Source organism: Magnolia sinica, chromosome 9 (genome assembly GCF_029962835.1).
Source record: "Magnolia sinica isolate HGM2019 chromosome 9, MsV1, whole genome shotgun sequence".
NCBI lineage: Eukaryota > Viridiplantae > Streptophyta > Magnoliopsida > Magnoliales > Magnoliaceae > Magnolia > Magnolia sinica.
This window is the reverse complement of record NC_080581.1, coordinates 76,751,964-76,896,142: the sequence shown is the minus strand read 5'-3', so window position 1 is coordinate 76,896,142 and position 144,179 is coordinate 76,751,964. Positions and strand designations below refer to the sequence as shown.

At 39.4% G+C, this 144,179-nt stretch overlaps 4 protein-coding genes, 4 long non-coding RNA genes and 1 other non-coding gene across 39 annotated transcripts in view; 5 read left to right on the top strand and 4 right to left on the bottom strand.

The window, feature by feature from the left end:
• Window positions 1–3,706, top strand: part of LOC131255743 (uncharacterized) — a 9,003-nt gene extending 5,297 nt beyond the window's left edge. The window contains exons 1-3 of one of the 5 annotated variants that reach the window (XM_058256547.1): window positions 184–2,411; window positions 2,602–2,710; window positions 3,482–3,706. In XM_058256547.1, the coding sequence (XP_058112530.1) occupies window positions 372–1,961 (1,590 nt within the window). In that variant the 5' untranslated portion in view covers window positions 184–371 and the 3' untranslated portion in view covers window positions 1,962–2,411; window positions 2,602–2,710; window positions 3,482–3,706. Of the gene's footprint in view, window positions 1–183; window positions 2,518–2,601; window positions 2,996–3,481 lie in introns of those variants that run through there. The other 4 variants (XR_009176366.1, XR_009176365.1, XM_058256545.1 and 1 more) reach the window with 4 other exon arrangements.
• A 48,773-nt stretch (window positions 3,707–52,479) lies between these two features.
• On the top strand, window positions 52,480–55,779 carry LOC131255170 (receptor like protein 22-like). The gene is made up of 4 exons (XM_058255868.1): window positions 52,480–54,249; window positions 54,301–54,373; window positions 54,479–55,605; window positions 55,753–55,779. The coding sequence occupies exons 1-4, from the start codon at window positions 52,480–52,482 to the stop codon at window positions 55,777–55,779; spliced, it is 2,997 nt and encodes a 998-aa protein (XP_058111851.1).
• A 5,025-nt stretch (window positions 55,780–60,804) lies between these two features.
• LOC131256486 (uncharacterized) lies at window positions 60,805–62,417 on the bottom strand. 2 transcript variants are annotated; one of them, XR_009176840.1, is made up of 4 exons: window positions 62,266–62,417; window positions 62,125–62,188; window positions 61,840–62,036; window positions 60,805–61,064 (listed from the first exon to the last, which is right to left on the bottom strand). It is a non-coding gene; the product is annotated as an uncharacterized LOC131256486 (long non-coding RNA). The 2 variants fall into 2 exon arrangements; XR_009176839.1 differs by having other exon boundaries at window positions 61,840–62,188.
• A 2,251-nt stretch (window positions 62,418–64,668) lies between these two features.
• LOC131255742 (uncharacterized) lies at window positions 64,669–65,363 on the bottom strand. Its single transcript, XR_009176364.1, has 3 exons — window positions 65,145–65,363; window positions 64,837–64,978; window positions 64,669–64,735 (listed from the first exon to the last, which is right to left on the bottom strand). It is a non-coding gene; the product is annotated as an uncharacterized LOC131255742 (long non-coding RNA).
• A 24-nt stretch (window positions 65,364–65,387) lies between these two features.
• Window positions 65,388–68,045, bottom strand: LOC131255741 (uncharacterized). The gene is made up of 2 exons (XR_009176363.1): window positions 66,836–68,045; window positions 65,388–65,693 (listed from the first exon to the last, which is right to left on the bottom strand). It is a non-coding gene; the product is annotated as an uncharacterized LOC131255741 (long non-coding RNA).
• Window positions 68,046–73,204: 5,159 nt separating this feature from the next.
• On the bottom strand, window positions 73,205–83,958 carry LOC131255738 (uncharacterized). Of its 23 annotated transcripts, none has more exons than XR_009176350.1 (7): window positions 77,714–77,871; window positions 77,560–77,623; window positions 77,365–77,472; window positions 77,124–77,214; window positions 74,138–74,355; window positions 73,668–73,711; window positions 73,205–73,475 (listed from the first exon to the last, which is right to left on the bottom strand). XR_009176350.1 is itself a non-coding variant. In XM_058256543.1 (4 exons), the coding sequence occupies exons 1-4, from the start codon at window positions 83,862–83,864 to the stop codon at window positions 73,412–73,414; spliced, it is 228 nt and encodes a 75-aa protein (XP_058112526.1). In that variant the 5' UTR covers window positions 83,865–83,941; the 3' UTR covers window positions 73,205–73,411. The 23 variants fall into 23 exon arrangements, 3 of the variants coding, with proteins under 3 accessions (XP_058112526.1, XP_058112523.1, XP_058112524.1); XR_009176346.1 differs by having other exon boundaries at window positions 77,365–77,440; XR_009176348.1 differs by having other exon boundaries at window positions 77,371–77,440.
• Window positions 82,212–82,933, top strand: LOC131255740 (uncharacterized). The gene is made up of 3 exons (XR_009176362.1): window positions 82,212–82,395; window positions 82,461–82,585; window positions 82,697–82,933. It is a non-coding gene; the product is annotated as an uncharacterized LOC131255740 (long non-coding RNA).
• An 11,951-nt stretch (window positions 83,959–95,909) lies between the features above and the next one.
• LOC131257289 (small nucleolar RNA R71) lies at window positions 95,910–96,016 on the top strand. Its single transcript, XR_009177298.1, has one exon. It is a non-coding gene; the product is annotated as a small nucleolar RNA R71 (small nucleolar RNA).
• Window positions 96,017–106,224: 10,208 nt separating this feature from the next.
• LOC131255736 (uncharacterized) lies at window positions 106,225–127,856 on the top strand. 4 transcript variants are annotated; one of them, XR_009176341.1, is made up of 8 exons: window positions 106,225–106,355; window positions 106,667–106,758; window positions 106,845–106,905; window positions 110,549–110,638; window positions 112,052–112,111; window positions 117,712–117,772; window positions 126,328–126,472; window positions 127,480–127,856. XR_009176341.1 is itself a non-coding variant. In XM_058256538.1 (7 exons), exons 2-6 carry the CDS (start codon window positions 106,670–106,672, stop codon window positions 126,423–126,425), a joined length of 369 nt encoding a protein of 122 aa, XP_058112521.1. In that variant the 5' UTR covers window positions 106,225–106,355; window positions 106,667–106,669; the 3' UTR covers window positions 126,426–126,472; window positions 127,480–127,856. The 4 variants fall into 4 exon arrangements, 3 of the variants coding, with proteins under 3 accessions (XP_058112521.1, XP_058112520.1, XP_058112522.1); XM_058256538.1 differs by lacking the exon at window positions 110,549–110,638; XM_058256537.1 differs by lacking the exons at window positions 110,549–110,638; window positions 126,328–126,472.
• Window positions 127,857–144,179: the final 16,323 nt, after the last annotated feature.

Genomic DNA, 144,179 nt, shown 5'->3' with positions numbered 1-144,179 from the left:
AATGTAACTAGTGTTGAACTGTGGCATAGGAAAACTTGGGAGGGAGCACTGCCTTTGTTTTCCAAATCTTGGAGAGGTCAGAGTTCATGCATTGATGGTATGACCTGCAACTATTTCACTTATTTTTGAATTCTAATTTCGAAAAGTTCTACTTGGTCACAGTCCTTTGTTTACTTGTGTTGGTGAAGCGGAAGTCATGTTTTTACCACCTTCCAGACTCACTTCTGATAAAGAATGCTTTTCAAGGATCAAAAGTGTCTTGGTTTCTTCGAATGAGTGCAACTCAGGTCCAGCATATACATAGTCAATTAGCGCCCACAACTGATATCAGCAATGCTATGGTTGGTCGAAAAGACAGGATTTCTCAATAGATGAGCGGCAATAATAGTGTCGGTTCATCTGGGATAATATCTGTGACTGGTATCCTCACTAGGTACTTTTCCGAATCCGATGAGAGGAACATATTCAACTGGCAAGCTGAGAGCTTAAGAAACCCTAACGAACTGGCCGAGCAATCTGTAGACTCCCAAATGCAAAAATTAGTAGAAATTCAATGCACCAATAATATTGGTTGTACAACTGGAGTAGAATTTTCCATGAAACGGAATAAGCATAACAAGAACACGTCAGAAAATAACATGGTCCATCCATTGATTGATCCTTACATAGAGAAGTCCAAATGTAATATTGTATCCAAGATCAGTAAAAAATGCAACAAAACTGAATTGTCTGATAAGGAGAGAAGCATTGCAAGCTATGACGTTAATGATGACAGTGGGGCCCATCAAGATAATCAAGATTCTACTTTTGAGCAGTCTGAGTGTAACATTGCAACTGAGATTAGTATAAACTGTAGCAAAACAAGAGTATCTGCTTCTGTCACGATGGGTATAACGGGTCTTGAAAGGAAGGGAAGAGATGCTGCAATCGATGCCATTACTGTTGACAGTGGGGCCCATCATCGTCATCGAGATTCTGAGGTAGAGAAGTTCCATTGTAATTTTGCAACTGAGATTAGTAAAAAAGATGGCAAAACTGGAATGTCTACCTCTGCTGTGACAAGATCAGGGGGTCTTGATAAGAGGAAGAGAAACGCTTCGAGTGATGACATTGCTGATGACAGCCGGGCCCATCATGGTCATCAAGATTTCGATGTAGAGGTTTCCAAGTGTAATATTGGATCCAAGATCAGTAAAAAGTGTATCAAAAGTAAAAAGTCTGCTTCTGTTGTGATAGGAATAAAGGGCCTTGGTAAGAAGGGGAAAAGTGATGCAAGCAATGACATTACTGATGACAATGGTGCCCACCAAGGCCATCAAGATTCTGATGTGGATGAGTCTGAGTGTTATGTTGCAGCCAATATTTGTAAAAAGCGTCGGAAAATAGGAGTGTCTTCTTCTCTTGCGATGGGGAGAATGGTTCTTGATATGGAGGGATGCGATGTTATGAATGGGACTCGTCAAGGTCATCGAGATTCTGATGTAAAGAATTCCAAGTGTAATTTTTCCTCCATGATCAGTAAAAATCTGAGTGAAAATGAAACGTTTGTTTTGGTTGCCACAAGACCAGCTGATCCTGATAAGAATGGGAGAAATGCTGCAAGCGATGACATTTCTGACAGCAAAGGGGCCCACCAAGTTCATAATTCTTCTAAGTCCGGAATCAACGGTTGTTGTTCAAGAAATGTGGCTAATGATACTCAATTCACAGCCAAAACCCCACCTATAACTCTCTCCCTCCCGTTGCTTGCCAACCCGAGTACTGAAACACCAAAGAGCAAGCTTGGAAAAAGTGACGTCAGGAAACGATTCCTCCAGGCAGCAAGCAAACTCGGTGTTTCTGCCAGAAAGCAAAAATCCTTTATCTCTGTTTGCCGTTCTAGGACAACGGTGTCATCTACAGTGGACCCTACTTCCCTTGCTCGACATATCGTCTTTGAGATTAGCAATAGTGATGGTTAAGAGAATGGAAGAGAATCCATTTTTTGCAAAAAACCTGTTCTTTTTTGTCTAAATGATTTGTACTGGTGCAGTTGATTGCAAATTTGAAGTCTCTTGCAGTGGATAATCAGAAAACACCTCTATGCTGTTAAGGAATTGTGATTCACATCTGGCCCATATTAATTGAAGAGATTAACTCCACTCTATAGTGGTCAAGATCTGTTGCTCGGCCAATTCATGATGAGGCCCACATGGACCCTTGGGAGGATTATTTGAGCCATTCATCTAATGAGTCTTGTAGTAGATGTGCAACCTATTTGTCCAGTTAATGGCCTCCAAGCTTCTGATAGTACACTTACAAAGTTTCATGATGGAAAACTTCACGTGGAGCTCCGGTGAAACGGGCATTACCAATGAAGGAACTTCTATGGGGGAAATGTTAAGGTGATTCATGAAAGGAGAGATAAAAAGGTGAGTTGAATCACACATGCCAGCATGGCACACATTTTCAAAATCGGGGCCGTGCAACTGCACTGAACGTTTCCCAGCCCAAAAAGTTGGTTGGTCTGCCCATCAGGTGGGCCAAACGTTTATGTTCGAATTAGATATTTATCTTGTGAAACTCAGTAACTCTAATCTGCATTTGTATTTTGTCTGACAGGTTTTGTGCTTCCATTGCCCATTTTCAAAGGCATGTGAATCTATAATGAAAAGCTGTAACATCATTGAATCTCTGTATAAACGGCAAGCAGCACCGTTGATGTGGTTATGTAAGCAGCCTTCTCCTGCTCATTTCTTTATATAGTTGGGATTTTTCCATATAAACCCCTATTCTTTGGTCCAATCCCATTTAAATCCCTCCCTATTTTTTTGAATTCCCAAATAAGGGCCCATCGCTTAGGCATATGTTAGGATTTTCAAATGCAGAAGATATAAAAAATTTAAAGTCAGATTTTAGTACAAGTAACCTAAAGATCTTCGTCTAGATATTATCAAGTTTCTATAATGAAAAAATGGAAATTCTACAGCTAAAATTTCCCTTGATTGCCGCCACCAAAACCTCAATACTGCTTCATAATTGAAGGTTTATCTCCCATCTATCTATCTTAGATGGTGTTTTTGGGTAGCTGCCTAAAAGGAAGGCGCTTATTTGGGATTTTAAAAAAAGGGAGGTGTTTATCTGGAATTGGAACAACAGAAGGCAGTTTATATGGAAAAATCCCTATATTATTGTGTATTCTGTTCATCCATCATAACATGTGAGAAAGCTTTTGTATCTGCCAACTTCTACACTGGGCAAAGCTTGTACAAGATCCAGACCGTTCATCATATTGGCTCTTCAAAAAATCGCACTTATTGGACAATCTTTATTGTCAAACATGAGACGTTTGCCCACTGAATGTGAACCATTAATTTTGTAGATCACAAGCAGATGGTTTGGATAACCCCATCACTGTGGTCTTTTTAGATGTGGGCCTTCACGAACGGTCCAGAACTTGTCAACATGCACCACTTGTATGATTCTTGAATGTTGGATGCAGATCTCTGTCTGGTGGCTTGGAGAAATTCTGCCAACAAAACTGTAGCATATGTACATAGACGAATTATTTGAACTAGTATTCTTACTCTCCCTAAGATATGAACACTATACTCAAGTTTTCAGTTTGTATAAGTGGGGCCCATTGCTTAGTGATCCAGGCCAATGATCCATTGAGCCGCTTGTTGGATGAACCATGCTCCAAAATATCTCATGGGACAATCCTAGACACCGATGAGTGGGCCTTCCTTTAGTTGAATGTGGACCCTTTCTATATGGTTCTTAGGGCTGTCAGCCCGTCCTGGGGTCGGCTTTGACATGGATTTGAACTGCTCGGCCCAGGCCTATCAAATTTTGATTTTGCCTCGCCTGGGCTCTGCCCATTAACAACCCTAATATTTTGTGTAGGCCACAACTTGAAAGGTTAGGAGTGTCCCATCAAGGAGATCTTTGGGGTTGTGATTTATGAACCATCCATGGTGTCCCATTATGTTTGGGTCATGGTGCTACAAGTGTGAGGCTTGTATTTATGATGTGGGTCAGTGGGTTGGGCCTAGAGTTAGGTTTTGCAAAATTCTGTATTAAGGTCAGGCCTGAGCCAATGAGCAGGCTCATTTATGATCTTAATGGTTTGGATTGGGCCTGAAATTGGGTGCATGATTGCTAAGTGGGACAGACCCAAGCTTTACTGTTAACCGGAAATAAAAATCAAGCCATTCAAAAGGTTACTGGCCCATTGACAACCCTCGTAGTGCCCAACACAATAATGATTTGGATCACCAAACGATAGATCCACTTGTATAAAATAAAATAAAATAAATAAAACATAGACAGGGAGAGGGAGAAATGTTGATACTCTGGCAGGTATTATGGATGATACGCTGGCAATTAGAAATACTTAGGCCATTCTCTGGTAAACACCTAAAAATAAGTTCATCTCATTTTAGTTAACTTCAATTTTGTATTAGAGATCTTGATCTCTAATATGTAAATACTGTTAGCATGAAGTAATTATGTATTAGAGATTGAGATCTCTAATACACAATTACTGAAATGAGAACAACTCATTTTGAGGCGTCTACAAGAACAAGGCGTTAAAAATTGCGCACGTGGAATATAAGTAATTGAAATTAAATTGTTCAAATTGTGGGTCCTAATTTGGATGCATCATGCACCAAAAATACCCTCCCTATAGGATTTGTGGACATATATTGAACGGTTAAAATAAAAAAATCCTAATCGACCTATTTCGAAATTGATGTGCCCATGAATCAGATGATAGGATTGTTCAATTTGGTTTTTGAACACTTAGTTCCACAATTTAGTCAGTTTAATTTGAGTGAATATATGTAATGTGTATAATGTTCAAGTGCTTGCATATCAAGTGACCAAGTGTCATACGCTGCCAAAGTACCAAATTCCTCACATTGAAAGAAAAAAGAAGAAGAATCGAGTAAAAACCCAACTATACATATCCCCTTGTTGGGAATTATGTAACTCCTTATAGCTCATCATCATCATAATCCATGCTTTATTCTAATTAATTGGGATTGGCTACATGAATCTTGTTATGACATTTTACTCTATAAGGGTCATACCTCAATTAGGTCTTTTCTTACTTCCTCCGTCTACATCCTTTTGGGTCTTCCCTTTGTGTTTTAGAGCCTTCAACTTGTACCAAACTCACTTCTAATTGCCATGGTTTTTGGTATTCACTGCATGTGTTAATACCTAGAGGTTCTACTGTTAAGTTACTTCAAATGCATTCATTTCTAATATATCCTATCTCTTCTTGCGGCTTATCAATATCAACATTTTGATTTCTGCTATACTCATCTTATGAATGTGTTGTTCCTCAACTGTCCAACATTCTATTCCATACAACAATGGCTGGAACTACTAGATAATATGTTTCCATATTGGATTTTGCTTGTGGGGCTTGCAACATGGGCCTACACACCAATGCCTGCATCCATCTTGCCCTTTTAAAGGGCATGTGGATATCTCATCATCATCATATCTATGTCCCAGCTACACAATCAGCCTTACAAGTTGTGTTTCGCCGGGCCTGTTTGAATTCATGGAATGTGTTTTTATGATATTTTAAAAAAAACAATGAGAAATCAAAAGTCAGTTTCTTTTATTGTTTTTCAAATATATTTTCTTCGTTTCAAAATTTGTTGTTTGAAGAAATGACTTTTTCATGAAAGCTTTACTTAAAGGTGGATGGTGACACGTGCACTGAAGATAAATTGTGGCAAGTGTCACGTTATTATATGTGACATAGAGGCACATGTGAGATGCTTGAAGATGAGTGGCAGCACATGTTACATGTGTAACATGTTAACATGTGGGGGCATGTGGAGCGCCTAAAGATAGATGGCGGCACATATGAACATGTGGGGTGCGACAGTGTGATTCTTGCACTCTGGCTTGCTAAAATCTTGTGAAGGTGGGGATGTTAGTGAAATTCAACACAAGTGTGCGTGAATCTGATGAACTTGACTGGAGTTTTCTAAGCCAGCGACCTGTTTCACTATTAGACCCACATGCTTACTAGACCAAAATTATTGTTAGGAAAGCATGTAGAATGTTGGGCCAACCTGGTGGACGGATTGGATCTCCCACTTATATGCCTGCTAGTGCATGTGTTGCGGATGCGTGCACGCTTAGCAAAAACCCCAATGGACCTGTCCTGGTTAAAAAAAGAAAAGAAAAAGAAGTGGTCCTATGCCAAATCAAACGTGAGATTACCATGTTTACCAAGGTCATGTATGTTTCACCAATTTACGGGTAATATAAAAGAAATGTACCATCATTATAATTTTACTATTGACAAATCAAATATGAAATTTGTCAATTAAATGCAGATGAATTCTAGGAGCAAGTGAAGAAATTTGTAATCATTACATTTTTTATTAGAAAATCACAAATCAAATAATGACATTAGTATATTTTGATGATGATTTGGTATTGAAGTAATATAAAAATGTTATTATTATAATTTGTTGTGAATAAATAAAATACAAAAAATTTGCTGTCAAATGAAGCTGATGTCATAATACATAAAATAATTTATAATAATTTAATATTTCATTTACTTTAACAGAAATATGCCAAACAAAGGGGCGTAATATTAAATGCATTTATTGTACAACTGGTGAAATGATGGGTGGAGCACAACACTTAGATGGATGAGATTACCTTGCTTAAAATAACCATGGGCGCCTTCACCTGGGAGCGGATTACGAGACCGTGGATCTACCGAGGTGGGTGGGACCCCTGACTGTGGGGCCCAACGTGATGTCTCTTAACTACATTCACGCTTCATCCTATTGGAAGCTCATTTTAGGGCATGATCCAAAAAATGAAGCATATCCAAATCGCAGATGGACCATATAGGAAATAGTGGTAACCAACCATTAAAGACTTGTTATGGGCCACAAAAGCTTTGGATCAATATGATATTTGTGTGGTATCTTCATTTATGTGTTTGCGACCTTATCGACAGGTCGGATGAAAAATAAACATTCCGGTGGAATCTATGAATTTTTAATGGTGAGGATTTGATTAATCACGACTGTTTCCTATAGTGTGGTCCACTTAAGATTTGAGTCAGCTTCATTTTTGGGATTGTGCCCTAAAATGAGCTTTGAAGATGGTTGGACAGCATGGATTTAAGGCACACATCACCCTGAGCTCCACAATCAGGGGCCCCACCCACCTTGGCCAATCCGGAATCTTGTCTAATCCGCTACCCCCTCACCTAAGAAGATGCGGCCCATATCGTGGGGCCCACTTTTGATGCATGCATAATACATCCACTCCATCCATTCACTTTGCTGAATTATTTTGAAATCCCATAACAAGCTAGGTAGGATGATCTCATCCGAACATTTACCAATAAAAAGATGACCATCGTCCCCTTACCATGTGATCAATAGAGATAAGCGTTGCAAGTCTACACTATATATAAAGCAAGCAATGGTGTACAACTTTGCCCACACAATTGGTTTTGAGAGAGTAATGAAAGTTGGGATTAAAATGAAATATTAAAAGTAATTTCTATAGTGGCTAACGGTATTTCGGAAATTCGAGTGTAATTTTCCTTTCTTTCTCATTCCTATGCATAGTAGGTACCTTTTTATTCTCTTATTTTCTTTGTGGGCAGCTCGTACTCTTTCTCTCTTATATTTGTAATTGTTACTGATTTTTTTTAATTCTCTTAGGGTTACAAACCCCACACCTTTTCTTTCTCCTTCCTATGGTTATCTATGTGTAGCCCGCAATCTTTCTCTCTTATTTTTGTAATTTTTCTCCGATCTCTATTCCTTCCTCCCTTCATGTGTGTTGCACTTGTTCTATAAATACTTGAATGGAATTTGGTAATGCTAACCCAAGAAGAGTAGATTTTAGCAAATCCTCCTTAGCAAAATTCTAAGTTGTTTGTTTCTGGTAATATGTCAAAAGAAAAAAAGAAGATGAAAATCTGTCCTGTGCAGCTGGATGTATGCTAACTTAACATGCAACCCATCTCTCCTAACAATAAGCCACCTTGAAAGAACATCCAAACCGTGCAAATATTAGGTCCCACCATGAAGCTCACGTGGCACAAAAACTAGAGAGATCCACTCACCAGTTGTACCACTCCATTGGACTCAATGGGCAATCGACGGTCTCACCCAACATACAAATGTGGCCGATCTAATGAGTAGATCAGCCAGATTTTTGGAATGGGTAGACTTTCACGATGGGGCGTTATCATTTGCATGGCACCGATCTCTACGTAGCTGTCATGCTAGTGGGAAAGAAAAAGTAGTCAGTGAGATCATCCAATGTGGTGGGTCCCACTTGATAGACGACTGGGATGTCAAAAACTGTTTTATTCTTTGGCCCACTTGATAGTTTTAACGGCCAATGAGTTGTAACTTGCAAGTTCCCCGATTGCAGTGTCTTGATGTCTCTTTTTCTGCATGTAAGCCAATTCTACATTGGTCCCAACCGTTGGATGGCCGATTCCCAAAAACACATAGATTAAGCAATTATAACCGTTCAATCATAGGCCAATAGGTTAATGGTTAGACATAAAACATACCAACGGCCCGAAAGAGTAGTCATTGATAGGATGGATAGAGTCATTCAATCTCGAAAACTTTTGGAATGCATTCAATCCACAGTGAGGCCCATCATACTAACAAAATGGATCACCAAAATGGGCCCCACTTGTACAAATTACAAAAATAGATGTATCAGGTCACTTTTCACATTTTAATGCATCAAGAACTTTTTCAATTCCACTAATGACTGAGCTTTTTGGTAGGTGATTCACGTGTGAGGTGATCGAGTCAAAGATATAAATATCTGGTAGCGTAACAGTAATGATGTGACCCTATGATCTGGACCCTTACAGAGAAAATCCTCTGTTATTCATCTTGTTGTTAAAGAGGTTGATATATATGAATATATAAATAAATAAAATCACAAAATAAAAAAGAAAAAAGAGAGAGGAAGAGGAGGTTCATCCAAGGACTTAATCCATGGGATGTGAGGCTAGAGTCATGAGATTAATGAATTAATTTACATAATGTTTTACATTCACCTCGTCTAATAAGTGGCCCTTATCCCGAGGATCACCTTGTGAAAAAATCAGCATCAGCAACACCCACTAGTCTAATGGACCATGCTAGTATATTGCTATTTATCTATAGTTATACATTGTTTTATATGGTATGGTCTTCCTAATGTGTATATAAGGTTGATTTTTGCTATTAGCATTCTCATTATGGGTTAACCTATTACAAGGGTTGGACTTCACGTTCACTTAATAGGTTGAAAGGTCAACCAATTAGACTTGATACCTTCGGGGCCCTTAATCATGCCTTGGTGGTAGAAGCACAAGAGTTTTAACATGAAGTCATACGTTCAAGTACCCATTGTGGTGAAAATCCATGACGGTGTAGGGTGTAATTGTGTGTAAACAAAAAAAAAAAGACTTTGGCCTTATATACAATCAAACTAGGTTCATGTGATTAATGATTCATGGAAGCTTTCCATGAGGTTGATCTCACCGGAACTACTCATGAGGTTGAGCTGTGTAGGCCCCACCATGATATTTATTGAACATCTACTTCCATAAGTTAGATGAACCATTACATAGTGGGCCATGGGCTTAAAAATCAAGTCAATCCATGACTTGGGTGGGCTGCACCACATAATAGTTGAGAGGGGTTACCCTCATAATAAAATGTCCACAATCATTTATTGGCCCCACTGAGACGTGATTCACGAATCCAGCCCATCCATTGTGTGTGCCGCACTTGGATGAGGGGTTGGACCAAGTTTCAACCACATCCAAAACTCAAATGGGCCCCACCAAGTGCTTTTATATATTTTAAGCATGTGTTCACATGGTTTTAGATGGTATGGCCCCACCAAGGATAGTGATTTTATGGCCCGGGTATCTTGGATCTACGAGATGTCGATTGATTGCAAAGGCTTTTAGCAAAAAATTTAAATATATTTGAAGTTTGTGAGAAATTCATGTTACATATGTATTGTGGAATTGACGGATCGTCTATGCATCAGTAAATGAGATTCAACACAATAATCTTAATGCGTACCTGATTGGGAAGATATCCCGATGCCTCGATATCACCGACGGAAATCTTAATCTTCCGCACCTCACACCCTTAGGAAAACCTTCAATGGGACTAGGGTTTTCTCTCTTCTATTGTCGAGAGGACCAAGACATCTATTTATAGAAAATGGGGCTAGAAGCTTACCCATCACACTTTTCCCCTCTAGGGTCTTCACACCGTAGGTTTTCATATCCGGCTTAACAACCATGTATAGGGACTACGGTTCAAGTGTCCCGCCTCAAACCTATTTATAATGATTACAATTGTAGTGGGGCCCATTGAATTGCTCAATATGAATAATCCAATGATTTGATCTAAACCGATGATCATGTGTGGCCTACCTGATAGAGTCTTACAATTCATCCATCCATTTTTCTAGATTCTGTTACGACATGATAATAAAATGAGAAAGATCCAAAACTCAAGTGGGTTGCATGACTTGAAACGTAAAGGATTGAACATCCATCATTGAAATATTTATGATTAAGATCCAATAATATTTTATTTTTTCAATTCATGTAAGTGGGAATGAACTGATTGAACACCATCCACGGCATATAAACACCATGGTAGACCTTGGGAGGTTTCAGTGGTTAGCATTTTACTCTCCGGTCTTTCCTCATGGTGTGCTTTCTGGCGTTTTGTATCTTGCAAAATAAATGTACTGAGTAGAATTTTCACAAACATGACAACAGGTCAACATAGCTTTATACGGCAGGAATAGTAAGAAGTGCTTTGGCAGGCAAACCGTGTCGGCCCTGGACTAACAGGAAATAGATTGGCTAGTGACCCTGGCTAGTGGTCAGTGCTCCATGAGCCCACAATGATTTATATGCTTCATCTATACCGTCCTTCATACAGGTCTAGGTTTATATGACCTGATCAACAGGTTGAATGTCGGGTAAACATTACAATAGATGTTAGGAAGTTTTAATAGTGGACATTTAATCATAATGTTTTCTCATGGTGTGGTCTACCTGGGATTTAGATCTACCTTATTTTGGGATCAAATCCTAAAATAATATGTAAAAATGAATGGACGGCGTGGATAAAACATATACATTATGGTGGGGCTCAGAGATCACTGACCACTAGCCACCCGGCTAGTGGCAGCGTAACTAGCCAAATCGCGTCCGGACTAACATGCGGTCCATGCCTAGTCACACATAAGGTGTACCTACGATTAACCCACATCCGCTTGGGGAAATGTAAATAAGATCCACACCGTCCATCAGGTGAGCCACCGTATTTTATCCGTGTACAAATACCAGTCTAATCCAAGACCTAGGTGCTACACCATGACCAACGGTGTAACATCATGACCAAAACCTTAAAATTCATGTTGTGTGGCCCACATGAGCCTTAGAATGTAATAAATTTGAGAAAATCATTGAGAAAATCAACTCATCTGGTGTTTCATGTCAGATTAGTGGATTGGATGTCATGTACACACGACAGTAGACACCACATACAATTTGGCTAATATAACGGTGGGACTTACCATCTCAAATGTTCCCATGGTGTAGCCCACCTGAGTTTTGAATTGGCCTGATTTTTGGGCCCCAGTCAAAACACAGGGTGGCATACCTAATGGATGGGGTGGATCTCATCCACATGAAGTCCTTGATCCACATTAGCAAATGGTCACACCCCCACATGACTTGCTTGGTCGCTTAAGGTGTTTTCAAAATAAAAATTAATGGCGTTGTGGCAGAGAAATGATCAATGGCTAGAAATCCAACACACATGTGGTTCTCATTGTCAACGGACGGTGATTTTCTGGTCCGGGTATCCTGGATCTACGCAGTGGCGCTCACTTGATGTACGAGCTTTCACTTAGGCCGTACATCACGTGCCACTTGAATCTGTGTACCGGTCCTATATTTGCCCCAATGATATTATGATGTGGCCAGCCTTAAAATGGACATCTGACGTTGAAATTGGACCTGTTACTGGTTGCCTCATTTATCAACCATCAGATGTCATCCACCATTAGCTTAGTCCATCTACAGTGAGACCCACCCATTGGACGCTTTGGATTGGAGGTACGTGTCATGCGTGCAGCGGTGGAAGCCCCATCGATATACCAGCTTAGTAGTTCTTCGTAAGATTAAAAGTATGCGCTAAAAAGTGGTATATTCTCCTTATCACATGCTTGTGAGGCCTCCTTATCATATATATATATATATATATATATATATATACATATATATATATATATTTTCCATCTAACCTGTTGATTCGGCCGCAAAGACCTGGATGAAGGGAAAACACAAATATCAGCTTGATCCAAAACTTGTGGGCCCCAAATTTTTTTAATGGTAGGCGTTTAATCACCACTATTTCCTGTGATGTGGTCCACCTGAGATTTGGATCTGCCTCATTTTTGAGCTCATATCCTGAAATAATATGGAAAAATGGATGGACAGCATGGATAACGCACATACATGATGGTGGGGCCCACATAACACCGTCCAATGTCAACTCGCTACTACAGTGTCAGTACGCAATCTGCGACCGTTGTGATCCTTCATGTCGCCTCTCATCCAAGAAGTGGCCCATTGATTCGACGGCCATGTGCACTGATTAGATAAAGTCAGCTAACCATAATTCCATTTTTTATGTATTTTAGTTAAAATTACTCATTTGATTGACTGGACTCTTTTTTCTTTTCTTTCTTTTTTTTTTTTTTTACACACACGCGCACACACCCCACACACGCACGCCGTGGGATTGACTGGACTCTTATATTAATTCTACATTTTCAATCGGTTGTGACATTTCAAGTACACATAACATATTTATATGCGAATCTAGACCATCCAAGTCACTACCACAACTGTGATGCAGCATTATGAAGAACTTACAGAGAGAGAGAAGGTAATTTTACCATCTTATTTTCTCAAATTTGGACTACTCACTATTTTACATCTAACCATCCATTTGATAGTCATTAATTAGATGGCTAAGATTTCTTGATCAGGGTAATTTTAGAGATATTCTCCATTAACAATGGGATCCACAATTTTAATGGCCTGAAAATCACTATATCAGTGCCATGGCCACATTGAGAAGGATGGATAACCACCATTATAGTGCAAAACTAACATAGGAGTCCTCTACACCTCTGTATATAAGAGAAAATCTTAAGACTCCGGTGGAGTATGAGCAATGATAAACAGGCACTTAAAAATTGCAAGCATGACAAATAAATAATTCAAATTAAACCGTACAAATTAAAGTTTAGGCGATAAAATAAAAGAGATACAATGCTCCTATTTTAATAAACATGAATCAGAGATGGCTATTGCTTAAACAATCTGATTGGAATGTAACTGAGAAACAACTAATTTTAATAATTTAGGGAATTTCACTCCATTTATTTTATGCTAAGTGTACAGTTTCGAAGCTGAGAGTCAAGGATCATATTCCGCTAAATTATCAAACAGCTTGTCTTTTTCTTTCCGTGTAAAACTTTGATACTCTGGCATACTGTTATGGATGATACACATGCATTTAGAAGTTACAACATTCATGGCATACAATTAACCAAAATTAAATCATTCATATGGGTATTAGTTTATGTATCATGAACCAAAATTGAAGCATATAATTAACTGTCAGATTGGTGGAAATTTATTGTACGGTTATAAATGAAAATTATATATTCAATGGTCCTAATTCAAAACGAGAGTAAATCCGTCAGCTCATAAAGGTCTTTTCAAAATGAGGTCGCATCTGTGCGATGGTTATTAGCGTGTGTTTAAATAACTGACTCACAGGGGTGTACATCGAGTCGAACCGAGTGGAGCTGACCTCTGCTCGGCCACTCTCGGCTTGGTCCTCAAGCTTGACTGGCCAGCTCGGCTTGGTTCGGTCAGCAGCTCGGGCCAAGGTCGAGCCAAGTTTGCCATTGAGGCATTTCCTTAAACACTTACACTGCACCTTCAAAATATTTGGATTGCACCTTCTAAACAATGCAAAAAAACAGATTTGCAACAGTAAAGCACTTGGACCAACAAAAAACAATAGTACTCAACTTCTCCACTATCATTTCAGTGCAGAAAATGAAATTACAGGTATATGTAGAGATTTTAGGTATATATGAGATTACAACAGATATATATATAGAGATTTCAGAGTTTAAAGAATTTGAATAACTTGATTGATCCACACCCACCATCATCACGGGTGGGCCACCATTGTAGAAACCATTCTCAGATGATGTGTATCCCAACCTAGGTACTTGATTCGAACACAACATTCCATCCGATGCAGCCCAAAACCCAGGTACTCCACTCGAATACTTCGTTGGGTCATTTTATCAAACACTTGGTGAGCAACATCAATGGCAAAGTAACTGAGTCACCGAACTAGTTCGATCCGAACTGGATTCGAGCCGAGTCGAGTCGAGCTAGGGCCTGCTCAAACTTGGCTCGAACTCATTTTCAAGCTCAAAAAATCAGCTCAACTCGGCTCGAACTCAACTTCGAACCGAGCCGAATCAACTTTTTTCGAGTCGAGCCAAGCGAGCTAGCTCGGTTGGTGTACAACCCTACTCACATGAGTTTTAATATTATGCAAGTGTAAGTTTGGGGTCCACACCATTGTTTGTATTCCATCTAATCCACACATCATATGAGTCCCATAATAGTGATGAAATGCTCCAAAAATCAGGTTTATATGTATTATTATGTTGCCACACCATGGAAAGTAATGAAAATCCATCCAAAAACTTTGTAACTCTAGACACAATGATTAAATCGGCATTGCTTCCCAACTTCTTGGTGGGGCTACCGTTTTGGACGGCTTGGATTCGATCGGCATTATCTTACTAATAGAATGGCAGGTTTTTTATTTATTTATTATTTGTTTTTACGTTGCCCATTTTCAGTCTAAAGAAAACGGACGCTAGTTGCCACCGCTTCTGGCACACCCGAAGTTGCCATGGTCGGAAGCTAATGGAGCCCACTGAGATAGAAATCTACCCCGTCCATCAGTTTCTCCAGCTCACATCAGGATACGATCAAAAGAATTAATGAGGCTGATCCAAAACTCAAGTGAATCACACTATAGCAAAAAGTGGGGATGGAATGCCTACCATCGAAATCTTTATAGGGTACACAAATTTAGGATCAGGCTAAGGTTTTTTATTTCAATTATCTATGTTAGAATGACCCTGTGAACGGTTTGGATGGCATATAAACATCATGGTGGACCCTAGAACGGTCTCAGCAGTAGGCATTTCCATTCCTACCGTTTCCTGTAGCGTGGCAAACTTGACTTTTGAATCTGTCTTACTTTTTGAACCGTGTCCTTTCAAGAGCTGGGCAATTAAACCGATAGACCAGGTGGATGACATCATGGTAACCGCTACGTTGCTTCGAACCACTGGAACTTCATGTGAGCATGGGACACAGGCAAGTGGCCGTCCTAAGAAATATCTCAAATCGTTACCAAAAACGTCCAGTAAGGGTTTTCAACGAGGAGGAAGCATATTGTATCTTGGCCTCAGCCTGGACAGACTAGGTCCGGGTAGGAGATATGTGGGGTCCACCATGATATATGTAGCCAGGATAGACTATGTCCGGGCAGGAGATCTGTGGGGCCCACCGTGATATAGATCTTATCCACATTGTCCATATCTATTTTGCTACATCATTTTAGGATATAAACCCAAAACTGAGGCAGATCCAAGGTTAAGTGGGCTTGAAGACTGCAGAGTATTCATCCGCAGGTACACTTGAACGGAGTATATTCTGAAAAAATTATACATTAATCATAAGATTCTAAAATGGACGGCCTTAAGTTGCTTGCTCAAGGCTCCAATTGGGTGAGTGCGATTTTTGGCCTATGCTCCTTCCCCAAGAGGGACAATGTATAGTGAATAATCTGCCTCCACCACATAAAATGGTACCATCCAATTTGAACCAAAAGAAGATCAATAGTAAATTGGCTGTAACTTTTGATCCAGGTATTATTATGGAACACATAACCTATCAATCTTAAGTGTAATGGACCATTTGAGGTCAACCCCAGTTAGTGAGCCGTGCCGGTCCGTCTTACAAGATAAAACGTGCAATCTTAGCTCAAAAATGAGATTCTAGATTTTTTTTTAATAATTCTACTTTTTGTGGTATTTTTTATTTTTAAAGTTTTAGATTTCCATATCTATTTTTTATTTTTAGAGATTTTTTATAATCATGCTTAGAACACTTGTAACAAAAGTTTATCTAGAATTTTTATTTTTAGAAATTAGGCTTTAGAGGAGTCTTGTTAGAAGGATTCTTATTAAGATTATAATTGTGTTATTTTTTGTAATTATGAATTTTGGTTTATTTTTTCTTTGTCGATAATAAATTGAGAAAAATAAATGATTAGACAATAGACATTACTTAATAAAATATTTGAGTTTTATCTCAAGAAATTATCTCATGGATTTAAGGTTCATATCACGTAGAGGAGACCGTGTTCTTCCTCTTCACTTTTCCATGCCATTTTTTGTGTAAGTTAGTATCAGAGTGAGGCTTTTCCTTGTTTCGATGGATAACATCATTGTTGGAAGCTTTTTAGTGGGAGAATTGGCGAGCCATTAAAGGATTGTAGGCGTCAATTGACCATTTGACGAGAAGTTTAAGATAGACTCGTGTTCGTAATGATAAGCGACATGATGTTTGCAATTGAGCTTTCGATCATCGATCATGTTCATGGTATGACACCAGTGGTGAATTGTAAGCCACCATGAGATAGTGGTGAATCACAGTCCACTACTATGATCGTGAGAAAATCGTACATGTCAAAAGATGAAATATATCTATAGCAGCACGATATCTTTCAAACAAGGTATATTGTGAAGCAAATGGTCTATGATATGCTCGTAGATGTCAAGAGCAGCGAAAATTTTATGTTGAATACTAAGGTGGAAAAGCTACAATTGAAGACAAAAAGAAATACCCCTCCATATATGCGATTAGATGGAACAAGGAGATAAGCGAAACAAATATAATTAAACAATATCTTATTCCTTTCTCCATTGTTAAATATTATAAAGATAAAAGTAATGTGTGATATAGTTGATATGAACGTTTATCACATGTTACTTGGTTAACTATGACAGTACCATGTTAATGCTACGCATAAAGACCAAAATAATATATTTATTTTTGTTAAAGATGATAGAAAGAGATTATTCTCATTCTTATAGGAATGGAGAACAAACCTAAGACTTTTAAAGCGGGGGGGCAGTCTCTTATAAATGAATAGGATTTCGTTAAACAATCTAAAGGGATGGGAAAGATATATACATTAGTTGAAAAGGAAAAAGATATGAAGCCCATGAATATCTTAAAGGATTTGAAACTAATGTTGCATGAGTTCAAGGAAATTATGCTAGATGAACTTACCAAGGAGTTACCTCCCATGCGAGATATGCAAAACTATATTGATTTTGTCTTAAGGACAAATTTGCCTAATTGTCTTCATTATCAAAAAAAGAAGAATGAGAATTTACAAGTACAAGCGAAAGAACTGATCCATAAAAGTCAAGTCAATGAGAGCATGCATACCTATGATGTGCTGGCTTAAGATCTTAATACAAAATACAAGTAAAGGATAAACACCAACACTAAAAGTTGTCTGAGTTCATGAGCTAAGTCTTTTGAGTAACTCTATAATGAGTTTTTTTTTTTCCCAACAAAGAGAGTCTGATATAGGACGTGAGAGACATACATTCTTAGCATGGTTGAACGAAAAGAAGGTAAACCATAAATTGACCATAACTTTTGATCCAAGTATGGTTACGGAACGCACAATCTATCAATCTTTATTGTAATGGGCCATCCCAGGTCAACTGACCCACTATGTAGATCATATCAATCCGTCTCTCATGAAAACATGTGGTTCCCAAAATATATATATATATATATATATTAGGAAAAATTTTCTATTTTTAATAATTTCGATTATTATAGTATTTTATTATTTTTAAAGTTTTAGATTTTCTTTTTTTCTTTTTAGAAATTACTTATAATCATGTTTAGATTCTTCCAGCCAAAGTTTATCTAAAAGTTTTAGCTTTAGAAATTAAGTTTTAAAAGAATTTTGTTAGAATTAGGACTTTTATTAGTGTTAGAATTTTACTATTTTTTATAATTATAAATTTTAGTTTATTTTTTCTTTACTAATGGTATAATTGAGAAAAATAGACAATTAGACAATATACATTATTCAATAAAATATTTGAGTTTTGGATTCCAAAAATTAGATTCAATGTTTTTATCAAATGGGGAATTAGATGATCTTTCTCTCACTGTCCCTTTGTGCTCTTCTGTATGTCACGATTACCTGCTGATATAATACACGGACTGTTTCTTTTGTGGTTTATATGGCTTTATTAAGGGAATCTTTGAGCCTCACAGTGGCTGGAGCAGTCCTTATAAATATCCTCTACATGCATGACAATCCTAATCTCTCTCTTCGTGGCCCACCGATGGATTCCCAAAATCCCAATCTCTCTATTGGTGGCCTACCAATGGTTTCCCAACAAGAGAAATACAACAATCGTCTCTGTTCAAATGCAAAAGGTCATAGCATTGATCATTTAGATTTTTAATCTGATAAATTCAACATGCTAGTTAGATGGTTATCTTAAACAGATCAACGGTCTGGATTAGAAAACTATGAGCCTCATCTGTCAGAATTGAAAACGGTTGGACTTACTATGAAGATAGGTGGCCATGTATGATATTATTCCTGTTCCTTGCATAGGTAATCGAAGCGCGTATACAGACCAATGCCATGAACTAAATTGAGATTGGTTGGTATTTGGTGATCAGGTCCGTTCATCACGTGAGGCCCACCATAAAAATGTTAGGTGGGACCATTTTCAGGTGGTACTGCATCAGAAGAATGGGACAGTACAAGAAACTTCCCAAATTGTGTACCTCCCTGATGAGTGGCTAGCCTGATTTTGGTCCAATGCATAATTACGGTGGGCCCGATCAGATGAAAGTCCGGAGCATGACAACTTCGCCACGTACGCACGGGTGGAGTAATCACCTCTTCATTTTCTCCTGAGCTACGGGTATGCAGAGTATCCTCCCATCCTCTGTTTGTAGAAGGCACAACGGTTGGGTGATGCAGACCATGATCTGATTCAGCCCCTTACTAAAGTTGGTGGGTATGAACAGTATGGTGTTATCAGCTTGAGTAAGTGTCCCCTGCATATTGTGTTATCAGCTTGAGCAAGTGTCCGCACTTCCATGATCAAACGGTCCACATTGAGCTTTGCCAAGCCCACACGCGTGTACAAGGGAGGTCATGAATATTTGTAGTAGGGTGGCTAACATGCGCAATAGCCAAACCGTCCATCACGTAGGTATGACCTTGCAGATATTCTGACCCGTTTGACAGGGTGTCCACAGTGTTAGAAACAGTTGAACGGATAAGAATACTTCAGACAAGTTTACTCAACGGAACATGAATAATGAATGGGACTGGTTTTTAGGTCCCGGAACTAAATGTTGGTGTGGCATCTAATGGTTGGATTGAATTTCCTATAATTATCACAGTGGGCTCTATAAGAATCAAAATTGCAACTCTCTCTATCCTAGCTGTTTTCCTTTAATAGGGCCACTTGAATATGATCAGCTTAATCTTTTAGTCCTAGCCCTAATATGAGATTAGGCATCTAATGAATGGAGTGAGTTTTGCATGGACATCAAGGTGGTATGTTAGATCCACTCCAACCATTACATGTGTATTTATATATTAGGCTTACATCCAAAATATTAGGCTGAACCTTAACTCAGGCAGACCACATCAAAGGAAACAATTGACTTAGAGAAGTGCCCCTTGATTTTTAGATGGTGAGAATTATGTGAAATCCACTCTAACTATTAGATATCACACCAATTTATGCCCCGAGGCAGTAAACTCAGCAGGTGAGAATACATTAAGGGAAATAGTTTAGAAGGCGAGTGTTGTTGTATATACTTATTCTAATCATGTAGTCCACTTGAATCTTAGAGAGGATTGATTTATGGACCCTGGGTCTAACCTAGTGATTGTACTTGATGGTTTGAGGTGGAATTTTTTTTGCTCACAAGGACATACACTAGAATGGGTGCTCGAACCCATGACCTTAGTGTTGAAACTCTTGTGAGTGTACCACTAAGCCATGAATAAGGACCCATCCAAGGTAGATTTAACATAACATCACTGTATCCTCGATGGCCGCTACCCAACAACCGCCCATTTGCTTGCCCTTTCCACCTGGCTCCAAATCTAAAGGGAAGGTACTCCAATTGGGTAGCTTATAGAAAACCTTTTTGAAAAGAGTATTGGAATGCAAATTTCATATTAATCATGTAAGTTCTATTTGTAAAATTCCCTTATTGTTTAAGAAAATTTTCTAAAAACCTATATACTTAATATGAAATTTATAAAAGACTACCTAGTTAATATAAAACTTATATTTTATCATCTTGTTAGAAAAGGTTTTCAAAAAACTATCTCATTAATCAATATAATTATCATTCCACTATCAATAACGCTGCCTTGCTAGCAAATGGGTGGGTGGGCCCCACTGTGATGTTTATGTAAAACTCACCTCGTCCACAAGGTGTGCTACCCCTTGTTAGGCCACCAACCCAAAAATTAGATCCATTCACCCCATGTTAGGGCAAGAACCAAAAATTAGCTCCATCAGTGAATCAGGTGGACCAAATGATAGGAAACAATAAATAAGACAATGCTTATACTCTACACTATTTCCATTATTGTGGTCCATTTGAATCATGCATAGGTATGATATTTTTTCCATGTAAATAAATTTTTGTGTAGTATCTAATGGTTGGAGTGGATTTAAATAATTCTCATGGTGAGCTATATAAAAATCAAGGGTCGACATCTCTAGGATAACTATTTCCCTTGGTGTCGCCCGGGATCAATCCAATCCTATCTGTATGTCTTTGGGCCTAATATTGGACTAAATATCTAATGGTTGGAGTAGATCTTACATAAACACTGCAGTGGGCCTGTTAAAACCAATAGCAATATCTCATACAATTCTACCTCTTAAAGAATCTATCTGTACCATTACAGAGGGATGCAGGGACTTGAATTTTAGTGGGGCTCATGGTGATGTTTACGGGAGATCCACTCTGACCATTAGATGTGTAATCCCAGTTTAGGTGTAAAGCTAAAACATAAAATTGGGTTGTAATTCAGGTGGGCCATGCCAAAGAAACCAGTTGGCAGATAGACATTCACCCTTGATTTTTTTAGGGACTGCTACGGTGACTATACAAAATCTACTTCATCCATTGGATACCACATAAAAATTCAGGACCAGGGCATAAAAATCAGCCCATCTGTAATTCAGGTGGACCATACCAACCCTTGATTTTATGACGCGTACAATCATCCTTTTTCAAATTTAGTAATGCAGCGGAGTAAAATTGTACCATTGTCTTAGAGAAATGGTTCGACAGCACTATGAGTTTCAGTGCCCCTAGTTGGATTCGGATACTTGGAAAGTCAACGCATTGATCTAAAACTGCTCATTAACTGTACTTTTTGCATGGTAGCTCATGAAATGTGTTGTGAACTAACAGACAGTTTAGATTGATTGATCCGGCTATCCAAGTGAATCCATGCAACTAGCTGCACTGTGAGTTAAGAGGTGATGCTGGGCTGGGTTTGGGCCAGGTCAGACTAAGGCCGGGCCCCCAACATTTAGACATAAGGCCTAGGCCTAGCCTGAACCGAGGGTGGGCCTAACACAGCATGTGGTAGCCTGAGCACGAAAAAAAAAAGGGCCAACCCAGCCCACGACAAGCCTATTTTAGGACCGTTTGGAATGAAAGTTACTTATGAGAAGCTACTTACGTGATTTCTTCTTCTTAATGAGATAAGTACTTATCATGTTTGGTAAAGAACATACTTATTAGTCAAAAAGTAGAAAGTCATGTTTGGTCTTCAGCAACACAGGTATTTATCCCTCCAGTATGCAAAGTCCTCTTATACATTCACTGTCTATCATGGTGGGCTAATCTTTGATGTGGATTGTTGATTGTGCAGGTTCACCTGAGACTGGAGTCCTTACCATTTTGGGTGGTACCATAAATTGAGCTCCAAAGAAACAAACGGGAAAGAAAAAAAGGATGACCAATTTGGTCACGCAACACATTTAGCAACATGGGCTAGGGGGTTTTAATGGTGTGGGTTTAAATCCCCACGTTTTCTCTGTTGTGGGGTTTACTCACTAGACCCTAGAGTGTTTCAACGATAGAGATTCTATCCTCATTATTTTTTTACTAGTGGGATCCACTTAATTAGCTTGGTGGCAAGCACATTACAGTGGATCCCAGCTGTGGGCTCCATTTCACTGGACCCTAGGGAGGCTATGGTGGTGGGCATCACATAAATAGGAAAACTGATGGAGAGATGGGCAATCAGGGCATGTGCAATGATGGGAGTCATTGCTTCCTGCTGTTAATGGTGGGGTTAATTTGATGGATAATATGTATTTCTCAAAAATATAGTGGGTCCCACTGTCCCACATGGTTAGACCCACACTCAAAAAGACCTGACAAAAGCGATGAAAAGTGATGGTCTAACACATATGGCAGGGTGGTACTTCAGAGAGAGGTTTCAGCGGTAGGTGCTTGGTCACCACCGTAAGATGGTGGACCCATGTCTGAGATTTAAATCTGCCACAGTTTGGGCCTGAAAATGGGTGGATGATGTGAGCATCACATACATCAGCAGGGTCCACAAACTGGTGGCCCACTAGTGATACATTAAGTTAGTGTTAGTGCTCACATCAACTGCGTCTATATACCCATCATAAAATCGTAAGATTCATATAAAAAAGGATTCAAACGTGGGATTCAAATAATTTTACTTGAGATTAAACTCAAATCCTAAATCATAGGATTTTGACGACACTGCTTGTAACAATATTCCTGGAGAATAGCATGTCATCATTACAAGTTAGGGAAGTGCAAATGGCTTACATTTTCTTCATCAAATAAATGCACTTTGCATTTTCTAAAATTTGTGCATTGTGATTTGTGGGGTCCACTTAAATTTTGGGTTATTTTCGATGATCCAAGCTGTTGATGACGTAGGACCCATAATGGATGTGCCATTGCCCAGAAGCCTCCCAAGTTGAATGTATACATCATGCCACCGGAAGCTAAGAGGTTTCCGGTGCATCGCCCATTCATAATAAGAGGCTAATATCAAAGAATAGGGATCACCGAACAATGGGCCCACATTGGAACGTCTACATTTTCTAGATGATCGGAACGCTATATAATTCATCGTTTGTAGTGGGGACCGGTCGCAACAGATTTCAGGTCGAAGTTGTACTGTGACATTAAAAAAGGTGGAGATGATCCTCTCACACCAGGCATCTCAAATAAAGGTGTTCCTGACAGAATTAAAATAAAACAGCAAGCTTATTTTCAACCAATGCAATTGATAGTGAATGAACCACACATGAAAATTCAATACTTTCTATAATATAGGAGATGCACTTGATCTGGACCATCTAATTATTTGGTTGCATTTTGTATGGACCATAACCAAAACCCAAATTGATTAACTAATGTTAATAGTTGGATTGATGGACCTGTTGTGGACAATGTCAATAATCCAATTGGAAGCAACATCCAAGGGGTTAGCATATTAATTTAACAATCCGAAGTCGCACACAAGATACCTTTCAATGGTCCATTTGAAGGCACAAATCAGATGGTTAGGATGGTTGGATGAGTCTAATTTGAGCAATGACCTATCTAGGATGGTGGTTATAATATTCTACACAAGACATGGTTACAAACACATGTTATATACAATAATCAAGCTTGATATGTGGCCCGCACAACCCAAATACATAATAAGTTTAAGCCGAGTCCTCTTTGTTGATGGGGAGCTAAGCTTCCACTCAGCAGCTGAGGTTAGGCATATATGGATTAAAAATTCTAGCCCATGTTCTCATCATTACACTAGTTGAAGGTGGAATCATTGATCAATCTAAACTATATATGTGTTACATTCTTACATGCATGCTCAACTTAATGCACCACGATACCGTCTGGCTAGCTGTTTGGTACATTTCACCTGTTGTGCTTGGTGTAGTCTTTTTGTGTAGCGACTCATTGCCTAATACATTTCACTGATTATGCGTAGTGCAATCGTTTTCTCCCTAAAAGGAGGTAATGATTTGAAGAGCCAATTAGATTCCAGGGATTTATGATAGAAGTTGTGATTTTGCTGCCAACTCGACACAAGCCTCCTTATCTAGTCTTAGGATTACCAATGTGAATACAAAGCACATGATACAACAAGAAAAAAGAGGAGCCCATAACGTGACAGATGGATGCTAGATAGTAAAACTTTTAATGGTCCCTACCTTAATAACTTTGGCACTATTACAACCAATTGTTTCCTCACATGAGGATAAAATAGTGACTTGAATGGTTAATAGAAAAGTCAGGCCCCATAATGTGATAGATGATATCAAGTGCATTTTCCTAGATCCTACCTAAATAGCATTCACACTAGTGTGACCGACTTAAAGCAGACTTGGGGTCAATAGTGAAAAGGACATCTTAGCGACTTGAAGACTCAGTAATGGAGGGGAATATAAAGAGTTTTATGAGGTGGTGGATGGATCGGTATGTTAATAATTTTTCATTCTTCCATGACCATAAGGCCAAAGTAGTAACTTGAAAAGTCTAAAGACTGGGGCCCATAAAGTGGCTAATGAATGCCAGTACTTTTCCATGATCCCTACTTAAATATATTTTATACTAACATGGCCAACTTTTCGTCACAAAGGGACGAAGTTGTGACTTGAAAAGTCAATAGAAAAGTGGAGCCCACACCGTGACAAATGGATGTTACGTACCTTTAAGTAGTCTCTATATAAATAGAAATCAGACTACGACAATCGACTTAAAAGTAGTGACTTGAAAACCAATAATGTAGGGAACATGATAATGACTTGAAGCTTAATCGTGGAGATGAATATAGTGGGTTTTATTAGGTGGTAGATGGATCACCGTCTTAATATCATTCCATGTTACCATGGCCCTCTCTTTCCTCAAAGTAGCAAGTTGAAGGGATGGGGATTAAGTATGATCCCGACCAGAACCTAGTTAGGGATGTGGATTAAGTACGATCCCTACCAGAACCTAGTTAGATACGGACGGACCTATTAGGGTCTTTGTGGGACCTGTTGTGATGTATATGTTTTATCTGCGCCGTCTATCCATTTTGATAGATCATTTTAGGGCATGAACCTAAAAGGTAAGCAGATCCAAGTTCAAGTGGGCCACAACACATGGAGTGGGGATTAAATTCTTCCCACTGAAAACTTCCTAGGACTCATGGTGATGTTTATTTGTCATCCAAATTATTAATAAGGTCAATGAAGGAAAAGATAAACATCAGCTTGATCCACAACTTTTTATAGCCCCGAAGAATTTTCAACGATACGTTTTTAATCCCCACTGCTTCTTATGGTGTGGTTCACTTGAGCCTTCAATTTGTCCCTTTTTTGGTTTCATATTCTAAAATGATCTGTCAAAACAGATGGACAGTGTGGATAAAACATACACATAACGGTGTGCCCCATAGAGCCCCTAAGAAGGCCACTCGTCTTTAGCTAGGTCATTGTACCCAATGCGTGTCCAATTTGAAGTGTCAATAGAAATTTGGGTCTAATAGAGTGAGTAATGAATGTTACGTACCTTTCCATGGTTCCTCCCTAGATAGTTTTCGTACTATCATGATCAACTTTTTCCTCACAAGAGGATAAATTAGCGACTTTAAGAGTTAATAATTAAGGATGAGATGGTGGAGTGAATGAGATGATGGAACTATCGTTATCTGAATAATTTTCCATACTATCGAATTAATAGGAGACTTCCAATAGTGTTTGAGTTCATCCAATCCAATCATCTTCTATGGAGGTCTTATCTCTTTAAATAATTGAATAAATATTTTCCTTTTAGTCATGTAAATGGATTGGTGTCCCAAGGGTCCGGACTAGACAACTATGACTAATGACTTAATCCAATCTGACCAAAGGCAAGGATCTAGTGTTTATGTCATCCGAGTAGATGGATTACATCCAGTTGCTCAAACATCCTTTGTGGAGTGTACTGACAGTGGATGTGTACTAACAAGCTAACACCCCCCCAAAAAAACAAAACATCCTTTGTGGTTGTTGCGGAGTCTAGATCATTTGCTTGGGGTCCATTGGTTATAATACTTAGATGGACAACCTAGATCTAACCATGTTGGTTGTCTCAATGGATGGCTAGGATCCAATAACGATAGACAAGGATTTTGTTGTTAAGATTTTTAGGTGAGATTGGCGGTCCAGATTCAATAATTCCATATGGCTTTAATTCACACCACTGCTTCCACATTCATTCACAAGGCGGATTGCCGGGTGTGCCAAGCACCACAAATCAACGCTGTGTTACGTCACCAAGTTCTACGAGTCCTAGTATGATTTGTGTTATATCTACACAGGCTATACATTTTTCAAGATCATTTTAGGGTATGGGCCAAAAAATGAGGCCGATCCAGAGCTCCAGTGGACCACACCACTAAAATCAGTTAGGATTGAACTCCTGCCCTTGAAAACTTCTTGGGGCCACGTGAGTTTTGGATCAAGCTGATTTTTGGGTTTTCCTTCATCTAGGTCTGTACATGTGTGACCTCATGAACAGGTTGGATGGCCAATAAAAATAATGGTAGGCCCTACGAAGGTTTCAATGGTGGGCTTCATTGTCCCCATTGCTTTCTTTCTGTAATATGGTCCACTTGAGCTTTGAATCTGCCTCAACCAGCTTCCATTCACAACCATCTGTACCACAACTACTTTACAGCAAGATTTGAAGCAAGTAGACATCATGGTTTAAAGTCTTTAGTCATGGTACGTATAATAGAGACGCCACTGTGATAGCATCCACTTGGAACATGCATGTTAGCTATCTCGTGAGATTGAGCTTTGATCAGACAATCCTGACCATGTAGATGCCTTGCCTTAAAGAATCAGGCCCATCATCTAATGGATGCGGATTTCCTGCCAAAGTGCGTTATGTAGGAAGTTCCTGCGCAAGGATGCTGGGTGGGGCCCACTGAGATGTTTGTGAGAAATCCACCCCGTTCATCTGCTTTGAGAGATCATTTTAGGATATGCTTAAAAAGGATGATGTGTATCCAAAACTTAAGTGGGTAACACGAGAGGAAACAATGGGAATTCATTGTGAATCGTTGAAACATTCTTGAGGCGATAAATTTTTTATTTAAGGAAATTGTTTTTACTATTTTCACTTCATCCCAGTGGTAATGACCTTATAAACGGTTTGGATTGCATATAAACATTAAGGTGGAGCCCAGAAAAGTTTCAATGGTAGGAAAAATTTCCTCCAATTTTCCTTCTCGTGTGACCCACTTGAGTTTTAGATCCACCTGTTTTTTGTCGAATCTCTTAAAATAAACACTCAAAACGGATGAACGTGGTGGATTTCTCACAAACATCTCTGTGGGCCCCACCCAGCATCGTTGGTAACTTTCTGCCAAAGGCTTTCCCAGGAAATCCGTGCACACCTGCTTAAAAGTCGGAGATCGGCCATCAATTCTATCGTTATTTCATTTTCATGGACGCTGGTTAGCGACGACTGGTTGAGTAGCAAGACTAGCTACTAAAGTGACCAATTTTCTTTGGTGGGTACACTATAGCCTTGGATCTGCCTCATTCTTTGAGTCATGCCCTAAAGTGATATCTCCAAATGGATGGACGGTGTGGATACAACACATACATCATAGTGGGACCCACAGAACTTGGTGACGTGACTTCCATTGAGAGTTTCGCTGCTCAACCTGTCAGTGGCCAATCCGCATCCATTTTCACGTGAATAACAAGTTAGACCAGACTTGTCCTTGCGAGGCATGGCATCTGCAGGATGGTGAGGATTCTGTTTTCCTAACTTGTAATAGAAGGCATTTGCAAATCGTTATCATATTGCAAATCTTAATTAGGGTTGAATCGTATCGAGTCACAAATCGAAAATCATAAGTTTTTTTAAAAATAAAATTTTTAAAAATATATAAATAAATCAGAAAAAATAAAAGACTTAAACACTATCATAACATAGTATTACTTAAAAAAGTTAGACGATGCTTATCTTTCATCTTTTTTTATTTTATTTATTTTTTAAAAAAAAATTTATTTATTTAAATCTTTTGTCTTTCAAGAAATTATCTTGGTAAAAAAATAATACAAGGATCCTTTAATAATTTATGCTCATATCACCTTTCTTAGATATAGAATTGGAATAGTAAATCAGATTTTGATTCCGTAGACCAACAGAAAAAGATATTTTGATTTCTAACCATCATTCCACAATAATACATATACGTCAAGATGATCATAACCATCCATACAAACATTCTGGATAAGTCCTAAGTCAATTTAGTTTTTCGTTCAGTTAAGAAGTAAGAAATGATACAAAAAACACTACCATTTAACATTGAAGAAAAAATATATAATTTAATCTCTTATAAAGAACAAAAAATATAATTTACCTATTACCTTTTCTATATATATATATATATATATATATATATATATATATATATATATATATATATATATATATATATATATATATATATATATATATATTAAAAGGTTTTTTTCCCTAAACAATTCTTAACGCCGTCACCAATTTAAAAACATAAAATGAAACCGAAAAGCTGAAAATAGAAGAAAACAAGTATAATTTGAATCGTAATTCAGGATTTGAATTATAAATCATAGGGATTCAAATCATAAAATCGTAAGATTCATATAAAAAAGGGATTCAAAGGTGGGATTCAAATAATTTTATTCAAGATTAAACTTAAATCCTAAATCATAAGATTTCGACAACACTACTTATAACAATTTTCCTAGAGAATAGCATGTCATCATTACAAGTTAGGGAAGTGCAAATGGCTTCCTTTTCTTCATCAAATAAATGCACTTTGCATTTTCTAAAATTTGTGCATTGTGATTTGTGGGGTCCACTTAAATTTTATTTTATTTTTGATGATCCAAACCGTTGATGACGTGGGACTCATAATGGATGCGCCAGTGCCCAGAAGCCTCCCAAGTTGAATGTATACATAATGCCACCAGAAGCTAGTAGGTTTCTAGTGCGTCGCTCATTCATAATAGGAGGCTAATAGCAAAGAATAGGGATCACCAAATAATGGGTCCACATTGGAACGTCCACATTTTCTGATGATCAGAACGCTACATAATTCATCGTTTGTTGTGGGGACAGGTGGCAATAGATTTCGGGCTGAAGTTGTACTGTGACAATAAAAATGGTGGAGATGATCCTCTCACACCAGGCATCTTAATTAAAGGTGTTCCTCACAGAATTAAAACAAAACAACAAGCTTATTTTAAACCAATGCAATTGATAGTTAATGAACCACACATGAAACTTCAATACTTTCTATAGTCTAGGAGATGCACTTGTTCTGGACCATCCAATTACTTGGCCGCATTTTGTATGGACCATAACCAAAACCCAATTTGATTAACTAATGTTAATAGTTGGATTGATGGACCTGTTGTGGACAATGTCAGTAATCCAATTGGAAGCAACATCCAAGGGATTAGCATATCAATTTAACAATCCAAAGTCACACACAAGATTCCTCTATGTGGTCCTTTTGAAGGCACAAATCAGATGTTAGGATTGTTGGATGAGTCTAATTTGAGTAATGACCTATTTAAGATGGTGGTTATAATATTCCACACAAGACATGGTTACAAACACATGTTATATACAATAATCATGCCTGATATGTGATCCAACATGCCCACACAACCCAAATATGTAATAAGTTTAAGCCTAGTCCTTTTTGCTCATGGGGAGCTAAGCTTCCGCTTAGCAGTTGAGGTTAGGCGTGGATTAAAAATTCTATCCCATGTTTTGTTTAATACATTTCACTGATTGTGCTTGGTGCAATCTTTTTCTTCCCAAAAGGAGGTAATAATTTGAAGAGCTAATGGGGATTTATGATAAAAGCTGTGGAAGTTTGATTTGGTTGCCAACTCGACACAAGCCTCCTTATCTAGCCTTAGGACGGGTAATGTGAACACAAAATGCATGGTACAATAAGAAAAAAGAGGAGCCCATAACGTGATAGATGAATGTTAGATACTTTTTAATGATCCTTGCCTTAATAATTTTTGCACTATCATGATCAATTTTTTTCTCATAAGCGGGCAAAATAGTGACTCGGAGAGTCAATAGAAAAGCTAGGCCATATAATGTGATGGATGGATGTCAAGTAATTTTCCTTAGGTCCTACCTAAATAGCATTTACACTACCATGACCGAGTTAAAGCAGACTTGAAGACTCAATAGTAGTGGGGAAGATAATAGGGTTTATGAGGTGATGGATGGATCAATATGTTAATAATTTAAAATTCTTCCATAACCATCAGGCCAAAATAGTGACTTGAAAAGTCCGTATAAAAGTGGGGCCCATAAAGTGACTAATGAATGTAAGTACCGTTCCATGGCTAAAGAAAGTAGATGTCATGTTCTAAAGCCTTCAGGTCATGGGGGAATAGATACACCACTATAATAGCATCCACTTGGAACATGCACAATTAGTAATCTTGGTGAGATTGAGCCGCTGAGCAGGCAATCCTGACTATGCAAATGCATTGGCTTAAAGAATCAGGTGCGGATTAGGTACTACCCCGGCCTATTCTAAGCTCAGGATAGGCGGAGGCTCCATGGGCCACTAAGGGGCCACCGTGATGTATTACTTTTATCCAAACCGTCCATTCATTTTTGCATATCATTCTAAAATACTGGACGAAAAATAAGACAGATCAAAGTCTCAAGTGGACCACACCACAACAAGTAGCAGTACTAAGGATGCCCACCATTGAAACCTTCATAAGGTCCACCGTGTCATTTACTTTCCATCCAACCTGTTGATATGGTCATATACACCTAGATGAAGTGAAAAAAATAAATATCATCCTTGATCTATAACTTTTGTGGACCCTGAGAAATTTTCAACGGTAGGAATTTAATCCCCACTGTGTGGTCCATTTAATCCTTTAATCTGCCTTATTTTTTGGTCCATTATTCTAAAATAATATGAAAAAATAGATTAATAGTGTGGATAGAAGTCATACATCACAGTGGCCCATGGGGCCTCCACCTGTCCCGAGCTCGGAACAGGTGGGGGTAGTACCTAATCCATGCCCTAAAGAATCAGGCCCATCATTTAATAATAATATGGGCGCACCTGCCTAAATGTGTAGAGATCGACAATCAATTCTATTAGTCTTTCATTTTCAAGTCAATATTTGGTTGGACCTGACTTGTTGCTTGTGAGGCAAGGCATCTACAGGATGGTGACTACTATGTTGATGTAACTTGTAATACAATGCATTTAAAAAAATGGTGACTATGATGAATGCCTCCCGTAATTTACACGACTAGTAAGGCAAAATATCTAGAAAAATAGTGGCTACTTTGATGAGTGGCTCATATAATTTACACGTGTGATTCTTAAAGTTATATGGGGCCATAATGTTATATATATAAAACATCCACTTTGTCCATCAGGTTATGTGTTGGATTTGGGTCCCCAGGAGGAAAAACCAACTAGATCCATAACTCAAGTAGACCACATCATTGGAAACAAGGGGAATTGGATACCAGCTATAGGTTTGAGTGTGGAGATACTTTGATGTGTATCTTTCATCAAAGGTGTTAGTCAATTGTAAATCACCTAGACCAATTACCTCCTTAGAGTCTTCTCTCATTAAATGAGCCGGTGAAAACCAGGGTTCAAAACAACCTAATCCAAAACCCAGGCACAACACATGGCTTGAACTCAAAGAAGTTTCAGAAGCATTTTTACATTGTTTACATTGATGAGGCTTATGGGAGTTCCTCATCCAGTTTTGTACATACAATTCTGCTGGTAAGTCCAAGCGAGAGAAAATCATTCGAGCGGAAGGAGAAGGTGCTGCCAAGAAGGCCAAAAGGTAGGAACAGTTGCGCGAGAATATAGAAGGCTGGAAGGATTTGAAAGACCCACTATAACAATACTTCAGCTGCCATAACCGTTGAATTGTTAAGGAGAAACGTCTTAGTTTTGGGCTAATAATCTAAAATAATATGAGAAAATAGATGGACAACTTGGATAAAATCCATACATAATGGTGGTCCCTCGATAGCTGCCTGGCGCTTTCACCTATCCCAAGCTTGGAATAGTTGAGGGTAGTACTTAATCCGGCCCCAAAGTTATATCGTCCACTCTTGTCCACCAGGTTATTTCTTGGATTCGGGGCCTCAGGACAAAAAACCAACCAATGTACAATTCAAAGTGGGTCACATTACTGGAAACAGTGGGGATGGGATGCAAACCATTGGTTTGCTTGTAAGAACACTATAACGTGTATCTTTCAAAGCCGTGAGTTGATCAATTGCCCACTCATCTTATAATCCATCGCCACACGTGATAAAGTAACTAACCGTGACACTTTGTCATCCTATTTTGTAGCTTGTACTATTTGCTAAATATAATTTATGAACTCAGTAAGTAACGAAGAAATGAGGGCAGTCAATAGTCAAAAAAGAAAAAGAAAGAAAAAGTAGAATAAGTGCACCGGACTCTTCAACATAAATAAATAAATGGTGCCACGTGCTTGACCTGCTATGGTCATGGCTTTCTTGACCCATGAGATTATTATGTTAGGAATTCTAAGAGCAGTTGGAAATTAAAGCATGTTGGCCCCACATCTAATGGTGACAGTCAAAGTCATGCATGTATATGTGCCGTGTTGCTTGTGGAAGTGTTCCATTTAAAGAAAAGTGGACTGATGGTATTTATAAGATAGAGTTGGGTAGTTGGTTACTTAATGCCACCTCCCTTGAATGATCATGGCCAATGATACCCGTTCATGTAGTTAGTTGATTATCATTGTTTGGAAATAGGGCAAGTTCATCCCATCCATCTAAAAGGCCTAAGCCCAACTTCCACATTACATCATGGATAAAAGGTGAAGTGGACCCCACTTGTGCACGGTACATGCCTCCACACATGATAATAACATGGAATTTACAGACCGTAGGCTCACTGCATCGATGCCTTGGCTGGAAAAACAAAAAAAATAAATCCCGTCAGTCAACTTATAAGGTAGGACACGGTGCATGAATCAGATGTACGACAAAAGATCATATTTGTGTTTGCATGCATGCATGCATACATTTGTTCAGTGCACCTTCTTTCCACACTCAATATCGGCACAGAAAAAGTTACATGGGTAAGATCGGAGCCACTCACTAGGCAATCCTCGTGATGAAGATGCCTTGATTCAAAGAGCCGGGCCCACATATGTATACAGAATGTGGTGACTATAATTCACTTTATCAATCATTCACATCTTCATACATATTTGTGAGACTGGGGCAACGATAGAGTAGTGACCACCTGATGAGTGGCTGCCATCTTTGTTAGGCTGATCAAAGCCAATCACCAGACAATCAGGATAGTGTATATGCCTTGCCTAAAAGGATCAGGTCCATCTGAATACCAGAATGTGGGATGCGGATTGCCAAGGAAAAAGTGGGCAGAGAAATGGCTATAGTTGAGACCTCCCTAGGTCTACCGTGTTTATATGTCATCCATACATACTGATTCTGTTCATAAAGTCACTCTTATTATTATGAGGAATTGAAAACGCAAAAGTATTAGCCTGATCTAAAACTTCTATAGCCCCACAAATGTTCAATGGTTGATGTTCAATCCTCAATGTTTCTGTCATGCAGCCCATTCAAATCTATCAAATAAATTTTACAAAATAGTACCTTATTAACATGGCATTTACATCCTGATACCTCTATAAATTAAATTTTCGTTAAGGCACTTCATTAATGAAGTTATTGTCAAGGGTACTTCTGTTAGTTTTCTTCCACTTTCCTTATATTTTTTCTAAAATGAATAAAATATCCACCAATTAATAAAGTTGCTTAAAAAATTAAATAGATATCTAAAAATAAAATTATTAATTAATGTTTTTATTAAAAATCACAAAAAAGAAACTATGCTAATTGAATGGCCACCATTGCAAACTCCCTAATGCCCACCATAATGCTTATCGTGATGTTTATTTGTCATACAACTTGTTGATAAGGAAACACATAACTAAATGAAGGGAAAAAATTGAAACCAGCTATTGGCATTGTCAGTGGGTACTCTATTAGCCGTGATGTATGTATTGTTAGATTTCTTAATGTGGAAATCAAATACCGGATAAACCTCCTTACTGAAGATATGATGGAATTATCTTCCTATCATGGACCCTGTTAAATACTAGCAGAAAGCAAAAGAGTTTGAAACCAATTAAAACTCCACGCAAGCAAATCCTAGTTAGCTGAAATAGCTGTGTGCGTATCACAGCCCTTACGTATATTTTATGGAAGTATCACAATGTAGTGGGGCCCACTAGTTTACCTGATCACATTTTCCAACCTTTAGGACAATCCAGATTGTTAATCAATAAGGCCCACTCTATATAAATCTTACATATATTGTATATCAACATCTTCCAACGGTTTTTCCTGATCATTTTGGAGCATGAGCCAAAAAATGAAGCAGATCCAAATCTAAGCGGACCATACCGGAGGAACAATATTTGTTGAACATCCACTGCTAAAAACATTTTGTGGGCTACAAAAGTTTTGGATGAAGCTGATATTTGTTTTTCCCTTCATCCGGTCATTGTGTCCTTATCAATAGGTTTGATGGCAAATAAACTCAGGGTGGGTATTACAGTGGGCCATTGGAAAATTTTAATGGTGGGAATTCAATCAGCACTGTAGTCCATTTGAAATTTGGACGTGCTTATTTATTATTATTATTTTTTTTTATGTTAATGCTCTCAAAAGAAGCAGAAATATGGATGGACGGCCTGGATATACAATACGTCCATCAATGTGGGCTCCACAGTGAGGACCACACCGCGTTGGGTGAGACCAGGGCGCACCTAATCCAGATAGGTTTTAACCTATCACAAAGTATGGGTGTCAGTGTGCCGGGCTCTGGCCTGAAAAAACAGAATTTTGGATAGCAGTCGGCCGGAAAGAGTTCAAAATCCGGCCAGAGACCAATCCCTGATCTGGCACATTGACAGCTCTGCTACAAAGATACCCACTTATGGTGTTTTATGGGCTCCATATATGATTTATCCACACCATCCACTCATTTTTCCATATCATCTTAGGGCATGAGTATAAGAATAAGGCATATCCAAATGTCAAGTGGGCTCTAGGAAGTTTCTAATAGTAGGTTTCCACCTAAGTGTATAAAAAATATACATTACGCTGGGGCTCATAGAACATCGACCAGTAACCAGTACCAACAATGCAATCCGCGGCCAGTTGAGATATATATATATATATATATATATATCATTTTTCATGGCTCACCAAAGTTTTGGATTAAAGTAAAAGTTGGGCCCTAGGGGATCCATGGGGTTCTGCATCACGTGGATCGTTCAGATTTCGGACTCACATCATGTATGATAGGCCCACCAAACAGTTCACACGAGTCCTGTTTGTGTGTGTGTGTATATAAAATAACACTTATTTACGCAACCTTATTAATTAGTGGGCATTTTAGTTAATTTAGGGAAAAAGGTGATATCATTTTAAAAAGGTAGCAGAATGTAAATAACATGATAATAAAGAAGTATTATCTCGTAAAATTCTGCCACGCATAAGCGGAAAGGCTGCTGTACCACATGCGACCAACTTGGTTGGTGTGGGAATGCTAGGTGGGGCCATCATGATGTATGTGAGAAATCCACACCATTCATCCGTTTTAAGAGCTCATTTTAGTTCATACTACAAAAATTTAGGTGGATCCAAAATTAAATTAGGCCATGCCAGATGGGAAACCGTGGAAAGAGTTTACCATCGTTGAAACTTCTATGGCATCTATCTTGATGTTTATATGCCATCCAAACTGTTTATAAGTTCATTCCCACTGGTATGAAGTGAAAACAACGAAAACTTTGCATGATATGAAGCTTTTTGACCATACGAATGTTTCAAAAGGTAGTCATTGAATTCCTACTGTTTCCTCCCGCTGCAGCCCACTTCAGTTTTGGATCCACCTCATTTTTGGCCTCATGTCTTAAAATGATCTCTCAAAACGGATGCATGGTGTAGATTTCTTATAAACATCACGCTGGGCCCCACTTAGCATCCAGCACAGGAACTTCCTGCCAAAGGAACTTTCTGCGAAAGGCTTTGGCAGGAAATCCGCGCCCCTAATGCTTCCCCACGCGCGTGATTTCAGGTGGGGACTACCATAATATTTGTGCGAAACCCACTCCGTACATCTGTTTTTTGAGATCATTTTAGGAAATGAGACAAAATCTAGCACTAAAGTGGGCCGAAAACATGAGGATTAAACATTCACACTTGAAATATTCGTGGGGCTACATAAGTTTTAAATCAGGCTAATATTTGTTTTTTATGTTCATCTCGGTAGGAATAATGTTATGAACGGTGTGGATGGCATGTAAGCATCAAACCCGGGAGGTTTCAACGTTTAAAAATATCCCTTCCCACCTTTTCCTTTAATGCAGACCACTTGAGTACAGGATACTTCTCTGGGGTACAGGATGCTTCTCATTTTTAGTTTAAAGTCCGGAATGATCTCATCAGACTGATGTAGATTTCGCACAAACATCACGGTAGCCCCCACCGGACGCGGATTGCGACCTAACCCCGCCCGGACAGCGTCCGGGCAGGGCTCTTTGAGGCCTACCATGATATAAGTGTTTTATCCATGCCGTTCATTGCATTTTTTAGATCATTTTAAAATATTAGACAAAAAATGAAGCAGATACAAAGCTCCAGTGGACCACATCAAAGGAAGCAGCAGTGATAATGACACCCACTGTTGAAGCCTTTCTAAGGGCCACCGTGATGATTTTTTACCACCCAACCTATTAATAAGATCATGCAGACTTGGATGAATTGAAAACACAAATATCAGCTTGATCCGAAACTTTTCCAGCTCCCAGGAAGTTTTTAATGGTGTAAGTTCAATCCCTACTTTGTGGTCCACTTTAAGCCCTGGACTTACTCAATTTTTGGCTCATGCCTTAAAATGATCTGAGAAAAATGATTAACGTTGTGGATAAAACACTTACATCATAGTGAGCCCAACGCAATCTACGTCCGCCCCACCAAGGTTTTTTGCTGGAAATCTGCATCCACGCTCGCGAGCTCCGGAGTTGTATTAACGGTTCAAATGAGATCAAAGTTACGTGTGCCGCACAATGATGTATTTATTATATCTACACCGTTCACCTATTTGGTGAGATTATTTTAGTGAATGAACCTAAAAATAAGTCATATCCAAAGCATATCCAAAGCTCAAGTGGATCACACCACAAATAACAATGAAAAGTGATTCTCACATATACATTGGTGAGGCATACGGGAGTTTTCCATACAGTTTTGTACGTACAGTTATGCATGTATATATATGTGTTGCATGGGTTTGCTAATTATAATTTACCAACTTAGTAAGAAATGTAGAAATGAGGATAGTCAATAATTAAAAACAGAAAAAAAAAAAAAAAATAGAGTGCACGGAACACTTTTGCCTGAATAAATGGTGTCCGTGGTTGACCTGCTTACGGTCATGGTTTGCCTGACCTGGCAAGATTGTTGGGTTAGGAATTCCAAGAGCATTTGGAAATTAAGGGCATGAACCTGGAAGGAAAGCAGATCCAAGCTCAAGTGGGGCGTCACAGCACATGGAGAGGGGATTAAATTCCTACCAATGAGATGCCGTGAAAAGTTGTCTTGTTCAGAGTTCCCAAATTTTAGCATGTGCAGGTTACATTGGCTTACAAGCTGACACTAAAAAAAAAATAAAATAATAATAATAAACAAAACAGAATTAGCAAAAATTTTCTCATGGATTCTTAAAACTTGAGTTTTATAAATAATTGGAGTGTTAGGTTAATGGTAGGTATTCAATCATTGTTTCATGTGATGTGGTCCACTTACTATTTGAATCTACTCTATTTTTTAATCATGCCTGAAGTGAGCTATCACGAGATTTGGATCTACTTTATTATTATTATTTTTTATCACACCCTAAAGTGAGCTATCATAATGAATGGATGACCTAGATGTAAGGGACATACACCACGGTGGACCCCATAGTTGGGAATCCTCCGACCTCGATGGACATGAGAATCTATCAAAAGCTGCCCCCAACAGGGAACACCGGATGGACAAATTAGAGGAGTTGTGAAACCCTCGACCATTTTATTATTACTATGGACGTACGAATTTATGTATATGCATATGATATAGTCTTGATAATCAACAAGTTAAGTAGCACAGACACACTAGCGTGAAAAGTTGTTTAGATGATGATTACGGAAAGATTGTTCTTGATGTCTTAAATTTGAAAACAACAAGTCTGTCAATGCCATCGACACGGCCGCTTGATACCATCGAGTAGACTTTTATGCCATCGAAAAAATTCAAAAAATCTATGTTTTCTTGCTATAATATTTTGTGTTTTCTTGATGCCATCGAAGGAGTAAAATGCCATCAACAACCTGTTGATGCCATTGAAGTCCCATCGAAGGTGCCATCGAGCGCACGAGCAAAATTGTGTAAGTGCAGGATTTATTTTTAATTTCAATTGTGATTCTCATAGATACTATATATATGGGTGTAATGAGGATTTGGAGACAAGATAAAGGTGTTTTAGGTTTTCTAAATTCATTTCTAAGGATTTCAAGGGCATAGCTTGGGCTTAAGGAAGGATATTCAAGGCTTTTTCAGATCGGTAATTGCCAATCTTTTGTAATTTTCTACTTTCATGGTGCATTATTGTCGCTTTGTGTTGTAATTTTTTCCCCTCGGAGTTTTTCTACGTTAAATTCGTATTTGTGAGTGAACTCGTTCGTGCTATTGAAATACTTTACTTGATTCATCTTTGTGTGTTTACGTAGTTTCCCAACAAATATAACATCCAATTATCAAATTAGGGACCTACATCTTTAATACAATGTGGACTCTTAAACACGTGCAGGGCCAGGTGTCACATACATGCATAGTTGAAATCATACATGCTCCTCTACAAGGGACAAGAAAAAAGTACCGGGAAGAATCTGCATCCATGGTTTGCTAGAGTACATTACCATGTGTAGCAATATGATACAATGGGGTGCTAGCGCTCGGATCATGGTCTTTTCAATGGTCTAAACCATTCATATGATGGGCCTCATGGTCCATGGGATGGTTCAAAAATAAATCCAATCAAAATATATGTGGACCACATTGCTTGAATTTGGAAGGTTGAGCATGCTTTCACACTGCTTCATATGGTGTTGCCCATGTGAGTTTTTAATCAGTATGAATTTTAGTGTGTCCCATCTTCATGATGGGCCTCATTAGATTCACAGTTTGGATATACACAACTATTACCGTGGACACAAAAATATACCCCTGGCCATATTTTTACTACTAATATACACTTGTTCACTTCTTTCATTCTTTCATACACTGTAAAGCATTCACATTTTCATCCAAGGTGAGGCCCATTGATCTGACCATTGAAAGATCAAGCCAGGTCGGAAAGACTAAAACCTATGTATATCCAATAGCAATAGGCCGGGCAATATATTCTAACAACATTAATGAGGAAAGGTGGGGTCCGATATTTTAATGGATGGAGGTGTTTTCATGGTCACCATCTGCAAGACTTTTTACGCTGGTATGCATGACTAAATTGATGGAATGGTCGGACGTGCATAACACGCTTGTTGACTCCTTTGCTTCTCTTTTCATGTGGCATGCCTGTCGGGGGAAGGACTTTTCAGTTACGTAGCATGCTCAGACCTTAGTGGCCAAATAGCAACCATAGGATTAAATCTAGAGTTGAGATAAACCGTTCAAAGCAATTACTAAAATCATTCAAACTTTGACTCATGGATTTTCTGATGACCCATTAAAACTTTGCCTTTTAGTGTTCCGAATTCATATTCATATACGTTCATTTGTATTCGTACACAATATTTACCTTCAACAAAATTTTCTTAGGTTGGATTAAATCAAGCACTGATCAAAATTGGTGGACCCTGTAGACGTGTGAAACAAACATGGCAGTGGACCTTACAAAGCTTTTGGTTGTACAACCACTTAGGATGTAGTGCATGTCACCAGCCATTTTGATAAATGAAGGTCTTTTCATGGCCACAATCTGCACACCTTTCAACGCTGGCGTGAGTAAATTGATAGGATGGTTGGCGTGGATGACTGTCTGTTTGATTCGACTGACTCTCTTTGCATGTTGGACGCAGGGAAGAAGGTGAGGTCGAGCACCATCTTCCATCAGCCATTTTGATAAATGAAGGTCTTTTCAAGGCCACAATCTGCACACCTTTCTATGCTAGCATGAGTAAATTGATAGGATGGTTGGCGTGGATGACAGGCTGTTTGATTCGATTGACTCTCTTTGCATGTTGGAACGTAGGGAAGAAGGTGAGGTCGAGCACCGTCTTATCCCGAATCTACGGAACTTCTCTAGACTCCTCACAAAGATTTCTCGAATCCACGAGAAAAGAAACAAGAAAATATAAATAAATTTTATAAAATTCGAAATTTGATTGATGAATGAAATAAACAAGTTTACACCCCTTTAAATAGGGATACCAAGCTATGGAAGAAGTTCGTAATCAAACTACAACTAAAACTCCTAAATTCGGGACTTACTATAAATACTAAACTTACTATTTATAGACAATCGTGATGTCTACTAGTGCACAAGTTTTTCGGCTAAAAATAGTGTCCTATTTGGCCGAACTACGCTCTTCTCCTAATTATTCTAAGCACTTTTCATTTGGGCGCAACTTCTGAAGCCCAATGGATGAAGAGTTATAATCAAACTAAAACTTACTATTTATAGTAAAAACAGAATTAAAATAGGAAAACGACCGTTGATTTGATGATATTTCGCAAATCCGGTTTGTGCAACCTAGCATAGCAAGGTTGGGTGGCTAAAGTAGCTCGTCTTACCCCAAAATCATATATTTTACGTCCGATAACTCATTCATATTTGCGAGATTCATCCGTTTTAAGTGTTGACGGTCCGGATCATCTCCGTCTTCGATAAAGCCTCTTCTGACCCATCCTAGCCATGAAATTATCTGTGACCCACTCTACATCAATCCCATCCACTTCAAAAGAACTTGGTCAAGTCCGCGATGTTGAAAGTACGTGAGATCTTCATGTCATCTGGAAGATCAACAATGTATGCGTTGTCGTTGATCTTTCGAATGATCATTACCGGTCCAATCTTCTTGTTCTTCACGTCTCGGTTGGAAATCTCTCCTTGCGTAGATGGACCATAACTTGGTCGCCTGCCTCGAACATTTTTTGTCGCCGATGCTTATTGGCTTGTTCCTTGTACTCGTCATTCGAGCATGTAACTTGTCTTGTACCTTAGCATGAATGCCCATGATCCTATTTGCCATATGTTTTACTACGATGCTCATACCTGGGAGCTTGGGCAAAGGGACCAAGTTAAGTATGTGGCGAGGTGCTTGACCATAAATAACTTGGAACGGGGACCTCTCTATCGAGTGATTCACCTTATTATTGAATGTAAATTCCGCTTGAGATAGGGTTAAATCCCACTGCTTCGGCTTTTCTCCTGAAATACATCGAAGGAGGTTCCCCAACGTACGATTCACAACTTCAGTTTGCCCATCGGTCTATGGGTGATAGGCACTGCTAAACTGGTGAATAAATGGCGTCACTTGCTTGACTTGGTGAGATTGTTGGGTTAGGAATTCCAAGAGCAGTTGGAAATTAAAGCATGTTGGGCCCCACATCTAATGGCGACTGTTAAAGTCATGCATGTATATGTGCCATGTTGCATGTTGAAGGGTTCCATTTTAAGAAAAATGAACTAATGGCATTTATAAGATAGAGATGGAAAATGGGACACTTGATGCTGCCTTCCTTGAATGATCAAGGCCAATGATACCCGTTCATGTAGTCAGTTGATTATCAGTGTTTAGAAATAGAGCAAAGTTCATCCATTCCATCTAAAAGGCCTAAGCTAAACTTCCACATTACATCATGGATACAAGGTGAGTGGGCCCCACTCTATTCTGCACGGAGCATGCCTCCACATGATCATAATGTGGAATTTATGAACTGTAGATCAATGTGCCTCACTGCATAGATGCCTTGGCTTGGAAAAAAAAAAAAGAATAGTGTCAATCAACTTATCAGGTGGGACACGGTGCATGAATCAGATGTATGACAGAAGATCATCTTTGTCATGCGTTTGTTCAGTGCACTTTATTTCAGCACTCAATACACGCACAGAAAAAGTTACACGAGTGAGATCGAAGCCAGTCACTATGCAATCCTCATAGTGAATATGCCTTGACTCAAATAGTTGGGCCCACATATGCATACAGAATATGGTGACTATAATAAGCTTTATCAATCATTCACGTCTTGATACATGTCTGGCCCTGATTTGTGAGACTGGGGCAAAGATAAAGTAGTGACCACCTGAGACTGGGGCAAAGATAAAGTAGTGACCACCTGAGACTGGGGCAAAGATAAAGTAGTGACCACCTGATGAGTGGCTGTCATCTTTGTTAGGCTCATGAAAGCCAATTACCAGACAATCATGATAGAGTAGATGAGTAGATGCCTTGCCTAAAAGGATCTGGTCCATCTAAATATTAAAATGTGGGATGCAGATTACCTAGGATAACCTATCACAGGAAGTTTCTATGCCAAGAAGCTGAGAATTTTACAATTGTGGACCCCACCTTTTATCCAGCGGTTTTTATGAAGCAATACAAACTTAACATATGAACTTAGACCTGCTCGTATGGACAGCGAATTTCAGGACAAAAATACCCCTATTTTCTAAGTAAGCCGGTATATAGATACGGATTTGTGGTCCTCAATAGCTACGGATTATAACCATAGCCATAGGTACCGTAGCCGATCTGGCAGCCAACCTCGATAGTAGGACATGACATTGAATCAAGGTCGACCGGGTCAGTGGGATAGTGGTCGACCCCGATTCAATGGATCGTTTAAGATCCATGGGAGTGCTTATACCATAGACCTATCGCTACGGTTTATAACTGTAGCTATAGGTACCTCTAATCCGTAGCCATAGGTACGGGGTCGACCGGCCCGATTCAACGGATTGATTAAGATGCATGGATTGGTCATACCGTAGTTCTATAGCTACGGATTATAACCGTAGCTATAGGTACCACTAATCCGTAGCCATAGGTACCATGGTCCAGAGACCCAATCAACTAGTTCAACTAATTGGGGTCGACCGGGTCAATTGTCTTGCCCACTTGTTTTTTAGATTTGTCTCATCTTTTGTCTTATATCATAACGAGAGTAGTCAAAATGAATTGACGTGAGACCCACATAACTTTCAATAGTAAGGAGTTCCTACCCTAAGTTGTTGTGGGCAATTTGCATCCCTTTGAATTATAGGAAATTCATATAACCCTAGGTTACAGGCAAGTTGCATAACTTTTAGACAATTTAGCTTGCATATAGCTCAATTGAGTTTCAAAACTCCCTATTTGAGTAACTTAGTTAGAGTCGAGCAGTCCTACTAGGGCCTTTTATAAAGCCTGCTAGAAAATCAGCGGGGCAAACTGAAATTTGAGCGGGGCAAGCATGAAGTTCAACGGGGCGAACATGAAATTGAGCGGGGCAAACATGAAATTGAGTGAGGGAAACTGGAAATTGAGTGGGGCAAACTAGAAATTGAGTGGGGCAAACTGGAATTTGAGCGGGGCAAACTAAAAATTGAGCGGGGCAGACATGAAATTCAGCGGGGCAAACTTGAATTTCAGCAGGGCAAACATGAAATTCAACGGAGCAAATTGAAATTTGAGCTGGGCAAGCATGAAATTCAACAGGGCGAATATGAAATTGAGCGGGGCAAACATGACATTCAGCGGGGGAAACTGGAAATTGAGCGGGGCAACCGGAATTTGAGCTGGACAAACTAGAAATTGAGCAGGGCAAACATGAAATTCAGCGAGGCAAACATGAAATTCGGCGGAGCAAACATGAAATTCAGCAGGGCAAACTAGAAATTCAGCGGGGCAAACATGAAATTCAGCGGGAGAAATTGGAAATTGAGCAAGGCAAACTAGAAATTAAGTGAGGCAAACTAGAAATTCAGCGGGGCAAACTGGAATTTGAGCGGGGCAAACTAGAAATTGAGCGTGGCAAACTAGAAATTCAGTGGGAAAAACTAAAATTTGAGCGGGGCAGACATGAAATTGAGCACGGCAAACATGATATTGAACGAGGCAAACTGAAAATTGAGCGGGGCAAAGATCGAAATATCTGAATAATACATGAAGGGAAATATCCTAAAATGAACATCTCGGTCAATTTATTGGAAGATTCTCCCAAGGAAGCATCTGTATCCAACAATCAGTCAAGTATAATATAGCTTATATCCTTTCTTTTGCACATGCAAAAATATCCTCATGTAGAACGACAAACAAGCTCTTAAAACATATTCGGCAGCAATAAAAGAATATCTTACTTGCAACAGTAGATAAGTAAGAGGAAATACAAATGTCAGAACCAGCTTAATAGAACTTCCTACATATGTCAGAAGTTACAATAAGAGGAAATACAAATTCTTTCTCTAATCCAGTTCAAAGACGAACATATCAAGGGAAGATACCACTAAATAAGTTACTTTTTTCTACTTGCAACAGTAGATAAGTAACTTATTTGAGATAAGTAAGTTTGGTTTATGATATGGTCTTGATCTCTAACCCAAACAGTTGGTTGGTTCAGGTCTTTAACCTAGATGCTTGGATCTTAATTCATTATTCAGATATTCAGTTTGGATGGTTTGATCTTTAGTCAAGACCCTCATATGGGCTTAATCTTTAATTGCTTGGAAATGGTACTCCTTGTGGTCTCCCATTAGATGATCTAATCGTCTTTCGTTAAGTCAATATGATCATTTCACTCATGGTTGTAGCCCATGGGTGGGCTTAACAACACCATCTACTAACTTCACCATCAACTTAACAGTGTGCGCTGCCTTAATGGCTTGTATTACCCGCACAAAAATGTTATGGCTTTAATGAACTAGAGCATTTTTGTGGACATACAAGCACTGAATTGTCAAGAAGGTGAATTCGGTAGTGATAACATTCGCCAATCATGAGAGAAACACATGATTCTTTATGTAAGGAGAGAAACAATAAGCTTCATATGAAACACCAAAATCTGATCATTTAATTCCCAGTCGTTCTACAGGTTAACATAGTTATTGGTCGAGGGAACCATTGAAACACCAAAAGGGTAGAAATTTTATAGCAAGTCACTTTTGTAATCTTTATCAAGAACATAAAACCACGAACCAAAAAGACCATCCTTGTCATAAATCACAGAACCCTTTGAACTCACCCACTCCCTGTCATGAAATTGATCGGGGCAAACATGAAATTGAGCAGGGGAAAACTGGAAATTGAGAGGGGCAAACACGAAATTTAGTGCGGCAAACAGGAAATTGAGCGAGGGAACCTAGGAATTGAGCGAGGCAACCTGCGAATTGAGCGAGGGAATCTAAAAATTGAGCGAGGGAACCTATGAATTGAGTAAGGTAACTTAGGAATTGAGCGAGGGAAGTTAGAAATTCAGCAAGGCAAGCTAAAAATTGAGCAAGAGAACGTAGGAATTAAGCAAGTCAACCTAGGAATTGAGCGAGGGAAGCTAGAAATTTATTGAGGGAAGCTACAAATTGAGCGAGGGAGCCTAGAAATTCAGCAAGGCAAACTATAAATTGAATGAGGCAACCTAGAAATTGAGCGACGAAACCTAAAAATTCAGTGAGGCAATGTAGAAATTGAGCGAGGCAATCTGGAATTTGAGAGAGGGAAACTAGAAATTCAGTGAGGCAAACATGAAATTGAGCACGGCGAGAATGAAATTGGGAGGGGCAAACATGAAATTGAGCGGGGCAAACATGAAAATGAGCGGGGCAAGAATGAAATTGGGAGGGGCAAACATGAAATTCAGCTGGGCAAACTGAAAGTTGAGCGGGGCAAGAATAATCAGGTTGGATTAGTTCCGATTTTAGTGAACTTCAAGTTGGATTTGGGTTTGGGTTTGGGTTGGGCACTTGGGGTTGGAATTCAGGTCAGGCTGGGAAGTTAGGTCCTCTAGAGGTCATGTTGGGCTCAGGTTGCCCTCAACCCAACCCAACCTACGATCTTGAGCTTGATAAACATGAATTGAGCGAGGCAAAAATGAAATTGAGAGGGCAAACATGAAAATGAGCAGGGCGAACTGTAAATTAAGCGGGGCAAATATGAAATTGAGCGAGGCAAGTTAGGAATTGAGCGGGACAAGCATGAAATTGAGTGGGCGCAAATTGAGTGGGGCAAGCTATGAATTAAGTGGGACAAACATGAAATTGAGCAGGGCAAACATGAAATTGAGCGAGGCAAACATGGAATTAAGCGGGGCAAGCATGAAATTGAGTGGAGCAAACATGGAATTTGAGCAGGGCAAGTATGAAATTGAGAGGGGCAAACATGAAATTGAGTGGGGCAAACATGGAATTGAGCGGGGCAAGCATGGAATTGAGCGGGGCAAGTATGCAATTAAGCGGGGCAAACATGAAATTGAGCGAGGCAAACATGAAATTGAGTGGGGCAAACTAAGAATTCAGCTGGAAAACATGAAATTGAGCAGGGCAAACTACGGATTGAGCGGGGCAAGCATGAAATTGAGCGGGGCAAGCATGAAATCCTCGTGCTCTTCAATCTACCAGCTAAGGGACCACACGTGGTATCCCATTGGATAACCAAACTTTCTTGCATCACTAATAAAGTTCAAAACAAGATCAATCGACCCTTTTGCAGTCAACCCATCCCTCGGATCTGCCCTCCTAAGGCTATCGTGATTAGATCAGGAACTCAGACTAAAATGCACAGAACTTGCAATCCTGAGGATATGCTATTGAAAGGTCTTTATGCCTTTTCTCAAGGAAATCGATGTACATGTCGATAGCCTAATCATATGGATAGTATGATTTAGCCATAGATTAATATAACAATTAATTATATGTTAGTCAATACATATAGAGAATAAATTAGTAATGCTTACCTGACTATCAACCCACGCATCTTGAGACTATATCGTACTGAACCATTTCCTGATTGTCATGTCCTTGTTTTCTTCATACCAATCCTTTGCCTCTTTCACCTCCTGCGCGGATAGTATCCTGAATGGATCCGTCTGTAGAAGAAAGAGTATTGGAGATGTAGCAAAAGTTATTACTTGCTCGGGTTCGGAAACCGCCCTAGGGGTTGTATCCAATGCAGACAGGGACAAGTACGGAGAAATCTTGTAATATGATGGCTTCAGTAGCCTTTTCGTTCTCCTTTGATAAATGGGATGAGAAGTGGATGCATCCAATACATTACCTTTGGCAATACTATACGATTGCACATCCAAATCCCCATGTCCAAGTTTTTTTCTTCAATATCATTTACTTTCCCACTCTTCCTCAACTCCTCACCCTCCTCCTCCATCACAAAACACCCCCTCTGTGTATGACTACCTTCCTTCTCCTTATTAAACTCCTCCCTCTCCTTCGCTAACTTCTCATTGTCCTCAAAAAACAAATCCTTCTCCCTCTTCAATTGTGCTCTCTCCTTCTTTAATGCTTCTTTCTCTTTCAGTAACGTCTCTCTTTCATCAAACACTGCTTCTTTCCTTCTGAACTCTTCCCTCTCTTTTCTCAGTTCATCCCTCTCCTTCTTCAATTCCTCTCTCTCCTTCTTCAACTCTTCCCTCTCAATTCAAAATTCCTCCATAAAAACAATATTCTCTGTAATACCCCCCCCCCCCCCCCCCCCTCGATCCCTCTCCCTCCACGCCTTTCTCATCGTTATCATCTGACTCGTCATTCTCCTCACGATCAATCTCATTACCCTCCTCATCATCTTCTTGGGTCTCAGTGAGCTACAAAATATAAAGATGAATATGTAAGAGGAAGGATACCTTGACATTGACAGAAAAAATATAGTTCATTTTTCATAATATCTCACATGGAAACTGTCACGCACTGAGCGAACGGCATCCGTTTCCCATTCTCGTAGCATCGGTTCTAATTTCATTATTATTGATGTCTGCTAAAGAACAAAGAGTAATGTTAAATATAAAACCGTATACGTCGAACAGAAGTGTAAACATCAGAGTCACACGTGGAATTAGATATTCAAGACCCATTAAAAGTGTAGATCTGTTCTCTGGAGTGGATTCAAGTACTCAGATATGGGACTGCATAGGAAAAACACTATCAGAGTCACAAAGAAAGTTTCATCCAATTACATGTCTAACAAACCGATAAACATAAAAACGGGATATAATATTAAATCCAGTATGTTTGTCACTCTACGAACAGTAATGAAAATAACATCCATAATTTGACAGACAAATGCAGGTTTTCGATTGAACACCAAGCTTTAAAACTAAAGGCCAGAGGAATGCATATCACTTCATATTTATCATACACTATTACCTTTGCAACTAGAAAATGAGCGGGGCAAACTGAAATTTGAGTGGGGCAAACATGAAATTCCGCAGGAGAAGCTTGAATTTCAGCGGGGCAAACATGGAATTTGAGTGGGGCAAAGTAGAAAATCAGCAGGACAAACATGAAATTGAGCGGGGCAAACTAGAAAATCAGCGGGCAAACATGAAATTGAGCGGAGCAAACTAGAAATTGAGCAGGGCAAACATGAAATTGAGTAGGGCAAACATGAAATTGAGCAGGGGAAGCATGAAATTCAACGGGGCAAACATGAAATTGAGTGAGGTAAACTAGAAAATCAACGGGGCAAACATGAAATTGAGCGGGGCAAACTAGAAATTGAGTGGGGTAAACATGAAATTGAGCGGGGCAAACTAAAAAATCAGCGGGGCAAACATGAAATTGAGCGGAGCAAACTAGAAATTGAGCAGGGCAAACATGAAATTGAGCGGGGCAAACTAAAAATTGAGCGGGGGAAACATGAAATTGATCGCGAAGTAAATGAAATGAATGAAATTGACCATGAAGTGAATGAAATAGATTTTCAACCATCGACCTGATGGAGCGGGACAAACATGAAATTGAGTGAGGCAAACTAGGAAATCAGCAGGGCAAATATGAAATTGAGCGGGGCAAACTAAAAAAATTAGTGGAGCAAACATGAAATTGAGCGGGGCAAACATGAAATTGAGTGAGGCAAACTAAAAATTGAGTGGGGAAAACATGAAATTGAGCAGGGGAAACATTAAATTGAGCAGGGGAAGCATGAAATTGAGCGGGGCAAACATGAAATTGAGCGGAGCAAAAATGAAATTGAGTAGGGCAAACATGAAATTCAGCGGGGGAATCATGAAATTCAGCGGGGCAAACATGAAATTGGGTGGGGCAAACTAGAAAATCAGCAAGGTAAACATGAAATTGAGCGGGGCAAGCTAGAAATTCAGCGGGGGAACATGAAATTGAGCGGGGCAAACATGAATTTCAGCAGGGCAAACGTGAAATTGAGCTGGGCAAAATAGAAATTCAGTGGGGTAAACATGAAATTGAACGGGACAAACTAGAAAATCAGCGGGGCAAACTTAACAGATAATTTCATGATGAACAACACCACATGATAATTTAAACATATCCAATGTTCAAATGGACAACACCACATGATAATTTTGAATTGAACTTCTACTGTTGATCATTTCTTAGGTGCCACAGAAGTTTTGGATGAAGCTTCTAATTGTGTTTTCTATTAATCCATGTCTGTATGATCTTATGACCAGGTTTGATAACAAACAAACATCACTGTTAGGCCTACTATGGTTTTAACGCTGGAAATCATTATCCCCACTATTTACCGTGGTATGATCTACTTGATCTTTTGATATGCTTCAGTTTGGGGCTCAACCCCTTAAATTAGAAGGAAAAACAGATGGACGACGTGGATATACTACATACATTCAATGTAGTATATCCACGCCGTCCCGGGATATACTGAAAATGGGTTTTTTGTCTTTCTTAGGGCCTGTTTGGCCAGACCGATCCCACGGTATTAGGAGGGATGGGATCGCAATATCCTGGGATATGCATGATGAGCCAAACAGACCCGGTGAACTTGTCCCGGGATATAAGCAATCCCATGGATCTTATAACAATCCACTGACATCACCATCATTACCTTAAAATTGATCCCATCCCTTGGTTGGAGGGATTGGAAGGTAAAATCCCGGGATATGCCGGGCGTGCCAAACAGAACTAGTGAACTTGTCCCGGGATATAGCAATCCCATGAATCTTTTTCCAATCCACTAACACCACCATCATTACCTTAAAATCCATCCCATCCCTCCTAATCCCATGGGATTCGCCCGGCCAAATAGGCCCTTATAGGAACGGAATGAAGAAAGGGGGTGAAAACGGTAGTGAAATCAGCCGTGAAAGCAACGCAGTGGAAAGGGGTGAAAGAAACGGGACTGAAAGCAACGCAGTGGTGGAGAGGAGGGGTAGTTTCGTCCTCAAATTCGCTATCCATACGAGTAGGTCTAAGTTCGTATGTTAATTTTGTATTGCTTCATAAAAACCACTGGATAAAAGGTGGGGTCCACAGTCGTAAATTTCTCCTCATAAGCTGGGCCAACATGAAAATTTTGAGAAATCCACCTTATCCATCTATGTTGCTTAAAAGGATCAGGACCGTCTGAATATCTAAATCCAGTACGTGGATTGCTTAGACAGACTGTGGCTGGATGTTCCTGTACTTAGAAGCTAACTAGGGGGAAACTGTACGAGCCCTGCCATGATGTATATATTGTATATCAACATCTTCCATCAGTTTTTTCATAACATTTTAGAGCATGAGCCAAAAAATTTCTGGTGAACCATATTGGAGGAACAGTAGTTGTTGAATCTCAACTGCTACAAAATTTTTGTGCGCTACAAAAGTTTTTGATGAAGCTGATATTTGTTTTTCCCTTCATCCATGCCGTTGTGTCCTGATCAACAGGTTTGATGGCAAATAAACTCACGCTGGGTATTACATTGAGCCTTAGGAAATTTTTAATGGTGGGAATTCAATCAGCACTGTGGTCCACTTGAGATGTGGACGTGCTTTTTTTTTTTTTTTTTTTGTTAATGCCCTCAAAAGGAGCAGAAATATAGATGGACAACTTGGATATACAATACATGCATCAACGTGGGCTCCACAGTCAGGACCACACTGCGTTGGGTGAGACCCCGGCGTACCTAATCAGGAAAGGTTTTAACCGACCACAAAGTATGGTGGGCAGTCAATCACCATTGTTTCCTATGTATTGTCCACCCAAGTGTATAAAAAATAGAGAAATTTACCACTGTAGATGCCACCTTTTATCCAGCGTCTTTCATGGAGAGTCCAAAATTTACCATTGTTTAATATGGTATTGTCCACCTGTGTATAAAAAATATACATTACGGTAGGCTTATAGAACATCAACCACTAACCCGTACCAACAATGCAATCCAAATCTATCTTGATGTTTATATGCCATCCAAACCGTTTACAAGGTTATTACCACTGTGATGAAGTGAAAACACCCAAAAGTTTGCCTGAGATGAAATTTTCTGGCCATACTAATGTTTCAAACCGTCCCGCTGACGCGCGCAGAGCTCGTCAAATGAGATCAAAGTTGCATGGGCATCACAATGTTGTATTTATTATATCCACACCGTTCATCTATTTGACGAGATCATTTTAGTGAATGAATCCAAAAAAAAATTGATATCCAAATCTCAAGTGGCCCACACCAAAGGAAATAGTAGCCCCATGAAGTTTTTAACGGTAAGTGTTAAATTCCCTTTTCCATGTGGTGTGGTTCACTTGAGACTTGGATCTTCCTCAGTTGTTTTCTAATGAACTAAATTCAGCTGACATAATGAATGGACGGTGTGGATAAGCCACATACTTCATGGTGGGCCCCACATATATTACCCATTTGCACGGAATTTGGAAAATCAAACGGGCACCACGAGCGGCTCTCATATTTCACACGTATGAGTCTTAACAGTAGTAACCTCTTCACTTTCTGTCTATAAATAAACCTCACGCTTTCTATTCCTACACATCCTAAATTCCAACACCCATCTATTATTGACCAATGGCTCTCCTCTTTTCTTCTATAAACCCATCGTTTCTCATTCTCTTCTTTTTATCATCTCTTCTCTTTCTCACTACCCAACAATGCAACCATCACCACTTCTCTGCTTTGCTCAACTTAAAGAATGGCTTTGACCTCCCTCCTCTCCCCTCTTGGAATTCAAACAATACCGATTGCTGCTTTTGGGAAGGCATCACGTGTGATGAAGCCACTGGTCACGTGATCAGCCTCGACCTCAGTAGCTTCCGTATCTCTGGTCGGATTAATTTTGAAAACCTCTTTCGTCTTCGGAGCCTGCAGAAGCTCAACCTTGCTTACAATGATTTTGATGGCTCTCCAATCCCATCTGGGTTTGACCAGCTCACCAGTTTGACCCATCTCAACCTCTCTGGGTTAAATTTTTATGACCAAATCCCACTGGAAATCTCCCGCTTGACCTCTTTGGTTTCTCTCGATCTTTCTCGCAATGAATATTGGAATAGTTTTGGAATTCAATACCTGAAACTCGAAAACCCAAGCATTGGAGCAGTCATCCAAAACCTGTCCAATCTGAGTGAACTCTATCTGGACTGGGTACACATCTTACTGCAGGGCCAGACCTTAGATTTGCCACTCCCTCCTCTCCGCAAGTTGAGCTTACGAGATTGTGGTCTTTCAGGCTCCATCTATTTTTATCTCTCACAGCACCAATTCTTATCTGAAATCGACCTCAGCAGAAACAATCTATACTCTGCAGTGCCCAGCTTCCCAGGGAGTCTCCGCAAGTTGATCTTACAAGAATGTGGTCTTTCAAGCTCCATCTATTCTTCCCTTTCACAGCTCCATTTCTTATCTGAACTTGACCTCAGCTATAACGATCTCTCCTCTGCAGTACCCAATTTCATAGGGAACTTATCCTCCTTGACGTCCCTGCTCCTTTCAGATTGTGGATTGCATGGAAAATTCCCTGACAGTGTTTTCCAGCTGCCAAACATACAAATCTTTGACATTTCGAGAAATCCACTTCTGACCAGCTATTTGCCAGAATTCCCTCAAAACAATACTCTACAGAGATTATTCCTTTCAGGCGCAGGGTTTTCAGGAAAGATACCAGATTCAGTCAGTAATCTCAAATTCTTGACTCAATTAGACCTCAGCTATTGCAACTTGTCAGGATCATTACCATCCTCACTTTTGAACCTTACCAAACTGCAATATCTGTATCTTTTATCCAATAAATTGAGCGGCCTAATTCCTTCTTCATATGGAAACGAGCTTCTGGATCTCAAAGTGATCGACTTGGGGAATAATTTGCTTAATGGGACCATTCCATCATCATTGCTTTCACTCCCATCATTACAAATGTTGGATCTCTCAGGTAACCAACTTAGTGGTCAACTTGGTGAGTTCCACAATGCCTCTTCTTCACAGCTGGAGGTCATCCTTTTGGGTAACAATAAATTGCAGGGGATGATACCCAGATTTATCTTTCAACTTACCAACCTTCAAGAACTTCATGTTTCTTCCAATGATTTCAGTGGTGTTGTGGAGCTAGGCTTATTTCAAAACCTCAAAAAACTTTACCATCTGGATCTTTCAGATAACAACTTGTCAGTCCAATATGTCAGTGGTAATTCCACATTTGTTTCCATCCCCCAGTTTGAGTTTTTGTTGTTACGTTCTTGCAACATCAGCACATTTCTAAATTTATTGAGAAATCAAGAGGGGTTGAGGGAATTGGACCTTTCCAACAATAAAATTAGTGGTGTAATACCCAAATGGATATGGGAGGTTGGCAATGGGTCTTTAATCTCTTTAAATCTTTCTCACAATGTTCTCCAGGGAATAGAATCGTCTCCCCATCTTTTGTTGAGTGCCTTGCAATACCTTGACCTTGGCTCCAACATGCTTGAAGGTTCACTTCCTATCCTACCACCTTCCATCTTTTTCTTTTCAGTTTCAAACAATAGCCTTGGTGGTGAAATCCCTCGATCAGTTTGCAATGCAACATCCCTAACAGTCATTGATTTATCTCACAATCACTTCATTGGTCAGATTCCACCATGTTTGGGTGAGATTGGTCATGCCCTATTTGTGTTGAATCTTCAAGGAAATGCTTTCAATGGCACCTTACTTCAGACATTTAAAGAGGGATGCAACATAAAAACGCTTGATCTCAATGGGAATCAATTAGAGGGCCAAGTGCCAAGGTCTTTGGCCAATTGCAAAATGTTGGAGGTATTAAACCTTGGAAATAATCAAATAAATGACACCTTTCCATCATGGATAGAAGCTTTGCCCCTTTTGCGTGTTCTTGTCTTAAAATCCAACAAATTTCATGGCCCCATTATACTTCCACAAACAAATCAAAGCTTCCAAATGTTGCAAATCATTGATCTCTCTTCTAATAGTTTTATGGGTGGTTTGCCATCAAATATGTTTGAGAATTGGAAGGCAATGATGGATGAGGACAGATCTCAATCTTTCCTTCATAAAACCCTATTTGGAACAGAGAGAACTGTATACTATCAAGACACGGTGACAGTAATGATCAAAGGACTAGACAGGGAACTCATCAAGATCCTATCCATCTTCACAACAGTTGATCTCTCAAACAACTATTTTCAGGGGGATATTCCAAAATCTATAGGGATTCTCAAGTCGCTACATTTACTCAATATGTCGCACAACAGTTTCACGGGCCAAATTCCAACATCACTTGAGAATCTAGCGGCGCTTGAGTCATTGGATCTCTCACAAAACAATATCTCAGGGGAGATTCCTTGGCAGCTGACAAAGCTAACATTCCTTTCGGTATTGAACCTTTCACGAAACCACCTTGTGGGAAGCATACCACAAAGTAAACAGTTTTTTACGTTCACAAATGAATCATTCCAAGAAAATTCAGGATTATGTGGACCTCCACTATCAAAGAAATGCAAAGATGCCGAGGGTGCACCATCATCTGCTCCGTCAATACTGCAATCTGAAAGGAAATACGATTGGGAACTAATGTTGATAGGATTTGGAGTTGGATATGGAGCAGGTGTGGGGATACTTTTCTGGACTCTAGCACTTTGGAGGAAGGGAAGGAGGGAATTTTATATATTTGTTGATGGAATGCTTGCTTTGATTTTTCCTTCCATGGTGTTTTCTAAATAGCAACGATGGTAAGAGGATTGGAGCTAGGGTAAGTATGTTTGTATAGTTTGTGGCTACAAGAAAAAAGTTTTAGTTGTTTTCTCCTTTTTGTAGTTTTATGTTTTTGCTTGGTCTTTATCATATATGTTGCAGTTGTTTGTTGCATTTGCACCTGCTTGAATGGTTGTATGGAACACTTTCAAATAAATAAAATTACATGTGGTGTGCTCCCACATTTCTGCAAAAAAGAAAAAAAAAAGAATGTCTCAGCTGTCTCTTTGTTTTCAAATTTTGGCCCACCTTAGCAACAAGATAACTTAATCTATGAGCTGGATGATCTAACTAATGTAGCCTACCTAGCCAGTGGTCTTTTCCCAATGGTCTAGACAAATGTGGGCTAAGCAAACGTTCAGAAGAAGAAGAAGAGCGGTGTTTTATGTATATTTTTATATTTTATGTTTTTTTTGGATCATCACACACAAACTTCTTTCACCTTCCCACATTTATGTATGTGGAGTGTAAGAGTAATCACTTGTTACCATTTGGTGATTTTTGAGTTGAACTTTTGTGATGCCAAAAAGAAGTGTGGAAATCATCATTTGCTCTCAAGGCACTGTAACATGCAGTATTCTACTTGCAAGGGGACACTTGGCCAGTCTAACCAAGCAATACGGGCTGTGCATTACGTCCATAACACATTTCTTAGGCCACCATGTAAAAATCTCACCAACAAGTTGATTCATACCATCTGAACAATAACTATTTAGTGGACAGTGAACAAAATTTATGGGAAAGTGGGCCTATTTAGCAGTTAGCCATCCATCTGCTAGGCCCATCATCTATTGCTTACGGTTCTAAAGAATCAATTTTATCAGAAAATCCTAACCATCCCATCCATGGTTTGGCAATAAATAGATATAAAAAGAAGTCCCACATATGGATGAATTAGATCAATATCTCAAGAGAGATTTCTTGGCAACCAACAAAGCTAACAGTCATCTCGATATTGAACCTTTCACAAAATTACCTTGTGGAAAGGACAGTAAACTGAAACTGATGAATACTTTTTTCTTCAAATTTGGTTCGGGTTATAGCAGTTTGCATATTGGATTTGTGAATCATTCACCTGTGGAGAATTTCAATAACATGAATGTCCAATTGCGATGCATTGTAAGCAAGGTGTGCCATAAAGGCTGTTATGTAAAGGTAATGGTGGCAACCGTTACACGTTAAGGGGTCGTAACAGCCGTAACAACCATTATGGAAAAAATTGACCTGTAATTGGTATTAATAATGCGTTACATTCCTTATAAAGGCCATAATAACCCTGTAATGGTCTATTATGGGACATATATATGTTATTCATACTTTTTAATCAACATTACAGGACAAATATAGGTTTTTTTGGAGGTTTTTTCAATAAATAAAAAAAATAAAAAAGAGAGACCATAACGGCCGTTTCAGGGCTGTAACAGTCGTTATGCCTCGTATCGTTAAGGTAATGGTGGTGGCCGTTATGGCCACCGTTACAGTTACAGAACACCTTGATTGTAAGTAACTTTAATATCTAAATAAATGAAAACAGGATGCATCAAACATTTAAATCTAGTTCCCATACCTGTAAATGTAAGTTGTATTGATGCACATGCATACACTCCAGTTCATCCACTGACATTTAACAAAGGACCAATGAATTCCAAAGATCTACAAAGAGTCCCTAGAATATTACTGACTAGGGTATACAAGGTTACCTGCCAAAGATCCCTTGCTTGGACCACTGTATTCGCAGCGAGACCTATGTCATCCCAATAAGCTGTAACACGTCCAACATGGAAAGCAATATGTCGAGTTCGGTGAACCTTTAGTTTCTCTTTCAACAACTTTCTCACCAGAAGCAGTTCCATTCCCTGCAGAGTCAAATATAACAGGCCAAATCAAAATTTCCTTCGAGCAAATTAAGCAGTTTTTTACATTTACAAATGAACCATTCCAAAGAAATTCGGGATTATGTGGACCTCCATTATCGAGAAAATGCATTGCACCACCATCAGTAATACCAACCAAACTTTGAAAGTACTCAAATTCAAAGTTGGACTGAAAATTCATGTGGATAGGATTTGGAGTCGGATATGGATGAGTTCTTTTATGGACTCTTAACATTATGGGCAAAAGGTAGGAAAGAATACAATAAATTTATAGATAAGATACTTTCATTGATTTTTTTGCTCAACAATATTTGCTCTAAAGCGATGACCATAAGTGTATTTAAGTTATGGTTGTTCATGGCTCCTAGCTCCTCCAAGAAATGTTGAGGTATGTACACTGCTAGTTTGAGGTGGCTGATTTTGTTTGGTTTAGCATCACCTTTGTTTGGATTTTTTGTTTTTTATTTTTTTGTCTTTGTTTAGGATTGTAAATGGTTGTTTTCCATATCAATAAAATTACAGGTGGTGTGCTCCCACCTTTTCGTAAAGAAGAATAAACGGAAAAAAAAATGTATCGTACCTAATACGGAGATATAAGTTATTTAGCTTAATTTTCATTCTGGATGCTTGTGTCCAAGTGCTTAACTCTACACACCTGGTAGTTAGCATAAGGGAAAAGGAAGTGTTGATTGATGTATCAAATATACCCAAATTAATAGTTGTTGGTGGGCAGTGTTTGAATTATCTTTGATATTATCAAAATATTTTCAACATTATCTTTATCTTAAGCTCAGCGATACCGATAATGCTGGTAGTATCAGAAATTCCAAGTATTAGCAATGTATCGCTAAGTATTGCCAACATATTAATATTGCTAATGTAATCGTTAATATTTTCAACTAGGTAAATTCTAGGTGTTGCTTGTATTGCCAATGCATCAATATCGCCAATGTATCACCAATATTTTCGACTATGTAAATTGTAGGTAATGCTTGTATCATAAGTGTATTGACGATATTTCGATAATATCGCCAATGTATTGATATCATCAAAATTTTGTTTATTAGAAAAAGATTTGTTTCAATTTTTTTCATGGTATGGTTGTATGTAGTGTTCAATTTGTCATTGATAATATTTTGATATTATCAATATCGCAACATGTGAGATATTGAGACTACAATCTTTCGTTTCCTTTTCAATTATTGATGATTTCTTAGTGAAATATCACATGTTGTTGATATTTTGCAATATCGGATGTTTGGATGGAAGGTTGGATGGTTAAATAGGCCGGAGGGGATGGTTGGACTGATTTCTTACAACAATGCATGCTTTTAAGGTCCCATTAAATGGAAACTTGTTTACACACACACACACACACACTTTAACATCACCGTTTTTCCTATGTTTCCCCACATTTTCGGTTATCAGCGATATTATCAACGATATCGATATTGTTTCCGTATCCCTGGCTAACGAAACTTGTAGCGATATCGATACTTCGAACACTGTTGGTGGGTTACATATCATACTTTTTCTATCCCATTTACAATCTCACATCCATCAACTTTCGAGAGCTTTGCTAAGCCCATATGCATGTGCAGCAAAGCTCATCCAACATGGAACTATGAAGCCAAAATCCAACCATCCATCAGAAAAGTATAACCATATTCATTCCCTAGCCCAAGAATCAGGTTGATCTACTTTTAAGGGCCCACATGCTCAGTGGACCAGATTTATTTTAGGAAAACGTGTAAAAGGTTAGACCAACCTAATGGATGGATTGGATCTCACACTTATATCCCATGTTGCAACATGTATTGCCATACATGAGCTTATTGCACAGACATGAGGGCTTTGCAAATGAGACCATTTGCAAATCATGGGCACTTTTCAAAGAGAACGTGCAAAAATAAAAGGTATTCATGCTTTTCTCATAGTTTGGAACTCCAAATTTCACACCAACAGTAGGTTGCTCCCTTACATTTAAGAATTTATATAACTAAAGTGATAATGTATATGACATCCATCCCTAGAAAGGTAGGTCCCAACCTAAAGATCATAGAGTGGGCCACACTTGTATTATTGAGTATTTTTTTTAATCATATATAGTTTTCCACAGTATTGTCAACATAATGAATGGATATGCATGATTTTCATGCATGCCTTTAAGGTGGGCCTACAGTACAGCTCGAACAACAGTTGAGCTCTAAGCCCACTAAATTAGGTATGCCTGAAATTTTAGGGCATAAGACAAAAATTCATCTCCATCCACAACTGAGTTGGGCCTAAACACAAGAAATAATGCAAGAGAGGACACCAACCATAGGTTATGTGTGTGGCCCAAATGGTGTGTATATTCTATCCAATCCGATCATCAAATTAGTCTAACTAGGATGAATAGATAATATTCCAAGAGTCATCTTGATCCAAAACACATGCAAACCTGCACACATTGTTAACTTAGAAATTTTAGGCATGTTTTTACATTGTTACTAAGAGTCTAGCCTACAGGAGTTGTTTATGGGGTTGATTGCACCAAGTGCATGTCACACAAGATATTCGGTGGTCGAGATACAAGTGACTTACCCGTCGCGTGTAACAGATAGAAGTCTTGTATGTTTTGGTGTGAGTGCAGGATATATGCATTTGCCCTTGGCCGGGCTATTCATATTAATATCTTAAAATGACAAAAGCACCTCTCATCATACCTGTAAAACTAGTGGCTATACCACTAGGATTAATTACTAGAAGAAAAAAGTTATAACAACCATCGCTAGGCGGGACATACACATAGATTGAGTTGGACCACTGGCTGTTCACTCAGTTAAACGGTAACCTACCAGATGAATGGACCATTATGGTTTTCTTCCCTGATTTTTATGTTGCATCTTGCCGTTACCTCTAAATCCTTCACTACAAGAAATGAGACTTTACCAGTAAATGGGTATGTTACCTCTAAATCCTTCACTACAAGAAATGAGACTTCACCAGTAAATGGGTATGTCGGCAAAGCCTCCGCGGGCGCTAAGACACGTTTACCGGCGCTTTTATGAGCGCCGGTAATTATGTACTCTTTTTTCGCTCGCTTTCGGTGGCAGGTGGTATTTCTGAAAGAAGCGTCTGTAAAAGTCTATCCAAGCGCCGGTAAAAAGATGATTTCTGGACACTTTTTAATCACGGCTAAGCGCTGATAAAAATCTATACAAGCGCCAGTAAAAGTCTTTGTATAGATTTGAGAGGCCCCGACACATGCCAGTAATTTTTTTTATATATATATTATATATAATTCAATTGAAACCTGTATTTTTTTAATATTTGAAACATAAAAAATGTTGCAATACAATTAAAATTGAATATTAAACAAAATTTATATTACTTCACAATAAAAAAAAATATAATATTTACAACAATAAATTGAATATGGTCTTGAATATATATTTAAAAAATAAAAATAAAAACAAAAAACAAATCCTCTACGTGGTCTACTCCTAACAAGAGTGGCATCAAAAGGCTGAAGTGCTTGCACAATTGATTAAAATCCTGCACACAAGGAAAAAAAAAAAAAAAACAGAAGTCAAAAATGTAGCATTCAACAAAGATAGAATAAATGAATTAAAAAATATGCCATTAATGACAAGGTTGAAACAATATAACAGAGTTATCAATGGCTAGATGGGCCATTCAACAGACAACATGCAACAATTTAACCAACTAGTTTTTTTTTTTTCGATAACAAATTGAACCAACTAGTTTTAATACAATAAAATGTTTTTTGCAGTTATTGATGCACTTCGAAACTGAGACACGACCATAAATGTCAATGTTAAAAACGACAAGGTATCAAATGTTTGTAGTTATTGATACACTACACATTTGAGGTGAAGCATATCTAATTGTTTCTCTGTTTGCAGCTTTCAAAACTAAACTGTATGATATCATATACCTTCATGGATCACTAGGACAACTTGAATTTCATGTAGAAACACGAATCAATGGCTTCCACAACAGATCATAATGACTGATAGTGTAATGCACATAAAATGAATGTAAAAACTATGACTGATAGTGTAATGCACATAAAATGAATGTAAAAACTATCCTAGGTAAATAACCGTAGCTGCGGCCTATTTTTTTTTGAAGGAAACACCACCGATGGCTTTTTTTTTTTTTTTTAAAGGAAACAAATCACACCCTGGCAAACATCTCTACATCTGTCTCAAAGGAGTCTCTTCCTCCAACAATTCAATTCGATAGTGCATCCTTATGCATCTGAAATTGTGAATGAGTCAAGCAGTTTTGAAAAAGTAATACATACCTTCACTGGAAAGCGTTTGTCTTCCATTTGTTCTCTGAATGGATGGACAACACAATATTTCACCAGACAATTCAGCATGGAAGTATTTGAAAATTTAGACACACAAACAGGCAGTGGTCAATTTCAACCATCAAACTACTTCCAGCTCCCAATATCACATGATCGGAATCAGTCATGATCTCTGAAACTACTTGTAGCTGCACCACAAATTCATGATTAATTAGTGTGATTGTTCTCTAAAATTAACATCAGATACATGATATATGAATTTGAACGGAAAAACACCTTCAAACCTTTTAAAGAATATGCTGAGTACGTATACAAGTCCAAAGAAAGTGGCAGATCCAACCTGCACCAAAAACACAACTTGAGAAAAAGACTGGTAAAAAGAAAGCCAAATGCTCTAGCATTAAGTAGATACAATACCTTGCTTCATGAGACTTGCAAAGTAAACATGAACATAGTTAGGAATCCTTCAAGCTCTTGGTGCAAATTTTCTCATTCTTCCAAGTAGTAAGGCATGGAGCTTTTAGCGGGACGAGCTTGGGTTGATTTGGTTCAGGTTTTGAACTGGTTGAGCTGGGCCTATCAGACCAGTACTATTCAAATTTTAGATTCTCTTGGAACATGCTTACAATTTTCAACAAATTCGTGAAAATGAAGTTTAACCTCGTAGTGGTAAAAGTGTGATCCATATGCCGGCTTTTTTAGGCATGGAAGAATACATGAGAGCTACCAAAATTTTGCAGGTATATCTAAAACACAAATATTTTACATCCTTCAGTCAAAGGGATTTCCATTCCAAGTTTCCAACATGAATTTAGCGTGAAGGAAACAAAGTTCCCAGCACAATGAGCGTGAAGTCTGCTCCCATTTCTAGGATGCAAGGTTTCCCATGATAAAGACTAATACACTTTCATCATTCCATCAAATTGAGAAAGAAAATGAGCATGCTAATTAATTGGTCATACCACAGTCAAAAGAAAAAAATGAATGCATTGGCAAATATTGAGTTGATGAATCTGTGCCTGTGAAAGAGAATTCAAACAACCAAAAAGCAAAGCAAAACAAAACCAAAAAGAAAATTAAAAGTCAAAAGAACTCTTTCTGCCTAATCAACCATGCAGGAAACTTCAGAAATTATAATTGCCAGCCATAGATCAACAAACATATTGGCAAATTTTTTGGCAGTCGAGTTGTACACGATGAGAATTTGTTTTTGTTCTATTGGAAGAGAGACATTTTATTCTTCTAATGAACAGAAATCTCATCAATTTCAAGAAAGGAAGAGAAACCCAAATAAAAAAACAAGAAAATTAGATTGATCCATCTGCATAGAATGGTAAATAGAGGTGGAAAGCAGAAAAAGATGTGAAATATCATCATTTGGTCATGCGAAAAAGGAAGGAAAGGTCACATCAGTTCAAGAATAGAAATAAAACCCAAATCAAGAACAAAAGAATCAGATTTACCAATCACATATCAGGTCATGGACCACACACATATTTAGTTCGACAAGCATGTATAAAGAAAACATGACTCTGAAAAGGCCAATGGCCTAGCAGAAAAATTCTCAAACCATCTCACTATTTGCTAGCAGTCATATCAGGTTAGATTAGATAATCCAGGGGTTCACAGCATAGACTTCAGTTTTTGTATGTTACATATAATTTCTCATCCACTAGTTTTTGTAAATAATCCAATGTATATGCCATGACCTTCTTTTCAAATGTGATATTTTGGGCAATTTCTAATGGTAAATCAATTTCAAGAATCCCTTTATAGCATCCCTAATAATCACACTAGTAAATGTTTGAGATGTAGGACAGACATGCCACATTGGCATGTGCATGGTAGTAGCCATAAGAGGGCTTCTCTAGGCCATTCCTTATTTCCTTCTTTGAAGGAAAGATCTGTATGTAATCAAGGGTATGAATGGACCGAAATTAATTAAACAGAGACGCATCTTAATATTATTTACGATGGCAGCCTCAACTATATAAGAGTGTAAACCCACACCATGCACACTCAATCTCAAGTTTCTTTTTGTATAGGTACAATCGCACCATTCTAAAAAAATACTTCGAGCCAGTTGTGTAATCAAAAGAATGTGCTTAGTCTTTTCCAAAACATTAAGAGGTTGTGACTGTATGATTGCTCCTCCTGCAGAAACACCATATCAGGAAAGGAACAACTGCAGGCTTTTCCAAAACATCAAATGATGCAAAACCCAGTTCAAAAATTCCCCAATTGTAAATAGAATTGCATACCCATTTGCTGAACCTTTGTTTCCGTTATATGAAAAATTCTCATTTCCATTAGCAGAAGTCACATAGATACTTTGTCCAATTCATCAATGTTTTCTGAAATTAGAAGGAAGAAATATAAAAAAAAATCAACGAGCATGAGAAATATAAATCTGGATATTTGTCTGTCTATCTAAACCTTTTAAGATAAAGCGGAACAACACCTACAATATTTTCGTATATATTCATCCTGGGCAATAAGATGCCAAGGCACCCATCCTGTTTCCTGAAATCATTTCAGATAAGATATCAAAAAAAGGTCTGAGGGTACAGGTTGATGCTGGTAACTATATGATATACATAAGAACACTCATCTGTCATGTATTCATGGAAGACCATCTAAAGAGAAGAACAGATCCAAGTGTTTAGAAACTCATGACAATATGATATGATGCAACGATCAAACCTGCACTGCAAAACAATTGACAAAATGCAACTGAGAATGGATCTTTCAGCTACAAACTTTAGAAGAAAAAGAGGAAATATAAAATAGAATGTAAGAAAAAAAAAGTGCTAACTTTTATTTTGCAAGCTTGCTGATCTCCTCTGGATGGTCCACACAATACTGTATGTGCTCTTTCAGTTTGGACCTGAAATGTTAAGGGTGATATCATAATGCTATGATATCAACATAAATCTCATGTTTTCTGTGTTTGGTCAAAAGCAAAAAGCAAAAAGCAAAAAGAATTACCCAAACTCCTTGTTGAGGCTGTTAGCAACAGCAGTGGCAGCTCTTCCTCCTCCGTACTTCTTGTTGAAATCATCCTTAACCCGCTACAGGAAGGCAATGGGAATTTGTCTGCCAACTGACCCAACTGCAACTACACAGTAGGCTGCAACATCCTACAAGAAAACTACTACAGTATGATCAAAGCTTTAGAGATTAAAGATGGAGAGAATTTAAAACCCAAGTCTCCAAAATCAACTTTTTGCAATGTCGTTTTTTTTCGCTCTTTTTCTACCATCGGGAATTAATCCTAAGAAGCAAAAGAAGCATACCCAGTCATGGCAAGCAGCAAGAAAATGATCTGCCCCACCAGTTCTGTTCCAAAAAGGATACTTCGCGATTATATTTTCCACCTAATTCTTCAAGTGTGATACCATATTGGTCCGATTACGTGATCCAGGTACATATAACTCATACTGTAGAAAACGTGAACTAAAAGGCATGTAAAACAGGTGGGCTTTTCTGGGGTTCTTCACAATAAACCCTTTTTTTCCCTCCATCAGCTTCATAAACCATCCCTCAGAGGCATAAATTCCTCCGAGCATTGGAGTAACGAATATGGGTTTTTTCCTTCCTTGTAAACATAGAAATTGAGCACGCGTTCCATCAACTCTTAGCTCCTGCAAGCGTGATGAAATATAGGTCTACAATCAAGTTCCACTCATGAGAACAATCATAACAATCCCAAGTTCTGCTCACACAGTTATAAAGCATTGAACAAGAAAAGCATATCTGCAACATCTCGTACCTTCTTTGCAGTTTCCTTGTTTGCTAACTATCATCCAACCCACCAACTAAGAAATCCAGGCCCACTAATGTTTCTTTGCAAAAAAATAAAAATAAAAAATAAATCAGGTTGGATCTGTGGCAGTAGAGATTGTTTCCAGTTTCTACTCATACAAGAAATGGCATGTATCAAACAAAAAGCAGGGTTTCTTTAGGTCATCAGCTCTGCAAGGAAGAGCTAATCCAAGCCAATGCAATCACCATTTAACAATAGATGCCAATGCACTTATGTATGCCACACCACATGCACTCAATATGCTAAGTTTTCAAGGCTGAAAGAAATTTTGTATCAAAACCAACAAGAAAAACAGCCCACATGATTTTTCAACTCTAAGCAATATTGTCCCGATAAATGTGGGGAAACTTAAAGAAAGTGCAAAAACAGCATGAGCTAGATTTAGAGGTTTTATCTATTTCTTAAGAAGGTTTTTCTTTTTCCTTTTTTCTGTTTATCATTTGGGTTGGATGGTTTCTCTATTTTATTTAATAATTTAAAGGCTTTGGTTATAGAGAGGTACTTCATAGCTGCTAAATGACTTTTTTTTTTTAAGAAGGAAAAATGCTATTTCCATTCTTATGAAGAAAATTACACGGCTGATTATGTGTTTTGGGTTGCCGACGGGTACAAAAAGATCCCTGGGGCAGCCTATCAAGCTGTTAAATAACTAAACTTCCGGCCATTCAGTAAGCCAGTATCTGTTTGTAACTGAGATTCTTGCTAATGATACAAAGGAAAATGTGACAGGGGGAGCTCGATGCTGGCACTCAAACGTGTTTAATAATGCAATAAACAACTTCATACTATATTGGGACTTAGTTCCCACACACGATGGTAAACACGTCAAAGATCAAGCCATTCACTAGGCAGCAAACATCATTAACATGCCTTACAGGTAAACGGTGAGCTACTGTTGTCACAGCTATCAAATGGACCACATCAAGTCGAATCAACAAGTCTTCCTAAGTTGGTGCAAGAACAGGGTTTCCTAAAGACAGCTCAAAATCTCAACAGTAAACATGCCTTTTCTTTTAAAGTTGCAAAGGAACATTCACTATTATAGAATTAATGGATCAAAGGTTAAGTGGTATCTCAATCAGAGATGCATCCACATGATTACCTTCTAAGCAAACAAATGAAGTGACAATGAAAGTAGCAATGACATGCGAAATCACCTACCTGATGAATGATCTCTAGAGTCAAGCAGAATGTGACTTTATTGATCTGGCAACACCACATCACCATGAACAACCTCAGAACTTAGGAAAAAAAGGTCACAAGCGAATAAAAGAAAAAACACTAAAATATATGCTGAAAGTTCCAAACACAATCCATAAACTTAAAAGAAGATGGGCCTGTAATCAAAAGTTCCAATTTTCGTCACAAACACAAGCTCAACCAACATAATGTCATCACAAATATGTATTTTTCTATGGGCATCAACATCAAGCAAATTCTGCATGGAAACAGATCATGAGAAGTATTCCTGTCACAAATTAAATCGTAATATTTTGGTATCCCTTGATGAAAATATGAAAAGGAGAGTACATTCTACTCATGAAAGAGCCTGAACTAGAAACTAAAGCATCTAAGATTAGAAAAGATCAATAATCCAGGCATTTGCATCCCCATATTAGTTAAGAAAGCGATATTACTAACTTGTAGATATCCCATATGGCATGATTGTCTGAAAAGCATGCACCACTCACTGACCTATGACCAATAGTTCCCGCTTACTATCAGTTCTAAAGTCAAACAAGTAGAAGGGCAAATATCAGCCTGCCACTTATCTAGTAAATATTGGACACCGCCTGCAAGATATCAAGAAACCATTTCGTAAAACCCTAGTAAACATTTAATGTATGAAGGTTACTTGTAATGATTTTTTTTTTTCAATGTTTCAATTCCATTTTGTCTAGTAGGCTAAAAATATTCAGTCAGTGTTTTTCCAGGTTCAGCTGATAAAAAAAGAAAAGGGAAGAAGTTGGAAGAGAATTGAAGAAAATTGTCTTACTAAAAGAATTGCAATGACATGTAACAGACATTGCTATAAACAGTGACAAGAAATAGATTCAATTTCAATGCTCTAGCATTTAAATAGAATAAATCAATCTGTAAAGAAAATGTAAAGAAACCAATGAAAGGCCAAATATTTCTTGACTCTCACACCAAGTTCGCTAACTTTTATTTTGTAAATATGTCTTACAAATGAACCCATGTGAAGTAAATGTGTCATCAGTTATATGTGGTAACTTGTAATTAGAATGCATTAGAATCCATGAATTTTGCAGCTGCTGCTTTCCGTTCTCTAAAGGATCAATGGAAAAACACACCTCCAAGTTGGGGAAAGTCAAATGATCCTTGTGGTCTATGTCGGGATCTATTTACGTCTCTCGACTGTCTTTTATCCTCTTTTTATTACTTCAATAGGGTACTCTTCAACCCTGCTTGGAGCAATGTTCGAAATATCAGTATTGCACAATGTATCGCACCCTTGGGATACAAATACGTATCGGTTATCGCATGGGATATATCGTTTGTATCACATAATTTATCGCACTTTTTGGGAAACATGGGGAAACATTGAGAAAATAGTTGAATTTTTCAATGAAACTTTAGGGATTATTAAAAAAGACCTCCATACACACTTTTAAATCATAAAATCTCAAAAAAGAATGGCACATAATAGGCTTCCTTTGTAGAGGGTCCTAAGCTCTGCATTGTCCGATTGAACTAAAACAACTATATCCAGTATCCACCCCGTCTATCTGTTTTTCTATATCATTTTAGGACATTATGCAAAAAATTAAGCAGATCCAATAATCAGGAAGACCATATCATAGGAAACAATGGTGATTGACCATTAGTGGGCCACTTGAACTTTGGATATGCTTTAGTTTTTGGGCTAAAATCATAAAATTATATGGTAAAATGGATGGACGGAGCGGATAAAATACATGAATTATAGTGGCCCCACAGAGTTTACTCACTACGTCGTTCCCACCCTAGACGGACGCGGATGTCCTGCGAAAGCCTTTCTGAGGGAGTTCCTATGCTGGGAACCCAGATGGGGCCCACTGTGATGTTTGTGAGAAATCCTCCCCTTCCATCAGTTTTGTGAGTTCATTTTAGGACCATATGCCAAAAATGAACCGTAAATAAAAGCTCAAGTGGGCCGTGCTAAAGGAAAATGTGGTTAGGGAAGTTCCTACCGTTGAAACCTACCTGGGTTCGACAGTGATGTTTACATGCCATACATACCGTTAATAACTTCATTACTACAGGGATGAACTGAAATCACAAATATTAGCATGATTCAAAACTTTCATGGCCCATGAATATTTCAACCGTGGACATTCAATTATCACGTTTTCGGCCCACTTGAGCTTTGGAAACGGTTCATTTTTGGCATCATGTCCTAAAATAAACTCACAAAACGGATGGACGGATAGGATTTCTCACAAACATCACAATGGGCCCCACCTGGGTTCCCAGCGCAGGAACTTAAAGCGAAAGTCTTTTGCAGGAAATCCGCGTCCGTCGCAGACGCTCCTCCCGCTCAAGTTGTCTGAACGGTTCAAAGTTAAATGGGCCCCACAATAATGTATTTATTATATCTATACCATTCATGCATCTAGAGAGATCATTTTAGATCAAATGAGTAATATCCAAAGCTCAAGTAGACCACACCACAAATAGCAGTGGGGACTGATTCTCACCGTTAACACATTTGTAGGGCCCACCATAACGCCCACCATAACGTTTATTTTTCATCCAATCCATTCATTAGGTCACACAAATCTGGATGAGGAGGAAAAACAAATATCATATCGACCCAAAACTTTTGTGACACCAAAAGGGTTTCAATGGTAGACCTTTAATCTTCCACTGCTGTTTTCAGTGTGGTCCACTTGATCTTTGGATCCGTCTTATTTTTTGGCTCAAGCCTTACGACGAGCTCGCCAAATGGACGAACGGTTTGGATATAACACATACCTCATGATGGGACCTACAGAACTCGGTGACGACGTCAACACACTAGTCGGTAGTGTGCGGTACACCACTCTATTCCAAAAAAAAGGGTCGGACGCCCCTTTTTTTTTCTAAGCAGAGAGGGTTCCGGCCCCAAATATCTCCCAAATCTTCAGATTCCGGCAAAGATTCTCTAGATTTCGACGAGGATTTCCCCCGATGTCGCCCAAATACCCGGATTTCTTCGGATTTTGACGAATTTCTCTCCCAAATCGAAGATTTCGCTTGCACTAACCTACGAAAGAAGCTTCGATTGGAATGGCCCACCAAATGGAAGCTTTCGATGATGACGATCTCTTGTACAGGTACCGAAATCCAGTTTCTTGGTTTTTTTTTTTTTTTCGATTTTTTCGGCTAATGATAGTTTCGATTTATTTTTTTTCGATTTTTTCAAGGAAATTGCGCGATATCGTCGAAATATCATGCGATATCGACGATATATCGGCCGATATCTGGATTTTGGGTTTTTTGGTATCTTCCGGGGGTTATCGCGAGTGTATCGTCTCGCAGGGTGCGATAACGATAATATCGGCCGATAGTATCGATATTTCGAACACTGGCTTGGAGATCTCCCCGTATGGTTTTGTACACTCTGCCTATTTAAGGTAGATTGTCCTCCAAGGCAGAGGATATTGCATTGCAGCTACAAGAAGAGAAGAAAATTGAATCTAAGTAAAAGAAGAATGGAAAATGGTGCGGGTATCACTGCATACATATATGGACCAGCTACATTAACATGCCAAGCGTGTAAACCATGTGAGCATATCCTGCACTCTGTAACTGTGTGATATAATGTTTAAACATATCCACTCATGCACAAGAAGACATGATGATGTAGAGATTCAACAGAATTGAGCCATGAACCATAATATGCTGGCACCATACACCTCTGGTCTAAGATGAAATTCAACCATATTAAAGTATACACTTCAAGTAGATATTAAAAAGCATAAACCACAAAATAGAATAAGCAACTCAAATACAAGTGACAGAAACCTTACAGAGTTTTGAGATTTGGCATATGTGAAAAGGTTGAAGGGATCGACCTCTTAACTGATTGTTCTTCAAGGTCCTGCATAGTAACATCACTAACAAATGACCTCGCCATGGTGATCACTCGAACAAAAATATTTGGTCAATCAAATCATCAAATGGGCTTCATATGATTTTGGATGTTTTTGAGCATTACATAACATTGCAAACATTATTTCCTATGGCGTGGCCCACTTTTTGTTAGGATCTGCCAGAATTTTCATTCATCGAATCTTGGATTCATATGTTGGACAGGTTGGATGTCACACACCTACTTTGCTTGTAGGCACCTCTAAGTTAGAAGGCCAATGGTCAATATTCTCTACTAAAGTGTGGCCCACCTATAATGGGTTGGTTTGGATGTTTGTAAAACCCCAAGTTGTAAACAATTTATATGGGGAAAAAGGTCTAAAGTCGTCCCACAGTGGTTACACCTAATAAGCAGCATTTTAACTCACATGTAAGTATTCCATACCATCTTTTTTCTTTTCAAATTTATAACCAATCAAACCATTAGATAGGCTACACATAATGTTTCCACGGGTAGCGTTTCCACTAGGCTACATAAACATTAAAAAAAAAAAAAAAAAAAAATCCGATCAAACCATTAGATAGGCTACACGTGATGTTTTCAGTAGTATATAATGTTTCCCGACAGCGGCGCCCGCCATCTACAAGAGCTATACCTATTGGACGGTTTGGATTTCATAAACATACCACATGGGCAATAATTCTCAACTCCACTTCTTAAAGAAAAATAATGGAGGACATTTTGGTAATTTCAACCTTTAAAAAAACCAACAAAAATTTTCTAAAAATCCAAACCCAATTCAAAAAAAAAAAAAAAAAAAAAAAGGGAAAAAAAGAAAAAAAAAAACCTTACTTCCTCTCCTCAAGAAAATAATCCTTGAAGAGCTGCAGCCTCCTTTCCTTCACTTCCTTGCAACTCTTCAAATACCATGCCATGAACTAGATGTTGGGATTACCTGATAGATAGTTCAAATTGTTGATTTAACCCTTGTTATATGATTGGCCATGTCAGACGGAATGGACAACACAGATTGATCCATTCCACCGTACTAGATCTTCTCTCTTCTAAGTTATTCTTTTGGATCCTGTAAGCCGGGGTCATCTAATCGACAATCCCTTTCTATCCACTTTTTGGAATACAATAGCACAAAAGTGGAGAAAAAGGGGTGTATCTATCAAAAAGTAAGAATCTCTCTCTCTCTCTCTCTCTCTCTCTCTCTCTCTCTCTCTTCAAAAAGTAAGAATCTCTCTCTCTTTGTTTTTTTTTCATGGTGACCCTGGCCAAATGTACGGTCGAGATTGATCCATTACATGTAACAGATCATCTCTTTTTTGCTTTTTGTAAGCCGTTGTAACCTTTTTGTCCACTTTTCATAGTACGGTGGTACAAAAAAGTGGAGAAAAAGGATGTATCTATCAAAAAGTAGGGCAGAAATATTACTCATGCTTCCACTCCACGCCCTAAGTGTGGAGGACCTCCTTGGCGAGATCAGGGGAGGAGATGATGACGAGGTTGCGTTGGCCCATTCGGAGGAAGATCTCTCCGAACAAGGGGCGAGATCTGACAGGTTTTGATGGTTGAGATCATCGCTGACTTGGAGCCAGTTGTCGAAGACGAGAGCGGAGAGTGGGCCCGGCGGGAGCTTGAATCGCTTCCTATGTTGCTTTGATACGATAATGGTGACGATACTGGAGAAGAAAAGGGCGAAAAGGGCCTTCTGCAAGAGAGAGAGAGAGAGAGGGGGGGGGGGGGGGGGATGGCAATTGGGGACTTTTGTAATTAGGGCGTATGTTGGATACTTATCTAACGTTTGTCAGCGCTATGTTCCAGGCGTCAATAAAAACATGTTTAAAAAGCGTCGGTGATGCCCTGTATTGTTGTAGTGCTTCTTTGCATTTTTTTCTTTGAGGTTTGAAGTTGATTTTTAAATACACTACAAGAAAAATGACTTTTATCGGCGGTCAAAAGCACCAGTAAAGGTTAAAAATAGTGCCGTGAAAAGCTTTATCCGTACTCAGACAAGCACAGAAAAAAAAGCTCCGGCAAAGGCTTTACTAGTGCTCATCATCATTTACCGGCACTTTTTTCTGGCCACCGTGATCAAACTTTTCCAGCACCCATTTTCATTTTTCTGGTGCATCTGCTAGCCATCGGTAATCACTAAAAAAGCGCTGGGAAAGCTGAAAAAACGCCGGTAGAAGTTTGTCCAAACCGGTAAAAGTCTTCTGAAGCACCGTTGCTGGCCACCAGTAATCACTGAAAAAGCTCCTAGGAACATTAAAAACATCAATAAAAGTTTGTCCGAGTGTCAATAAATGTCTTCCAAATCACGAAAAAGGTTTGAGAAGCACCGTTAAAAGCCGTGCACAACCCACGGCAAAAGCCAGTAAATTTTTATTTTTATTTTTTTTGGTTGGAACTTGTATTTTTTAATATTTGAAACCTAAAAAATGTTAGGGTACAATTAAAAATGAATATTAAACAAAATTTGTATTACTTTACAATAAAATATATAATATTTACAACAATACGTTGAAAATGGTCTTGAATACATTTTAAAAAAATAAAAAAAAATTCTTTCATGTGGTCCACTCCTAGATTGGCCACACTGTCGAATGAAATGGAGAAGACCGAACTGGTAAACCTCTCATCAAGCCACTTCATGCATTAGCTTGTTGAACATAGATGGCACTGTTGGGCTGATCGTCTTTGCAGTCCATATCCCTGCAATCCAATGTGTAATCAAATAACTCGATGTAGGTACTGACTAACAAATACTTTGAGCTAGTTGTGTAATCAAAAGAATCCAACAAGTATCTCTGCTAACAAAAAGAACAAAATAAATAAATAAACATATATTGGAGTAGCAGGAACATTGTATCAAAGAAATTGAAAGGTCAAGAGAAAAAACAATACAATGATTTGGGACATGAATTCTGTTTCCATTGGTTCGGGTGCCTCTGCAACATTTGTAAACCTTGGTCAGAAGAAATTGGTACAGAGAGAAAACAGATTACAACATTTCAATTACAAGCGAGCGGAAACCAATAATACAAGCCAAAAGTTCACCAATTTCAATTGGGTTTTCCTTGTGTTGGAAGCAGTAAAGGAGTTAACGGAATCAACAAAAAGATGATACCAAACAAAATCCAGCAATTCCCAGAAGAAACTGAAAGTTTCACTTCGTTTTCAACAAGCCAGAAACTTGCTGGGTTGAAATTACTAATACTCCCAAGTAAATCATCAACTTGGAATGTTTTGCTACCTTTGAACAGGTCAACTCAACCAAGCTTTCAGTCAGGCCACAAGCTTTTTGAACAATGTACAAAAGAAAATCTACACAGTAATATGCCAGGACTACAACACTTCTTGTTTGCATATCATACCTTTGAAATTTTCTGTTGAACAGCTTGTCAGTAGTGTGGCAAAGCTAGGAGGTAATGATGAGTGAACAGAATCAAAGCTGTTGGTGAGTAATGGTTGCTGCGAACACACATGTTGCTCGCCTGTACTGGGGGAGGTCAATATACTCTGATTGAGGTGAATTTTCATATCCAGTGTCATCTCTTGGATATCCAATTTCTAATATGTTCTTCGAAGTTTCCTGGAATGGAAAAGCATTAAAAAGACAAATACAAGGGAGGAAAAAGATAGATATTTTATCACCACAGTTTGGTTGATGGATCGGTTTTGTTTCATGACATATTGTCAAAAGAATTTGCCATGTTAGTCCACATACAAATATAGAACATAAACATCACCTTATTCAAAATTTTAGTTGATAGAACATACTTTTATTCCTGTCATATGCTTACAAGGACTTACAGAGTCCCTTTTCCTGGGTTTACAGATTGTTCTTTTCCGATTTGGCCATAAGGATCGGACACCCATATTCCAGGACTTTTGTGGCTGGTTTTGTATTTCCTGAAACCTGTGTTTGGAAATGATGATTAAATTGATTTTAGAAAAATAGAAATATGGTAAATGTTTGGTTTGATACCCTTATTTACTTGACTTTGGGAGAGTTTAAAGGAGATTTGTTGTTTTTCAACATTTCAGAAATGTTCCAGTTGCTTTACGTGAGAAAGTAGTATTTCAACTTTAATGGAAAGCTTAATTCTTTATAACAATGTGTGATGTGTGGGATGTGGTAACCATGCAATGGTTATGGTGCATCAGGGAGGCACCAACTTCAGGCAAATCAGTTAAGAATTACTCAAAAGAGTGTTTTCTTCTCTCAAAATCAAATTAATTGTTGATTGTGAACACTTTTCTCAAACTAACCTACGAAACCAAAATATAGCACCACATTTTAAATGAGCAAACCAAAGGCTATGCAGAACAGGGAACAGGTACAATCTGCAGAGCTGACAACACACCTACTGTCGAGCAGCTTCATCATCAATTGTACAAAACAAATAAAGTTTTTATTACAAACTTAGCAATAACTATGATGGAAAAGACACTTCTTCTCCCTCATGAACCAAATCCTAAAAACACCAAGTGCACCATTGGTAACTCTTTCGTAAAAAAAAATACAAAGGCGATACACAGCAGGCATTACTATGACATGCAAGTCCTATGCTCATCAGCACATATGGATCCCCATGTACTACTGTTAGGGCCTGTTTGATTTTCCATGTTACATGTAAATCATGGTAAATAAGTAATTATTACCTTTTCACCTTGTTTGAAAATATGAGAGTAATTCCACCTCAAAAATTGAAATAAAAGTGTTGACTTAAATATGTGGACTCCACCATAATGTATATGATATATCCGCACCGTCCATCTATTTTATTAGAACATTTTAGAGCATGAACCGAAAATTGAGGCAGATCCAACACTCAAATGGGCCACATGAAAGGAAACAGTGGCCTTAATTCGTCCACCATTGAAAGTTATTTTCTTCACTAGGCCCACATTAAGGTTTTTTTTTTATCATCTAACCTGTTCATAGGGTCACACAGACATGGATAAAGGGAAAACACAAATATCAGCTTGATCCAAAACTTTTAAGGGCCCAAGTAGTCTTAAATGGTAGGTGGTCAATTCCCATTGTTTCATGTGGTGTGGTCCACCTGAGCTTTGGATTTGCCTCATTTTTTTTGCTCGTGCCATAAATTCGGCTGACATAACAAATGAGCGGCGTGGATAAGTAGCATACCTCACGATGGGCCCCACATTGATATTGTAAATTTCTCGATTTAAGTGTTAAAAAAGTAAGTTGTCACATCGGCATTGGGAAAGATGTGGTAATTACATAGTAAATAATTATTACCTATGTTACATGGTAATTACACTTGAGCAGAAAAATCAAACAGGCCCTTAAGTTGCAACAAACAGAGGATTTGGCACTACTGACTGCTAGCACTCTGTCACAAGAGTTGCACCAATACTCATTGCCAGTTGCTGCTAAATACTATCAAATATAATGTTAATAAGGCATTCTCATTCATTTTTCTGTTTCTGAATGAGAATGAATGCTTAAGTTAGTAATGCTTCAAGTACATGAAACAAGAATCTAATTGGATTTTTTGGGAAAAAAGATAAAGAAAATTGAATTTTGAGATTGTTTACCATCACCAGAGGCTGGATCGTTATTGGCGGCAGAAATCCAACTTAACCATAATGTTACAAGTTCCTTGCTTTTGTTGTATGGTGAAATTTTAATATTCTCTATCCTAAGATGTTTGCAGACAGACTTGTTTGTAAAGATGCAACATGCATTATAAGTTCTTGCCTCAATTGTTTTTCTTTACAAATATCACATTCTATACATTGAATAAGAATCATTTTACTGAAAAAATTTAGCAGATAACAAAGATAGCTGCAACTTACAGTTAATATATTGGAAATGCACATCCTACAATCATATCCCATTAAAAAAAAAAAAAGAATAGATTTCTTTAGATCAGCAATGTATCAAAAGCTAGAAACAATAGCTGATTTCTACTTTCCAGAGAAGTGTGCAACAAAAGATCCCAGAATGAGGGACATACTCATGTACAAAGTTAACCCAATTTGCTCTTGTGAATGGATCCGAGTTCAATACCTTCAAATGAAAATCATTTTTTGAGGAATTGTAATTTTCCTTATTGTGGAGAAAAAGGGGCGGAATTCATCATCATATATATAAATAAATAAATAATCCTTCATCGACCACCATATCGAATTTCGCAAAAAAAAAAAAAAAAAAAAAAACAAAAACAAACTCATGGACTAGAAAGTAGAGCAGAGTAAATGATGAAATATGTAGTTTTCCATTCACTCATGATTCAATGTTAGTTTTTCATATCCATGTATTCATTCAACAATCTAATCAACCTACTAATTAAATAATTATTAAAAAAAAGAGCTTGGTGGAAATACCTTATTTCATAAAAAATGATCCGGATCAACGGCAGTAGAGAGTAATTATTTCACCTTTGCAGTTCCTCTGCCTACTTGAAGATGTTTGTTGCTGTATGCGTGTACTCGTCGAGTCAGAATTGAGAGAATTCAAGATGAAAATAAAATTAAGAAGCAGCGAAAATGTAGGGGAGATGCCGGGGCAAAAGAGACCCATAAATCAAACATCGAATCTACGAAGCAATGGAAAAATAACATTTACCAAAACCTGAAAATCTCCTCTTTGGCAAGTGAAGAAACTCAACATGCTTCATCTGTCCTTTGTCCGTCTTGTGTAGCTGTAGAACCAATGACTGACATATGACAATCCCTTCAAGAATACCATAAGATCCACCATAGAAAAAACTCAAAAAAATAAAAAATAAAATCAAAAGAATAAAAAATTTAGAACCCCAACCAGATCCCCTAGGAAGAAAATCCCGCCCGACGATGCTCTCCAAAACCGATGGTTTTCCAGAATTCTGCAATCAAATGAAATAAAATCAAAGCATAAACCACATAAATCAACAAAAATGAAGCTAAAGTATATGAAAACAGATTGAGAGACAAACCTGTCCACCGACGACAGTGACGAACAGAAGGGCTTCCTAATGAGTTAGCAGGGCGTTGTCGCCACCGTAGTCGGTGAGGACCGTATGGGCCCTCCTGATCCTGTTCACGAGGCCAATCAAGCTCTCCACGAGAAGCAGGGGAAGCGATGGTGAGAGACTCTGCAGCTGCAACAGCAAAACCGAAAATGCTTCTCCCAACCAACTTGATCCAACTTCCATCCCATCCATCCGTCTTAAATCCAACTGTTCTAAAGTTGCTATCATCGGATCGGTTCTGCGAATGGACGACAAATCAGCATAATCCAGAAGAACTAGGAGAGATAGATTTTCTCCATTTTACATTAATCCGATGATTTGGACAGAGAGATTGATGGGAATCAGAATCTCCCAGCGAAGGTTTCAGAGATTAAGGGAAATAATGAAATTGAAGTTCGATTTAGGGCAAAGAGCTTCCATGTAGGGCATGAACATTTTTAGTTTGTTATGGTTTTTTGGAGTTCCAAAGAAGGAAACCTGATGGGGAGAGCGAGGGAGGGAGGGAGGGAGGGAGAGAGAGAGAGAGAGAGAGAGAGAGATGATTAGGATTTTGTGCTTTTAGCTTTCGAGACCCTTTGCTAGTGCCCAGTTTTAGTTAGCATTGGCAAATGGTACCCCCAAATGGTGGATACATTTTTTTAGGCAATAAATCAATAAACAAAGCTTGTGAAAGAACTAAATACATCAGCAGCAACTCATAGTGCCCATCTTCAAATATCAAAATTAGGGAAATCAATGTGGCACACAGTTCAGAAGTTGCAAAAAGCCAGGAAAGGAAACATCATGACATTGAAGGTATGCTTCATTCATTGAAAAACCAAAGAAAAACAGTAAACTTCAAACTTCTTGCTCATGTCAGTTAAAACATAAACGCAAAATTATGAATCCACATACTGTCATCCATTTTGAATTTGATAGCATCTTATGTAAATTTCTTCATTTTTGCATCGGGCAATTGTTAAGTGTTGTTCTTTGCGAATCGTCCACCACAATACAAGGCAAGATGTTATCATGTGAGCCCAATCAAATTCAAAAAGTTGTTTCCCTTCGTAGATTGTGATCAATTGGCCAGAGAAATGAAGTTCATCTGTTAAGCACAATCAATAACAAATTGCAATCTGCAATAGCTTACATCCAAATACACTGGTCTAGATAGAGGACTGGTGCAACTTTTCCAAATACACTGGTCTACATCAAACTGCAACAATAGATTATGTTCCAACATCCCAGCTAGTTACATGATCCAACAACTCCCCCATAACCTGCAAAAAAAAAAAAAGACTTGAATTTTCTACCAGGCTTTGAGCCAATAGCTACCAAATAGTACACATCCAATGTAAAAAGCTTCAATGACATATCATAAGGTATTTGAATTGGAGCTTGCTTGCTCACTCAAGGTTCATTGTCATGACAAAAGCTATGGGAATGCAACTTTCCAGAATCATAGAGAAGATGTAATCTAAAATAAAAGGATTAGAGCCTGAACTATAGATGATGTCCTACAAATCTCCATCAGATTGGAAGATCCAAAACCTTTTATTTTGGTAGAGGTCAGCAGATTACTGACAAATTCATATCATATTAGCCAGTATGTATCAAGAATTTCAAGTGATTGATATGACGCATAGAAATAATATGTAAGACGTTGGAACTTTGTCTAAGTTCTATATTCCATCCATTTATGACTGAAAGCAAAAGACCTCACCATGGAGCTGACGTGCATCACATGGGAGTATCGTTCGACATTCATAAGCTTCTCCACTTTTACATATCCGGACTTTGAGACCTGCATCAATAGCCTGTTTGAATACAAGCTTGTGTAGATCATTCTTTGTGAAATGATTCCCAACTAAATAAGACATGCAATCAGAAATCAAGATAAGAACTGCAATTATCAATCATAGGCAGGGTCATACACAAGATGTACACAGGCTGAGTAATAGACAAAAATTTTTTAAAAAAAAAGATAACATTTGCAATAAAAGGCACCATCTGCACACATAAAACACTCAGTAGATGACCCTAGATCATTTGTGGGTGCGCTGAAATTTTAGAGGAGACGACAGCTGCAGGTTCATGCAATTTTTGCAAGAGTTCATGCTTAAAGTTCAGAAAAAGGAAAATTCATAGGGGATAAAACCAATAGCTCCCTTAATCCATTGCATAAAGTGAGGAGATGATAAACAAAACAAAACAGTCCATAGAAAATAGTAACTAATACACAAGTTTGACTTTTTTCTTCAAATTTGATGACTTAAAACCACTTACATATTTTAATCTTAAAACAAACCATGCATCATCTAAGTACATTAAAAAAATCATACAAGGTGCCTCACTAGCAGATGCAGTTTCTGAAATGGAGTGAGCAATCTTGTCAAAAAAAAAAAAGATAGAAGAAGAAGAAGAAGAGGAAAGGAAAAAAAAAAAAAAAACAATGGTATAACAAAACTATGTTAGGAGTTCAAAACCCCATTTGAATTAGAATTCCAAGTCTCTGTGTAGCGGATGCCTTAAATATCCAAGCATCTGAGTTGGGTACTCCAGTTTTTCGGAATGATCTAATTATTGTAGGTTGTCTATATCTAAATCTCTTTGTGGTCTACAGTTTAAAGAGCAAGATCATGAGACTCATGAAAAAGGTTTTGATGCGAGATTTCTTGGTTTAGCCATGAACAACAAAATGATGTCACATTTCGAAAAATATTGTAAACTAACCATAAGACATCCACAACTTACGGAGGTTTAGAATGACTCTATAGTTGTGACTTGTGAGTAGAATAAGTTTTGTGCAGATGATTGACTCTCTTCCACCTTCCTTGTAGTACATACTATCTAACAAAGTTGCATATGTTTTATAATTCTACTTAATGCAGAGGCATTTTCACACCGGGCTCGAGTTGGGTCGCTTGTGGGATGTAGGGGCACACTCGGGGTGGGTGCGGCCCACGGATGAGGTCTCGTGTTCGAGACTCCTCACCGGGGCTGATTAATGCGCATTTCATACCGGACTCGAGTGGGGTAGCCCATGGGATGCGGGGACACACTCAGGGTGGGTAGCCCATGTGATTTGGAGCCCACGAAGGGGGTTCGGCCAAGGTCTTAAACCCATGAGATGTGGGGCCTGGGTTATGAGATAAAGGGATTAATTTGTCATACTCTAACAGTTCGAGCTTTTAGAGCAAGTGGTTAATTGTCCTGCATCAAATTGATATCAGAGCAGGAGGTCTCGTGTTCTAAACCCCACACTGGGGGTGATTAATGCAGAGGCATTTTCACACCGGGCTCGAGTGGCGTCGCTCGTGGGCAAGATATTCTGTATCAGTAACAGTGGCTGTAACGGTCACCACCATTACCGATATGAGTATCGGCTGTAACGGCCGATACGGGGTGAAACGACTATTACGACCACCATAACGGTTGAATTTATTTTTTTTGCCCGGAAAATTTTGAAAAAATATTTAGAAAATTAAGAATAATGTAGATATTCCAAATATGTATTCATTTTTTGTTTTGAACATGTTTATGGTAGTGTAACGGTCCACTCTTTGGTGAGAGTGTTGTATCGGGCTCTTTAGTGAATTTGTGAATATGATTATATGTATCTAATGTTTACACATCACAATCAAGCATTAAAACTAAAAATAAGAAAAATTGCATAAATACTATTTTTCAATTTTTTGAAAAAAAAAAAGGCCATCGGAGCTTCTATTAGCTCAAATCACTTCAATCTACAATTTTAATATTAAAAACTATAGTAAGAGTGGTCAAAATCTATTGTAAAATGATATAGGAGAGTTTTTGTAAAATAATAATAATAATAATAATAAATTTAAAAAAAAAATGGGGAGAAAAATGGATTTGAATAGAAAACAAGGGGCTATTTTTCGACCATTACTGGGATAACGGTCGTTATGCCGCGAAACAGCCTTTACAGCCACCGTAACAACCATTACAATCCCAAAAAATCAACTGCCCCGTTTCACCCCCGTATCGCGTAACGGTCATGGCCGTTACCTATACGTATCGGCCTTTACAGGCGTATCATAATGGATACGGAACACCTTGCTTGTGGAATGCAGGGGCACACTCGGGGTGGGTGCGGTCCATGGAGGAGGTCTCGTGTTCGAGACTCCTCACCAGGGGTGATTAATGCGCAATTCATACTGGATTCGAGTGGGGTAGCCCGTGGGATGCGGGGACACACTCAGGGTGGGCAGCCCATGTGATTTGGAGCCCACGAAGGGGTTTCGGCCGAGGTCCTAAACCCATGAGATGTGGGGTCTGGGCTATGAGATAAAAGGATTAATTCGCCATACTCTAACAGTTCGAGCTTTTAGAGCAAGTGGTTAATTGTCCTACATCACTACTACAGTATCAGTCATCATTTGAATGGTGCAGACTTGTAGGACTATTTATTTTCTTTTGGACAATTATAGTCTTTTAGAAAATGAGACTTTGTGTTCCTTAAACAATTTTATTCAGTTGCCAAATTGCTAATTACATGATATAGTTGCATCATCTTTATGTACTCATTTGTGCTGACTATCAGTATATGATCATTTTCCTTGGTCTAGTTTCGACATTGTTTACCATTTGTTATGTAGGAAAGGCCTCACATGTTTCAATTTGTTCCTAGCAGAAAACAAGTAAGAAACAGAGCTTCTCTTGTTATATGGTACCATTTTTATGGAATGATTTACTTCTTTTTCAGGTAAAAGCAGTGAAGAAGCTTCTTAAGATGATCGCATAGAATAGTAGAAGAAGGCTTGAGGGAGTGCCTGTATTTACTGCCTAAAATTTGAAAATTGCAATAGCTACAACTGGTGGAATTAAGTGGTATGCTGTTTCAGTTTTATATGTGTTTTTGTTTATCATATTTGTAGCATTTAGAAAAGGACTGTGGTTATAAATCCTTCTGAATTTTGCTGAAAACTGTGGTTACTTCAGAGCACACATCAGCAAAGGGAAACTCCTCCAAGTTTTCGAAGGGGAAACTATAGAAGATATGAAATATCAGAACTCGTAATTGAAAAACAGCTCTAAGTTGGATGGATTCCACCCAAAACAGATGAATAATCCAGGAAGTGATGCAGTCACTGCAGGATGGTAATTTTCAAGTTGTGAAGTGTAGAGCATCTGTTTTCTGCTATTCTGTAATCCTATTCTGAATAACACAACTAGTAATAATAGAACAAGGCAACCTTAAAGGTAGCAACATTGAAACGTTCTTCAATCCTATGTTTTACCCTTCTTTTACCATTGTTTTTTACTTTCACTTTTTAATCATTGCCGACTCCTTAATTCTAATTCTAAAAGAAACATCTAATAAAAGACCTTATCCCCTTAGAATCTACTTATGGATTTAATCCCCAACCAAGTTCAGATGCAAATGAGTCATGCCTAGAACATTCAAGACTCTGCATACAGTAGACCGAAGATTACCTGACATGAAGATCAGATCAGTCCACCAAACAAGTGGGCCACCACATACGGAAGCACTGGAGATTTAAATCAGACTTGACAACAGTCTAAAATTGATGTACATGTGTGACTCACCTGACAAGTGTACCAACCTAACGTGTGCACGAGGTGATCTTCATGGTGGGGCCACGCTGTCATATACAATCTTGGTAGATTTCCAAGCTAAAACACTATCAAAAGGCCTACTATTCGCTAATGAGAGTTACCTGATCCAAGCAAGAAGACCAAAAGCAGCGTCCCGATGGACTGCAGGATGCGAGATACCTGATCCAAGCAAGAAGACCAAAAGCAGCGTCCCGATGGACTGCAGGATGCGACAAAGATCTGCTCTGAAGAGCAGCAAATGAACGGCGACGGCCAGCAGATACTCCAAGACAACAGAATATACCGGGACCTCACTAGCAATGATGCTGAGGTTGGTCATGGGGAGCGCCACCAGAGTGCTGACGAGGGTGCCATTCAGCGCGCTCTGCACTTTCGTCTTCTCTGACCTTCCCATCCCATTTCAAAACAAACATCTTTGAATCAAAATATCAAAATAAAGAGAAGAAAGGAGAAATGAATCAAGGCAGGATCGATGAGTGGGAAGTAGTACCAGAGGCCGAATGCACCAGCTGTGAAGAGCGAGGTCCATATTCCCCAATGATCGTAAGGAGAGATGACCGGTGGGAATGAGATGTTGAAGTGGGCGGCTGTGATTTTCAGCCGTCAGTCGTGGGGTTTTCCGGGAGTGGTGATGAAGGGATGGTATTTGTTGGGGAGTGAAGGTTGGGAAGTGAAAAGGGCGGTTGCTGAGATGGTTGGAAGGTGATGACGGGTAAGGAGATGCGATCGTACGGATGGTGAGGGCTGTGATGAGAGGGCGAGTGGAGCTAAAGAAGGTCAGCGGCGGATATTAATATGGGGGGCTCTCCTTTCTTTAAATCGCGGCGACCACAAAAATCGCCTGCATATCCTGGCCATACATGTTGGCCACGGTAAAAATGTGCCAGTTATGCTACTTTCTTTATATATATATATAGAGAGAGAGAGACGGTCCTATGAGGTCGAGCTGTGTGGGCCCCATTGTGATGCGTGTCGAACATCTATCCCATCAGTCAGATGCACCATTCCATGGTGGACCACGACCTTAAAAATCAATTCCATGCATGACTTGGGTGGGTCACACCACATACAATAGTTGAGAGGGGTTATTTTCCCATTAAAACATTCATAATACTTTATTAGGCTCACTGAGATGTGATTCACGAATCCATTCATCCATTGTGTGTGTCCCACTTAGATGAGGGGTCAGACCAAGTTTCAGCCGCATCCAAAACTAAGGTAGGCCCCACCAAGTGATTTTATATGTTTTAGGCATGTCTTCACATGGTTCTAGATGGTATGGCCCATATAAATTCCATATACAGCTGATTTTTGGGATATATCTTAAACTAAAGGGTATCTATCATATGCACGGTGTAGATGGTCGACACACATAACAGTGGTTCCCACACTGCTCGACCTCATGGGAAATTCCCATGAGATCCACCTCATAGTACCATCTCTCTCTCTATAGTTATTTCGCCCACACCGCTCCACCTTATGGGAAATTCCCATGAGATCCACCTCATAGTACCATCTAATCAAAGACACATTTGGTATAAGGAGATATCCAATGAGATAAGGTAATTCATACCTAATCTAATCCCTTCCGCCCCTCCATAAAATTTAAAAAAAAAAAAAAAAAAGTAAAAACGGAATGTATCCTTCATGCAATTCCTCTCAAAAAAAAAAAATCCCAAAAAAGGATACAAGAGGGAGGAGAGTTTATCCTCAGTTTGTCCATATGGCCCACTTTTGGACAATCAAAGCCATTCACGGTAATCCGGGCACTAAATTAACTATAGAATTAGAGGAGGTGATCATATCCTCTCTGCTCGATAGTAGTTAGGTAGACCTTTGGATGTAGATTATCCATTTTGCGTGAAGGTCTCAAGATCGCGTAAACAGTCAAATCCTGTAGGCCCACCCATTTGCACCATTCATCATTAATATAGGACCAAACAGAATGGCTAGATTAGCTTGGATGGAAACGTCCACCAAAATAGGCTAGATCAGTGTAAACCTAATTCAATTAGAAGGTCATTTGTTTACGTGTGGAAATGAAAATTAGACTTATCAATGGTCAAAACCATGACATCCGCTCGTAAACTAGACACCCAAAGTACAAATGTTACGAGTAAATTATTGCCAAACGCTTCTATTTAATGATTCTAAGATAGGAAAGTTTTCTGAGTGGAATCATTCAACAAGGGTTCGACTGATTGAATTGATGGTTGGATGTACTTAGGTTTAGGTCCTAAAATATTGAGCATGATAACAGCAAAATCCAACGGCAGTGAAGTGCTACATTTTATTGTTTTTGTTTGGCTCTAGTTCAGATACTATTTTCATGATGTGGAGAAGCAAACATGTATTTTTAAACCATCATTTAGATGGAAAGGACATCAAGGGCTCATTTAGATACTACCAAATAAATAACTTTTTTAACTAATGTAAATCATTAAGTTACTTTTTTTAATTAAGTTAGTTTGACTATTAAATTAGAATAACTTTTTAGAAAATATACCTTATTTATTTCAGTCTGTTTTATTATTATTTTTCTTCCAAAAGCAAATTATTTTCTTTGTTTTTGTTGGTCACACTGAAGGTTGTTAATATTTGCAACCCAACCTGTTGCTGGGTACACAGACGCAGTTACCGTGAGCACTAACACTAACTTAATGTATAACTAGTGGGCCGCCAGTTTGTGGACCCCACTGATGTATGTGATGCTCTCATTGTCCACCCATTTTCAGGCCCAAACCGTGGCAGATTTAAATCTCAGACATGGGGCCCACCATCTTACGGTGGTGACCAAGCTCCTACCGCTGAAACCTCTCTGAAGTACCACCCTGCCACATGTGTTAGATCATCACTCTCCATCCCTTTTGTCAGATCCTTTTGAGTGTGGGTCTAACCACGTGGGACAGTGGGACCCACTATAATTTTGAGGAATTCACATTGTCCATCAAATGACACCTACCATTGCACATGCCCTGATGGCCCACCTCTCTATACATTTTGTATATCCATGCCATCCATCCGTTTTCCTATTCATGTGATGCCCACCACCATAGCCTTCCTAGGGTCGGTGAAATGGAGCCCACAAATGGGATCCACTGTAATGTACTTGCTATCAAAGCTAATTAAGTGGGCCACACTACTAAAAAACAATGAGGATAGAATCTCAATCATTGAAACACTCCGGGGTCCAGTGAGTAAACCCCACAACAGAAAAATCATGGGGATTTAAACCCGCACCATTGAAAACCCCTAGCCTATGTTGCTATATGTGTTGTGTGACAAAGTTCGTCATTCCTTTTTTCTTTACTGTTCTTTTATTTCAAGCTCGCTTTATGGTAGATCGAGCAGAGAGGGAGAGGGGAGGGTTTGAGAGTAGAGAGAGAGAGAGAAAGAGAGAGAGATCCGGCGGAGAGGGATAGGCAGAGGTAGATCGACCGTAGAGGGAGAGGGAGAGGCGGGGAGAGAGAGAGAGAGAGAGAGAGAGAGAGAGAGGAAGTGGTAGATTGAGAGGAGAGGGAGAGGCGCAGAGAGAGAGAGAGTCGGGGGCAGGTAGAAGGAGAGTGTCGGGGGCTGGGATCGAAATGAGGGGGTGTATGGTTTATATATATATATATAGAAAGAGAGAGATTAGTCGGCGCCCTCTTTTACTTAGCACCGGTGCAAGGTCCACCCAAAGTGCCAGTTAAGCTCTTGTTTGTTGTGGACATCTGATGGTTGATAAATGAGACAATCAGTAACAGTTCCAATTTCAACATCAGATGTCCATTTAAGGCTATCATTTGTGAACAATCTTCACCGTCCATATTGATGTGTTGAGAGCTGTGGAGCCCATCCTGATGTATGTGTTTTATATCCACTTTGTACATCCTATTTTACCAGCTCATTTAATGCATGAAGTCAAGAAAGAAATAGATTCATAGCTCAAGTGGAACACAACACAAGAAGCAGTAGAAACCTTCTTATGGCTGTCTGTAATGTTTATTTGAAATCTAACATGTTGATAAGGTTACACACACGGGGATGAAGGAAAAATACAAATATCAGCTTAATCCAAAACTTTTGTGAGTCCAAAGAAGTTTTTGGTAGTGATCATTCAATCACCACTGTATTCAATAGCATGGTCCACTTGAGCTTTAGATCCCCTTTTTTTAGGGGAGTGATGCCTTAAAATGAGCTTGAAGAATGAATGTATTTATTGTTCACACTCCAAGTGCAGGGTTGTGATGTAGTAATAAACTCGGTAAGACCGAGGTTGAATCCACATGGACTGATACCTGTACGTTATCTGGAACCAAGTAGAACTAGAACTAGACTAAGATGTGATCTAAACCAAATAGAATTTAAGGAGTAATTGTGGAATAATTATCTAAAACTTATAGAAATTGATGAATAATGGTGAGAGATTAATGTAAAACTTAAGGAATTTAGAGGAAGGAAACTAGGGATTCAGAGGATCCACTTGTAGAGATCAGGGAGAACTTATGCCTGCTTCAGAAATCATGGAAATTTACTAGACTTCCATTGATATAGTTTTCAAGGGGTGAAAGGTATATGAATTAGAATGGATTCCATCATCTAACCATGCCCAGGAGACAAAGCAAACAACAGGATTAAACTAATTACCAACCAATCATCAATGTATGAGGATCAGGAAGGGTACTGTCATCCTACCATGCCCATGGGACAATGATGAACAACAGGGGTTCCTGACTTCATAAAAAAAAAAAGGGAAAAGAAATACTCAAAGCCATTGCAAATCCATTGTAATTTCAGTCACAACAGACCATAAAAGACTAGGAAAAATATTCCTTTAATAATCAAATATATCAAATTCAGTTTATGAATTAAAGGCATACAGTAAAATCTCCCATCTCACTACAGGCTTCACCTCTTAGCCCTAGCTAAGAGGTTTAGCCACACATGAATGGGCTAAGTCTTATAAAATAAAAGAAATATCAAGGAAGAAGAAGAAGAAGAAGAAGAAGAAGAGGGAGAACCAGGAACGAGCACCTGTCTTCACGTCCCTTCCAGCCTTCCCACGTTCAAAACCTTCCGCCAATCAAGCTCCAATCCCCGCTAAAAAAAACAAGCTCGCCACCAGCCACGTCCCTGCTACTCTTCCACGCACAGCAGCAGCAGAACACTCACCGTTTCCACGTACAGCAGCAGCAGAACCTCACCGTTTCCACGTACAGCAGCAGCAGAACCTCACCGTTTCCACGTACAGCAGCAGTAGAACACTCTCCCAGAACGTGCTTCTCTCTCTCCTTTTATCTTTCTCCACCAGCCTCCTTTCTTCCGTCTTCTTATACAGGACTGTCGTCCGGGAGTCCTACCCGGAATAGGGTGCGAAGACACTCCTCTTTACGCAGCCAGGCGCGGCAGTAGCGTGCGCAGCAGCAGAAACGCAAAAGCATCTTGTGTTCGGACAGAGATTTCGAACGACTGATTGTCCAAAAGCAGAATTGGACTTCTTGGAGGTGGTCACGGCTCCCTGTTGATGAGAATGAACGATTCGGATTGCTGATCCGATCACCGTCCTGATCACGGAACGGCCCGGAAGTTCCGGCTGTGCGCAACAGGGCTTACGGAAGTGGTCGGCGCTGATGCTTGGTGGGGTCCACTTTGACTAATCCTATGGAGAATCAAATCCATTATACTAGCTTCTGTATTCATGCCTGATCACGAGTCCAAATTCAAAGTGAATCCGTGTGTCGGATGGGCCACACCATTAGTCAATGTATCAGGAAAAATTTCTTCTACCGTCTTGATTGTCTGCATGGGAATCCTGGAATCTATTGGGTTTTGGTAGGCGCCCTCCCCTGGACAATCTGGTCGGTTTGGATCAGCCGTCCAATGAATGCAAGTGGGTCACTCACCCTCCCAGTGGACGGGCTGCGTAAGTGCACGAAGAAGGAAATTTCCTTCTTTCGAATTTCTACAGTCAAAGGCGGTTCGACCATCTTTGGTGTTGCCGTACACGGCTAGTGCACTTGTGCACTATGCACACACCACTCAAGGTGGGGTCCGATGTGATGTATATGAGAAATCCAATCCTTCCATCCGATCTGTTGTATCATTTTAACAGTTGGAACCAAAATTGAGGCATATCCAGCTTGCAGGTGGGCCCCAGATAAATGAATTGTTGGCTGATTTGTCCGTTGGGCCACTTCCACAGAGATCCAGGAGCTGAAATTCGACGTGTACGGTTCATTTGTGGTCCTCAGGCCATGTATGAAGTTTTGAGCCGAACAGATGGTGAAAACCCTGTGATCTTTCATTCTGACCGACTTTCAGGCCACTTGAGCTTCAGTTTCTTGGTTTTCTTGGATTTCTGGCGTCGATCTTGGTCCCCTGGAGTCCGTCCCTTGCCTTGGTGCTCCTGGAGCGTCAAATCCTTGCATTTACCACCCTTTTTCAGTCCATTCTCGTAAATACACTCTGCATCACAAACACAATTAAATCAGGCCATTAAGCGGTATCATGCGTGTAAATCTATGCAGCAACTGGGTCTGATATGCAATATTTGACCCTAAATACAACCCCCAACCAGCATTTTGCTAGTCCCGAGCAAAATATGCGAAAAGTAAGTTGAGAATTACAGAACAATTTATAAACTCGAGTGATTTTTACAGAGTAATCCAGATATGAGAATTTTTAGATTCATGACTGTTGGATATTACTTTCTCCTAGACTCAAGCGCACGGTAAACTTCATAATCAAGTTCAAAGTATTATTCCATTAATTAGAAAAATTCTAACCATTGAGATCTATGAGCATACAGTATAATCTCAGCTTGTCAACATTAAGATTCTCCTCGATATTTAAGGATATCATTGGTTACAATTAAGAGAATTCACGATAACTCAACTTGGCTTACACATTATCTTTTTATTCTTTTAATTTTTTTTTAATTTTTTTTTTTTTGATTTTTTCCTTAGAAGTAACACCACGAAGAGAGATCAGATCCGCACCTATAGGGAGCAAACCTATGGTAAAGACTGTTTGTCCAATCCATTCAATTTTCCAAGTTGGTTCTTTTCATGTTTTAGTGATTACCAAGTTAATCCTGAAAAAAAATATCGAACTGAAACCTTAATATGTAAACGAGATGTGTCCTGCGAATTCATGACTCCATCACTGTTTACAATTTCTAGTAATGGATTAACGATTCAAACTTAGCTGTGAAATTTAATAGATAACTGAATCCAAGAGTCATGAAGTACCAACATCACGCATCTTGAAATTCTAAGTGCCCTAGATGGCCGTCAAAATCACTTCGAATTCATCAGAAAGCCTGAAAAATTAAAAATTTTCACAACTTTTTTAAAAATTTTCACAACTTTTGCTCAAGACCAAGAAATACTGATTAGGAAACCTAATCTCCCACCCCCAACCAAAAATCTACATTGTCCTCAATGTAAAAGAAATAAACATGCAATGCACATGGGACAAAATAAGTAAATGAGAAGAGATAGGAAGATAATACCTGAAAAAATCAAGAGGCTTTCCATAGCTATTTACGTAAAAGGGGGTCAGTACAAGAGAGAAACCAACAACAGTAAAGACAAGATCCTACCTATATCACTTTCGTAGGTGCTCTCGATTGCATTTAGCATATGCAACAAGCCTTTAAACCCTTAGGTTACCCCTAGTGGACGAGTTATAGTCTCGTGAGGGTTTGCAGAAATGTTACCCACAAACATTGAACTAACTGATGATAAAAACAAAATAAAATGACGAGCTGGGTTGCCTCCTAGGAGCGCTAAGTTTACCTTCTTCAGCCAGACAAATAAGACAACTACCCTAGTCCTATGAAAACAGGAAACCTACCTATACCTCCATCAGACTAGGAGATTAATCCTGGTAAACAGGATCAGTCAGAGGCATGGACATGTCCTCTGAATCAAATTTTTCGAGAAATGGTTTCAATCGATGTCCATTGACTTTGAACTCCTTGCCATTGTAGGGATCTCTTATCTCAACGGCCCCATGAGGAAAAACAGTAACAACAATGTAAGGGCCGGTCCAACGAGATCGAAGCTTACCCGGGAAGAGATGTAGTCGAGAATTGTACAAAAGGACCTTCTGACCAGGCGTGAATGATTTTCGCAAAATGTGTTGGTCATGAAATGCTTTCATCTTGTCCTTGTAAATTCTCGAATTATCGTACGCATCATTCCGGATTTCTTCAAGTTCATTCAATTGAAGTTTGCGTAGCGAGCCAGCGTTGTCCAGATTGAAATTAAGATTTTTGATCGCCCAGTACGCTTTATGTTCCAGCTCCACAGGCAAGTGACAAGCTTTCCCATAGACAAGTCTAAAGGGAGACATTTCAATAGGGGTTTTAAAGGCAGTACGGTATGCCCATAAGGCATCGGTCAATCGGATTGACCAATCCTTACGATCAGGGTTAACCGTTTTCTCCAAAATGTGTTTAATCTCCCTATTAGAAATCTCAGCTTGTCCACTTGTCTGTGGATGGTATGGGGTGCTCACCTTATGAGAGATACCGTATTTCTTCATTAAGCTCTTGAATGGTCTATTACAAAAGTGTGAGCCCCCATCACTAATGATGGCTCGAGGCGTTCCGAATCGAGACAGGATGTTCTCTTTCAGGAATTTAATGACCGTGCGATGGTCATTCTTTCGACACGGAATCGCTTCAACCCATTTAGTGACATAATCCACGGCGAGCAAAATATACAGATTTCCAAACGATTGGGGGAATGGTCCCATGAAATCGATGCCCCAGCAATCAAATGCTTCAATGATAAGGATGGGATTCAAAGGCATCATATTTCGACGGGACAATGCTCCCAATTTCTGACAACGCTCACAAGCTTTGCAAAACTCATGGGTGTCCCTGAACATAGTGGGCCAGTAAAAGCCACACTGCAGAATCTTGGCTGTGGTCTTTTTGGCAGAAAAGTGACCACCACAGGCCTGTGAGTGACAGAAGGAGATGACGCTCTGATGCTCATCGTTTGGTACACATCTCCTTAGGATTTGGTCTAGGTAATATTTAAATAAATAAGGATCATCCCAGAAAAAGTTGCGCACCTCGGTGAAAAATTTCTTCTTATCTTGCGCAGTCCACTGTGTCGGTATGGCACCTGCAGCAAGATAATTAGCAATATCAGCGAACCAAGGTGAATGGGAGACTCTGAACAGCTGTTCATCAGGGAACATGTCATTGATATGAGTCGTCTCAAGGGACTCAGAGGTATTAAGGCGAGAAAGGTGATCGGCCACTACGTTCTCTACTCCCTTTTTATCTTTAATTTCCAAATCAAATTCTTGGAGTAGAAGGATCCATCGTATCAAGCGGGGCTTAGAATCATTCTTAGAAAGAAGATACTTCAGTGCCGCATGATCTGTATAGATAATGATCTTGGATCCGATCAGGTAGGACCTAAATTTGTCCAAGGTGAACACTACGGCTAAGAGTTCCTTTTCCGTAGTCGAGTAGTTCACTTGGGCAAGATTTAGAGTCCTACTTGCGTAATGAATGACGTAGGGCTTCTTATCTTTTCTCTGGCCTAGGACCGCCCCAAGAGCATAATCAGAAGCGTCGCACATAAGCTCAAAAGGAAAACTCCAGTCGGGTGGCTGCATGATAGGTGCAGTGGTTAACGTGCCCTTAAGCTTGGTGAAAGCTTCCTGGCACTGCTCAGTCCACTCGTACGGAGCATCCTTTTGAAGAAGATTACATAAAGGACGAGAAAGAAGACTAAAGTCTTTTATGAATCGCCGGTAAAATCCTGCGTGTCCTAAGAAGGATCGCACGTCTCTGATGTTTTTGAGTGGAGGTAGGTTAGAGATAAGATCGATTTTTGCCTTATCTACCTCGATTCCTCTGGACGAGATGATATGCCCGAGGACAATTCCCTTTTGAACCATGAAATGACACTTCTCCCAATTAAGTACCAGGTTCTTTTCTTCACATCTTTTCAGCACACATTTAAGACTTTCCAAGCACTTGCTGAAAGATGGACCGTAAACAGAGAAATCGTCCATGAAGACCTCTAGATATTGCCCCACCATATCAGAAAAGATACTAAGCATACATCACTGAAAGGTGGCAGGGGCATTACATAGTCCGAATGGCATCCTTCGATAGGCAAAGGTGCCGTAGGGACATGTAAATGTGGTCTTTTCCTGGTCTTCAGGGGCTATCTCTATCTGGTTGTAGCCCGAATACCCGTCAAGGAAACTGTAATAGGAATGACCAGCTAACCTTTCCAGGATCTGATCAATGAATGGTAAAGGAAAGTGGTCTTTCCTCGTGACGGTATTCAACTTCCTGTAGTCAATGCACATTCTCCAACCAGTAGTGACTCTAGTTAGCACGAGTTCATTATTAGCATTGGCTACGATGGTGATTCCAGACTTCTTAGGGACCACTTGAGTTGGACTCACCCATTGACTATCAGATATAGGGTATATAATACCCACATCCAATAGTTTAAGAACCTCGGCTTTAACCACTTCCTTCATGTTTGGATTTAGTCTACGTTGTGGTTGCCGAACGGTTTTTGCATTATCCTCAAGATATATGCGGTGAGTACAAATCGAGGGATCGATTCCCTTGAGGTCTGCTATCGTCCATCCCATGGCTCCTTTATGCTCAATGAGAGTAGATATGAGCATACTCTCCTGTTCTTTTTCCAGGTGGACAGAGATCACCACCGGGTATGTCTCATCTTGACCTAAATAGACATATTTCAAATCAGAGGGCAAAGGTTTTAGGTCAAGCTTCGGCGGCTTGAGATTAGACGGTAGAGGCACTACATCAGTCTGGGGTAATTCTTCAAATTGTGGCCTCCATCGGTTAACTTCAAGTACCGGTGCAGTATCAAGCAAGGCGCACGTCTCCCTAATCATGTCATCATCAAAATCATGGGAGTGGGCCAGGCACGTCTCTAGATGGTCGGAGGATAAGGTCAGAGGTGTCGTATTTTCCACGAAAGAGTCAATCATGTTAATATTGTGGAAATCGTCATCATCCTCTGAATTGCTGCCGTTATTGAAAAAAATGTTTGACTCCAATGTCAAATTTCTAAAAGACATAGTCATGATACCATTCCTGCAATTGATAATTGCATTTGACGTGGCAAGGAATGGGCGACCAAGAATGACGGGAATCTGAGTGCTCATGTTATTTATGGGTTCGGTGTCCAGGATGATAAAGTCTACAGGGTAGTAAAATCTATCAACTTGGACCAACACATCCTCAATTATCCCTCTTGGTACACGAACAGAGCGATCAGCAAGTTGTAGTGTGGTTAGGGTGGGTTTTAATTCACCCAAACCTAACTGTTTGTATACCGAGTAGGGAATCAGATTGACGCTCGCTCCTAAGTCAAGAAGTGCGTGATCAATTCGATGGTTCCCGATTACACATGATATGGTTGGGCTACCGGGATCCTTGAATTTCTGCGGCACGTCTTGCTTCAGGATGGCACTCACTTTCTCAGTCAAGAAGATTTTCTTTTGAATAATTTTTTGTCGCTTGGTCGTGCATAAGTCTTTTAGGAATTTGGCATATGAAGGTATCTGTTTAACGACATCAAGTAGGGGAATGTTGACTTTCACCTGTTTCAACACCTCTAGGATATCCTGAGAGTTAAAGAGAGGTTTTGGTGAAACCAACCGTTAGGGGAATGGAGCAACTGGCTTCTCTAGAAGTTCAGGTTCTACTTTTTGTGGGGCATCACTGGATCCATCATTGTTGTCCTCTTTTGGTTCTTGAGGCTTTTCGGGCCTAACCGGAAGAGTTTTATCAATGATCTTCCCACTCCTAAGAGTGGTGATGGATTTAGCATGTCCCATCTGATTTGAAGAGCTGGGATCATTATTCTCGTACTGCGGTTTAGGATTGGGGAGAGGTTGTGCAGGAAGCATCCCCTTTTCTATAACCGTCATACGAGAATCTATCTTTTGCATAAAATCTGTGATTCCCCGCATTGCCTGAGCTAGCTCTTGTATGGGATTTTGAACCGGTTCCTCTTGAGGTTTCACTTGATTTGGATTTTGATTGAAGAAACCTGGAGGAGTCGCCGTTTGTCCATTCCTCCAACTAAAGTTTGGATGATTTTTCCAGCCAGGATTGTATGTGTTGGAGTTAGGTCCAGTAAAAGGTCTTTGATAGTTATTTACGGCATTGGCTTGTTCATTCAACACTCCTCGAAAGGCAGGTATTGTAGGACAGTTTTAATTGTGTGAATGTTGCAATCACAGATGCCGCAAACAATTTCATTGACCTTATCCTTCTTTCCTTCCATGGCCTCAACTTTCCTTATGAGCGTAGTCACTTTACACTTGAGATCATCCTCTTCTTTCAAGAGATATAATCTACCTTTTTCCTTTAATTGAGTCGGCCTAGACGTGGTGTTCGACTTTGGGTAATAGTCCCAAGATTGTGTTTTTTTCAGCCAAACTGTCGAGGTAGTCCCATACCTCGTCGACATCTTTATTAATGAACTCTCCATTACACATTGTCTCGACCATTTGGCGCATGGAAGATGTCAGTCCATCATAGAAAAAATTTGTAATGCGCCACGTTTCAAATCCGTGTTGTGGGCATGAACTGACCAAATCTTTGAACCTTTCCCAACATTGGAAGAATGTTTCATCTTCCTTTTGGGCAAAGTTCATGATCGCTTTTCTGAGGGTAATCGTTTTATGATGTGGGAAGAATTTTTTTATGAATTCCCTCTGCATATCGTTCCATGTGCCAATGGATCTAGGACGCAGTGAATGTAACCACGTCTTAGCTTTCTCTTTTAAGGAAAAAGGAAAGAGTTTTACCCTAATTGTATCCTCAGATACATTAGGAAAACATAATGTAGCTATAATCTCATCGAACTCTTTCAAATGTAAATATGGACTCTCTGATTCAAGTCCATGGAATTTGGGAAGGAGTTGGATAACTCCTGGCTTGATGTCCATTTGTCCTTTGTTTTCAGGAAAAATCATGCATGAGGGCGTACTCACTCCCGCCAGTTGTAGAAAATCTCGTAAAGTACGAGGCGGGGGTGTCTGTTGCACCTCATTTTCATCCTGGGTATCCTCCACCCTGGGTGGAAGTAGAGGAGGTTGGTCTTCAGCCATAACTTCAGTTAACTCAGGGGATTTCTAGCGGTGTCTAGTCCTGCGATGGATAGTCAACCCCTCAACCAATCCTCCTTCAGTCAAGAGACGTCGAGTGTTGTCACGGGCCCACTTGGGCATGAAAACACTCGCAGCCCTCAATTAAAAACCTAATCCTAAGAAAGGAAAAGAAAATCTAGAAAGAAAGAGAGAGTTGGAAAGAAATTACCACATTGAAGTCCTAAGTTAAAAACCTGCAAAATAAAACAAAAATAAGTTAGATTCTAAAAAGAAAAATAGCAGTATTAATTTCTAAAAGAAGGAATTCTTAAAAGAAAGTAGAGATTTCTAAAATAAATTAGGAAAGATCTAAACTAGCAAGTAGATTATTAGAAGAGAACTGAAAGATAGGAAGTAGGGAAAGAGTGTACCGAATTAGAGATTTCTATCTTAAAGGCCTACAAAACAAAAATTCTAAAAATAAATTAAGAAACAAAATTAGATTCTAAAAAGAGTTAAAAATAGAAAGTGAAAAACAAAAGAGAAAAGTTTCGAAAATTAGAGGATTTTTTCTAGAAAGGGAAATAACTACCCTAGTTTCTAAAAATAAACTGCTTCCTAAAAATAGAAAAAAATACTAGAATTAAAAATTTCAAAATTTAAACCCTAATTCTAAAAGGTAGAAAGAGAGAGAGATTAGGAAGGAATTACCAATTTAGAACTTATGTCAGGATCCTACAAAACAGGAAAACAGGTTAAGTTCTAAAAATAGAATAAAATAAAAACTTCTATCCTAAAGTAAGTAAAATCCTAATCCTAACCTAATTCTAAAACTAATTAATTTCAGAAAAACGTAACCGTCAGTCCCCGGCAACGGCGCCAAAAACTTGTTCACACCCCAAGTGCAGGGTTGTGATGTAGTAATAAACTCGGTAAGACCGAGGTCGAATCCACAGGGACTGATACCTGTACGTTATCTGAAACCAAGTAGAACTAGAACTAGACTAAGATGTGATCTAAACCAAATAGAATTTAAGGAGTAATTGTGGAATAATTATCTAAAACTTATAGAAATTGATGAATAATGGTGAGAGATTAATGTAAAACTTAAGGAATTTAGAGGAAGGAAACTAGGGATTCAGAGGATCCACTTGTAGGGATCAGGGAGAACTTATGCCTGCTTCAGAAATCATGAAAATTAACTAGACTTCCTTTGATATAGTTTTCAAGAGGTGAAAGGTATATGAATTAGAATGGATTCCATCATCTAACCATGCCCAGGAGACAAAGCAAACAACAGGATTAAACTAATTACCAACCAATCATCAATGTATGAGGATCAGGAAGGGTACTGTCATCCTACCATGCCCATGGGACAATGATGAACAACAGGGGTTCCTGACTTCATAAAAAAAAGGGAAAAGAAATACTCAAAGCCATTGCAAATCCATTGTAATTTCAGTCACAACAGACCATAAAAGACTAGGAAAAATATTCCTTTAATAATCAAATATATCAAATTCAGTTTATGAATTAAAGGCACACAGTAAAATCTCCCATCTCACTATAGGCTTCACCTCTTAGCCCTAGCTAAGAGGTTTAGCCACACATGAATGGGCTAAGTCTTATAAAATAAAAGAAATATCAAGGAAGAAGAAGAAGAAGAAGAAGAAGAAGAAGAGGGAGAACCAGGAACGAGCACCTGTCTTCACGTCCCTTCCAGCCTTCCCACGTTCAAAACCTTCCACCAATCAAGCTCCAATCCCCGCTAAAAAAAACAAGCTCGCCACCAGCCACGTCCCTGCTACTCTTCCACGCACAGCAGCAGCAGAACACTAACCGTTTCCACGTACAGCAGCAGCAGAACCTCACCGTTTCCACGTACAGCAGCAGCAGAACACTCTCCCAGAACGTGCTTCTCTCTCTCCTTTTATCTTTATTCTCACCTCCTTCCCCACCAGCCTCCTTTCTTCCGTCTTCTTATACAGGACTGTCGTCCGGGAGTCCTACCCGGAATAGGGTGCGAAGACACTCCTCTTTACGCAGCCAGGCGTGGCAGCAGCGTGCGCAGCAGCAGAAACGCAAAAGCATCTTGTGTTCGGACAGAGATTTCGAACGACTGATTGTCCAAAAGCAGAATTGGACTTCTTGGAGGTGGTCACGGCTCCCTGTTGATGAGAATGAACGATTCGGATTGCTGATCCGATCACTGTCCTGATCACGGAACGGCCCGGAAGTTCCGGCTGTGCGCAACAGGGCTTGCGGAAGTGGTCGGCGCTGATGCTTGGTGGGGTCCACTTTGACTAATCCTATGGAGAATCAAATCCATTATACTAGCTTCTGTATTCATGCCTGATCACGAGTCCAAATTCGAAGTGAATCCGTGTGTCGGATGGGCCACACCATTAGTCAATGTATCAGGAAAAATTTCTGCTACCGTCTTGATTGTCTGCATGGGAATCCTGGAATTTATTGGGTTTTGGTAGGCGCCCTCCCCTGGACAATCTGGTCGGTTTGGATCAGCCGTCCAATGAATGCAAGTGGGTCACTCACCCTCCCAGCGGACGGGCTGCGTAAGTGCACGAAGAAGGAAATTTCCTTCTTTCGAATTTCTACAGTCAAAGGCGGTTCGACCATCTTTGGTGTTGCCGTACACGGCTAGTGCACTTGTGCACTATGCACACACCACTCAAGGTGGGGTCCGATGTGATGTATATGAGAAATCCAATCCTTCCATCCGATCTGTTGTATCATTTTAACAGTTGGAACCAAAATTGAGGCATATCCAGCTTGCAGGTGGGCCCCAGATAAATGAATTGTTGGTTGATTTGTCCGTTGGGCCACTTCCACAGAGATCCAGGAGCTGAAATTCGACGTGTACGGTTCATTTGTGGTCCTCAGGCCATGTATAAAGTTTTGAGCCGAACAGATGGTGAAAACCCTGTGATCTTTCATTCTGACCGACTTTCAGGCCACTTGAGCTTCAGTTTCTTGGTTTTCTTGGATTTCTGGCGTCGATCTTGGTCCCCTGGAGTCCGTCCCTTGCCTTGGTGCTCCTGGAGCGTCAAATCCTTGCATTTACCACCCTTTTTCAGTCCATTCTCGTAAATACACTCTGCATCACAAACACAATTAAATCAGGCCATTAAGCGGTATCATGCGTGTAAATCTATGCAGCAACTGGGTCTGATATGCAATATTTGACCCTCAACATTTATATAAAACATATACACAAAGGTGGGCCTACCACTCCCAACATATCATACACCATAGTTGGGGTGGTACTGGCAACACCAGCTAATTAGAGAAGCATATTGCGTCTGATGTGGGCAGTGCAGAGAGATATCTTCATGCCTGAGGTTGTGTAGAGTTGAAATAAATGTTCGCTATAAATCCACTCCATTCCATTCATCTGATTCCAAAGACCAATATATAATAGGATTTTAAAAATTGACAGTTATAAAACTCAAGTGTACCCCATCAACAAAACAGTAGAATATTTCTGGAGCTGGAACTTACCATGATATTTAGATGTCATCCAAACCGTTCATAGAATTATTAGTACTCAGATAAACTGTAGGAACAAATATCATCCTGATTAAAAGCTTTTGTCACTGTCAGGCATTCAATCACCACTGTTTCGTGTGGTATGGCCCACATGAATTTTGGATCTACCTATTTTTAGAATTTTATTGTATTTTTATATTTTAAAACAAATGAAAGGAATGGATTTATCACGGACATATATATGGGGCCCACATCTCTATGCCCGGGTGACACTCAATCCACTCCTCAGCCGCGCCCATATTTATTTGGAGTTGAGGCTCGTGCAGCCCACATAAAGAGGGAGGGCTGCCGTAGGCCAATCATATTTTTAGAAGTTCCTGAAATACCGTTTAGCTAACTAAAAGTCTGAAATACAGAAGCTTTAATAGATAGATAGATGCTCGAGTGCTCCCATACCACACTAAATGACAGTGCTCTCAATTATATTCGGGCACTTAGACAGTCCCATTCATTGATCCAGACCGTTCATTATTTCCATCACACATTTCATGGTCAACAAATAAACATCACTAACACTTTGACAAATATTACCCATTTGATCAACGGACTTCAATATGGATGGTGAAGATTGTTCACAAATGATAAGTCCGATCAACAATTTGATACATCTATTTGTTAGGGCCAATCATAGATTGCTTATTATTCTAAAGAATTGCTTATGTTAGTCAATCATAGTCATCCCATCCATGCCGTGGAAAATAGATAGAAAATAAAGCCATATCATGGATGAGCAATCAAATGATCAGTAATAATTTTTTTTCATGGTCGACATAACAGACGGTTCAGATTGATCGATTGAACTGTCAAAGTGAACCTATGCAACCAGGAGCACTGTAATTTTTAATTCTCCGAGTGGAGCATCTCTCTTTAATTAAAGCATTCGACGGACCTGCATTTTGTACTACTGAACTGATTAAGATTTAGCAGACTCGTAAATAAATTAAATAAAAAAACGCATGCAACGGTTGTATACGAACTTCATATGTAGGCATTCCTTTCATGACAACGTGTTTGTATATAAGGTGAGCTGGGACTAAGGTGGAACATGGCATGACGATCACATGGTGTGAAAATAAGCCGAGCCTCAGGATGCTGGTGTGACCCATCGAATGAATGGATAGGATTGATTTTCACAGCAGGTGAGGCCCACCTTTTTCACTGATCAACAACATGTACAAGTGACAAGTTGGCAGGCAGGAAAGAAATGGATGCATGTTGAGATACTCCTGTTGCATCTGATATCATTTCTGAAAAACAATTTCGAAGTAGATGTTGTTGTGATGTTCTGCATACTATGAAATCATTATTTGATAAACCGGGTCATTTTTCAATGATTCAATCCGTTCATATGACAAGTCTCACTTTGTAGGATGTAACTAAAAGCCTCAATAGCAAAAGGTTGAAATATTCAATCTACCAAAATCCTATCAAACAAGCGGGTCTCTGCTGTTGCGCGTGGCGTGTAGCTCCAATCCAAAGCGTCCAAAGTGGGTAGATGGACAGAAGCTGATGTTGCATGACATCTGATCATCGTAAATGAGGCAACTAGTAAGAGGTCCAATTTCAATTAAAAAAATTCATTAATCTGATTTTGGAAATATGACCAATTTTCAGTGGGTCCCACTGCTTGATGGGTTGGAATTTTATGTGCATGCCACACTCACACTCGTTTAGTGTAGTCGAGAAGCAGAGTCCTCAGTCAGCAGCCTCAACACATGTGATAATTTAAAACGTGTGAACACATGTGGCTATTGCAACACGAGTTGTAATAGAGATTTGCTAGAGCCGCAGCTTCACCTCTCATGCCCTAATACGTGTTTGCTTGATACATGTTGAATACCTGAGCCTTGTAGTACATAGATATGGGAGGGAATTTTGCAGACGTGCACCCAGGGGAAAATAACCTTTTCGGCATCCTCTTACAAGACGACGGGGAAATTTTAGGGGTCGGAACATATTATCACTGTGGGCGGAAACGTTCGTCTTAAACTAAGTTACTGTATGAACAGTACTTAGGCCCCGTTTGTTAAATCTGAAGTCTAAAGGCTGAATTTGAAATCTGAAGCCTGAATCTGAAATCTAAAGGCTGAATCTGAAAGCAGAAGTCAAAAAACTTGTTTGGTAATTATGAATGAAGTCTGAAAATTAGGTACTGAATTTGAAACAACCTATTGGTTAACAAATATCTGAAATGTCTGAAATACATTAATTTGACGAATTTGCCCATATCTCCTATTTGGAAATGTTTTACATTATAAAGAAATTATTTTTTATTAAATGAGAATAAAATTATTCTATTTAATTCAAATAAACTGAAGTACTTAGAGAAAATTAAAATATCATTATTCCTAAAAAATGGATAAAATATCATCATTCATAAATAAAAATAAAAAAAATAATAATAATAATAAAGGAGATAAATTCCTTATGTTGCCCCAGGAATATTTCAAATCAGGATGTTCAATCCTTACGTTTTGGTCCCACTTGATTATCAGATCCACCTCAGTTTTAATCCCATGTTCTAAAATAACTATTTATAAGGTCAGTTTTAGTCCCATGTTCAATCCTAGAATGCCTACTATTGAAACATTTCTAGACTCCACCTTGATATTTAAATTCCATCCAAACTGTTTATAAGGTCATTTTGACTGAGATGAAGTGAAAACACCGTGAACTTAAACCTAGACAAAACTTTTTTAGCCATATAAATGTTTCAACAGTGGTCACAAAATCCCCACTATTTCCTATCATGTGGCCCATTTAAGTTTTGGATACATTTTATTTCCTATCATGTGGCTCATTCAATACTGTAGATTCAGGCTTTAAACTTTAGATTTAACAAACGTGACCTAGGTCATGGCCCCAAACAGTTTTTAATGGTAGATGCTTATTCAACACTATTTCCCATAACGTGGTCCACTTGAGATTGGGATATACCTTATTTTTGGTCTCATACAGTAAAATGATCAAGCAAAATAGATGGCCAGCATGGATGAAACAAATACATCATGTTGAGGCCCACATAGAGACGCGGATTTGCCGCGAAAGCCTTTCGCAGGAAGTTCCTGCACTGGGAACCGGGTGGGCCCCACTGTCATATTTGTGAGAAATCCTCTCCGTCCATCCGTTTTTTGAGTTCATTTTAGGATATGAGGCCAAAAATGAACCATTAAAAGTAAATCGAACACCGTTAAAATTCAACGGTGAAATCAGATGGTTATGATCATCCGGCCATTCCATGCAATGTCCACAATCTGACCTATGGTTTGAATGGCCCATAGTGGCTTATGTGTATGTCACACTTATACTGTGGATCGATTACCAGCCTACCGCTAGATTATCCTTAGGTGATCGAGATCAAGGCCGTTCATTAGGTAGGCCATACCATGTATGGGTCCTTCAACAAAATCAGGGCCGTCCAGTGAAGTGTACTCTCCATGTACAGTAAATGGAAGGTCAGGAAGATTTGCCCATAGATACAAGTAAAAGTACAAGTGGGGCCCACCTGATGAGTAGCATCCGTAACTCTCCTTGCACTTGCGAAAGTAGCACGTGTGAGCAATTCCGAGACATTCATCAGGTGCACTTTTACATTGAACATGGAATGCTGATCAATCATTTTAAACCGTCCATTTTTTCCAACTTGTTTGGCCAGATGCCGGACCCAAAAGAGCTGGATTTTTTTACCCCAAGTCATATGAAGGTGTGGCCCACCAGATGAACGACCCATGACATTTGGATTGATACCCTCACGTCCAAACCATTGAGAAAAAGAAGTATTTTTTACGGCCTATTGAGTCCCACCGTGACAATGCGTGCAACAAAAAACTCGGCCTATTGAGACCCACAGCTTGCTGACGTCAATACACCAGCCAATCCGCTTCCCAAATCTGTAGAGATCCGTAGGGCCCACCATGATGTAAGTATTTTATCTAAGCTATTTATTATTTTTCTTATGTTATTTTAATATATGATATGAAAGATGAAGCAGGTCCACAGCTTGAGTGAGCCACACCAAAGGATGCTACAGTGATAATGACATCCATCGTTGAAACCTTTCTAAGGGCCACTGTGATGTTTTTTTTTTAACCATCTAACCTATTCATTAGGTCATGCAGATGTAGATGAAGTGAAAACACAAATATCAGTTTGATCTGAAACTTCTCCAGCTCTCAAGAAGTTTTTAACGGTGGATGTTCGATCCCCACCTTATGGTCAAATTAATCATTGGACCTACTTCTTTTATTGGATCAAACCTTAAATTATCTGAAAAAGTTGATGGACGGTGTGGATCAAACAAATAAATCATGGTGGGGCATAAAGAAGTTTCATAGGTTAAAGGTTGATTTTGTATTGCGAAAATAATTTAAAAGAAAAAAATTACCGTAGTAACTTGAAAGGGATACTTTAGGAAATAAAAAAATTTTGTTTAATGAAAAATCACGAAGCGCATTCCATGTTCACCATTAAGCCAGACTCCTATCATAGAAAAAATTCAGTGAAAAACCACTTAGCGCTTTCCGTGTTCCGCGTTAATAACGCATTAACAAACACCACTAAACACGAAAAATTTTCCCCATTCTGCGTTAAGTGCAAAAATTCAGTGTTAACAAACATGGCCTTACTCCCCGCTCCTAAAAAACTATACATATACATATACATATACATATATATGGGAAATGGCTCTATGCGGTCGAGCTCATGGGAACTACCTATGAGGTCGAATTGTGTGGGCCCCACCATGATTTATGTCGAACATCAACACCGTGCATTTGATGGGTCCCCTTTAAATTATGGGATATCCCAAAAATTAGCCGTATATCTCGATGGGCCCAACAAATGATTATGAATGTTTTAATGGGAGGGTAAGCCCTCTCAACTTTTGTATGTGGTGTGGCCTACACAAGTCATGGATTGACTTGATTTTTAAGCCAGAAGCCCACCATGGAATGGTGCATCTGATCGATAGCGTTGATGTTCAACACGCATCATAATGGGCCCACATGGCTCGACCTCATCATGGGCAGTTTCCATGAGGTCGACCGCAGAAGAAATGGTACTAGGAGGACGACCTTCATGGGAACATCCCGTGAGGTGAGGTCGAGATGTGTGGACCCCAGATGTATGTCGAACATCTACCCCATCAGCCAGATGCACCATTCCATGGTGGGTCACAAATTTAAAAATCAAGTTAATCCATGATTTGGGTGGGCCACACCACATACAACAGTTGAGAAAGGTTACCCTCTCATTAAAACATTCATAATCACTTATTGTGGCCACCGAGATGTGGTTCACAAATCCAGCCCAGCCATTGTGTGTGTCCCACTTGGATGAGAGGTCAAACTAAGTTTCAGCCGCATCCAAAACTCAAGTGGGCCCCATCAAGTGCTTTGATGTATTTTAGGCATGTCTTCATATGGTTTTAGATGGTATGGGCCACTTGAGTTTTGCATATGTCTTATTCTTGGGATATTCCATAACCTAAAGGGACTTATAAAATGCATGGTGTTGATGTTCGACAGACATCATGGTGGGGCCCATGTAGCTTGACCTCATGGGAAATATAGAGAGAGAGGGAAGACTAATCACCTTCACACGGGTTCTCACTAGAACTCTTTGAGAACTCATCTCTTATAACATGAGCCCAAAATTTAAATTGTCCATGTGATGTGATGCAACACCCCATGAAGCACTTAGGACCCAACTTTTACCCCGATTCAAAACTTTGGTGGGCCATGGCAAAAGAGAGGCAAATCAAGTGAGAAAGTGTTTCGTTTTTTCGTAGTCCAGCAAAGTTTCCAATCAAGGTAAAAGTTGGGTCCAAAGTGTTTCATGGGGTGCTACATCACATAAAATCAACGGATCACTAGAAACCAGGTTCATTTGAATACCTCCATAGTTTACCCATATTGTGGCCAACCAGATCATCGGTACCAGCTTCTTTTTTTTTTTTTTTTTTTTTGTTTTGGGTACCAGATCATTGGTAGCAGTCAGTACAGACGTTTTCCACGTGTAGTGACACGTGTGTTTCTATGGCAAAGTTGTCTTTATATCATAAAAAATGCTCTGAATATAATCATGCTTCACCACAAGTGTGTATCTTTGACTCTATGTAGCATTCTATCTATAATATCAAAGCCTGATCTCGATCTTCATGTGTAAACGGAAGAACTTTCACTTTTTATTGTAGTTGTACATATTACAAGGTAAAATAATGTTAAATCAGGACTCATCATCTGCAACTGAAATGTTGCTTGCAACCTTCTCCAATGCTTACATTGCATGTGTATAGGACATTCGAGCCGTGTGTTACGTATGCTCCATCATCAAGATCTCCTGGCATGCAAATCAGGTCTGTTTCTCATCAGGGGAATAACCTATATGAAAACAACATATGATTTAAATAAGAGTCACCACGTTCTGATTCAACTTACACTTGTGTCCCACCTGATGACTGGATTGGCCTGATTACTGTCCTGGTTGATCATGATTGTGCTGCCTTAAACATGGCCCTGATTTCCTAATTCCTACATGTGCGTTGCAATGGCATTTGAACGAGTTTCCATGTGCTGACCACATCAAACTGGTTGTGGTGATGAATTGTCATGTCAGTTAATTATTATAGATTATAGAGGTGCTCATGGTTAATTTTCTGTTATCCAGTGGATGGTTAGACGGTGGATAAAATATCTTGGGTTTGAGGAAGCCATGAGGCTTATGAATTGGAATAATAGTGATCCCAGTTTCAGCCTCAGGTTCTCTCCCATCTCATTTTCTTCAGTCGATGATCTTATGTGCTGTTGATGTGTGGCTGATTTGGAGCCACCTCTTCAAATGACAGGGCAAACAGTATGAAAGGTTTTACAAGAGCTGACCTAGTTGAGCGGCTGACAATACTGAAGGTGTTGGCTTTACAAAGCCTTAGAATCGTACACACCACAATGCTATAAAAATAAAAACCTTTTTTAATTATTTTTTTTACTTGCTTTTCACTTGTTGCACTGTTACTGCACACACTTGCTATAATCGGATACACAATGTACCTTTTATCTCCATCAGAAAAATGGTGTGCCGAATTTGATCTCCAATGTGTACTACGTACCCAACATGAAAAGTAATATACTGAGTCTTGGATAACTCCTCGAAAAAGGGTATTTTATACACATGGAGAATTCTTCTTTTTCCATAAGAGATATGCATATGGATATTTGATTACGAAAGTCCAGATGGCGAAGAATCGTATGTTTCCGCTCCATATAAACACAATGCTCGAGAAGTGTTTTTATGGAAAAGTAAAGAATGATTCTTGGACATGGCATCTTCGCTTTGGCCATCTAAATTTCAGTGGCCTGAAACTTCTGTCATCATCAAGCATGGTGCATAGCTTGCCTAACATTAAAGCTCTAAAACAAGTGTGTGAGGTGTGCACACTTGGGAAACATCAAAGGAACTCCTTTCCGAGTGGAGTATCCCGAAGAGCAAGAGAACCGTTGCAGTTGGTTCACACTGACATCTGTGGACCATTGGAGCCAATCTCTCTTAGAGGTAATAAATACTTTATTACCTTCATTGATGATTTCAGTAGAAAATTGTGGGTGTATGTAATCAAAGAAAAGTCTGCTGGTTTTACTATTTTTAAAAATTTTAAGGCCCTTGTAGAAAAAGAAAGTGGTCTTAAAATCAAAACCCTTAGATCTGACAGAGGTAGAGAGTACACCTCAAATGCCTTTCGAGAGTATTGTAGGGATCAAAGAATCAAGCAACAGCACACTGCAACCTACACGCCATAGCAGAATGGCGTTGCAGAACGAAAGAACTGCACCATCCTCGACATGACAGGAACCATGCTCAAAGAGAAAGGTATGCCAAAAAGCTTCTGGGTAGAGGCAGTTGCATGTACTGCCTACTTGCTCAATCGGTGTCAAACCAAGAGCGTAAGAAACATGACACCATAGGAGGCATGGAGTGGCTACAAACCGAGCGTGGCGCACCTAAGGATCTTTGGGTGTGTCGCCTATGCTCAAGTTCCAGAAGCGAGAAGGAAAAAGCTTGATGATCATGGCGAGAAGTGTATCTTCATCGGCTACAGTGAAGTATCGAAGGCGTACAAGCTCTACAACCCACTAACTAACAAGGTGGTGGTAAGTAGAGATGTTGTATTTTGCGAGGAAGAAGCTTGGAAATGGAACGATGAACATTCAGCCAAAGAAAATCAAGTCGAGGTTGAAGAACATGAAGAAGAGAAGCATGAGAACCAGGAGTAGACACCTGCAACACCCTCTTCCACCGAACCGTCTGCACGCAGAAGTCCAGCGATACGTTCCATCTCCTTTGGAAGTATTCCATCAAATCAAAATGCAGCCAGCACATCATCATCCAGTTCTCCTTCACCCTTGGCTCCTATCAAAATGAGGAGCCTCAACGATATATACGCTGAAACTGAGGAAGTAAATTTGTTCTACTTGTATGCGGACCATGAACCTCTTACATTTGAGGAGGCTGTAGAAGAAGAATGCTGGAGGATGGCTATGGAAGAAGAGATCCAAGCCATTGAGAAGAACTATACATGGGATCTAACTTTACTTCCTTAAGGCCAAAGAGCTATTAGCGTCAAATGGGTCTACAAGATCAAGCGAAATGCTGATGGTGAGATCGATTGCTACAAGGCAAGACTCGTAGCAAAGGGCTACAAACAGAAGTACGGGGTGGACTATGAAGAAGCCTTCACTCCTGTTGCTCGCCTTGACACTGTGAGGATGATTATCTCCCTTGTAGCCCATCACAGTTGGATGATCTACCAACTGGATGTGAAATCTGCATTCTTGAATGGAATTCTGGAAGAAGAGGTATATGTTGACCAGCCTGAAGGTTTTGTTATTCAAGGGGAGGAACACAAGGTGTATCGACTAAAGAAAGCCCTTTATGGGTTGAAGCAGGCTCCTCGTGCTTGGAATGCACACATCGACAACTATCTTCAAGAGAACGGCTTCACCCAATGTTCATATGAGCATGCAGTTTACATCAAGATGAATGCTTATGACGATATGCTTATAGCATGCCTGTATGTTGATGATTTGTTGTTTACAGGAAACAGCCGACCGATGTTTGATGAATTCAAGAAGGTCATGTTTAAGGAGTTCGAGATGACCGACGGAGGTCTGATGTCCTTTTTTCTAGGCATTGAAGTGAAGCAACAACATGGTGGCATCTATATATCTCAAAAGAAGTATGCCAAGGAATTGCTTGAAAAGTTCAAGATGGCCGATTGCAATGCTGTAAACACGCCTGTAGCAATGGGCTTAAAACTGACAAAGGACGGAGAAGGAAGAAGCGTTGACTCGACTATGTTCAAGAGTCTGATTGGAAGCCTAAGGTACCTCACAATCACAAGGCCGGATATCGTCTATAGTGTTGGGCTTCTAAGTAGGTACATGGAAGCACCAAAAGAATCACATTGGCTAGCTGCAAAAAGAATCCTCAGGTACGTCAAAGGAACAATGAAATTCAGTCTTTTCTATCCATATGAAGATGAAGCAATACTGTATGGATACTTAGACAGCGATTGGGGAGGTGACCAAGATGAAAAAAAGAGCGCCACTGGCTATGTATTTTATCTTGGATCGACTGCTTTCACATGGAACTCAAAGAAGCAAAGTGTTGTTGCTTTGTCCACATGTAAAGCAGAGTACGTGGCATTATCATCCACGGTCTGTGAGGTGATTTGGTTGAGAAACATGCTAAAAGAGCTGAAGCATCCGCAGGAAGGATCCACAGTTATATATGTGGATAACAAGTCAGCAATCAAGCTCTCAAAAAATCCGATGCAGCATGGAAAGAGCAAGCACATCGATACTCGATACCATTTTCTCTGAGATCAAGTGAAGCAGAAAGTGGTGAAATTGGAGTACTGTCACACCACTGGATAGGTCGCGGACATATTCACGAAGGCATTACTGACTGATACATTCAGACGACTAACGTCAATGCTTGGAATAAAACCGGTTTTAGTTTGAAGGGGAGTGTTGGAGCGTCCAAACCAAATGGATGGCTCAGATGCTCCAGTAACCTCTAGAAGCTTTCATGGCATTTGAAATGCCACATGTTGTGGTTATTGGAATTTCCACATTTTGCACTTGTTCTGGCTAGTGGATTTCCAAACGTTTGAAACTGGTAGAATAAATGTAGTTAATGAGGGCATATTAGGTATTTCACATGGTAGCAAGTTACTGTATAAACAGTTGGGGTGCTGTACGTCCAATGTAAGCAAAGTGAAAAGGAAATAGCAAAATAATTTAATACAAAAGTTTTTTATTATCTTTGTGGTGTGTACGGCTCTAAGGCTTCCTAAAGCCAACAATTGTGGTGTGTACAGTTATAAGGCTTTGTAAAGCCAACAGAAGGTGCTTTAGTCATTTTCTATTGTGCACAGTTTATGATGTATAATTTATCTGTGTTAAGCATTTTGTTTTTCTACTGACATTCCCCTCACTTTTATGCAAATGCCAATCATCATCATCATAGCCTGTGTCTTATCACAGACAAAAGTCTACCATTGAGCTACGGGCTCGAATCATGGAAAAGACATGATTATAAAGACATTGTGAATTTACTTTGAATTTTGGAGGTGCATTTATGGTAAGGTGAAGTGATGGTATGTCTGTATTTACCTGATAAAGTCGGATGTTTGCTTAGTCCTTATTTCATGTTGCGAGTATGCAAGATGGGTGAGTGAACAATTCTTGATTGAAAAGGTTGGAGTTTTGTAGGAAGTTCAGCAGTATCAGATAAAATCAAATCAACCTAAATTCATCCGGGAATGGGTTTATAGAATTAACGTTTGGTTGCCTTATCAACTTGTAGGCTTGGGTCCCTTGCTCATGCCTCGGTGGTACACTTACAAGAGTTTCAACACGAGGTCATGGGTTTGAGTACCCATTGTGGTGAAATGCCACTGTGGTGTGAGTGCGTGGGGTGTGATTGCGTGTGTAACAAAAAAAAAAAAAACTTGTAGGCTTGAAGTACACCTCTTTATTATAAAGCAATGGGAAAAGATGATTTTTCTTTTTTTATCAATGAATTCCGTATATTGAGGTTTTCGTCTTATATAAGGTCCTCATAACATACCACTGTACCTAAAGAAGAATAGCATGGTAATGTCTTTTTCTGCACAGTTTATGGACCTATTTGGTTAGTGCTTTGAAGATATACCTTGATGTATGACATAGATTCACATATGCCAGTCCATAAGGACACATCACCATTTCGTCCATAGTGAAAAGAAACGCTGACAACCTTGTCAATAAAAATCAGCAAAAAGTTGAATATTTTATTTCCCTGCCGGATTATTGCCCAGCACGTTGTGATAGACCCAGCCCTATCAAGTTGATGGCTCTAAAAAGGTAAGGGAAGGTCCTAAAGGATATGGGTGGAGTTAGTAAGAAAAGATTTGATGACCTATGGTGAATATGGTCCTTGATAGAGTGGAATCGTGGAACAGGATTCATGTGGCCGACCCCATTTAGTTGGGACAAGTCTTGGATGATAATGATGGTTTTTTTTACCCACCACAGAAAAGATGGATTTACCACTAGATACAGCTAAAATGCAGATGTGGCTGCCATCATTTTGGTTGTCATGGTTGCTCTATTTCATTTTTAATGACTAAACGGCATCTATACACACCACATCCCTGATATACAATAATTTCCCTGCCAATAGAACACCTTGAAGATGGACACATTCCTATATACTCTAGCCCACACGCAACAGATGTGCCAAGAATATAGGACATACACCTCACACACTGCCTGAAAGTGACATTGTCAAATGACACCCTACCAACTTAATCAGCGCCTAGATTTGATTCATCATGGATTTCAGACTCCAATCCAATTCCCAAATTTTAATCAAGTTTACAATCGGTGTGCATGCACTTTTTCTTTTTCTAAATGAACATAAAAGAGCATGTTTCCTCGTCCCAACAATACTTTACTGTACTAGATATTTCTGCCTTGTTTTATCATTAACAATGCTTTTCTTGAACTTCAGGTTCCTCATGAACCATCCTTGCTTATGGATGATTTTGTCCACATCAAAACCGGCATGCAGGTGTGTGCTAAAATCTATAACACAACAAAAGGGTATTGCTATTACCTGTTTCCTTTTCACAAGACTCGATATTTTGTCCGTTTAAGGGTCTGGATGGTTATTCAATTCAAAGTAAATTGATCTTCATCACAAAGAATACCGAGTACATGATTAATGCATGGGAATAGGGGTAGTGTGGTACAATTTCAACTTACTCAGATCATAGGGCTGTTTGCACTCTGATACATGTCCAAAAACCATTGGCCCCTTGCCATCAATGTTTCCATTGTTGTTTGAGTCAGTTATTCTTTACTTAGTGTCTATCGGAAAAGGAATTGTAGCTTTCCCAGTGAAGGAAATTTGAGTTTGCAATTCCTCATGTTACCCAAATAGCTTTTCTTAAGAATGAAATGCAACATTCTTCAAACAACTGATCATAAGTCTTCCTCACTGTTATTGACCACTTTTTGCTTCAATTGTTTTACCAAGTTTGCTAATGAGTTCAAGAAATTTTTTTTTTTTCTACTTCTCAGACTTGCATACAAGCAGGATTATTGAAAGACGGTCTATGTTCAGTTCAGGATGAGAGTGCAGGTCAGTTCTTTTTCCTGACCCTACCCCAGCCATTTTTCTAAAATAGGGTTTGAAGGCTATGCCTATACGCAGTGCAAAAAACTGAAGCGCATATTCACTAAATGTTTTCTTTTAGAAGCTTCAGTATGCTTATTCTGTTCCGGTGAAATAGAAATATAAATTGATGCATTTTGATCATGGCTAAAAGACTTGGTGACTTGACCTGACTTGTTCGACCTTGAGTTGAGTCATGACTCAGTCGAATCGTGGTTGAATTGACTTGCCTGTGTTGGGGGTGACTCGTGGTGTCAAACCAGATTGGGTCTGACTGAGTCTGAGTTGACTCGGGCAGGTCGTACCTGACTCGTCCATTTCTTAAAACCGTGATTTTGATGCAGATGTCACATCTCATAACGTACAAAGCTATGATTCCTTTACAGAATCTGTTTGTTTGGGAAACATGTGGGCTAGGCAGAAAACAATGCTGGTTTTTGTTGTCGTCTGGAGGGGCTGCTTCTCCCAGTTCTCAATTGCTTGAGTTTATTGAAAATTGGAAAATGCATAGAGTTACCATAAGCTGATGTCGTCTGTGGGGCCCAGATGTTTCCTCAACAAATGACTTTTGGAAGGAAACTAAAACTTGACCTAAACATGCCCCAAAACTTCTGTAACCGCTGGAAGCTTTATAAATATGCTTTAAATCAAGAACCCACATGGCTTGCAGAAGACTAAGAATGACGTGGTGATGGTACTGGTGATGTCTTAAAAGGTGCATGCCTTACACCTTGTTGTGAAAGAAACTGTCGTCGAGACTCTTTTTTATGTTAAAAAATGTGAGGCCTATGCTTCACCTGGCGAAGGCATACCTCAGCCTCACATAATTGAGTGAAGTGTTTCTTTATTTGTTCTTTTGGACAGTTCTACACTCAGTTCTATGCATGCGTGGCATTTGGATGCATGGGTAATTAAATCAATGAATTTTGGGTCACACATCGAAGGCCACTAATAAAAACTTGCTCCAATTGGAAGATTTTAACCATCCAATTAGTAGCCAATAAAATAGATGCTCAAGATTGCTTATACTAAATGGGTCTGGTCGTCAATTTGAGCCATCCATTTGTTGGTCCATTTACACCTCCGTATATTCATCTCAACCAGAAGATCCTGATCATCCCAGTCGTGGCTTGAAAAATAGAGCGACATAAAATGCAAGGGCCACTTTGGATGGTTATGATCATTTGACAGACGATCTTTCATTGTGACCCATGAACTATGGGCTAGATCCAATGGAGTGTCCAAATTGATTGATTAGGTTGTCCATGGGTATAAATGCTAGTCAATGCACTTTAGGTTGTGCTATGAGAGCATCAGATTTTAACTACTTAATTTGAAACTAAAGGCCAACTATTTTTTGTACCAACAAAAGATGTAATCAATTTTTTAAGCCAGAACATTAATTTGGTGCCTCATTGTAGATTGGGGATGCATGAAATAGACTAATGCAACCCCTCATGCCAGGTACACACTGCACTTCATGCTAAATTGTTTACAAGCTCTGATCATCAATTACATGGACCCTCTAAGACAGTGCTTTAAAATCTAGATTGGACTGGACAATCACACCAGTTTTGGATTGGAAATGTCCACTATGGTGGTCTGGTTTCATATGATACCCGTTTTTAGAACAAAACCAACTAGGTTTTCAAGATTTTCTAGTCCTCAATTGGAACCATTCGACCTGTGCAGTTTTGTGTGACCTTCCTGGTCTGTCTATCTCCTCTCTCCTCCATAAAAAAGTCAATGACTGTCACTAGAAGATTGAAAATAGTGTGGCCCACTATCCAAGATATTGAAAACTAGGATATCACACACCTTTGTTGTAGTGGCACATATGTCTGTATTCAGATGCGCAGGACTGCACAAGTATTTGGGTGTGTAGCACAAACAAGAAAAGAAAATTGGAGGTACCATCCAATCCTCTGTTTGTCAAACAGGACTCAAAGATGGGGAGTCATTTGATACATGGGAGAATGCAATGGTTGATATACAGGCATTTGAAAAGCATATACGTGGCATACTTAGACGCGGCTTAACTGTCCATATTGTGGGATTCAGTGTAGAGAAACTGTGGACTAAACATCAATGCTGGTTTAAAGAATCTAAACTTGGATTCATGGTCCCTTATCTGCTTAATGAGGACCATTGGTCATTTCCATTCTTCCATCCCACTAAATGGCTACAAAATCAGATGCTTAAGTAATCAAGTTAGTCGTCGTCATCACCAATCTGTTGGGGTTTGCTCCATGAACTCTGTTCCGCCATTTAGGCTTAGACCTTCAGTTAGACCATGGGTCAAGTCTTTTCTTACTACCTTCATGTCCTTGTGGGCATTCCCTTGCAAGTCAGTGTAACTTCTTATTTATAATCCATCTACATTTGGATTCACAATTTAGACAGTTCAATTTGAGTTACTTTGTGTGCCATGTTTATCTTTTTTAAGTGCCTATGTATCAAACTTAGCCAGAGTATTAAAGTGGTTCTCCTCAAAGACAGGTCAATTCCGCTAACATCCAGGTCCGATTTTGTAACATTGCTCTCAACTATGCTTGCCTTTTAAAAGTCTTGATGGTATTAGGAACCTATTAGACTGGTGTTCAGCATATGTATGTTAGGAACCTATCAGATGGGTGTTGGGCATGTGCCAAGACAACTATTCACTACTTATTTCTGTAGACGTGTATTAGGTATATTTCTCGGGTATATATTAAGATGTTTGGTTTGGACAATCTTAATTTCTTTTGTGCTGTTCATATGTGAAAGTTTCAATGCTTTACTGGGTAATATATTTTTTTGGTATTTCTTTTTTTACTTACATGAACTAATAAAATCCTCCAAAGGAAGTTTTGTGCTCCCATTGCTTGTCCCAGGCTTGTGTAAAGGAAGGTTGCGTTAGGTTGATAGCCGGTGTCAAGCTTTTGCCACATCTTTTACTGATGAATCCTGAAAATGAGGTGTTACGTAATGGTAACGGTGGCCGTAACAGCCACCACTGTTACCTTTGCGATACGGGGTATAATGGCTACTATGGCCCTGTAACAGCCGTTACTGTCTCTCTCTCTCTCTCTCTCTCTCTCTCTCTCTCTCCTCTTTTTTTTTTTAATTTTTTTTATTTAATTGAAAAAACTCCTGAAAAACTTATATCTGCCCCGTAATGTTGATTAAAAAGTATGAAAAACTTGTATATGTCCCATAATAGACCATTACGAGGTTATTATGGCCTTTCTAGGGGATGTAACGTGCTGTTAACAGCAATTACAGGTCTTTTTTTCCATAACGGCTGTTACGGCCGTTACGACCCCGTAACATGTAACGGTTGCCACCGTTACCTTTATGTAACAGCCTTTACGGCACACCATGTGAAAATCTGATGTTTCAAGTAAAGTGGAACAACATAACAGGATGTGTAGCAGCTCCAACCCCAATATGGGATAAGGCTTAGATGATAATAATAACAGCTAAACAAATTAGGATTTTGGCAAGACATTCACCACAAGTATCCTAGAGTATTTAGTACTAATGCCCGTATCATGTACATGTCTAACATTGTAAATTGAGCATATATAAGTATGCAGGTATAGTAGCTCTACATGCATATCAATGCACAACCACGTGTGTAGGATCTTCTAGTTGTGTTTCAGGTGGGACCCACCTGTTAGATCATTTGGCCAAAAACTCAAGCTCTTTAACTATCAGTTAAGCTACATACTTACATATACAATGGAGAGTGAGTTCTTTCAGCCGACTACTATTTTCATATGTGTGTGTGCGTAGCCTACCTCATATGGTTAAATGACAATGGGTCCACCCATCACAAATGTCCTACACATGTGGTGCAGTCCCAAATGGCCCTGTTGGGTAGGCGCTCAAGAATGCAACAATGAAGAAGAACACACTCCACATGAGGAAAGTCGAGTAACTAAAACATGCTTTCCATGAATTTCCAATGGGCAAAACCATGTTCCAAAAAAAAAAAAAAAAAAATAGATTGATCACCTTTTCTTTCTTCAATAATACTTGGATATTAAAAAAAAAAAAACAAATACTCCCTCCCTCTTGCATTGAGGGTTGCTTTTAATCATAAATTTCAACATGCCACATAACTTCCAACCGATAAGATTCAATCATATTCTACTCTTAAGTCTCTAACCAATAGAAAATCATCCTAATATCAACATATATTGAGAAATAAGCTACTAAACTTTCAACCAATAGGAAATAACATCTAAAAGAAACAACCAATATAATTTAATCTAACACCCAAGCAAAGAAGAAATCCCAATACTGCTGAAATCATGTCCTTGTTGTATGTTGTCCACAAAATTGGTGGTAACTCAAACAATATCAAAATTATGTGATCTTGGAATCAGTGGGGAGCTATCTAATTCAAGAAGCTTTCAAACAGGGCCAATTTCATGTTATTCCAACATTGCTTGATACCTCCAAAGTGGGAAACAACATAAGTGACGGAAATAGCAAGTGAGACTATAAAATTATTTTGATAAATAATCCTCCAAAAGGATTATTTTCCTTTTCAAAGGACTTGATATTTCGTCCGTTTAAGGGTCTGGATGGTTATTCAATTCAAAGTAAATTGATCTTCATCACAAAGAATACCAAGTACATGGTTAATGCATGGGACTAGGGCAGTGTGGTACAATTTCAACTTACTCAGATCATAGGGTTGTTTGCACTCTGATACATGTCCAAAAACCATTGGCCCCTTGCCATCAATGTTTCCATTGTTGTTTGAGTCAGTTATTCTTTACTTAGTGTCTATCGGAAAATGAATTGTGGCTTTCCTAGTGAAGGAAATTTGAGTTCGCAATTCCTCATGTTACCCTAATTGCTTTTCTTAAGAATGAAATGCAACATTCTTCAAACAACTGATCATAAATCTTCCTCACTGCTATTGACGACTTTTTGCTTCAATTGTTTTATCAAGTTTGCTAATGAGTTCAACATTTTATTTTATTTTTTCTGCTTCTCAGACTTGCATACAAGCAGGATTATTGAAAGACGGTCTATGTTCAGTTCAGGATGAGAGTGCAGGTCAGTTCTTTCTCCTGACCCTACCCCAGCCAGTTTTCTAAAATAGGGTTTGAAGGCTATGCCTATACATGGTGCAAAAACTGAAGCGCATATTCACTAAAAGTTTTTATTTAGAAGCTTCATTACGCTCATTCTGTTCTGGTGAAATAGAAATATAAATTGATGCATTTTGATCATGGTTAAAAGCCTTGGGGACTCGACCTGACTTGTTCGACCCTGAGTTGAGTCATGACTCAGCCGAATCGTGGTTGAATTGCCTTGCCTGTGTTGGGGGTGACTCGTGGTGTCAAACCAGATTGGGTCTGACTGAGTCTGAGTTGACTCGGGCAGGTCGACACCTGACTCGTCCATTTCTTAAAACCATGATTTTGATGCATATGTCATATCTCATAACGTACAAAGTATGATTCCTTTACAGAATCGTCTGGAGGGGCTGCTTCTCCCAGTTCTCATTTGCTTGAGTTTATTGCAAAATGGAAAATGCATAGAGTTACAAAAGGCTAACGTCGTCTGTGGGGCCTAGATGTTTCCTCAAAAATGACTTTGGGAAAGAAACTAAAACTTGACCTAAACATGCCCCAAAACTTCTGTAACCGCTGGAAGGTTTATAAATATGTGTAAATCAAGAGCCCACATAGCTTGCACAAGGCTAAGAATGACATGGTGATGGTACCGGTGATGTCTTAAAAGGTGCATGCCTTACACATGGTTGTGAAAGAAATTGTCACCGAGGCTGTTTTTGATGTTAAAAAATGTGAGGCTTATGCTTCACTTGGCGAAGGCATACCTCAGCCTCACATATTTGAGTGAAGTGTTTCTTTATTTGTTCTTGTGGACAGTTCTACACTTAGTTCTATGCATGCGCGGCATTTGGATGCATGGGCAATTAAATCAATGAATTTTGGGTCACACATCAAAGGCCACTAAGAAAAACTTGCCCCGATTAGATGATTTTAACCATCCAATTAGTAGCCTATAAAATAGATGCTCAAGATTGCTTATACCAAACGGGCCTGGTCGTCAATTTGAGCCATCCATTTGTTGGTCCATTTACACCTCCATATATTCATCTCAACTAGAAGATCCTGATCGCTTGAAAATAGAGTGGCATAAAATGCAAGGGCCACTTTGGATGGTTATGATCATTTGACAGACGATCTTTCATTGTGACCCATGAATTGTGGGCTAGACCTAATGGAGTGTCCAAATTGATTGATCCATGGGTATAAATGCAAGTCAATGCACTATAAGTTGTGTGCTATGAGAGCATCAGATTGTAACTACTTAATTTGAAACTAAAGGTAAACCATTTTTTGTACCAGCAAAATATGTAATCAATTTTTGTAAGCCAGAACATTAATTTGGTGCCTCATTGTAGATTTGGGAAGCATGAAATAGACTAATGCAACCCCTCATGTCAGGTACACACTGCACTTCATGCCAAATTGTTTACAAGGTCTGATCATCAATTACAAGGACCCTCTAAGACAGTGCTTTAAAATCAAGATTGGACTGGACAATTACACCAGTTTTGGACTGGAAACGTCTGATATGGCGGTCTGGTTTCATATGATACCCGTTTTTAAAACAAAACCAACTGGGTTTTTGAGATTTTCTAGTCCTTAATTGGAATTATTCGACCTGGGCAGTTTTGTGTGACCTTCCTGGTTTGTCTGTCTCCTCTCTCCTCCATAAAAAGAGTCAATGACTGTCACTAGAAGATTGAAAATAGTGTGACCCATTGTCCACCATATTGAAAACTAGGATGTCACACACCTTAATTTGTTGTTGTGGCACATATGTCTGTATTCAGATGGGCAGGGGGCTGCACGGGTATTTGGGTGTGTAGCACAAACAAGAAAAGGAAATTGGATGTACCAGCATGTCTCTTTTTCTTTCTTTCTTTTTTCCTCTTTCTCTGTCCTCTCCTATCTCTGTCTCTAGACAACCATCTAATCCTCTGTCTGTCAAACAGGACTCAAAGATGGGGAGTCATTTGATACATGGGAGAATGCGATGGTTGATATACAGGCATTTGAAAAGCGTATACATGGCATACTTAGATGCTGCTTAACCGTCCATATTGTGGGATTCAGTGTAGATAAGCTGTGGACTAAACGTCAGTGCTGGTTCAAAGAATCTAAACTTGGATTCATGGACCCTTGTTTGCTTAATGAGGACCATTGGTCATTTCCATTCTTCCATCCACTAAATGGCTACAAAATCAGATGCTTAAGTAATCAAGTTAGTCGTTGTCATCACCAATCTGTTGGGGTTTGCTCCATGAACTCTGTTCCGCCATTCAGGCTTAGACCTTCAGTTCGACCATGGGTCAAGTCTTTTCTTACTACCTCCATGTCCTCGTGGGCCTTCCCTTGCAAGTCAGTGTAACTTCTTATTTATAATCCATCTACACTTGGATTCACAATTTAGACGCTTCAATTTGAGTTACTTTGTATGCTGTGCTTATCGTTTTTTAGTGCCTGTGTATCAAACTTAGCCAGAGTATTAAAGTGGTTCTCCTCAAAGACAGGTCAACTCCGTTAACATCCAGGTCCAGTTTTGTAACATTGCTCTCAACTATGCATGCCTTTTAAAAGTCTTGATGGTATTAGGAACCTATCAGACTGGTGTTCAACATATGTATGTTACGAACCTTTCAGATGGGTGTTGGGCATGTGCCAAGACAACTATTCACAACTTATTTCTGTAGACGTGTATTAGGCCTATTTCTCGGGTATATATTAAGATGTTTGGTTTGGACAATTCATATGTGAAAGTTTCAATGCTTCAGCGGGTAATATTTTTTTTTGTATTTCTTTTTTACTTACATGAACTAATAAAATCCTCCAAAGGAAGTTTTGTGCTCCCATTGCTCATCCCAGGCTTGTGTAAAGGAGGGTTGCGTTAGGTTGATAGCTGGTTTCAAGCTTTTGCCATATCTTTTACTAGTGAATCCTAAAAATGAGGTGTTCTGTAACTATAACCATTACAGTCACCGCTGTTACCTTTACGATACAGAGCACAATAGCTGTTACGGCCCTTTAACAGCCATTATGGTCTCTCTCTCTCTCTCTCTCTCTCTCTCTCTCTCTCTCTCTCTACTTTAAAAACTCCTGAAAAACTTATATCTACCCCGTAATGTTGATTAAAAAGTATGAAAAACCTGTATGTCCCGTAATAGACCATTACGGGGCTATTATAGCCTTTATAGAGGATGTAATGTACTGTTAACTGCAATTACAGGTCATTTTTTTCCATAACGTCTGTTACGTCCGTTACAACCCTGTAACGTGTAATGGTTGCTTCCATTACCTTTGCGTAACAGCTTTTATGGCACACCATGTGAAAATCTGACGTTTCAAGTAGAGTGGAACAACATAATAGGATGTGTAGCAGCTCCAACCCCAATATGGGATAAGGCTTAGATGATGATGATGACAGCTTAACAAAATAGGATTTTGGCAAGACATTCACCACAAGTATCCTAGAGTATTTAGTACTAATGCCCGTATCATGTACATGTTTAACATGGTACATTGAGCATATACAAGTATGCGGGTATAGTAGTTCTACATGCTCATCAATGCACGACCACGTGTGTAGGATCTTCTAGTCGTGTTTCAGGTGGGATGCACGGGTTAGATCACTTGGCCAAAAACTCAAGCTCTTTAACTATCAGTTAAGCTACATACTTACATACACAATGGAGAGTGAGTTCTTTCAGCCAACTACTATTTTCATATGTGTGTGTGTAGCCTACCTCATATGGTTAAATGACAATGGGTACACCCATCACAAATGTCCTGCACATGTCGTGCGGTCCCAAATGGCCCAGTTGGGTAGCCGCTCAAGAATGCAACAATGAAGAAGAACACACTCCACATGAGGAAAGTGGAGTAACTAAAACATGCTTTCCATGAATTTCCAATGGGGAAAACCATGTTCCAAAATAAATGAAATTTGATTGATCACCTTTTTTTTTTTCAATAATACTTGGATATTTAAAAAAAAAAAAAAAACGAAAACAAAAAAATAAAACAAAAACAAAAACAAAAACCCCCTCCCTCTTGCATTGAGGGTTGCTTTTAATCATAAATTTTAACATGCCACGTAACTTCCAACATGCCACATAACTAATTCCAACCAATAAGAATCAATCATATTCTACTCTTAAGTCTCTAACCAATAGAAAATCATCCTAATATCAACATATATTGAGAAATAAGCTACTAAACTTTCAACCAATAGGAAATAACATCTAAACGAAACAACCAATATAATTTAATCTAACACCCAAGCAAAGAAGAAATCCCAATAGGAATGCTGAAATCATGTCATTGTTGTATGTTGTCCACAAAATTGGCTGTAAATCAAACAATATCAAAATTATGTGATCTTGGAATCATTGGAGAGCTATCTAATTCAAGAAGCTTTCAAACATGGCCAATTTCATGTTATTCCAACATTGCTTGATACCTCCAAAGTGGGCCACAACATAAGTGATTTAGAGCTGGCCGCAGACACTTTCATGTCCTAGATGGATCAGAGAAGGCCTGATCAGAGGCAGAAATCATCAAAACCATCAGAATCATAAACAGACATATCTCACAAACCGGAATGAGGTACTTGACGTATTATATATGATTTTGGGGTAGGACGAGCTACGTTAGCCAACCAAGCCCACTATGCCGGGTAACTCACGCCGAATTTGCGAGATTCCATCCTATCGACAGTCAAATTCCATGTTTAGTTCTGTTTTTACTATAAATAGTAAGTTTTAGTTTGATTATAACTCTTCATCTGTTGGGCTTTAGGAGTTGTATCCAACATGAAAAGTGCTTAGAATAATTAGGAGAATAATGTGGTTAAGCCACATACGAAACTTACTATAAAAAGTAAATTTACTATTTATAGTAAGTTGTGAATTTCTAGGAGTCTTAGTTTTAGTTTGCTTCTGATTTCTTTCCTATTGGTTGGTATCCCTATTTTTAAAGGGTTGTGAACTCGTTTTTATTCATTCATTAATCAATTTTGAATTTATTAGAATTTATTTCTATTTCCTGCTTTCTTTACTCATAGATTCGAGAAGTCTCTGTGAGGAGTCTAGAGAAGTTCCGTGCATTCAGAATAGTTATCCCCTTGAGGAAGATGGTGATCAACCTCATCATGTTCATCCTTGCGTCAATTGGTATTAGAGCAAGGATTTTCCTTGAGCCGATGACAAACAACGAAGGTATGAATCAAAATCCTATGAACGGTGATCTAGGGATTCGTTATCTTTCGGAGAGAATGGAAGCTTTCCACCGGGTGAGTCAGTTGACCATGCTAGGATTACAGGCAACCCTCAACTGTATTGCGGATGCGCTAATTTCACCCCGAACTCAAAGTGATGCTCAACCGCCCGTGGTCGTTGTATGACACAACCACAATTTCTGCAAACCACTATCAGATGCTGGTAAATTGCAGGCCACCACTTCGATCATGAGGAAGCCCTTATACATGCCAAAGGTAGAAATAGAATTATAGCGAGACAACATCTTTCGAATGAGGTGCACTGTAAGCCAAAAGGTCTGTAATGTAATAATCGATGTCAGGAGTGTTGGGATTTTGGCCTGCAGGATCACACAGATCTAGATTTAGGATATCAATACAATGGCACCAAGTAAACACAAGAGAACAAACAGATTTAACGTGAAAAACCCTTTCGGAAAAAAACCACGGCACAAAGCGACAAAATTCCACTATGAAAGCATCAATTACAAAGAGAGAGGACTTACCCGATTCGAACAACGTCGAATCCCACCCTTGCTACACCTTTTAATAACCCTAGAACCCTTTAGAATACCTTTAGGAAGCCTTAAAATCCTTTAAAATAGCCCTAGAGACCCCTATTTATAGTTTAGGAAACCCCACTTGTGCACCTAGTCCGGAAAAGTCTGAAACCGCCTTAAATTTACGTAGTCCACGCAGGATTTATGTAACCTCGACTGATCGAGCAGCCCGGACACCAAAAAACCTAAGTCGCTGGAATTTGAGTCGAACAGCCCTCAACTAGTCGAGTGGCCCACTCGACCGGTTGAGCCAGGCTCTCGACTGGTCGAGTAGCACAAATTTAAGGCATCTGTCAACAAGGAGCAATGAGAATCTCATGTTGAAAATAATGGTGGAAAAGCTGCAACTGAAAACAGAAAAGCATCCATTTCCATACACAATTAGATGGATCAAGGAGGTCAATAAAATAGAAGTAACCGAACAATATACTATCTCATTTTCAATTAGTAAAAATTATAAGGATCAAGGACTTTGTGATGTAGTTGACATGGAAGTTTGTTATATGTTACTTGGTTGCCCATGTAAAATAATATTGATGTTATTACTACACATAGAGGTCAGGATAACGTATTTAAATTTACTAAAGATAGTAGAAAGATTGGCCTACTCCCTATGAGAGCAGAGAACCAACTCATGACTTCTAAAGTTGAGGAACAGTCTCTCACAATTGAACAGACTTTTGTTAAACAATCTGAGGAAACAAGAGATATATATCCTTTAGTTGAAAAGAAAGAATATATGGAGCTTGTGAATATTCCAGGGGATTTGAAGCCAGTGTTGTAGGAGTTCAAGGAGATTGTACAATCTCTCACAACTGAACAGGCTTTTGTTAAACAATCTGAGAAAATAAGAGATATATATCCATTAGTTGAAAAGAAAGAATATATGCAACTTGTGAACATCCTAGGGGATTTGAAGCCAGTGTTGCAGGAGTTCAAAGATATTGTGCTCGATGAACTCCCCAATAAATTGCCTCTCATACGAGATATACAAAACCATATTGATCTTGTCACAGAGATAAGTTTGCCTAATTGTCCACATTATCAAAAGGAATGTGAGATTTTGAAGGCAGAAGTGAAGGAATTGATCCATACTAGCCAAGTTAAGGAGAGCATGAGTGAATATATTATGTCAACTCAAAAGCCCAATGTCAAGTACAAGAAAAAGGCTAATAAACATCGGCATCAAAAGTTATCTCAAAATCATGAACCAAGTCCTTGAGTAACTCGAGGACGAGTTTTTTTCCAAGAGGAGGGGTCTGATGTAGAAAGTGTCACAGATACATTCCTAGCATGGTTGGACCAAAAGAAGGTGGACTGTAAATTGATCATAACTTTTGATCCGGGTATCATTACGGCGCACCAGACCGAGTATCATGAACCAAAGCAGCATGAGAACTCGAGGACGAGTTCTTTTGAAGTGGAGGGGATTGATGTAGAGCGGGCTGCAAACACTTTCATGTCCAAGATGGATCAGAGAAGGCCCGATCAGAGGTAGAAATCATCAAGACCATCAGAACCATAAACAGGCATATCTCGCAAATCGGAATGAGTTACTCGACGTATCATATATGATTTTGGGGTAGGACGAGCTACTTTAGCCAACCATCCTGGCAATGCCAGGTTGCCCACGCCGAATTTGCGAGATTCTATCCTATCGACAGTCAAATTCCATGTTTAGTTCCGTTTTTACTATAAATAGTAAGTTTTAGTTTGATTATAACTCTTCATCCGTTGGGCTTTAGTAGTTGTGTCCAACATGAAAAGTGCTTAGAATAATTAGGAGAATAATGTGGTTAAGCCACATACAAAACTTAATATAAAAAGTAAATTTACTATTTATAGTAAGTTGCGAATTTCTAGGAGTTTTAGTTTTAGTTTGCCTCTGATTTCTTTCATGTTGGTTGGTATCCCCATTTAAAGGGTTGTAAACTCATTTTTATTCATTCATTAATCAATTTTGAATTTATTAGAATTTATTTCTATTTCCTGCTTTCTTTACTCGTGGATTCGAGAAGTCTCTGTGAGGAGTATAGAGAAGTTCTGTGGATTCGGAATAGTTATCCCCTTGAGGAAGACGGTGCTCAACCTCACGTCCTTCACTTTGTCAATAAGTGATGGAAATAGCAAGTGAGACTATAAAATTATTTCGATAAGTAAAAACTAGGAGAAAATCTAATCACAATCTTGTGCTAAGAGACTCAGTTAGAGGAATCTTCATGAGGGACCCACGATGGTGGCCCACTCTCTAGGCGATCATGATCAGTCTTCTAGGGTAAAAAACGTTGACCCTTGTGTTATGTGCAAAAAAGTCTAGGCCTTTGGATGGTTCGATCATGGGACATAGGATAATCCACAATGGAGATTTGTTTCGCCCAGATGCAGTCTTCATCAACAAGTAACATGTGGTTGTTCGACGGTCCTTTTTCTGCTATTAATAATATCATGTTACCATGTTGAATGATGTGTCTGCATGTTGAGTTTGCCTTGGCTGCCACATAAGATGCTAGTGTCGTTTCTTACAGCGCCTTGCATGTCTAAGTCAATTAGATTAATCTGCTAAAAATTGTAGTTCATTGACTTTGGGATTACTTTTGTCTGCTTTTCCTATTGGTGAGAATCTAGGAGTAACTTCCTATATTCATCTTTCAGCTCAATTGTGTTGGGATTTGGGGCTTCTGGTAAGTATATATTTCCTAACAGATCAAAACTTAACTGCAGGTTTGGTGGTGTCTGTTGTGGATCCACAATCCGGAAGACCATTGTCGACTGTTGTGCTGCGCCGGGAGGAAAGACTCTATTCATGGCTTCATGTTTGAGAGGCGAAGATGATCTTCAATGAAATTCGATCCTCTATATTGGATGGGTGAGGAATTATTGAGTCCTGAATCTCTCAATGCATTAAGATGGGTATAATGTCCAAACTCCTGATATGCCATGTCATATAAGAGGTTCCATGAAATGGTTAAGGACTGTAGATGTAAAGGGAAGGGCCCTGCCATGGATGGGCATTCCCCGAAAATCCCAAATTCAAATATCCTAATTAAAAAAATAAATAAATAAAATTTTAAATGGTTGTTGATGGTAGAAAGAAGATGATGCCGCATCAGTCAAGAAAAAAGGGGACAAATTGGACATGTAGAGTCATCAAGTCTGAATGATTTTTGGATTCACCATCCAAAATGGGGCCCATCCGTGCTTTAAATTTTTATTTCTTGTTCCATGTCCAAATCGAGTCTTCTTGCTTTTGGTCCGTCTAAGATAAGTGAAGGGCCAAAACCTGCTAAAACTACCCAAAATAGTTGCTTGTTTAGTACTGAAATCACATCAATTTGGTCATCACCAAAAACTGAGTGGCCTATCTGGTCAGCAATCTAGATCTGGGGACTGTGGGCTTCACCTGTATGGATTGCCTGCATCAGGTCACTAATCCTGTCCTGATGCACTGGATCCTGTAATTCTTATCTATATGTGAATATAGCATTTGAACATTTCATTCATAGCGTTATGAGCCATACCTGTGTACAAGGCATACCATTTACACAGCATCATACATTTTACGATGGCAGAAAGGTACAATATCCAAGCCCTTCAATAAGCGGGTGCGACGGGATTGTTGTTCTTACCCAAAAATAAATCTGGTCCAGGTGGACCACTATATTAGAAACATGTGATGGGTTAGAAAACTTCAGCCTAGTTTTTATCAACCATAAATTTGTATCGCGAACTATTGCCCGCCTGACTAGTGGACTGACCTGATACTTGGCCCAGGGCATCTCATATTCCAATTTGCATGCTGGTAAACCTGGTGTGTACATTAACATGTGTGTGGGCTTAGCAAAGCTTTTTCCCTAATGCCTTGTCATGATGTAGGTATGGTGTATGCAATTGACGTAAACAAGGGCCGCTTAAGAATTCTTGAAGAGACAGCCAAGTCACACAATGTCAATGATGTCATCGCTGTTGTGCATGCTGACCTTCATATTTTTTCTGTAAGTTATTTACCAACAAAAAATTAATGAATAAAGTAAAGGAAATTTTGAGTTCATCATGATAATCCACATTTTCAATTTTCTCCTAACTATGCTTGCAATGTTCTAAATCATCTATTACATATTAAGATGGGTACATTGTTTGTATTATAAACTTATATGCGTTATCCTTGGGGAATGTACCATTGAGATGCGTCTATTTTTTGCTTTCTACCTTTTTATTGTTTGGTATTTATTGTTGTAGATATGTACATAAGGGGCCATGCCATCAGCAGAAGATCATTCACTTTCATGGAATTCATAGTTATGTGGCTGAAATGCTTCATTTTCTTTAAATAGCCATGTTGGAAACACGTATGGAACATGTTAGGAAAGCAGTGGAGGGGGCAGCGGGGTGGCTTTTTTGTCGGTGGATCAATGCAGGTTGGGAGAGTGGCATGTGGTTGGTTGGGGGAGTGGCAGACTCGGCCTGAGGGTCCAGTAGTAGGTAACCGATTGGAGGAGTCGGCTGTTGGTTTGCTTGCTGCTTCGTAGCAAGGTGGGGTCCTCCGGGTAGCTGTAGGTCCTGGGAGGGGCTGTTGTTGGGTTGGTGCGTTTCTCTTTCGGTTTTTCTGTGTAGAAGATATGATAGGTGGGGCCCAAAGTTTTGTGTGGCACCCACCCGAAGGTGTGTCTGTACATCATATTTCAGTGTTCAATGATATAGGGGCAGTGCCCTGTTTTGGGAAAAGAAAAAAAAAAAGAAAAAAAAAAAAAAAAAAAAAAAATGTTAGGAAAGCATGTTGAATGCACATTACCATTACTATCAGGAAAAACCACAATTTTACTTCTCTTCTTTTTAGGCTTATACATTATATGCAATTTACACACACTATGATTGTTTAATTCATGTATCCTTTTAAAAGTTTTTGGTTAATATAGTAATCCAAATTCTCACTATTGTACAATAATTACTCTGATAATGAATATTCATGGTGGAAAGAGCAATTGTGTCTAGAAAGCTAAATATTAGTCTCTCCTTTTATATTATAATAAATGTCTCTTAGAACTAGCATATTAAATAGTGTGCGCTAGGTAGCGTAGTGTGTTAGTGATAGATATTATTATTGCCTTGATTGTAGGCTCTGATTTAGTCTTCTTTGGCTAGTGTATATATGGTTAGACTATATATATTTATGATATCCGACTGTATATTTAGACTATATTTAGGATATCTGACTTTATATTTCATTCTTGGGTTTTGCTATTCTTGGCATTATATTCTGTATAAAGGAGTAATTACTCTTAATAAAAATTCAGTCTTTGTCAAACATTATTATGGCATCAAAGCGTTAACCCCTTTTTCACTTTTCAAAAAAAAGAAAAAAAGAAAAAAAAAAGTGATTTCATAGATCCTTCTTCAAAACACCATCACCATCAAAGACTCTCCATGCCTCCCTTCTGTTTGACGTTGTTGCCACCGTCATTCACAGGCCACCAATCATTCTCCGCTTTTCTGTCTACTGGCAATGAAATTTCCAAGCCTATTAATGTTGAACTTGATGGGACCAACTACATATTTTGGTCTCAAAGAATGGAAGCATTTCTTCGAGGGCGCGGACAATGGTTGCTTTAAATTGTGTTCTTGCATGCTCATAAGCTTTCATAGATACGATACTACTAGTTATCAGTATAGCAGTTCACTCAGTGTTCTTTATTTGGGTGATAGTAGAATTTTTCATGGAGTGGAAGAGATGTTTGGATGATGAAGAAATAAAACATGAAACAGTTGATAGAAAATCTATGGTTCTAAGTGAGGTTGTTGTTCTTTGTAATGTTTTAATCTCTATTTCCTATTTGGGTTATCTTGTTTTTGAGACATCACGAGCAGATTCAAGTTTTGTCGAGTTTCATCGAGTTTTCTTTTTTCAAGTTTTATGAGTTTTGACTAGTTAAGTGGACTGAATCTTGAACAAGTCTCAACTGAATTGTGACTAAATTGATTTTTTTTTTTTCCTTCATTTTTTCAAGTCTTGGTTAAATCTAAAATTTTCTTAATGAAATCATGTGGAAGTTTTCAGAATGCTGGAAGTGGGAACATGTGGTTCCATTGTGTTTCATGATAACTAAAAGTCTTCTTTCTTTCTTTCTTTCTTTCGGATATAAATTCAAGTGTGACTTTTTTTTTTAACAAGTTTGTAATCATCTTTTACCATAAGATTGATATTTGGAGCATATGTATCTATGGAATAACCTGGAACAGTGGCTAATGGCTGAGATTTGTTTTGTAGGTTAGAACTGACTGGTTAGGCTGAGTGCTTCCCTTGAAGAATCTCCCAAATAACAGGTTCATTTCCATTCCCTTGCAGCAGCTGACTGCTTCACTCGTATAATCGCAGTTTAGAACCTTACTGTTAATACATTGATGAGTATTTTCTCTGTCATTGCCCAGCTAGGTGCTGACCAAATTCTTTTGCAGCATTAGGCTGACTACCTTTGACACTGTTAAAGGCTGAATACCTATGACTGGTTGTAGACAATCAGCATTAGGCTAAAATAACTGTTCCAACTGCCATGCCATCTTGGTTCTTTAGTTGTTCTAAAAGAGGACGGGCATATATTCCAATGTCCAATCTCTATTGTTTTCTCATTGGTCTTGCAATGATGATATGGTGATTGCCCTTTCAAACTTCAGTTGGATAGATTCATTATGTCCTATGTACATTGTAATGAGTTGCATTATGTGGCTCTGGCTCATAGTTTTATCCATCTTCAAGACATCTGCTGAAAACTCAGTGCTTACTGAATCTAGTTCCTTGTTATGTTCATTTCAGTTTACTCCATCTAATCATGTTTGGCTTTGGTTCCTTTTTTTCTTTTTTCTTTTTATGAACACAACCTGTAAAGCTAAGCTTATGCAATGGTAAGTTAAGTTGAGACAAGTGAAAGACTTGAGATTATTCTTTTTTCTTTGGTTCCTTTTTTTTCTTTTTTCTTTTTTCCTTCACATTATTCTTTTCTGGAGACAAAATAAGGAAGTTGAATATATTTTTCTACTCCCTCTTACACTGTCAGGAACATCTTTGCCATAAAACTCTAGTAGTTTTCTATTTGTTTCCTCAGATCATACCCATTTTTTTCAGATCCTCTTTGTCGAAAGGTAGGAGAACCATTTTCCAAGAAAACATTATCACAATTCACAGCAATTTCATTATGTTCAAAGGCTCACATCTTGCTAATCATTTAAATTTGTACCCTTTTTATACTATAAAACCCATAAAATTAGTTTAAGTTGGGAGCGTGATCTACTCTGTTGATGGGTTAATCTTAGATACTATATACCAAGAATTATGTAATACTTCATCCTATACTGAACAAATTATGTTTGCACTACATTGATTTTTTTATCTCAATGTGAATGTGGTGCATCATTATATTTTTCTTACTAGTAAGTGACTAAAAATCCTCAAAGCCATTGGTACTTGTACCATCCCGCTTTTTGTTTCCCTCTTGTGATATCTATGGTCCAATATATGATTCCATCTTTGATAAAAGCCTTTTGCAGCCAGCTTCTGTTTGATGATTTTAGACTGCTTCGCCAACAAAGGAGCCCATTATGTGGGTGGTCCACATTGGTATCTTGAATGCCACACAAACAGTGGATGAGTTGCAACATTTCAAAAACAACGTGGCCCATGTTTTGAACAGTCCAGATTGGTGGTATGTATGCTGTTTTACAGTAGATGAGTGGCAGCATGCAAATGGCATCAGGCAACAAAGGATGGCAACCTATCTGTTTCTTGATACAACATTCATTCATGGTGCAGCAAATTTTTATTTTTTTTTACTTGGCAGGGCAGGAGACCACATCACTTTTTTTTTTTAAAATACTTTTGATGAGAAAGCTTTACTCTAGGCTATGGATTATTGGAAGACATAAGTTCTACTACTACGGAATTAATCCGTAGCTATATATCTTTAATCGTTTCTATCTATATCATTTACCGGCGGTTTTGGCCTCTACTCCGATGTGAGTAGGAAACCGTTGTTTGTCTGATGGGGGTAGGGCTTTTTTTTTTTTTTTTTTTTTCTAATGCACACGTGCACACACCCCACACACTCACACTAGTGGAATTTCACCACCTATGGGTACTCGAACCCTTGACCAGGGGTTGAAACTCCTCAGGGTCTACCACTGGAGTAAGAGTAAGGACCCGTGGGAGTAGGGCTTTATGCAGTTTTTAACCCATCATTTAGTTGGTAAGAACATTAAATAGCCTTGTGATAGGCCAGTTCGGGTTGGGTTAGACAGCCCCTAACTATCTTTTTTCACGCTCAGGCTTCGACCCATGCTGCGCCCAGGCTAGGCACAGGCCCGATGTCTATATGTTGGCCCGGCCCGGCCCAATCCAGATCTAGCCCAAACTCAGCCAATCGCCACCTCTTAACTCATAGTGTAGCTAGTTGCCTGAGTTCACTTGGATAGTCTAACTAATCGATCTAAACCGTCTGTTAGTTCAGGGCACATTTCATGGGCTACCATGCAACAACTACACTTATTGGATGATCCAATCCATTCTTAATTTGGCCTTATTTTCTATAGCCAATCTGTTTCCAACCCCAATGTGTACTGGATTGGTGTACCATTTGTACATTAGCCAATCAAATGTGATTTGGACTTGAATGAACAGTCTAGATCAATGCACTGTACTTTTCAAGTATCCGAATGGAACTAGTAGCACTCTAACTTATAGTGCTGTATGCGAGATCACCAGAGCATTTCTTCAACACAATGGTGCTATTTTGTATTGCCGGGTTGCAAATGGCGCTCATGGTTTTTTAATCCAGACAAATTCGCCTGTTTAAATGTTCACGGTTTTGTAATCCAGACCATTGGTCTGTTTCGACTAACCATCTAAGGGTTCATTGGCTGAACATGGGGCATACTGACTTATTTACTTGCAGCGGACCACAATGGATGCTACACAGTCTTGTCCATTCGGGACCATTTGAGTCTTGGATCTGCCTTGCTTTTCGGCTCATACCTATAATTGGATTGCTGTGTGCTTTTATCGTACAAGTAAACTCTGTTGGGCCCACAGAGAATGTATCTAGTTTATCCACGCCATTCATCCAATTTTCTATCTCATTTGATGGGTTGAGCTCAAAATCAAACACTATCCAAAACTCAACTGGACCACACCACAGGAAGCAGTGGGAATAATTATTTCCCCAATTGAAACCTTTAGAAGGCCAACAGCCATGTTTATTTGTCATCCAACATGTTCATAAGATCAAACATATATGGATGAAGGGAAAACACAAATGTCAGCTAGATCCAAAACTTATGTGGCCCTCGAGAATTTTTCAATGGTATATGTTCAATTCACACTGTTTTCTATAGTGTGGTCCACATGAGCTTTGAATATGCTCCATTTTTTAGGCTCAAGCCCCAAAATTATGTAGTAAAATGGATGGATTATTATTATTATTATTAATTTTTACTTAACATAGGCGATATTGGGATTTCAACATGTATGGATACGGATTTCAACATGTATGGATACTTGAACCCTTGACCTGGTGTTGAAACTCTTGAGAGTCTACCACCTGAGCAAGAGTAAGGATCCAAGTAAAATGGATGGTTGGAGTGGATAAAATACATAAATCACAGTAGGCCCCGTAGAGTTTACTCAGTATGCTAGTCCTAATCCGCTTGCAAAATTATCTGGCAAAGAAGGCACGCATATATAAAAGTGGGCCCACAGAGCTCCCGCCATGCCCGAGTCTAGGCAGTGACAGGATGCAATTTTTTTTTTTTTATATTGGGATTGGCAAAATATCTTTCATTGAAAAGGCTGATTACAAGGATGTACTTTGGGTTGCTCAAAATCTCAAAAAATGACAAAGGGCAACTTATCATAACCGACTATACATGGACTCCCCTCCTAATGGCACCAATGCCTGAAAAATCTAAAGCCACCCTACCCCTAACCTCCTGCGGAAGCTCCCTCAAGGAAGAGTAAAAACAGCATGTTTGGGTCCTACAACCCTCCTTGGCCATGTTAGACAGCTCACATACTACCTTGTATATCTTCTTACCTTGTATAGATGATTGTAATATCTTTCCTTTCCTGTTATAGATGAGTGTAATATCTATATATTCAACCCCATTGGGTTGTCTCAAATACATAGAAAAACCTTTTTGGATTCACTGTTTACATGGTATCAGAGCCATACTGATCCAAATCCGGCCACTCCCTGCTGCGTCCCTGCTGCGTCCGGCCTCCCTGCTGCGTCCGGCCACCCCCTGCTGCGTCCAGCGTCCCTGCTGCCAGATCCGGCCTCCCTGCTGCGTCCGGCCACCCCCTGCTGCGTCCAGCGTCCCTGCTGCATCCGGTCACCCCCTGCTGCAAGATCCGGCCTCCCTGCTCCCTGCCCCTTGCTGCGTCCGGCCTCCCTGCTGCTCCAGCCTGCTCCAGATCCAGATCCGATCCACCCCCTGCTGCCCCTGCATGGTTTTCCGGCTCCAGCCTGCTCCAGCCTGCTCCAGATCCTGCGCCCCTGCTCCAGATCTAGCGCACCTGCTCCAGATCCAACGTCCCTGCTCGGTTTTCCTGTTCCAGATCAAGATCTGACGCCCCTGCTCCAGATTCGACGCACCTGCTTGTTTTTCATACTCCAGATCCAGATCCAGAGTTGCTTTTCCAGATCCCGATCAAGGTTGCTGATTGTTTTTCCAGATCCAGATCCAGATCCAGATCCAGAGTTCCTTTGCCAGATCCAGAAACTGCAATTCCTTGGGTATCTCCTACTGTACGGTACTTCTACGACCTTCTTCTGCTGCAACTTCTTGTCTGCTTTACATTACTTCAGATCAATGGACAAGAACTCATCACGTATAGAGGCCCCACGTTGTAGTTTTGATGGTACCAACTACTCTCTGTGGGCCATCCATTTTCAGAACTTTCTCAAGGGTCGTGGTTTGTGGGGACTAATTGATGGATCCGTTCCTCTCCCCACTTCCACAGATGCCGACAAATTAGCTGATTGGGAAATGAACAATGGAAGGATTATTACCTGGATTTTTGATTCCGTCGATCGGTCCATTGCTGTTGGTCTTACACCTCATCGCACTGCTAAGGCAATGTGGGAACATCTCCAGACGATTTATCAACAGAGTAATGCGGCCCGGTTATACCGCCTGGAACAGGATCTCGTTAATCTTACTCAGGGTAACGACAGTATTCAATTATTTTACTCCAAAATTGTCACAATTTGGACAGAGATGGCTATGATGGATCCACCATTTCCTCATGACTTTAAAATATTCCAATCTATGCGCGAGAGTACGCAAGTTCGTCAATTCCTTATGAAGCTACGTCCGGAATTTGAGCATTGTCGGGCTGTTCTCTTGAACCGTAGCCCTACTCCTTCACTGAATTCAGTTATTAATGATTTATTGGCTGAGGAACAACGTCTGAAAGTTCTCTCTCTTCCTTCCTCAACTCCGGGCTCATCTGATATGGTGCTTGCTGTGTCCACCACTCCACCAACACGTGGTTCTGGTTCCTCTCCTTTGACTTGTCGCGGGTGCAACAAGGTGGGTCATGTTGTCGCTCAATGCAAGGAATGGTGCGCTTATTGTTGACGGACTGGTCATGGTATTCAGGACTGCCGTACACGTGCCAATGCATCTTCGTTCGGGCGTGGACGTGGAAGTCGTGGTCGTGGCCGTGGTCGTGCTCTTTCTGCTACTGCTGCCACTATTTCTTGTGAGCCGTCTGTTAGTGATTCTGCATCTACTGCTTCCGCTGAAGGTCTTTCATCTCCGTTGACTCCTGCGATGCTCCAGCAAATCGTTCAGGCCCTTTCTGCGGCCGGTTTGTCAGGTATATCCCCATCTTCTACATGGTTCTTCGATTCGGGTGCTTCCAATCATATGACCAGTGCTGTATCCCATCTTCGTAACATTCGTCCCTACACCCTTTTCTTAAAATAAAAGGCATCACATTATTTCTACTGCGGATGGCACTAGACTACCTATTCAGTCTGTTGGATCATTGACTTTCTCTCCTTCTGCTCATCGCCAGTTCACCCTTCGTGATGTGTTTCATGTCCCTAACCTCTCTTCCAATTTAATTTTAGTTGGTCAACTCACATCCAATAACTGCTTAGTCATTTTTCTTCCCAATTGTTGTTTTGTGCAGGATCTGGCAACGGGGAAGGTGCTTGGGAGGGGTAGGCGGCATGGTCGTCTGTACGTGCTGGATTTTGATCCATCTGTCACTCCGGCTCGTTGTTTCTTTTCTCCATCTTCATCAGATATTTATTCGGCAAATAAATTGTGGAAATTGTGGCACTTTCGCCCGGGTCATCCACATTCTGATCGGTTACTTCAGTTAATTTCGTCTGGCATGTTAGGGAATATTTCTCTTAATAAGAATGATTTGGATTATTCTTGTTCTTCATGTTGTCTTTCAAAAAGTAAGTGTGTTCCATTCTCCCTAAGTACTACAAAATCATCTTCTATGTTTGAACTTGTGCATACGGATGTCTGGGGACCTTCACCAATAATGTCTCTCTCTGGGTTACGATACTATGTTATATTCATTGATGATTTCACACGTTACACTTGGATTTACTTTCTGCATTCGAAGTCACAGGTTTTTGAAAAATTCAAGTCCTTTCACTCTATGGTAAAGACTCAATTTCGGGTTCCAGTTTAAACTCTCCGTTCTGACTCAGGGGGGGAATATCTCTCAACAGATTTTCGTACATTTCTTCAAGGTCATGGGATTATTCATCAGACCACCTGTTCTGATACTCCACAACAGAACGGGGTGGCTGAACGGAAAAATCGTCATATTGTTGAAACTGCCAACACCCTGATGACAGCTATGAGTGTTCCTCGTTCTTTCTGGGCGGAAGCAATGTTACATTCTGTCTACTTGATTAACCGGATGCCAACCAAGGTTCTGAACAGTAAATCTCCCTACTTTGCTCTCACCGGCTTACCTCCTGCATATTCCACATTTCGTGTTTTTGGTTGTATCTGTTATGTTCACCTGGCTTCACGTGAACGTCACAAACTATCTCCAAAATCAATCAAATGTATGTACTTGGGATTTGGGGAAACTCAGAAGGGTTTTCGGTGTTATGATCCGGTTTCTCGTCGTGTTCGGGTTTCACGAAATGTTGTCTTTCTTGAACACATTACTTTTCATTCATCTCCTCCTCCTCCGCACACTCCAAACCCTCCTGGTTTAACCGCCTTTCCAGAAATTCCGGTTGCCTCAAGAACTCTCCCTCGTCCGTTGCAGGTTTACTCACGTCGACCACGTAGATCCACCACCTATTACTCAACCCGAATCCATTGCGGATCCCGAACCTACCTCAATACGACGTTCCGCTCGTGAACATAGAGCGCCCGATCGCTTGATATGCTCTATGTCCGCCATGAATGCTACTCTGACTGTTTCTATTCCAACTTCATACTCTCACCACTCTTGATTGTTGGAAGAAGGCTATGGCGAAACTTGCGGCATTGGATGATAATCATACGTGGGACATTGTCACTCGACTAGCAACTGATTGGTAGCAGATGGATTTATTCTGTCAAGCTCAAGTCTGATGGATCATTGGATCGATATAAGGCTCGGCTTGTCGCTCAAGGATACAAACAGGAATACGGAATTGATTATGATGAGACTTTTGCTCCCGTGGCCAAGATGAAAATTTTTCGTACTCTTCTGGCTATATCTTCTGTTCGCTCATGGCCACTCGCTCAGATGGATGTGAAAAATGCTTTTCTTCATGGAGATTTTCAAGAAACCGTATATTTGAAACCTCCTCCTGGCTCTTTAATCCTTGACAATAAGGTATGTCGCCTAAAGAAAGTCCTGTACGGCTTCAAATAGGCACCCCGGGCATGGTTCCAACGCTTTCACGATGTTGTTACGGGTGCTAGCTTTACTCAAAGTGGTCATGACCCATCCTTATTTTTGCGCAACACTGCTCACGGAATTGTCATTGTTCTGGTCTATGTTGACGACCTCCTCCTGACTGGTAGCGATGCTACTGGCATCTTAGCTTTAAAGGAAGTTCTGCAATCATCCTTCAAGATGAAAGACCTTGGCCATCTCACATACTTTCTTGGACTTGAATTTTCACGTTCCAACCGTGGGATCCTGGTCAGCCAGCGTAAATATACCAAGGATCTTCTCGCCTTGGCATCATTGACGGATCAGAAGACAGTTCAGACTCCCTTAGAACTTAACGTTCACTATGGCCGTGACGATGGTGATCTACTTGCACAGCCCGACTTATACCGCCGTTTAGTTGGGAGTCTGGTTTACTTAACTATGACTCGCCCTGATATTGCCTACGCTGTCCAAGTCGTCAGTCAGTTTGTTTCTGCCCCTCGGACTCTTCATATGACGGCAGTGTTGCGCATCCTACGGTACCTTCGTGGAACTCTAGATCGATCTCTGTTCTTCTCCTCCACGGCAACTCTGGAACTTCGTGCTTATTCGGATGCTGATTGGGCTGGATGCGCTCTCACACGAAGATCTACCACTGGCTACTGTGTTTTTCTTGGCACTTCTCTCATCTCTTGGAAGTGTAAGAAGCAGGCCACTGTTTCCAAATCAAGTACAGAAGCCGAGTATCGGGCGATGTCAGCTGCGTGTAGTGAGCTCGTCTGGTTACGTGGACTTCTTTCAGACTTGGGCATTCGTCTACAGAATCCTACTCCACTCCATGTCGATAATCTCAGTGCAATTCAGATTGCCTCTAACCCGGTTTTTCATGAACGGACGAAGCATATAGAAGTTGACTGTCATTTTATCCGCGAGAAATTTCAGTCTGGGCTCATTTCTCTCCCACATGTGGTATCCCATGATCAGATTGCTGACATTCTCACCAAGTCCCTCACATCTGCACGTCACTCTTTTCTTGTTGGCAAACTATTACTTGTCGATGACCAGCATTAGTTTGAGGGGGGATGTTAGACAGCTCACATACTACCTTGTATATCTTCTTACCTTGTATAGATGATTGTAATATCTTTCCTTTCCTGTTATAGATGAGTGTAATATCTATATATTCAACCCCATTGGGTTGTCTCAAATACATAGAAAAACCTTTTTGGATTCACTGTTTACAGGCCAGACCATCAGCCGGGCCATTTGCCTCTCTAAAGATATGCGAAAACTGAAAGGAACCGAGTCTGAATAAGTTATTGATGCGGGCAATCCAATGCAGCCATTTCTAGCCACCGTTGGAAATGCCATTTACGAGTTCCACCACCGTCTTGGAGTCCGATTCAATCATAACCTGGCGCAAACCCATGCCAACACAAAAAGAAAGGCCCTCGTGATGGGTCGAGAATTCTGCAGAGTTATTTGTTCCTTGCCCATAACCACTCGAGAAGGCAAATAACATTGAGCCATCCTGTCTTCTGCAAATGCCACCACCACCAGATGGCCCTGGGTTATTCAGCGCCAACCCATCAACGTTGAGTTTAACCCAGGGAGTAACTGGTCTGCCCCATTTAATGACCGTTGGGTGCACCGGAGGAGGGGGAGATTAACGGACTAGGCTACCGAGGAGAAGCCTATTGGACCGAGACTTGGGAATTGATTGAGATTTTCCCCTGAAAGCCCAACCTAGCCACCTTTTGGTTCGAGAGATGACCGTCCCAACTGCGATCGTTTTTTCTTCAAATCTGGCAAGGTTCCTGGCTTTCCAGATTTTCCAAAGTAGGAAAATTGGAATTAGTCCGGTGATCTGCATATTGGGGGTTGCTGGGCGCAGGCCACCCCACCATTGGTGCAGCCTGGCCAGGATGGGCTGGTTGGCTGCGCCCGAAAAATCCATCAGGCCATAGAAATGGCACCAAACGGATGCAGCTAGGTCGCCCATGGAGAAGACATGATTGAATGCGCCCGAAAAATCCATCAGGATGCAATCTTCTCCCCGATCAAAACCTTTGCTTATTTAATGCTTCTTGGAAGCTATTTGAGAAGTTGCTAAGGTTCACCATGATGTTCATCTACCATCCAAACCGTTCATAAAGTAATTCTAACTGTGATCAAATGAAAACATAAATATTAACCTAATCCGAAATTTATGTAGCCCCTGAATGTTTCAACAGTGAGCATTCCATCTCCACTGCTTCCTGTAATCTGGTCCACTTGACTTTTGGATCTGCCTCAGCTTTTGGGTCATGCTCTAACATGAGCGGGAGAAACCCATGAAAGTAGTGGATTTCTCACCGACATCTCGGTGGGCCCCACTAGCTTCTGAAGGGTGTGGAGGGGCACAGGCAACTGGCTTCCGTTTTCTCATGCTGATACTACAAAACGTTAATTTGTTTAATAATAATTAAAAAAGAAATTATTCTACAATTCTGCTTGGGACACCCACAATATAGAGAATCCAATACATTCAAAAGGATAACCCAACCAAGAAATTAGAAAGCCCCAAAAATAATGCCGATGCAGCCATCACATCTTGAATTTGATAGTTTTTCATAGATGTCCATTATTTTCTGTGGTGTGGTATCTGGATTTTTGAGGCATCCGGAGGGCTCATGTGATGTGTGGGTCGTAATGAACACACGCGTGGCTGTGGACCCCACACAGAGAGAATTGCATAACATTAACACAGCACGTGAGGCAGAAGATCGGGCCTCGTCCGGAAAAGTCCATTTTGTGCGGACGGATTTGCCCTCGTTTTGAAAGCTGTGGTTTTGTTTATTACAGTATGGCCTGACTAATGAGAGCTAATTGTATGTGCCCTGGGGCACAAAGATATAGGTGTGCCTGAGGCTATGTGGGGCCCACAGAGATGTCCATGACAAATCCACTCCATCCTTCTGTTTTTAAAGACCACAGTAATATATGATGCTAAAAATCAGGCATATACAAAACTCATCTGGGCCATATCACATGAAACAGAAAGGATTGAACGCCTGGGGTGACAGAAGCTTTGTATCATGATGATATTTGTTACTGCAGTTTATCTGAGTGGTAATAACCATATTAGTACGGTTTGGATGGGCTTTTGGCCCCACACAGCACCGGGCACATCTATATCTCCGCTGCTTGTGGTGAATGCAATCGGCTCTCCTAATAAATAAGTAGACCCGCTTGGTTCTTCTTGTGGCAAGTCATCCACATGACGGATCCCAACAGATGAATGGCTTATATGTTCCACACATGATCACATCTACACATTTGGAGGCATGTATTGCGTTAGGCTATACACACGAATGCCATATTAGCGGTATAATAACATTAAATAAAACCTGAGTACTTTAATCATCATGCCTATTGCACTCCTAATGTAAAGGAGGGAAAGTGGTCATGATCTAGACCATTGATCTGATTTCTTCCAATTTTCTTATTTGTTGCTGTTCACTGTCCCAGAGCACATCTATCAAACAATCATAACCATCTTAGTGGTGGACCTGTTCCTATTGATCTGACTGCTGCCAATATTCTTTTCCAAACCTTTATTCTAAGGATATAGATAAGATGACTAGGGTGAGAAATTCATGATTTTGCCAATCCATAGTATGACCCATCCTCATCACTTGTTGGAGACATATACTATTACGTGTTAATGGTTTGAGCTTTTCTATTGGGCTTTTGAGCCACGCATAAATTTAGCCCATCTCTCAAAGATGCTGGGTTTGGACCACATATGACAGTTCATAAGCCCAGCCTGGACAAGCTCATTAAGGTTTCCAAGGATAATTTTATTATATATATATATATATATATATATATATATATATATATATATATATATATAAAGAAAGCTCGTGGATCCTTTTGCATGACTAAAGAAAGCTCGTGATTCCATTTAGTCATGCAAAAGGGTCCACGAGCTTTCTTTATATATATATATATATATATATATATATATATATATATATATATATATATAAAGAAAGCTCGTGGACCCTTTTGCATGACTAAATGGAATCACTTGTCTGGCCCGGTCATGGTTGTTTCTTGCTTGACTTGGTGATGGTTGTTGTCCACTCATCATGGGTGTCTCATATGTATAGCAACAGTATAGAATTTCTATTTTATTGTAAACAGCTTAGTTGTTGGTGAGTTGTTGAGACTGTTGTGCTTGGAATTATGAGAGTAGTTGGAAATTAGAGGGTGTTGGGCCCACATCTAATGGCCGTTGTCAAAATCATGGAAATGTGCTGTGATGCACATTTGACTAGGAAATGTTGCTTTTAAAAAAAAATAATAATAATAATAATAATTGGATTAATAGTATTTGTAAGATAGAGATGGGAAGTAGTCACTACCAATGAGACTTGTTCATGTAATTAGTTGATCATCAGCATTAGGAAATAGGGCGAGTTAATTCATCCCATCCATGTAAAACATCTAACACAAAGTTTCCACATCACATCATGGATACAAGTGGAAGTAGGTCCCACTCTGATGTGCATCATAATGTGGAATTTAGGAACTGTGGATGGGCCCATTGCATACATTCCTTGGCCAAAACAAAAACAAAAACCAAAACGAATTCCATAAACTTATTTATGTGAGTCCATCATGATAATCTGTAAATAACAAAAATAAAAATAAAAAATTGAAGGGCAAAAGATGATCTGCGTGCACACAAGCATGCACTTATTTTTACACACACATCCCCACACATGTGTGCATATTTATTTACACACGCACACATGTACACATCCCCACACACTCACACGGCAGTGGGATTTCCCCACCCATGGGTACTCCAACCCTTGACCTAGTGTTGAAACTTATGTGAATCTACCATTGGTGGCAAGAGCAAGGACCCCACGCATGCATTCACTTTTTCTAAGGATTGCACTTTCATTCAGCACTCAACGCAACTGTGGAAAACATTCACACATGTGAGACAGGAGCCATCACTAGATCATCCTGATGGTGAAGCTGCCTTGACTCAAAGAAAGGATCCACACACACACACACACACGGAATGTGGTTAACTCACTTCTATGAATCATTCACATCTTGATACATCTTGGCCTGGTTTGTGAAACAAGGCATAGAAAAAGTCATGATGGCCTGATAAGTGGCCCTCATCTTTATTAGGTTGATCAAAGCCACTCATCAGTCAATCACGATAATGTTATATGCCTTGCCTAATAGAATCTGGCCCATCTGATATTCAAATGGGCAAACTTGTTTGTAGAATGTGGCGATCGTCAATCAAGTCTATCAATTAATCCTTTTTAAGTACACGGCTAGCTCATATAATTATGATATTGGCTGGAGCCGTGAGACGCCAATGATGATGATGATGATATTGATAATAATAATGCCTCAAATTTGGCTGGTTCTCCCGGCCGACTGGACCCACCCGTCTTAAATTCGTTGCCGTGTGAGATAAGTATCGGGAAACTTTGCCAATGTACCTTATAATACTTAAGGTTTCTTGACCATGATTCACGAAACTGGTTAAAATTGGAGAAATGAGGGCAGTCAATAGCTGAAATAAAAAAGTGCATGGAACCCTTTTCTAAAAATAAAAGGCATCACATCTACACAGTAGGATATGATTCTAAAAATCAGGCATATCCAAAACTCATGTGGACCATACCACATGAAACATAAAAGATTGAACGCCTGGGGTGACACAAGCCTTGTATCACGATGATATTTGTTCCTGCAGTTTATCTGAGTGTTAATAACCATATGAATACGGTTTGGATGGGCTGTTGGCCCCACCCAGCACCGGGCACACTATATCTCTGTGCCTGGGGCACATGCAATCCGCTCTCCTAACTTATAAGTAGACCCTTTTGATTATGGTGGTAAGGCATCCACATGGCGGGTCCCAACTGATGAATGGCTAGCTCATATGTTCCACACATGTCACATCTACACATTTGGAGGCATGTATTGGGGAAAGTGAGATTAGCAGTATAATAACACTAAATAAAACCTGAGGACTTTAAGCATCAGGTCCATTGCACTCCTAATGTAAAGGAGGGAAAGTGGTCCATGATCCAGACCATTGATCAGATCTCCTCCAATTTTCTTATTTGTTGCTGTCCACTGTCCCAAAGCACATCCATCAAACAATCATAACCATCCTAGTGGTGGACCTGTTCCTATTGATCTGACCACCGCCAGTATTCTTTTCCAAACCTTTATTCTAAGGCTATAGATAAGACTAGGGTGAGAAATTCATGATTTTGTCAATCCATAGTACGACCCACCAAACAAATGGTCCAGATCATGTGCTCTACCTCATCACTCGAGTTGTTGGAGGCATATACTATCACTTGAATTACTAGCCTTTTCTAGCGCTATTAATAGTTGGGCTTGGCTGTTGGGCTTTTGAGCTAAGGGCGTGTTTGAGTCGGTGAGTGATTACTGACGGGTCGATTTCTTGCATATCTTCATGGCTCCAAGCAAATACATCAGCATATCATCGAAGCAGGGCTATCAAATTATCTCTCAAGAGTGGTCGCAGAGACGAGCCAACTTGCACTATTTTGGACTCGTCGGTCTCGACCAAGGGCACCGAGACAAGATCTTCAACTGGCTGCCCTCGTTCATGCGTCTC

Coding starts and splice junctions, on each gene's coding strand:
- LOC131255736 (XM_058256537.1), top strand. CDS start 106,670: ATGGTTAGACGGTGGATAAAATATCTTGGGTTTGAGGAAGCCATGAGG. Junction 106,906..112,051: donor AGCGGCTGACAATACTGAAG/GTGTTGGCTTTA, acceptor CTTGAACTTCAG/GTTCCTCATGAACCATCCTT. Junction 117,773..127,479: donor AGTTCAGGATGAGAGTGCAG/GTCAGTTCTTTC, acceptor GTCATGATGTAG/GTATGGTGTATGCAATTGAC.
- LOC131255170 (XM_058255868.1), top strand. CDS start 52,480: ATGGCTCTCCTCTTTTCTTCTATAAACCCATCGTTTCTCATTCTCTTC. Junction 54,250..54,300: donor TACCCAAATGGATATGGGAG/GTTGGCAATGGG, acceptor AATGTTCTCCAG/GGAATAGAATCGTCTCCCCA. Junction 54,374..54,478: donor TGGCTCCAACATGCTTGAAG/GTTCACTTCCTA, acceptor CATCCCTAACAG/TCATTGATTTATCTCACAAT.
- LOC131255738 (XM_058256540.1), bottom strand. CDS start 83,654: ATGACCAACCTCAGCATCATTGCTAGTGAGGTCCCGGTATATTCTGTT. Junction 79,536..83,494: donor GGTCTTCTTGCTTGGATCAG/GTATCTCGCATC, acceptor CTATTGATGCAG/GTCTCAAAGTCCGGATATGT. Junction 73,712..79,454: donor TGATGCACGTCAGCTCCATG/GTGAGGTCTTTT, acceptor CAAATGTTGCAG/AGGCACCCGAACCAATGGAA.